This window comes from Trematomus bernacchii, unplaced genomic scaffold (assembly GCF_902827165.1).
Source record: "Trematomus bernacchii unplaced genomic scaffold, fTreBer1.1, whole genome shotgun sequence".
NCBI classification, from domain to species: Eukaryota; Metazoa; Chordata; class Actinopteri; order Perciformes; family Nototheniidae; genus Trematomus; species Trematomus bernacchii.
Window position 1 is genome coordinate 5,566,756 of NW_022988098.1, and position 144,179 is coordinate 5,710,934.

At 41.5% G+C, this 144,179-nt stretch overlaps 1 protein-coding gene across 3 annotated transcripts; it reads right to left on the minus strand.

Moving 5' to 3' along the window:
• Positions 1-1,315: 1,315 nt before the first annotated feature.
• On the minus strand, positions 1,316-103,102 carry pdzrn3b (PDZ domain containing RING finger 3b). 3 transcript variants are annotated; one of them, XM_034121763.1, is made up of 10 exons: positions 102,270-103,102; positions 95,987-96,073; positions 93,717-93,824; positions 9,118-9,371; positions 7,625-7,709; positions 5,961-6,059; positions 5,744-5,806; positions 5,155-5,256; positions 4,433-4,549; positions 1,316-3,706 (listed from the first exon to the last, which is right to left on the minus strand). In XM_034121763.1, exons 1-10 carry the CDS (start codon positions 102,981-102,983, stop codon positions 2,198-2,200), a joined length of 3,138 nt encoding a protein of 1,045 aa, XP_033977654.1. In that variant the 5' UTR covers positions 102,984-103,102; the 3' UTR covers positions 1,316-2,197. The 3 variants fall into 3 exon arrangements, with proteins under 3 accessions (XP_033977654.1, XP_033977655.1, XP_033977656.1); XM_034121764.1 differs by lacking the exon at positions 95,987-96,073; XM_034121765.1 differs by lacking the exons at positions 93,717-93,824; positions 95,987-96,073; positions 102,270-103,102 and adding an exon at positions 25,557-25,774 and having other exon boundaries at positions 1,317-3,706.
• Positions 103,103-144,179: the final 41,077 nt, after the last annotated feature.

A 144,179-nucleotide genomic window follows, 5' to 3' on the forward strand; every position in this document is an offset into this window, starting at 1 on the left:
GTAAAAGCAATAAAAGCGGATGTAGGGCTGCTATAACTGCAACTGTGAGGGAAAGACTGTCATAATGAGAACACAACCAAAAATACATTTTGTTTTTAGCCTTCAACCATCAGATCTGGACAGCAGGGATCTTTCCTGATAGGATTGTTTGATGTCCATGCCAGTCGGACATACTGTTGCCCACTGGGCTCTGACAAAAAACACAGCCAAGAGAAATGCTATCATTATTACAAGTTGGCCTGATTCTGTGTTGCCATTAAGAATGAATACCCTATCTTTACAAATGCATTAAACAAGAGAGCAAGGAAGGCTCTGATTAGCTGTAATGTTGAACAAGCACCAGATGTAAACATAATTCAAGCTGGATTCGAAGGAAATCCAACATTTACTTTCAAACCTCCTCTTGGGTATCCTGTACCATGGACCACCCTCTGACGGATTATTGGACTCTCCACGCTCAGTACTACTCTGTACGACTAAAATATGGAGAGTTGTGTGGTGTTTTACATTATTAACAACCTCCCTGTGTACATCCTCGCATTAATACAGATCATCTGTCACACTGGGAATCGTACATAGTAGATGTTGAGGGTCTAATATGGAGTGGACAGTTAGCTTTTGTAAACACACATTTGCAGTGTCAAGTTATTAAAGTCCCAATTTATTTGTAAGGTCCTACAAAGGTGTTTAATTATTTGCCTGATTGGACCTCTTCTGGGGACTGTGTGGGCTTGTATGGACTTTGTTTGATCGCCATCTCGCACTGCTTATATTTTGATTTCACCCTGTTAGAGTGATAGAAGTTACTCTCTTATCATTCTTATTGGCTCATGGAATTGGCTCGAAAGATTGAGTCTCAAAATAATCAGAAAGGTTTTGAAAATAATGTTATAGGTACTTTTATTGGGTGACTAGGTTATTATCCTCAGATACTAACTTATTATTTTCGATACTCAGTCATTATTTTGGGATAGTTATTCAAGATATGGAGATGCCAATATTTTGAGTCAAGTCATTATTTTATTTTTTGAATAATTCTTTTACTTAGATTTTTGGATTGCAAGTCATAATTTTGAGATACCAAGTCATTATTTAGCAATACTAACTCATTATAATGACTTTCAAGATATTTTTTCACCTCCTAAAATAGCTTAGCAAAAGGAGTTTCTCTTCCCTTTCAGACTTCAGAAAAACAAAGTGTAACTAGTCTCTATATAAAATACACTTTGTGACATTGTGTGCAGGGTTTACTTAGGATTCATCTTTCTATTGTCTGGTCAGTACTCTTTTTTCTTCCTACAACTCTTACAAATAACAAATTCCAACAACATTTGAAAGCTCATCATATATAAAACAATAATTTATTATTTCTCTCATTTTACAAGACATCAAATTGTGTGGCTGACTAAGGATTTGTTACACTGTTATTCTGTCCAATACATGAAACCCTAAGAAAGCAAAAGCGACTACAACGTGTGCTTTAACAAACACAGACATTAACATTTTAGCGTGAGAAACTTATTTCTCTAAAGACACGTACATACACAATGGTATCACGTTATGACGTCCTCTACGTTACGTAACAGATGGTACATCGCTGACGGTATTAACTTTGGGGAATCAGCACCATTAGAGAGAAATTAAAACTAAAAAAGTGAATTTGTTACAAAAATGTATTTTTTAATTTACAAAAGTCCTTTTGAAAAGGATTACGTTTTCTACCTTGCAGGAAAATAGAATTGTTTCCATAAAAGCATTACGTATGCATAACAGTAAAATACTGATAAGAGATATATAGTACAAACAAAATAATGTAATATAGTGTAAATGCTGGCTGTTTATTTATGTATGGCACACTGTTTTTACACACTTTCAAAACCCTCCAAAGAAAAGTCACATATTGTGTTTTTGTTACCAAAATGATTCAAAAGAGCAAGCACAAAGGTAGAAAAGGTTATTGTAAGAATTTGAAAAATGTTTCCAAAATCATCCTCATAGCCATGTCTAATTTTTGTCAAGTCCAACCATCATTATAAAGAACTTCTCTTCAAGAACTTCTGAACTTCTGGTGGGAAATGTTCATCCAGGAAAGGCGGGGCTTACTTCCTATTTACAAAACATTGCCACATTGAACGAGGCAGGAATCTCTACACCAATCGGTAGTGTCCTATGTACAGTCCACCACTCAGAGCAGCACTTAGACTGTGGTCACAGACAGAATCGAGTTGTAAACCCTTGTGCCATCTGGCGACTTGGTACCGTGGGTCAGCAGTTCTTGGATGGTCATCCAGTTGTCAAATATTTTCTTATTCCTCTTTTTGTTCATCTTTTTGTGGCTGAGTTCGATGATGTTGGGCTCCTTTTTGTCCTCGGCTCCGGACTCCCCTTTGAGACAATCGGCTCGGCTCTGCTTCATGAACTCGCGGCGCTGCCTCTGCTCTTTGGCGCGGACGGCGTGCTGCTTCCTCTCCTCCTTGCTCCAGTAGCGGCCCATCTTCAGCTCGCTTATGGCGTCGTCGTCCGTGGTCATTCCGCTTCGTTCCTCGTGGATGCGCAGCGCTCGCTCCCTCAGCAGCTTGTCGCGCACCGGCCTCTTGGTGATGTAGCGCGTGCCGTCGCTGCGGATCTTCACCTTCCACTCCATCTTTGGGTCCAGGTCGCCGGGGCTATTTGGGTCCCTGCACAAGCTGACCAAACTTATCTGGCTCTGGGCGTACTCCACGGCCGATTTCTGCTGGATCAGCTGCATGTAACTCTGGTAGTGCTGGGCGTGTGCAGGGATGTGAGCGTGCTTGTACGGCGAATGTGGCTGATGCGAGCTTCGTCCGGATTTACTGGACTCTCCCGACTTCTTCTCCTTGCTCTCGGCCTGCAGGGATCCATCTTGATCTTTTGAGGAACCTTTGCTTCTGCTGGGGCCAGGGGCTTCCTGCACTGGGGACTGGAGGGGTTTGACGACCCTACCATTGGAGCTTGTGGAGCCGGCCGCCACAGACGGACCCTGATTTTCTGCGCATCGATGAAGAGAGTTGTCCGGAGAAAGCTCCAACGTGAGTGGGGTGCTTCGGCAGCTCTCGCCAGTGTTGTAGGCGCTGGAGCTGTCTTTGTCCGATTTCTCCGGGAGCTCCGTGATGTCGGAGAGCTCGTGGCGGCGCGCGTCGATGCTGGTGTTGTAGTTGCGGAAGCCGCTGTTGTGGAGCATCCAGGACTCGCGGCACTGCTCCCTCAGCTGCTGCATCTTGTGAGCGTGGACGATGTTCAGGCACTCCAGCTCGATGGTGCGTAGCTCCTCGTTGAGCATCTCCAGCTCTTTGTCCACCCCGTCCTGGTCCTGACCTCCCTGGTAGTACAGACCCTGGGCTCCACTGTTCCTCATCTGGCACTTGAGCTCCAGGAGTTCCCTGAAGCGCTCGCACTCGTCCGCCGGGATGCCCAGGAAGTCGGCGTCGTGGTAATCCGCGGAGATGAACGACTCCCCGCTGAAGGGCAGGTCGGTGCTGCCCAGCGTGTCCTGGCTGTAGGTGAGCTTCCTGCAGCTGCCCAGCGTGTTGGAGGCCGTGGTGTGGTCGTCGCCGAGGTTCTCCTGCTCCGAACTCTCGTCGTTTCGCGTGCTCTCGTCCGTGCGCCCGACCCCGCTGTCCTTCTCGTGGTGATTGGACAGCAGCGTGGCCGTGTCTGTGGTTCCTCCGTCCTCCTCATGCTTCTTCTGAGAAAACACAAGACACAACGACTCAGAAATAGTGCTGCATACCAGGGGAAAGAAAAAGCACTGATTTTGAGCCAGAATACTGCAATTAACATAATGTCATTTATTGTGTGTACCTATACAGGACTTTTTTACGTGACAATTATCAGAGCTATTGGATTCCTGCTAATGTCGGTAAACAATTTGACATTTTTCTATTGAATATATTCAATCTAGCCTTAAATCGAAAAGGCCATTATCACAAGCATCCAGTAATACAAAACATAAATGAAATATAAAATGTTTTAATGTTTACAATACGAGTTCAGCCGTTTTATAGTATTCTTCTTCTACTACTACTACTACTACTACTACTACTACTACTACTACTACTACTACTACTACTACTACTACTACTACTACTACTACTACTACTACTACTACTACTACTACTACTACTACTACTACTACTACTACTACTACTACTACTACAACATATTAGTCTAATATGTACCTATTGGCAGGGCTTGACAGATCTTTTCCTAATTCAATGAGCATGTGTTTTCCCATATGCCAGTCTCTACATTTATTTTGTGCCAAAAACAGTCGACAACACCAGCTGGCACTCTCGGGCAGGATTGGCTCGACCAAAGAAAACCATAGACGAACATACGTGTTAGTGCAGATTGATTGTGCTAGTTTGTGTCTACACGCTGTGCGTATGTGTGTGTGCGTGCGTGCGTGTACCTGCTGCAGCATGCTGGCGGTGAACTGCATGGCCTGATGGTGCTGCTGCTCCAGCATGTCCATGTGGAGGTCATCCAGGAAGTCGTTCCTATCATCATCCATCCAGCCCTCGTCCAGCTGAGACACAGCGAGGAGAAGAGACGCCTCATTAGATGCAGATATTTCAAACTTTTTCTCGAAAAGTAAAACATCAACTTTCGTTGGGAAAATACTGAATGTACTCAGTAGCACATGATAACAAAGGCCCTACGTAGCTGTGCACGTAACAGGATGTATGATTACCTTGAAGAGCATCAGGACTGTTTTAGGCATATGATAGCTATGTGATTAACATGATGATTCAGCCTCTATGGAGATAGACATATGACAAGCATGATCATTTCTGACGTGGAGCTAATCTGAACTAAACATTGAATACTGCTTTGAACCGGTATTCCTCCATCTTGTGACTGTGTAACTCCCTCTCTTGTATAAGCATGTGAAGGACACTGTTCAGGAACTAGTTGTACCAAATGCTCTGTATGTGATGACTACTTCCATTCTTGCAAGGATAATAAGTACATGGATCCTGATTATTGAAGCTCAAGCTGGTGAAGAGTGATATTTTTCTAACAACTATTGAAAATCCTACTCTTGTTTGTAGACATAGAATTGGAAGGCAACTATTTTTGGTTCCTGAAGTGACCCTTTGAGGTTTTAACATGAAACACAGTGTAGTTTACCTGGATCTCCGGTCTGGCCACCAGCAGAGTGATGTTCTGGTTCCCCTCGCTGGTCAGCAGCATTACAGCATCCTCCCGGTTCTGGATCTCAATACCATTGATCTGGGGGGACAGCAGGAAATATTTAAATATCTTATATATTCAACATATAATGACAGTCTGTACCCTCTGTAAATGTAAGGTACATTTCACCATCTCTTTAAAGGTCTTAAGACAGGTGAAATGTTGTTTTTCTACATTAGTATTTCATTTAAAAGCAAGCAATGGGGTCCTAGAAATATACATCAAATACATATTCAAGAGAAAAGGGAAACAGAGTAGGGCCATGTAACAACAACATTTTTTGAATATTCAAAGAAATTAGATTGAGAAAAAAGCTAAATATCAAACAATTTGAAATAAAAACAAACATAATTCAAAGAGTATTTTAAACAAACATTCCTGTTTTTTTCCCTACTAAATAAACTACTTATGATTTCAGATTTTTTTTATGCTATATTTAAGACTTTATTAACATTCTTTTTTATTCTGCAATATGACCTCTCTCCCCTCTCTTATTTTCATTTTTATGAGACTTCAGTGATCTTACCTGAATGATTTTGTCGCCTTCTCTGATTCTGCCGTCCTTCGCAGCAATGCTGTGTGGATCAATCTAAAAAAAAGAAAATATACAAATGATTACTGCTGACTTTCACTCTGAGATAAACATTTCTGCACTTCATATCTCATGATCCCCGCTGACAGTCCTAACCGTCCCTATCTACTTCCTGTTGAAGTAGATTTGAGCGTTCCCCCGTAACACATACCTCACTAATGTAAATCCCAGCTTCATCCTCATCATCAGTCCTGTAACAGATCGTCAGGCCCAGCTTCTCTTGGATATTGGCTCGGTACAAATCCACTTCCTGGAAAAACATATGAACAAATAAATATCCCACACATCTGAAATGATAGGATTTTTCTTTTTTTTACAAGATTGAGTAGACAATGGTCGGTTATTCGCCGTCGTTTTTTCTGAAATGGAGGGAATATATGGACTAGGAAATGGGTTCATGGAGCAACAGAGATCCATCAATCACTATAATGGATCTTTCAGCTGGACGCGGGGAGCCGTTGGCTTTCACTGACAGAATGAGAGATGACGCAGCGGACTGCAGACGGGCAGAGCACAGTTTTTCACTTGTCAACACCTGTAATCTCACAGATACAGATAAAGATACGAGAGGGGCTGTTCTGGGAGGGCAGAGGACGGGCACCGTGAGGGTGAACCGCCCCGAAAATAGAGAATGCTGATCATTATCTTGGAGAAATAGGTACATTTTGGGAACAAATGTACACCCTTTTTATGCCACAAGTTAAGAGTTTTGGGGCATTTTTGTTTTTACTATGATATAAATGTAATGCAGTAGTGTAACATTTTTACAGGGAGTTTTATCAGATCATGCAGTGTAGTGAGTTTCAAGGTTATAGTGACCATATTATTCCTAGATAGTAGAATTTGTTCTCCATGTTATGAATTGATTTAGGAAACAGAAAACTTTTTTAAAGTCTGTGTAAACAGTGGAACATTTTAAATGTAATTTTTATACACGCGTTTAATATATGTCACTTATCTTTTTGGTATGTAATTCAAATGTTTTATTTCAATGCATGCTTTTGTATTTTTTAAACGTTAAATTGTGTCTTATAAGCTGCTTAGAGCTAGTAGTAACTTAAAACACAGACAGTTCGCTCACTGATATCTTTTGTATATTGCTCTTAAAATATCTCCTGCAAACAGCTGTATTTATTCAAGTGTACAAGAAAACATTTGAACACAGCATGATAACGGTCTGTGGATTCCTGTCCGTTTTATACCAAGTGACAAAGAAATAAATAAAACGTATCAAACATGAGCAGAGCCTTTTTTTCACTCATGTCATTCTAGGAAGACACACAGTCTTACCCATCTGCCGTTAGCCGCACAAAGCTTCACCTTTCTGATCTCAGCCTCAACGCTCCTTCATAAAAAATATTAACATCAAGCAGTAGGTGGCCGGGGTTTGAGGGGAGGGGGTGTCCGGGTCGGCGGAGGTCATTAAAAGGAGCCCAACGGAGGCTTGATCATGGCCTCATCATGGCCTCATCCGGGCATTGTTAGTGTGCATCATGCGATTCATCACCGCAGAGCCATTATCTGTGCCATCTAATTATCCACCGGCCGGGGAAGACTTATTACGCCTTGTCACTAATAAGTAATGATGTCACCGTTGTGCATCTGCTGGAACAAACCAGCAACTCGATTCCTGTCTGGCCTACATGCGGAGAGAGAGTGCCCCATCAATAACTCTGATGCATGGGGACTTGTGGTTAGCAGGGCCATTGGGCTGGAGACACTGAGGCGACCTTGGCTCTGCTCATGAAGCAATGATGCTCTGCTGTCTGGATGTAGATCTTCATTGAGAAGAGAAATGAGGAAGATGATGTTTACCTCGTATTCCAGCTCCTCGCGCTCTATGTCGTGCTGAATGACCTCCAGGAAGTCATTGGGGTCGAAGTATGCGTGTTGAGGATGCCTGATAAAAAAAGAAAAGAGTGTAAGATTGTAAAACAGACCGGTTTTAAAAAGTCCTTGACTAACACATTTATCAAACCGGATTTAATTTTGCCCCAGAGTTTAAAAAATAAATGAGAAGAAGTAATAAGAACTAAATGTAGAAATCACTCTTCAATCAGATATATTGAAGCTACATCCAAAGGGTAATAGCAAATTAACATGCCGAGTTATTCATTTGACTCGGAAATCAATTATAGGCATCATAATCATTTGTTAAAGGGCAACTGCTGCTGCCACAGGGTGGAAATGCAGCCAGACTCTCCTCGCTGCAGGGCCTAACACACACTCACAAGCGAACACACACACTAAGAAACAAAAGATGTAATTTAGGAATATGCAAATATGCAAAAACCATCAATTTCAATGCCTCTGTGTGCCCCGGAGGAGCGCTCGTCTCCAGTAAGTGACAGGGACATTTTCCCTTCAAACTTCAGACACATCCTGCCTGATCACAGCTGTGTCGTCTGCAGACCAAGATTAGCTGTCACTCTCTTCATTAAGGGGAAATGTCTGACTTTGAGTGAAGTGAACTTTTAAAAATAGCCAAGTGTTTATGACACTTAAGAATTCCCGACTCCTGTGCCACAAATAATGCCACGATCAGGATATGTTTCGCATGTGTAGATTTGGGTTTACATTCTGAATTTATTTCAAACCAGAGAGAACCGGGAAGGTAGGCCAAGGTGGTGACCATTGGTGGTGACGTACCGCTTGAGGCATTAATATAATATTTTAATACAATCTAGAAATGCAATGATTAGTCACTTCATGTATTATTTATTTAACAAAGAAACATTGGCCAACTATTAAATATCGATTAATCGTTGATTTTTTGCAAGATTTCAGGATTTTTTACGTGTTTTTTTTAATCATAATAAGGTTTCCACTATTTTCTATTAGTTAAACATTTAGAACATCATTTGCAGATTCATCGATATTGATCAAAAATGTTGGTTCCAGCTCTATTTATAAGTTCAGTTTAAAAGCTTACGAGACACCACAACACTTCACCCTTTTAAGCTCTTATTGCAACACCTGCTGAATAAGGGGGATTCTTTTGCATGCATCCCTTTTGTCTATCTAATGCTTCATTTATCACTAGTCTGGCAAGAAGTCAAAGTGTGTCAGATTTAGGTCACTGCGGGGCCAACACACTTTGGCTACCTGTGCAATCATGAATCACTATGTTAATAGAAGAGAATATGTCTGTTTTCTTAACCTAATTTCAAATACTTTGAATACTTTTTCAGGTTAAGCAGGACGTTTGTCCTTTCTGCCATGGCAGCCCTACTTACACTTTCCTTATGCCTGGTGCAATGAGTGTGTGTAGATGTACTAACAAGGCTTTCTCTATCGTGGTTACTCACTCCTCTGGTAGCAGATACTCCCCCAGCTCCGTCATGGGGGGTGAAGAAGGAGACAGCTTTGTGAGGGCCATGATGTGCTGCAGGGTGATGTCCGTCTGGGTGCTGATGTCAGAAACCTGGGAGTCACCCGCCTGGCCGGACACTTTGGGATGTGGAGATCGGCGCAGGACCTGCACCATGATGGGATCCTTGGCGGCACGAAAGGCCTCCACCGTCTGATCGTGGGTGGCCTTGGAGAGGTCTTTGCCATTGACCTGGAAGAAAGAGCAAAAAGAGAAATTATTTAGCAACTTTGTTTAGGATATTGGATGGTTTGTTGATGGAGAAGAAACAGGGAGGTGTTGTAATCTGTAAAACTGAAGAGAACGGTTAGGGTTCATTGTTCCACACTGATGAAATCATTATCTCTGATCATTACTGCCTCACATGAAGCTCAGTGAGATATTCTGTCTGAGAGATGACTCATTACTGCCTCGGCTCATTTTACAGGGTCACAACCGGACCGAGTAGAATAAGACCCTAATTAGGATGAGTCTCTTTAATTAATCAAGGTTATTAGCAGAGGCTGCATGGAGGAGCCCTCATTTAGCCAAGTAATTTCTCAGCGGAGGATAAATCTGACCTCCCGTCAGAGACATTAGAGTGGGTGCCGTGCGTTAACCTGAGATTCATTTGAGCAAAAGGCCGCGGCGTGTCGCGCAGAAGGGGCTAATTAAGTTTGGTTGAGCCACTTAAATCCTCTGTGTGCCGATGGAAGATGAGCGCAGTCCCCGCTCTCAATGGATTGGACAACGTTAAATAAAGGAGACTTGAAGTGAGCACACAGATCTATGCTGTCTAAAACGTAATAAGGGGCCAGGCCAAATAAGGGGATTCAAATTTGATTTAGCTATCGCTCAAATGTCACTGTTAGTTTACCGGCTACTGCGTAAAACCCAAAACAAGCATTAACCTAGAGTCCCCTGCAAGCATATTGCATCCTGGGTAATCAAACTATCCCAAAATGAATCAGGGTACACCGATCCACTATTCCACTTTCAATCACTGCGTCATATGGACTTTGTTGGTTTGTGATTCCTTGATGTGTGGAAAGCTCTGATAGGATCTTAGCCTGGGGCTCTTCTCATTTCACACACTCCTTTTCCTCCTCATGGAAGAAACACACACTCTCAAAGCTTACTTTTAGTGTTACAGATCATTAGGCATGACATCAATCGTTATCGTGCCTCCTCCTGACATCTAGCATACATGCACGTCCATGTTTGAGGTTTAATTTTCTGATAACCACGTGGCTGGTTAGTATGTGCGCCTGCCTTATAGCTACCGTCGTCTCATTTGAATTCATGGCACACTTTGCAGACTTAACTGTGGTGCTGCACATAAGAGGCAGCAGCATTATTAAGTTTCCTCCGGGGAATGAATGCTGTATATACGCACAACCTGACTTTGACCCAGACAATGTAAAAGCTGAGTACATATTTCTATAAAGAAGAGTATATAGGAATCAAAGGCTCTTGGCCCGTGTGTGTGTGCTAAGAGGAAGGACATGAAAAAGGAGGAAACTTACTTAAGGCACGAGTCAGAAGAGGCTATGTGCCCACTAATAACCAGAGCAGATTAATGCTTATCCTGGGCCTGCAGGATAATTGGATCATCTCAGCGGAATTCAACTTCTTCTACATCAAAATTAAATGGCTCAAATATTTGCATTTTGCTCCGAATAATACGACATTGAGAAAAAGTACGATATCATATCGCGGAATACTAATGTAAGAAATCTCACAAGTGAAAAAACCCTGAGATTTACAACGAAGAAAAATACTGCTCTTGATTATGAGCTCAAAACAACTTCACAAAACATCTACATTCCTGTCTGCTGGTAACAAGCCTTCTTAAATCACACCGGACCTCACATCACCACCATCTTTGTTTCCCACAGCGAGCCACCGTGTTGTACATCAGCTGAGGAATACAAGCGCCATTGTGCTTTATTCTCCCTGCATGCCGGCTCCAGCAGTCAAACCTGGTTGCCAGGAATCCTGAGGCTACTTTAAGGCAGTGAACCAGAGACAAAGCCTTTAGCCCCCGTCTTGTTGTGCCCGGAGCATTCTGCCTCAGTGCTCTCTATGGGGAGGGAGGGTAGGATGGCGGGGGGGGGGGGGGGGGGACGGGACGTCTCCTCCCAGCTGTGGAGGGGGTCCCACGACCTCCATTCAACATGCTCACCTCTGACACAGAGCGGCCCTTCGCAGCACACTGGGAAAAAACACACAACACTTCCCTGACACAATACACAATGCTCCACCACCACTGAGCTCTCCAACTATGCCGTGTTAACCCCGGGCCGCAGCACAACCGGCACCAAAACTCATGCTGATGTGCCAAAGAAACCAGATTTTAACAGGTTTGGTACTTGGTAAGTTCAGAAATGTTAAACCTAGCCCTATGTCAACCATGTTTTTGTTTCTTATTAACTGATGGGGACTACCATTTAAAAAAACGGTCCAGTATTTGATGAGAGTTCTGAATCTGACAGCTGTGAAGCCAGCTATAATGTACACACTGTCAATGTCCGTCAACTACAAGTGTTTTTTTTAAGCTACTGACAGAAAAAATAATAATGACATAATAATGGAAAAAGGCCTCTATGTGGAAATAAAATCTTTATCTTTCACTGACATTTTTTTATATAAGGTGACTTGTCGCAGTAAGTCAACATTGGACTAGTGATTGAAGAAGAGTGAGTTGTGTTTGAGTGCAGAAAGCTCAGTTTAGTCTCACCTAAATGCTTTTCAATGTCTGGGTTGAAGTGGATGCAACATGGTATTTCTGAACAATACTTTTTCTTGAGCAAGACTTGGTTAGACGGAGTAACTTAATCAAGCTAAAGGGAAAAAAAACGTATCCATGTTGTCTCTATAATGTTGTCTGACACACCCAAAAGAAAGGAGCCAATCACTACGGAAACAAGCAATTTCATTGGATGTACATTGATTGTGCTAGATAAGATTACATTTTAGCCTGTTACTGTCAATAATCACTTTAAAAAAATGTATGTCCCCATTAACTTAGACAACAAAGCACTGCAAAAAAAAGTTACCATTTAACTGTAATGTAAGAATCGATTTCCCTTCGCAAAAACTTGAGCTGCTGTTCATGTTGACACAAAGCAATGATGACTGACATCCAGAAATGTCTCCGTCAACCTCTGGTGCATCCTCCGAAAGGTCTCTGATAATCCATTTTAATGACAAGAGGGCAACAGGGCCCTTCTTAAAGGAATACTAATTAGGTTTGAAATCACACGTCTGCTTTGTCGGTGTTTGGTGTGGAATTTACACAGCTGTGCCTTTTGTTATCCACAGCCTTTTTTCTTTAATTAAAATATCACATTTGACCTCTAAAGCAACAGTGGAATCGGGAACATGTATCCCTGCTATATGGGGTTTGGTTTAGGCCCCGGCTCCACGAGGACGAAAACGGGTTGAATCCGCATATTTCTCATGCGTATAGCCCTCTAAGCTCGACGACGCCGTAAGGGAAACGTAGAAACAGACCCCGCAAACGACAACGGGTCCAAAGGTGGATAGATCTGGGAACGGAGCGCTCTGGGGGGTCCAACGGGGCCGTGGAGTCGCCTATACGGTCATTCGTTTTCATAGCCCCGCCTCTCCCCCGCAGGGTTGCTATCGTGCTCCAGTCGCTACTGACCATGCTACAGTTCTTTGTGCAACATCTACAGGAGCTCCTCCTTGAATTCAGATTATTTATCTTTATCTCGATATGGACATAAACGCGAGTGAAGTCTAATCTGACAGGACGGAGACACGCAGCTCCTGCCGCTGTGATGCAGCGGGAGCAAAACACACACTTCAAGTCAGATCATCACCCTTAGCTATTTTAATTACCTCTCAAACTACCTAAACTAGTTATAAATATGTTCATTTTTACTGTCGGGTCACTCATTACAGGATCAGCTGCTGCATGAGACAGACACTGACGCTGTCAGAAGAGAGGAAAAAAGAGACAGGCTCCGTGTATTTGATGATTATATATCATTATATCGTCGTTATTCATTTGTTTTAAAGCTCAATAAATAACAATGAAGACCTTTGACCGGCACTTTTATAATTTTGTCCGGAAGATTTAAACTTTAACACACGCTGACCGGCGAAAAACTCTGCGCGGTTCTGTCGGCCCCCACCGCGGAGAATACACAGAAGTGCAGCTATGACAACCATTCTTCTTCGCTGCTTTTGTGGAGGAAGTTGCTGCTTTTGTGGAGGAAGTTACAGCGCCACGTACAGGTTCGGCATATGTACTGTAGCTTTTCCAGCGTTTGGATGTAAACGGAGCCGTCTCGTGGAGCTTGACACAATCCGGTGTATATTGCGTGGGGACGGAAGGTTTTTTGCGGTTGCATTTGCGTTACTCCGATGCGTTTTGTCGTATTTGTCCTCGTGGAGCCGGGGCCTAAGTGTGTTTCAGGAGTTCAGTTTTTATGAGATTTCTATGCCAGTCTTCAGCCTTCTGAGTGATAATTAGGGGCAGCAGGGTCGAGTAGTGCAGCGAGCCCCGGCACGGTAACTTCCACAGAACGCAAATCAAGCTGGATTTATGTGCTGTGTGTGTGTGTGTGTGTCTGTGTCTGTGTCTGTGTCTGTGTGTGTGTGTGTGTGTGTGTGTGTGTGTGTGTGTGTGTGTGTGTCTGTGTCTGTGTCTGTGTGTGTGTGTGTATCTGCCAAAGATGCTTATCTGCCTGGCAGTGAGGCCCCTCTCTTTCATTATCGTCTTTGTATCATGGTAAATTGGGTGAGGCTGCCTCCGCTCTTCATTTATTCTTTATTTAATCAGGTAGTCTCGTTGACATTCCACTTCTTATGCATGAGATGGCTGATTACGAAACCAAAAAACAAATACAAACATCAGTCTTAGTTAAAATAAAGTAGAATTGACTGTATCGCGAGGCCTTGCACCCCTTAGCTGCCGTTGCTATTTCTATCAAGTTGTTGTTCATTGAGCAAAAAATGCTGTTTACGATGACATCATACAGATCATTTATTGTGCACTTTTTGAGACAAAGGGTCCTCACTTTCATACAGAGGTAGTTAACAGAAGGTTACCAGCCAGTGCTGCTAGCTTACTAGCTATGTTTAGCTCCGAAGACAGGTGAACAATCTGTCTACATTTGCATTACTTCCAACTAACTTGGTTTTAGAACTGCATCTATACAATATAATGCTACACTAAAAGTCTAAACACTTAAAGCTAATGTACCTACTGTAGTTGGACAAGCAAGTTTCACCTTTGATATTAAAGTAGAAAAGTATTTTATGAATGGACCGTGTGTGTTCAGCAGGACCATGTGTGTTCAGCAGGGCTGTTATGCAACCTGTAAACCTGCAGAATAATCTCATGAAAGGCTTCATAGCCATAGAAGGAATGCTAGGTTACCACTCTAGGCATAGCGGTAGTTAGCCAGACATGCTAATATGTTTATTATTGCAGTACCGCGGTTAGCCATTGGGATAAATTGGCAGCATATCCAGCTATATTTATCGATTCAAGGGAGAAATAAAAAGCTTGATAGGCTTGTTGTGCCTAGATACGGTGGGCTAGGACATGATTGGTCAATTATTGTTTGGTGGAGGGGTTAAGAAATAAAAGTCAATGTGTGTAATTATAACAATCTATGAAGCTCAGGGACGTAAATTAATAAAACATATATTTGTAATACATGAAAACAGAAAGGTTAGACTGCTAAAAAAAACTGACAAAACCACCATGTACTGTAACACCCCCTAGTTTAATCATTGTGATATAGAAAAGCCTTTGCAGGATATTTAGTCAGTTCCCCGCCTGTGTTGTGTAACATTAGTCTTTGATACGGCCATTCAATCAGCACCTAATCCTTTAATAAAGAGGAAGAGAACATCATTAAAGTGCCAGTGTTTCAGTTCCTCTGGGAGACGCAGCGATGTGAACAGACTGGAAAATCTGCCAGTGAGAGGCGGGCAGAGGAAACCCTGGGAACTTCACTCTATAGACGAGTATTTTAAAGAGCCGGGCTCTCGCCTCCTCTTTCTGCTCCGATACACTTCTTAGACAAATTCTTCAAAGTCTGTATTTCGGAACAGAGAGAAGCGCTGACGTGATAGCCAGCATGAAGACTTGAAGGCTTATTTTCAGGGGGGCCTTTGTAGCCTATGAGTGGCAGTCTGAATGTGGGTCATTCTGCTTGAAAAACACAGCTAATCCCTCTTTTATTTCACTTTAAACCATTTTCATAAGAAAGAAATAACATTCAAGGACCAGCCAATGATTTCTCAGAGTGTGTGTGTGGCTGCGCATGCTTCCAAATGTGTTGCAATCTGCACACGTTCCTTTGAATTGACTGGACAGGAAACTCTCCAAGGTTTGAGGCTTGAAAACACAGCAGTCTTTATTTGCCACAGTGTGCAAGCTTACAGAGGATTACAGAACAAACAGCTCAAATCTTAATGCGGACTGAAAAAGACACCACTGTTCACTGCTAATCAGATTTAAGCATGGGGCATTGTGTTATCCACAGTTGATGAATTAAAAACCAGAATCACTTCCTGTATGCTTCTTCTCTTTCATCTAATGAAGCTAATTTAAGGTGTGGTGTTTGTCTCAGGGAGCGGCTGAACTTTATTTGACTTGGAACACCTTTTCTTTTTCAGTTAAGCCCCTTTACCATCTCCAGTTTCATGCATTGTGGTTTTGAATAAGCTTCAGAAAAAAATGAAAAATGTTCTCTCTCAGGAACTTATCAGTAAAACACAAAAGTTAGTGAACTGAAAGCAGACAAAACTCTAAAGTCTTAATTGGGTATGGCAATTAACCCCCCCCCCCTCCTAACCCTTGAATAAGAATTCAACAAATACAAATGTACTGTACACCCTTTATGATTGTTATCAGTCCATTATATATATTGCAATTGTAATGAACAGTTCAAAGCTTCTTAGCTTAATTTCTACTGTTTACATTCAAATGCTAAATCATCATTACAATGCTAAGCAGCTTATATAAATCCTTTGTTAAAACTGTATTTTTGCACAGTTGTAGACATAGATTGGGCAAGAATAATATTATTAGAATGAAAAACGTTTGAACCATTTGATTCCAGCGATAGGATTGATTCCTCTAAGTAACTTATATAAGTCAAGTACATTATGTACAATATGTACCACCAACAGCAGTTTTTGGTTAATCTTACCATCCACCCCCACTTCCTCCCTACATGGACTGTTCAATCAATCAATCAATCAATCAATCAATCAATCAATCAATGTTTATTTATATAGCTCAATATCACAAATGTTACCTTTTTCTCAGTGGACTGTTTCACTCATTATACTATGTTCATTATATTATGTCACCTCAGTTTCTTCGTTGCTCTCCTCACAATTAATACTGCAACTAAAGTACACAGCTAACAGTTTTAAACCTCCCTGCCGTATCCAGCTTTCCAATAGATGATAACAGCTGAGCCAAGTAGAAGATAGAGTACGGCAATTCCACCTTAAATCTATGCTCCGGATGGAAACTGATAATGGCTATTGAATCAGTTGGTAACATGTTGTCATTGCTATAATTATCAACAGCTGAACATATTTGCAGCCTCCTCCAAAAGGCTACCTGAAGGAGGCTGGAGGAGATGTCGCACCAGTTGGAAAACATAATCTTCTGCCTTTATGGGGTATAACGTTTAATTTAAGGGAAGAGTTCATGGGAATTCAGCTAACAGGCCAACACCTGCCTCTGACACACACACACACACACACACACACACACACACACACACACACACACACACACACACACACACACACACACACACACACACACACACACACACACACACACACACACACACACACACACACACACACACACACACACACACACACACACACACACACACACACACACACACACACACACACACACACACACACACACACACACTCCCTTTACAGCCTAATGGGACATCCAGGCTAATCATCCTTAAATCAGTCAAATGTGACTGCTCGTACACCACATGTTGTATTCACAGCGGGGTGTATACAACACAGAAATAAACAGTAACAATGTGCTTGTTAAAGCTAATTTTATAATCAGCAAACATTAATGATGTACCCACTGTGACAATCAAGTGAACGCACTGCTGCTCTTTTATAACAGCTAATGCATGCATATTAAGAGCATTGTACAACAGGAAACAAACCTCTTATTTGGGGTAGAAATCGGACAATGATTATTGAAATCATCCCAACTCAAGCCTCTTTCTAATCATGAGCAGAATGACTCGTGTGCAACAAACAGCCTGGCCTCCTAAAAATCATGTTAACTTAACTTTCGAGGAAAGCGTATTTTGTCCCAGATTACGTTTGTTTTTGACATCACAAATACCTTTCTAATCGGTCTGCAGAAGAACATTTAGTGAGGAGGTTTGGTGAGTCCAACAGCTGACTTCTTACCCAGAAGACCACTGTTTGTGTCCCATGTGACAATGAAAAGGCAATGTGGACTTTCTTAAATGTATGTCTTTCATTTGAATTAGGTTACATTGCATTACATTACATTACATTTAGCTGACGCTTTTATCCAAAGCGACTTACAATGACCAATTACAGGGACATTCTCCCTGGAGTAACTAAGGACTAAGTGCCTTACTCAAGGGCACACTAGTGGTGGTGTTCCTGAACTCACAACCTTCCGATCTTCAGCCCACCTCACTACCCATTAGACCACCACTATCCCAAACATACTTAGGTCAACCCAAACCATGATCTTTTTCTTTTTCTAAAAAAAGCTTTGACTGTTATCCAGGAGAAAATACTTTTCCCCTCATAACGATAAGTTAAAATGTATGGAAACTTTATTTTCAGAAGACAGGGTGGGAGCACAAACTTGTATAACTTACACTCCAATATGTTTTGAAAGATGCACTTATTTAGCCAGTGAGTTTGCCATGTGCATAGCAAATGTGTTAATCTGTCACTCACTTAATGTTTTTCTGCTTGTTTGTGGAGTCTTGTCAATTAGACGGACATAAAGAGGTTATCTTTCTAATATAGGGCCCATGGGACTTGATCATTATGATCAAGATCCAATAAAGGGACACTAAGCCATGTGTTATCGTTTCTCCATACATCTTCATGAATGGAGTGCAGTGGGGGGTGGTTGATGTTGTTAAAATCTTTACAATCTAATGAGCAGCATCAATGTTATGTTTCTATTTGCTCACTTATTGTTTGCAGTGCACACCCCTGCTGGTTTCTCTCAGTCCTGTCCTGCTGTATTGTCGGGACGTTGTTATATCTCTGTAGTGCCTGTGATCTCTCTTTGTCTGAGATCTGACGGTAAGGGGCTCCTGTGACGGCTCCCCTGTGGCAGCCGGCCACCTGCTCCAGAGTCTAACAGATGTGACTGCACACCAGGGCCGATCTTAGCCGTTATTAAAAACACACAGTGTCTCGGAGCCTGTGATCCCGGCTTTGTCTCTGTACGCCGTCTGTGTCAGGCCTCATTACAGGGGCTCGGGACGAAAGTGCATCTTTTGCAAGTTCCTTTTTTCTGGCAACCGCTTTGATGACAGGGGTCTCTGACAGCGGGGGCAGAGGATTTGAAAGGATGACGGGCCGTCTTGTATAAATATTTTCATCTAATTTATCTGTCCTCCTGACCCAGAAGGCGTCACGCTGAGACCATCTGGCGCGGTGTCAACTTGGCTTCTTGAGTCGAGCAAGACATCTTTGCAGCCTTCAAATTCAGAAATAAGGCTAATTAGGGAGTGGCACTTGAGAAATTCAGAAAGGAGATGTTCCAGAGGGCTAATCTCTAAACTACATTGCTCAGCAGATAAATCAGTTTCAGTTAAAAGGACCTGACACACCCAGTCAAAGGTTGGCTGTAGGCCAATATCGGATCATTGGTGGGCGCCTATTGCCCTAGTTATTGCTGTGTGTCCTGGACCGTCTGCCCTTTTGAACCCTTGTCTGCAACCTTTCAGCATTTTTGATCAACGAAAAAACGATGTCAGTAACAGAAATAACTATGATTGTCTGTTCAGCTTAAGTTTATCAGTGCATTAGAATAGAAACTGAAGTGAGAAAAACGACTAAATTCAAGAGCGACCACAGAGGATCTTTTCAAGTCATTTCCTTATCTCATATTTATTTGGATATTTCCAAATGACATCTGGAATGAAGCTGTAAGAATAAGTTGTGAGCTAGAGTTGTGTGAAAGTGTATGAACTATAACAACAGCTTGTAATCCTGGAGTCTTACGTCTTCCTGTTCTAATGACAAATACAGACTTCTGCCACCTGCTGAGTTATTTCCTCTCACGCAGAACGTAGATCCTAATGTAGTCTTTGTGGTGTGTTCAAGTGCTACTTTCTAAGACCCCATTTACACGGGAACGCAAACGCATACGAAACGCAAACGAACCGAATACGATATCAAAAAAAGTCTGCAGCAGTGAGCAGCAGAGGTGGGGAGAGGTGGGGCTATTGCTTCATCGTTATCAGGAAAATGATCGTATAGGACGTACACACGGAGCCGTTTGGCCCCCCGGAGCGTTCCGTCCGCAGATCTATCCACCTTGGGACCCGTTATCGTTTTAGGGGTCCGTTTCCGCGTTTCCGTTATGGCCTATACGCGAGAGAAAAGTAGCGGATACACTCGTTTTCGTTCCCGTGTAAACAGCACATAAGATGCAGGCAATGTGAGCAGCGCAACAATTAGCTTCCTTTACCACCATTTCTTTAATTTCAGGTTTGGTGTGTCTGGGAACAGAGAAAGATATCAAGAGAGACTGATACACAGACCTTGGAAAGCAAAGGACTTAGAAGACGAACAATAGCCCAGATCAGTTTGGCATGGCTCAGCCAGCTTGTGCCGAGGCTCTAATTAAGCTCTGGGTCGAGTACGAGCTGCTGCGCGGCGCCACAGCCATTACAGAGCGCTTCTCGAGAGATTAAGAGCCCTAGGACTGTCAAACAGAGTTTCCAAGGCCTCTACCTTAAAGTCCCTGACAAAAGCAGCTGAGCTTACATCTCCACATGGTGCTTACCTTTGGCTTTGAAGAAAGCACCGAGGGGTTCGCTGCTGTCAGAAGGGTCAAGTTTAAAAGGGAGCGCTGAGGAGCTTGCTGCTGCTCAGGCCTTTAATGATCATAACAAAAAGGGAAAACGCTTATCTAAAACGCCACGTTGGCTGCGTTTCTTAGACCTCAACCCTGTTTGATCTCCAGTAAATATCTATTGAAACCCAGTGCTTTGAATTGCTTTTGAGAAAGTCTTAATTAATTCTCTCCAATAACACTAAAGTTATCAAGTCACAGGAGTATTCATAATCCTGCCATGACTGTTAAAAAGCCTTCAGGTAAAAAATAAATAATGTGCAGTCTGTTGACTTCCACAAAATGGCATAAAAGCATATTTTTCATGCTTCCCACATAGGATTTTGGAGCTTAGGTGTTTAATGAACTGGAAAGATTTCAAGTGTTCGTGGATTATTAAGTCCTCAGAGAGATGAAGGCGAGCGCAGAGTGGGCGCTGTGCCAGGCTCGCTGAACAAGAGGTTCTGCCTGTATGATCGCTAAGAAGAGATGAGACCTCAGAGTATCCCCCCCCAGAGGTACAAGCAAAGGATGTGCTCACATACATTTCATTCAACACCATCTGTACCATGAAAAGGCACAAAATACATGCTTGATAAAGTAAAGAAAAGGATTATGTTCAAGTTCTTTGGCCACAACCGAAAAACCCTGTCACCTAAAATGCTTTAGACACTCAACAAGACACAGTGGCAATGTTTGATAGTAATAGAGCACTCAGTTACCATCATTACTTGATGATTGAGCTGTGTCACATCCGTCGGAGCAAGACTCAAGATACAAGTCCTTGAGGGTAAGTCTGAGTTGAAGCAAATGTAACATGCAAGCCTTTCACTGCAGCTGACCATGACCGTTAATACAAAATCGCAGCACTTTGACTTTGAAAATGTCTCCTTTCAGAGTGTTTCACACCCATAACTGAGACCCATCGTTCCTTAGAAATCCATAAAACTGTTAAAAAAATATCAAAGGTTGCGCACCACACCACAAATGCTTGACCAATGACGAGTTTGTCATCATTAACCCGTGCTAGTAGTTGTACATTATGAATGCAGTCAGACATATGTAATGATTAAACAAAGAGTGTCAAAGAGTTGGACTATTTGCTTCTGCTCTATAATGTTTCCGGTCCTACATAGATCATTGAAGAACTCGCCAGTTCTCATCATTCTGGATAAGTAGACAAACTATTAAGATTTCTTATATTTTACTGTAATTCAGTCACTCTTTGTGGTAAAGGCAAATAATTACATTTGCAAGATGATCCCTAAGAACTCATCCAGGTCATAAATGATCAAGGTTTTGCTTTCAAGTCTAATGTGAGTCAAATTTTCAAGCTTCAGGGCTACAGGGCTGCCTGATGAGTTTTAAAGACTTCCCAACCAGAGCAGCTGTCAAGAGGGGAACCTTTGCTCTACATGTATATACCTTTCAGTTGTAGTTTGCCACAGTAGAAGAAACATTGGCTATCAAATTACAAAAGGATAGACAGATGATTGGTCGATAAATTGACAAGTTGAATAAAAAACAATTCATACATTATTCATTATTCGATTAATTATTATATCATTTAAAGGAAGGGTAGGTAAGAACGGAGAAACCAGCTGGAGTGCGCTAGAATTTGAAAGTACACAACCGGAACAAATCTGCCCCTTCCTTCAGACTTCCTCCAACACACACGAACGCGCACATGACCAATGAGGGCACGAGATAAGTTTGTGCGCGAGATGGAAGGCTGACAGGCAGGTAGGCCATCCAGTTATTTTAGCCGGGCCGGCTAAAATGATTGGTCGTGCTTTGTACAGCACCACGGCTTCCACATTTTTTTATGTATTTATTGTCAAAGCATTTAATATATTCATTGCTATCGGGATGTTAAGAGCATTCCATGGAATATAACAAAAAGTGTTTCTGAAGTGAATTACCTACCCCACCTTTAATAATATGTTTTCAGTTGGGTTGTTGGGTCATTGGTTCTTTGCTTTATGAGTCGGTTTGTCAGAAGGATTACAGTAACATTTCAGGAAATTTGGTGGAAGGGTGGAGCATGGGCCAAGAAAGAACCCATTCATTTTTTGAGGGGATCTGAAACACAGGGGGCATACACACACTATGTTTCCTATTTGAAAACCGTGTTGGTGGAGGTCTCCACTCTGTGCCCTTTTACTTTTGGTACCTTATCAAGCGAACTTCTTTTTTTTCCAAGGTTTTCATTTGCTAGTATTTTCTGTTAGTAAGACAAAATAAGACATCTGAAGCCATCACGTCAGTTCTGTTGGAAATTTAGTTTTTCACTATTTTGTGATTTTATAGATGATTCATTCATTACTCAAGAAAATATTTGCCAGATTGTTGGATGGTGAATTTATCTTTTAGCTGCAGCCAAAATGAAAAGGCTGCCATGGTAGAAACCAAACCAGGCAACAAGGAAAAGAAAAAGCTTCCCATCCAAGATTTGGGTAAAATGTTGGGTTTAATTCCTCCATTGACTTCCAAAAGCATCACTATGCTTAACTTTTTACGAAAACAATATACATTCACCGTGCATCAGAAATGATCTGCTATATCTCAGCTGTCGTTTCGGGCCGGGTGATGCTTGACTCGTCTCAGGGCAGCAACGTGACAAATGACTTGTCATGTTAGACTCTCTCTACAGAGCCTCGGTGGCAGATGTAGTAACTGACAAAATGAAAGACTGCTGTGATACGGAGAGAAGAGGAGGAACAGCCTGCCAATCCAAGAGAACTGACAGCAGCAATGACACCGTGACAGCAGAACAAAACAAGTGACAGCTCTCTTCCATACACCATGTTTTTGCTTTTATTATTGGTCTGTTGGGGGTTTGAGGAGTGGAGGGCTTTCTGACCCCAATATCAGCACCCATAATTCACTTCGTATGTCACTTCACTACTAACTACTAACACCCCTCTTTTTGGAGACAAGCAAAAACCTTTTAGTGTTTGGACCTGATAAAAGCCCAACTATTCTCAGGCACAATGTCAGTATTCTCCCATTATCTTCCCCTGACGGTAGGGAGAATAATGAGCGAGATCCACAGAGACAGAGAGCTTTATCATTACGTTCATTTAATGCAGCCACCCGGCACCCTGTGCAGTAAATGGAGATGTAATTTGGCGTGATTGAAAGATAACACTTGGCCGGCGTCCATTATGGATGAAAAGAGCGAGGAACAAAAAAACAGATTAGAGCATGGTATAGAAACCCGGTCCTCAAAAGATGTGCAACAGACTGTCAGAGTCTTACATTGTCTGCCGTTAGGATGTTTTTCAGTCATTAGATTGGACTGCCACTTGAATCCAAACGCTCTCAGATAAATAAACCAGTGCTCGGAGTGAGCCGTCTCAATTAAAGTTGACGGCGCAACAAAGACGCCAAGGAACAGAGAATGGAAACATACTGTAGGTTTTTTTTCTGGGGCATCACAGCAAGTGATATACCCACGTTTCTTTCTACTGACAGAATATATGATAATTCGAGTTTCATTAAGAATTCAATATCAAACATGTTCTTTTTTTTGCAAACTACAATCCATTTTGAGAATATAGCGGGAGAAGGTGGGTTCATGCCGAGTTCACCTGACGGCAGAGAAGAAACAGACGAAGATGGTTCCTTGCTTTGACATTTTTAACAATGTCTAGGGAAATAGGCTTAAGGAAGAGTTGCATTTGATTTTTTTCAACACAAGTCCATCAAAATCAAACCTTAGAAAACAACTAGGGTTTATTTATCTTTTCCAAATGCAAATTCAAACATCCTTAGCCAAGAATGTATTTGGAATTTCAGGAAATGGTGCAACGAATTATCATTTTCATCATCCATTCAAATATTCTATGTCAATTACTATTAAAAAGTCCCTGTTTAAGTCTTGAGATTACGGTTTTGTCTTTCAAAACCATAATTCAAGATATTCAATTTACATTAAACAAAGACAAGTCTTCACATTTGAGGAACTTGAATAAGATGTTTTTGTAATTTTTTCTTGTTAAATATCGATTAATCAACTAATCCATTAACTGTTTAAGCATTAACTAGTGATCTACCCAAGTATTGTTTCACATAACCAGTTCTGTTATTGCCTTTGTGAAAACATTCCTCCCGCGTGTTAATGATGCATCTTCAACACGCCCGCTCTATTTTCTTTGGTGTCAAAAAAAGTGCTAAACAAGCACCGGAGTGTTAAATATAAACTTTAGTAAAAGTCAAACAGGGGTTAAAGCCGGAAAAATCTCAGAGTCAGCATTCAGTTGACAATGAGGAGGTGGGCAGTGATCGGCACACACACTAGCAGGCACATTGAGTGAGCTGTCACCTCTTCGTCACCCCCCCCCCCACCCCCCACCTCCTCCTCTAAGCAGCCACCTCCCGCTGACCCCATGGCCAGAGTTCAGGCTGCTCAGCTGCAGGAGAAGAAGCTCCACACAACTCCACTCAACTGACCACACAAACGTAGCAAAGTCACAATAAAATACTGAAACTGACTGCCAAAAAACTGCAGAAAGTGCAATAAAACAACCTCAAATATATACAAATATACATGTGCAATTCAGAATATTTTGCTTTCAATTTATTTTTCAATCTGTAAGCAGTGCCAGCTACTTCTATTTTAATATAGTCATTTTTTAAAACTATACTGCTACCTAGTTTTTTTACTTATCTGTTATTTAGTTTCACATATTGTGTTTTTATTATTAATAGCGTGTGCCAACTTAAGTTTACTCTTTTAAGAATTAATCTGCACTCTTGCAGCAACTCCACTCAACTGACCACAGAGACAAAAACGTAGCAAAGTCACAATAAAATACTAAAACTGAGAAAGTGCAATAAAACAACCAACAAGATATATACTTTTTTCAATCTGTAAGCAGTACCAGCTACTTCTATATTTTAATATAGTCATTTTTTTAAACTATACTGCTACCTAGCTTTTTTTAACCATGGTTTACTTATCTGTTTTTTTTTTTTACATATTGTGTTTTTATTATTAATAGCGTGTGCCAACTTAAGTCTACTCTTTAGAATGAATCTGCAGTCTTGCGGTCTTTTATTACTAAATGTTACTGTTTATTTGTATTTACTTGCACTATTTTAACAATTGTATCTGTTTTATTGTGTTGCACTGTTGGAGGAGCCTGTGACCTAAGATTTCCATTGACATATCTCCACTATGTACACATGACAATAAAAGCCTTGAATCTTGTTGCAGGACAAATAAAGGAATTCTGATAAAAAGAGTGTGAAAAACTCTTCCTGAAAAGGTCCGCTCACAGTACCTGAAAGACTTCATAGAGTAGTTTGTATTGCTCCTCAGGCTTCTGCAGGGCACAGAGGCTGCATCCCATGGTGGAGCAGATCACACCATCCAGACCCCCCCTCCAGCCCCTCGGGACGGGAACAGAGCAGAAATCTTCTTCTTCTTCTCCTGTCTGAACTGACTCCCTTGACTTCCCCCCAGCTTGTGGCTCTATCTCTCCCCGCTCAGCCTCGTCTCTCTCAAACACTCCCCCCCCCCACCTCCTCGCCTCACATGCTCCCTCCCTCTCCGACGCTCTCCAGCTTTCTGCTGAGCTTACGGGAGGCCACTGCCACAGCGCGCCTAATATACACCCCCTCATGTTTATTAAGTGGCTCCCTCATTGATTATTCATGAGGGGCCCACTCATGAATGGGGTTTGCCAACGGGGTTGTGATGAAGACTTATTAATTAATAAGCATCATTAGGTCTATTGTGCAAAAAACAAGTTGAGTCTCCCATGTGGCCCCAAAATCTTGTTTGGTAACAGTTCCAGACCTTTAATTTGAAATCAAGGGAGTGACAAGAAGACATGGATTTATGACAATGTATTTAAGGAATACTTCGCCCCCAAAAAGACCATTTGTATATCAATGTATCATCACCTGTTTTCTTGAAGCTTAAAAAGAACACAATACTTTTAAACTGAAATCCAAAGAGTGTCAAAAAGACATTAATCTATGAAATGTATTTAAGGAATAATATTTGTCTATCAATGAGCACCACATCACAACATTTTAAATAATTCTCACATGCATTTTCAATAAAACCTTACTATTTGCTTTAGCTGTTACTATTTTAAAACTCTTCCACATTAAGACTTTTACAGAAGGGCAAGTAGCTTGCTCCCCGAGGTTAAGATTGTTTATTAGATTAGATTCAACTTTATTGTCATTGTGCAAAGTACAGGTACAAGCCAATGAAATGCAGTTAGTATCCAACCAGAAATGCAAGATGTGCTATATATAAATAAAAACAAGGTGCATATTATAAATACTGACAATACAGGGAGCATTGAATGAAGATAAAAACTACAATATACAGATGTAAGTATTGACAGAATATTAACAGAGTATTAACAGAGTGCAAGTGCAGATTGTATGTACAAACAGTAATATTATAATGCAGAAGTGATTTGAAAAGTAAGGTTTTGGTAAGAACGCATGCGTTTGGTAAGTAGAGATCATAAGACTGTATACATGAGACTTGGATTATACGTGACGTGTTGTGAAAGATTGTTAATGGTTATTTTTATCATAAGATAATTATTGTTATAACCAAGCCCCAGTACATGGTAGCTCTACCAACTGAACGGTTTCCATTTTAAAATGTTGTATTCATCTTGGAGCGTTCCAAAACATTTGCTTCAAGAATTCGAGGTAACACAGGAAGAGTCATTGGTGTCACATATTGTGACTTTGGAGGGGAATTATTCCTTTAACCGCTAAATATCCATGATTTAGTCGTCCAAATCCATGCTCCGTCTGCAGCTTTGTTGCAACATACCCTTTCCGTGCCCCAGTTAAATTAGCACTTGGTGACCTCTGGTTTACTAATCCAGCGGCAAGAGACACTGAGCATTCTTTCCTCATGTAAGTCTTTCCAAATACACAGACCCAAAGCCAGGGAAAACAAATAAACCAGATACATATTTATGTTGGCGCTCTCCATTGCAACCATACAGACTCCTACCCAGAGGACAGTCTTATGAGCAGTGTCATACAGTACAGTTCTCTGGGTTCTTGTTGTAGAGTATGGTTTTATAAGCCTGACTTGGCATCTGTCTCTCTGTTTGCTCAAAGCCAACCAAACACAAATGTCCATTAGAGGCAAGAAGGGCAACAAATGTTGTTGCTGGCTACAATTTGTTGGTTTTAAGGGTCAGAAACGGCAAGCTTTCCCAGGCAGGAGACGCAGCCAGAGTGTATTTAAACCTCACCGCCTCCCGATTCAATCTTACTATCGTTGCGAAATACAAAAGGATTGGTTCAATTAAGTCCATTCTGGTGCTAAGCCACATACCTGGATGGATTTCATAGCAGGGGGGAGGGGGGGGGGGGGGGGGGGGGGGGGGGGGGGGGGGGGGGGGGTTGGTCATGAGGGAGAAACCCTGCCTGCTGGTGATAGTGGTGTTTCCCCCTGCCAGATGTGTCCACTGATCCCTATCTATCAGCAGCTCCACACTTCCTGCGCTTCTCCAAGACAGACGCAATAATAGCGCAGCTCGAAGGTTTCCAGTCAAATGTCAAAGCAAATTCTATGATAATTTCCTCAAATGCCACAGAATAAATAAACATCAGAAACACAAAGCAGAATGAAAGCTGATGTCAACTAATGAAATGCCAATATGTAACACTATGCAAAGATGGAAACTTTAAAATAAACTACAATAGTCCTGAGTTTGATGAGTCTACAAACACAGTTATTTTGTAAAAATCTCATACACTGGTTGCCATCATTTATGTATCGGCAAATCAAACTCCTGCCTCAAGCAAAGTTTTGGTATTTTACTTAATCAGAGTTTTCTTTTCAGCTTCCCCAATTTTCAAATTTACATAAAAACACTTTGGATAATGAGATTCCACTTTCTCATGTAATCTCTGTTTGTATTCTGTCCAACAGCAATTACCCAAAGACTGTCTTCAAATACATTCTCATCTCTTTCCCATAACCACACAGAATACTGGACCAACTAAGAAAAACGAAAAAGAGGGATCCTTCAGGCAGAAAAAGATAGTGAACAAAATATTGCCTGAGGGTAAACTGTGAAGGTATCTGTGTGAACTTAACAATCACTCATAATTACTGCAGGCTTTGCTCGTCTGGATTCTAGGCTTAAACTTTTATCCGGATGGGCATGAAAAACTAATTCTACGCTCACATTCGCTGCACTGTTGCTGCCCGGGGCTGGGATCAGTGGAGAGTTTCAGCCGGCGCTCTTGCCCGCCTAATCTTTCTTTCACACTGAGATTATCCCATTCACAAAGCCAAAACGCAGACAGTGCTCTGATATGAACAACCTGGTAGTGGTTGCAGAAAAAAACGTGTTAATGAATAATGAGCAGCTTGAAAATATGGAGCGGAGAAGTCAACTGAGGACCTGTTCAACCACAGAGTTTCGGCCGTCATTGTGTTTAGAGATTGAATTTTGTCGGTACTGATTAAATGTCTTGCCCTCACTGGTGACAAAACCTTTTTTCTCCATCCCTGTGGTTTGGTGTATGCGTTATCAGCATATACACACACACACTTCAGCTTTTATTCATTACTGGTCTAGACGATGACACAGTGTCGGAGACCAAACGATAATAGTGTCATGCTATTTGTTATTATAAACGTCGACATTTGTGTTTGTTTTTCACAGCCACAGGAGGTCTAGAGGTTACCACATCCCGTACCAATTAGCAATGTGGTGCTTGGATCCTGGGCATTTGATCTTTGCATGGTTGGATCATTCATATTCATAGAGGCCGCCTGGTGTTGTTTCAGCGTCCCACTGGGACATTGCTTTAACTAGAGCCACAGTGGGATCAGGTGGCGATGGCTGCAGCGTTCAACATCCCTATGTGGTTTAAAACTGTGTAATGCATCGTCTTCCCACCCTCTGAGCTTTTTATTCACCTCACATTAGTTAAAAATGGACCAAAAAGAATATGGCTTCTCGAAGGAAATGTCACAGTTGTCATATTGGCAGCAAGTAATTACTAGTTTCATTATCTATTTTGGTTAGTTGTCTACTCAAAAAATATTTGAAATGGTTTATTTTCTACAACCAATAATCCATATTTAATCAATTATGATGTAAAATTGTGAAAAGTGAAAGTTCTCACATATGAGAAGCTGCAACCAGCATTTATAAATATTATCTCATGGTTTTTTTCCGGTTTGGATACTATGTTTTTCAGCAAGATCACAGAAAAACCACAGGACCGATTTACATGAAACTTAGTGGAGGGCTGTAGCATGGGCCACAGAATAATCTATTTCATTTTGGAGTGGATTGGCCCTAGTGGAGGTCCGCGCCTTTCAAATGCCTTTCCACGACTAACGGAATAGTTTTACATCTTGGGAAATATGCTTACAAACTAAATAACTGACTTATAAAGCCTGGACACAGAAGATACAACTAGCCTGGCTTTGTTCGAAGACCGACAATACAGACCTATCGGCACCTGTTTATCTAACAAATGAATGCGTTGAATCTCATTTATCATTTTATGATGGTTGGATTTGAAGAAGAATAATAAGTGCATTCCCCAGAACTTTTTTCTTGACTTTCTGAATATTTACAGTGTGTGTCTGAGGAGTAATTGCATATACATGACCCCGATTGTCTTCAGTCCACATGATGGAGTCGCTGCAGATCGACTGAAATTAACGTAACCTGACCTCGACATTTCATCCAAATGCCAAGCCATTTATCTCTACATCGTGGGAATGGAGATCTCCGTGTTCAAAATGGAGAAAGAATTTCTTTAAAAGGTGGACTTAACAGGGTGTGGAGACAAAGTCTGCAGAAGGTGACAACGTGGCAACATGTGAAGAAACAGGACACTGATGGCTGATAGTGATAACATATGGAAAAGGGATGACGTCCAGATCCTCTCACACGATTCTAATGCACTGTCCAGACGGCAGGATGGGAGAGGAGGGGGGGGGGGGGGGGGAGACTGGGAATGATAGACAGGACGGGGGAAGACCAAATTGAATACATATTGTGAATCCATGAGGGGAATGTTTGAGTGTGGCTTGTTTCTTGTATAAACTGTCATTGTTCTGTACATCAGCAGAGGCTGGATTAACGTCACTCTTAAGTCATGTTATATTATATATTGTTAAGTCATATTAACGCCTTTGTAACCTCGAGACTGGACTATTGTAACGCTCTGTATGTGGGTATGGACCAGGCCTCAATTAAACGCTTACAGCTAGTCCAAAACGCTGCTGCACGTTTGCTGACTGGCCACAAAAAGCGTGACCACATCACCCCTATTCTGGCCTCAATACACTGGCTTCCAGTTCAGTTCAGAATTGATTTTAAAATCCTTTAATTTGTTTTTAAAGCACTAAATGGGCTGGCTCCGGCCTATATAGCTGAACTCCCCCAGCGCTACACCCCAGCCAGAGCTTTAAGGTCTGCTGACCAGCTGCTGCTGGTAGTGCCCAAGACCAGGCTCAAAACCCGAGGGCACCGAGCCTTCGCAGCAGCTGGCCCTAGGCTCTGGAACACTCTGCCCCTCCATGTGAGGTCGGCCCAGACCCTAGGGGTTTTTAAATCTAAACTAAAAACACACTTCTTCTCTCTGGCTTTCTAGTTAGAGCGGAGCACAACTCCTGACTTTTCCGTGTGTTTTATTTTTATTTTGTTTTTAAGATATATCTGTTGTAATTTATTGTCGTTTATTGTGATTTGTAGTAATGTGTTTTTATTACATGTACAGCACTTTGGCTCGACCAAAAATCGCTTTTAAATGTGCTTTATAAATAAAACCTGATTTGATTTGATTTGATTTGATGTTACTTGGGGTCTGAAATAAAAAGAAGACATTTCCACTGTCCTTAATGGATCATACTTCTGTGGGGTGAAACCACAAATGCTGGGCAGAGAGAGTTACATTTTCCTTTTTCCGAGATGACAGGAGTTCTCTAAAGCCTAGTAAGGAGGATTTATTCGGGGAATATGGGATCCAACATCTTTGGAGCTTTACAAAAACTACAGATCACAAGCAACCTTGAATGGCACTAGGAGAGAGCACACCTCCAGCAATTAAAATGCACTTCAGATGGTCCCATTTCCGGAGATGGGGGGTCGTTCTTCCATCTTGGGTGTGCTGATGAGTTTCTGAATCTTAGTATGAAAACTTTATTGATGCTATGAACAACGTACGATGTATTTAATTGCTTGTAGCTTTTAAACAACATGTCGATATCTTTTTCTGAGGTACTGTCCTGATTTCCGGGGGCCTAAACATGAATTTTCCTAGTTGGGCATTTTCACATAATCTTTATCTATCTTGAAACATAAACACATCCAACCTGTGATTTTGAATCTGCATGAAATTTGATAAGCCCATACTACAACCTGCCACCAAGCAATCCTGCTCACAGACGGACAAACCAAGCAAAGAACACAGCCTCCTTTGCAGACATGTATATTTGGACATCTGCTGCTTTGAATTTGACCGTCATCTTTAAGTGTATCCTTTTGCAAGTACCTCAACTTTATGGAAGTGCAAAACTAAAGCCATAAGGTAAAACGTATACAACATACAAAAGTTTATTTTAATTTTAAAGTAGTACCAAGTAAAGTATGCTTAAGACCAGAACTACAAGAAGATGATATTATACTGCTAAAATAGAGACCTTTTTCTCTGACAACTTTTCTCAATAGCATGAATTTTCTCAGGCAATGGTACAACAGGTGCTCCATAGACGGGGATTAGAAGGACTCCTAAAGCGATCTTGGCCACATCTTAGTCTCCCTTCATATGGTTAGCTTTGAGCCCTGCTATCATCCGTCTAATCTGTAGAGGATATGAGAGGAGAAGGGAGCTACCATGCCACCGTGCTAATGGAGATACCAGATTCACGAACCGGAGCGACAAGAGGGAACAAGAGCTTACACAAAGGATGTAAAAAAAAAAAATAGGTGTGAAAAAGACAAACACACGAGACGTGAGACACACACAGAAGCCACAGAGGAGGGAACGGGGCAGAGTCAGAAACTACATGTGTGGAGGAGTTTAATGAGTCCCCAGCCCCTCTCAACTGTACCGCTGGGGCCCGAGCATGCGAGGATCAGTGAGTTTTGTGGGTGCGAGTGTGTGTGTGTATCCACCACTGAAACACTGGGCTGTGCATAATTTATCAGACAGCTGTCAGCTTTGTACTCCTATTTACTCTGCGAGCCAGATCCAGTGCCAACAGGGAGCCCCGCCAGCAGAGCGACAGCCACCGAAACAGTTTAATTGGAGACTCAAACAACTAATAACGCCATCACTATCGCTTCAGTGTAATTACTTCGTATGAGGAGATGTTAACAAGACTGATATGATGATTAAAAATGCTGTGATAATGCTCATTTCACACTCTAACCCTAATGTATGACAATGGGCATTTTTGGAATTTGGATTTGGTTAACAGAAGATGTAAACCGGTTTCCTTGTATTCAAGCTTTCCCATTATCAAAAGCCTGACAGCAAAATACACACATACAAAATAAAATGATCTTGATTTTTTTGGGACTTGGGGAAAAAACCGATTCAAGCATTTGTTGTGGCAAAAACATGACGCAAAAGTAATTATCAGTTTTCTTGTGTGTTCATGAGACTGGGACCTCTCTCCCACTGCCAAGTTGTGGGAACATAACCACTTTCCAAAACCGAAAATTCTGTCAGGTTTTTCTGGTAAAAACAAACATCATCCTCAAAGGAGTATGGACGACAGCTTTCTGGCTTTCTAAATGAGCCGGTAATGGTGCCAAGAAGATGAAGGCATGGGCAGGATGAGTTGAAGTGTAAATTAATTGGTCCTGGTGTAGACAGACAAGCTCTTGCAATAATTATTTTGGCCTGGTTCCTTTCAGCCCACCGTCACTTGTAAGAGACCTGTAGTTAGCTCCATAATAACGAGTAAAATTACCACCTAACCTTTGCTACTATAAAAACCTCCCCACCACTGTTTGATGGCAAGGTATAATAAAAGAGTATTTACAGCTCATTATCCAAATGCCACGACATTCCTGCAGAAGGTAACTCATGGAGCTTGTCAACACAGTTATTAAACGGGGTATTAAAAGGAGTTCATATTTCACCCCCTCTCCTGTACAGAGGATTTGAGTCCACTCTTCCACTCCTCTGCCAACGCTGGAGTCCACACAAGGTTCCTGTCACCAGCTAATTCCCTGAGCCTTCATCGCTCACGGCTGCTCCAGCACTTCGGCAGCCAGAGTCACCAGAGAAAGCCTCCAGATACACTGGTTTCAGAGTGAGGAAGCGTGGGTGCACACACTGATAATACAGTAAGCAGAGGTGAGCACACAAAGTGAAATGGCTCTGGACTGAGACTGTATGAAGGTAATCAGAAAACTTTCACAAAAGAGTGCCAAAAGCTTGAGAATGGAGTTGACATATTCACATTTTTGACAGCATTAAAGTTGTATTTGTCAGTCGAGAGTTGAACCAACAACTAATTTATAGCTGTGGTTGAGTGGCAGCAGGGAAAGTTTGTCCAATGGGCGAAGGGTTGGCGTTTTGATCAGTTATTCCTCCCCGCTGTCTGTCTCTGAGCAAGACACCCACTTTTCTAGATGTTAGGCAAATGTGTGTGAATAGGTGAATACAACGGAAATAAAAGTTATAGAAATGAAGTCATTTTACATTCCCAGTAACTTAACTGGACATTTCCAAGAGTACCAGTTTGATACCTGTGTATAATCAATGTGTGGAAGTGACTGGGATCATTCTTTTATGTATATGGCAGAATGAAGCTAGACAAAAAAAAAAAAATTTCCTTGCTTTGTAAAACACATTAACAACAACTTCGATTTAGATTGAAATGCCTTGAATTGGTATTTACTAATATAGTGGGATCCAATTCCCAAATTGGCCCATTGTCGGCAATACCCCATTCAATTAGGGTATTTCATCGATATCCAATATAAGTGTCGGTGCATCTGAAGCAGGAATTGATTGGGGGATCAGAACTAGAGACACGAATAGGGGGAAGGCTAATCCAGTGATTAACAAGTTATTCAAACACCTGGTTATGTCTGTTTTTTTTTGGACTACTTTCAACATTTTCAACCATTCAATACAACCAGAACTGACAAGAGAAGAGCGAACTGCACAGATATGGAGGACGCATCTAAAGACCAGTTCTGTGGGAACAGATGAGTCAAGATGGGACACACAGATCACATTCATGAGGGACTATTACATGAAGGTAGACAATGTGTTCCCATTCCCCACAGCCATTGACACTCCTGGTTATACTGAAGAAGGAGCTAAGTATAACCCTCTGTGCAGGGCTGACATTTGGAAGGTCTCCCAAAAGCAAGGACATAACTGGAAATGGCAGTCCCCTCGACAACGTCTACACCTTACAGTATATTTAGTTTAGTCCCTGTAGTGGAGATCTGTCAACCTGTGTGAGTGAAAGGTTCTGAAAAGTGAGTTATAGCCCAGAGGTCTATGTTCAGCCTTCAGTCTCATTACATTACAGCGCTCTTCTAAATGAAAACCTGAGTGAGAGCTGGGTTCATCGAGAGGTAACTGACTGACATGTTGGTTGACATCACTCAAATGTCTCAATACACAGACGGAAAGCCCTGTTTAACTGCACAAAAGTCAGCTGTGATGAATGGGCCCACCACCCTGGAGGCTATTTTTACACGAGTTCAAGTCTTTAGCACTTCATGGCAATTGATGAAATTGCTAGCAATGCTAACTGGATGTCTTGACCAGTCGGTAAATCTCTTTTCTACGCGACCCCCGTGGCCCATAAGTCAGGTCGAGTCAATGACCTCAAAGGCCTTATGGGCAGTAAGGGACGATTCACAGCCTCCCTGTTGTTTTTTACCGAGCCAGTCAGTAATTTGAAAGCGAGACGTCCACTCCTCTTCAGACAGGTCATGCTCCAGTGGCTCAGACTTATTCTAAACATTACTATGACTGACAACTTCATACATGGCTGAAAAACCTCTACACAAAGAGATTAAGATGTAAGAGCTTTTAGCCATTTTTTTTGTTTTACGTGTTCCCTTGGCAGAGAAATTGTTCACACCATTTAATTTCCATGCTTTTTAATATCCAAATATTGGAAGCCACATTGTGTTGTAGATGAACACTGTCTTTTTAATCATTCCTGATTTTTAAGAGGTGTGAAATGACAAGTTGTACATGGGCCATCATCATTAACCGAGAAATCCCACAGGATACCAAAGACAATCTGGTTTGACGATGAAGGCTGACCTTCCCGATTAGACAAACCACAGAATTCGTTTTCTCTGCTACTGGCAGTTTCAAAGTTAAATTGTCTTTGAGCAGCACATTCAGCACTGATATGGTGGCTTCAGCTTATCTGTCCTTGCTCTTATACTTCCCATATAGCCCTGGGGTTGGGTTTAAACGATTGTGGTAAGATTGCATTGTTCTGATAAGAAAATAACCAATTTCAGATTGTGAGATACATTCTTTTTCAGGATGGGCACATTGTCAAAATGACTGTTTTCCCTGTGAACTTGTAAGCTGTAAATATGCATAATTGCCGTAGAAGCAGGCCAGTTTTGTATGTTTGAATGACTGATTATGTAAACAGTCATTAGCAGTCTGTACTGAATTAGATTTGGCCAATAAACTCCACTCTAATGCTTCCCATGACACATCTGCTCATGACAATACAAACAAGATTTGCCCCAAGTAAATTTAATTATCAACTCCCAGGAAATCCAAGTGTGTACAATGTTCCCGTTCTCACTACTGATCCGATGATTATCCCAAACAGTGGGGCTTTTAACCAAGGAATTACTAATGCTATTAGCCAAAATGGAAAATGAATTAGTGATTGCATATGTCAATAGATGCACTGACATGATTGTGTAAAGTGGCTCTTAGAATGCAAATGGCAGCATTTAGTGTGCCATCATGTTATTCAGAAAGGGTACTAATGCCATGCAAAGAGTTTTGAATAGCAAGGGAAATATGAACGGCAAAGTAAATAAGTAGGGGTATGTCTCAGTAGTTCATAATGAAGCATTTTGTTTAGCATGTACGTTTTGGTAAAATGAAAAACATTATGTGCTCCAATTATGATGGAACATGTGGCTGCCAGGACAATAACAAAATACGAATGTCAATACGAGGCGCAGGCTGAAACCATTTCTGATTCAGTCAGTGGGTTCAATTTATTTCACATCAAACTGGGAATTGGAAAATGGCGCAAAGTGCAGGTTTCGCCTTTGATGCCTTGAGCATAATTTACCCAAATATAATTTGTCGAGTACCGTATCCACCAACACATCTTCAGAAGGAGTGTGTTTGGTTGAAAATAACAATAATTGAAAACTCAGCATCCGATCTCCCCCCACTTCACACCCCATTTCTTTCCAAATGGAACAAGAGCAGAATAGAAGCATACTTTTAAGGAACCCAAGCCTGTAATTTGCATCTCGCTCCAACTTCATTTGCGCTAAAGTACCCCTGCGAATGCTGCCTTTACAGAGCACAATGCTCCGGTGAAGCTAAGAGTACCCAGTCCATTAAGGAAACGATAGAGAACTATCTCCTCTCGAGGAAAGCAAGAGGAAAAAGACAAAAAGAGCAACAGACAGGGAAATGGTGGATGGAGGGAGCAGCGACTGGGGGTGCTAATGCAGAGAAAAGGGAGTGAGAAAGGGAGGATAGAGAGAAGGCTTTGGTTTAATGAGGAAACAGTGATTTTAGGAGCGAGCAGAGGGGGATGGTTTGATCTTTGACCTCTCAGATCCCTTGGTGCATGTGACAAGCCTGAGTTCAGACGGAGGATTAAGGTAATCAAGGGTAGTAATGAGAACAGAGCACACATTCATGAGCCCAACACCCCCCGAAAGCAACAATTATGCACCTTGCCTGCCTTTCTCCTGAGTGTGTGTCTGTACCTCGACAAAGTTGCCTGTGGGGTTTTACTTCATGACGGAAGGGGGCCACTGCAGACAGATATAGATATGTGAAATAATAGCAATGAAACTTCTTCTTCCCCCCCGCGCGCCATTAATCGGATACCTAGCCTTTGTCCCACTTTCCAAGGACGTGTCTTTGAAGTGGTACTGACGTCACAGGCTTTAAATGCTGAATGTGCAATGGTATAAAGAAGGTGTAAGAAAAGCTCAGTTACTGTGGAACATTTTTGCGAAAATCTTGTGAAGACAGGAATGAACCAACTGAGTGTTAAGAAATCCTAAAAATATTGTTTTGGCACTTAAAACTAAACCAGCATCTGTAGTTTAGTTTAGTTTGGGACTTGCAGGTAAGGATACTTTATAAAGAATAAAGGTATTCCAGAAAATCCAACATAAATACCAATATTACAAAAGAGAGTTACTGGACTTTGTAGACCTTTTTCAAATCCGTACACTCAGCAAAGCATGTAAGAAGAGGTATAACAGCCTTTCTGTATCCGAGCAGACTCCCTGACAAGGCCAAGAGTGAGGAGGCTCCTTAAAAGGCTACGCTCTGTCTGCAGCCGCCTGGTGGAACATGACTTCATCTTGTGGTTGGCACAATCCCTTCAATAACTTCAAAAGTCCTGGCTCCGGTCTTAACACCTACAAAGGGGACGTTTAAGTCCTCATAATGAGGATGCCACATGCCGATATCATCTTTCACAGGCTCCATTTGACCGGTGCTCCTGTTGGATGGAGTCACGTTCAGTGGTGCACATCCCTGACTTTTTTTAATCACATGTTTTCAATTACTCAGAGAGTGCACAGGACCAACTTGTTCTGTAATTCAATAAGGAGACAAAGCAGCAGGTCGAGAGGGAGGGACAGTCGGGCTTTGTCCGGGGACAGCTGAGTGACAGGGGTGAGGTGAGGACCTCAGAGCACACAGTGGTTACTTTGTACCTGTCAGTCAGGCAGTGACACGGACAGCCTGCCGGGGGACATGGGGGACGCCCCGAGGTGAGAGGTCCTCCACCAACAGGGCAGCCCCTCACCAGCAGGTGACTCCTACTCTCTGGGTTTCAAAAACTTCACATAACAATAAGAGAAGCAGAGCAGCTGGCTACTGCACGACAGTCCACGGTGTCAGGATGAATATGCAGTACGGGTCATAAAAAGACCTTCCGCTACAAGAGCAGCCAGGACAACACTAATCAAACACGGCAATTCAAAACATTGTCTAACTTTATTTCATTACCCGGTATTGAATAAAATAAGTTTTGTTTTGACAAAAAATATGTTCAAGCACACTTGGATTTCAAGAACTTTCCAAGGTGTCATTGGGATTTTAGTTCACAGTTTTCCAATAAAATGGTACATAGCAGACACATTTCTAACAGAAGGTCTATAAATCTGATATTTTGAATATCGTTGAATACAACATTTTAAGGTAATCCATCAAGAATGTGTGAATAAGTAAAACAAGTTTGACATGCAGGTGATGCTAGATGAAGAGTCATGGCACAGCCCTCCACTTTAAAATATAATACACTGTAGTTTGCCATATATTACGTATTTATACTTTTCTTTATTTTGAATTTTTGTAGAAATGGGGTTTTAGGGATGTTATGGTCAAATGTCCCCATATGTATGGTCACGTAAAAAAAAGTTAATTGGTAACTAGAGCGTAGCACAGTCCAACTTAAATATACCAAACAGAACTCTTAAGCAAATATTAATCAAACGAATATTTCACCCATGCAGTCGAACATGATGCTGTTTGCACTATCCAATCCTGCCAGAAGGAAGTCAGATTTCCTTTCCACTGAGGCTCTCACTCAGAGCTCCTTTAGTCCCATCTATCTCTGTCAAAGCTTTTCACTACAAAGCACTCCTTCCTCAGTCCACCATCACTGACTACTTTCTTATCTACCTCTCTCAGCTAATACACTATTATTCAGACTGCTTCCGGGCTAGTGGATGTCCCTCAGCCAAGGGAAAAAAAGATTGATTTCTGCTGCTGAGAGGTAGAGGTACGGAGGTGACAGTCACGGCTGGCTGTGCTGCCAGCTGGAGGGAACAGCTGCAGACAGCAGATCGCTCAGAGAGGGGCTTCTGAGTAACACCAACAAACCTGGAGATCAAAACTGAATACAAAACCCAAAAGTTAAGAAGACAATTGTCAACAGGAGGCACTGGCTGATTAACTGTTGGGGATTCAAGCCAGCGAGACGTATTCTATCATAGAGTATTGGCATGAGAAAAAACCTAATTGTTGATCGTGTACTTGACAATAAAGTTATCAATGGAAACATCCAGATAAACGACCAACAGCTGACCGCCTTTGAATATTCAGAACATTACAGATGAAATTCCTTTAAAGTGCAAAACTTAGAAATAAGGGCTTGTAAATACCAACATTTACCCTCTCTTTCTGGGTTTAATAGATGGGATCTTTTGCTAATATTTGTTTACATCAAAACAGACGATCAGACCAAATTAAGCAGATCAGATAATCGGCTGTTACAGTACATAGTAAATACAGTTACACTGTTAAGGCCAATATTACAATCATGTTTCAGATATTTATTCAGGCAGTGGAGTCACATTAGTCTCTGGCTTAATATTGCCCACATACAAATGATCTCACTGAGTTCAATGCAGTGTTGCACACAGATTTTGATCTTGGGGAATCAGCGCTTGTATTGGACTACTCTTTATTCTGATGTTCTAAGTACAGGTATTGCAACTCAGAAAAAAGTATGAAGTTGTCGCCTTTCTTGAGTGTTTTCTCTACAACTGTCAGGGAGAACAATCCTTTCACACAGCTTTAAAGACAACGAAAGCACTGAAACGTACTTAAATTCTTCGAGTGTAAGCACTTACTCATTGTCACAGGAAACTGGCATTTATTCACAAATAAATACATGCAATTTAACTAAGAATGTATTAAATATTTGCCAGGAAGCTAGTATAGAAGCCTCAACAAAAACCCTAACCCTAATCAAAACCAAGCAATGCATAAAAGCAGGAAAGTGGATTGGATTTATGACCCCACATGTCTCTTCCCACTTCCCCCGCCCAGGTCCCAGTGGACTGTCATTATCCGTCCCTGGGTAATATGTCCCCCGGCCCCTAATTGAGAGCCACAGGTTGACATGGTGTCCCACTAACCCCTCTGCTTTGATGCTGTCATTTCACCTTCGCCTCAACACACGGAGGCTCCTAATGGAAGAAACAGGGCAGCAGGAGAAACCATCAACTAACCACAGGATCGCTCAAAGAGACAGACAGACAGTCTCGGAAAAAAACGATCAAGGTAAAGAAACTGAGAAATGAGCAGAAAAGGTTAGGAGGGTTCGGACTAATGCAGACTTGAAACGGACAATGATCTTGACCTTGGTGAAAGAAAACCTTGTGTGTGTGTGATTGGTATGAAGAGACAGGCAGTATCAGCTAACAATGAAGCACATGCTGGGCAAGACCTGGGTCGCCAAGGAAACACAACCTGCTTCTGGCCGTCGCCATGGCAACCCGCATCCAAAAAGTGTCAAGGGCTCTCTTGAAGGGAGCAACGTTTCATTGTTAAAGATTTCTCTCTCGAGGACATGTGTCTTCATCAGAGTGTAGAATCAAATTAGGCTGAAATGGTTGGTTAAATATTAAAAGATTAATTATTGTGCCAACTCGAATAACCCTCTAAGGCAGGGGTGTCTCTCAAATACACAGTGGGCCAAAATAAAATAATCGGTACTAGTCGAGGGCCAGACTGGTTCAATGTTTATTGCAAAACGTATTGAAATTAATTTATTGCACATATTAAACCTGGAACTAACAAAGCTTAAATTGTTGCCTATAAAAACAACATTAAACATTAAATAATCAGTTGCATTAATTTCTTATGGCTCTATCTGCAGCTTTTCCGGAGTCATTTTCTTATGATTACATTTTCCCACAGGCCAACAACAGCTTCAAAAAAACTATTTCCCTCAAAGAAAAAACCAAACATGCCCTGTTGTCGCAAGAAAGAAAGTGCAGAAGGAAACATCCATGTAAACTCAGTTTGCTGCTCTGTGATGCTAGTTCAAGCCAGATACTTGGCATCTCATCTTGGGTGCAAGTTCATCAATGTTTGGGGTCAGGCTCTGAGCTGAGGAGACCCTCAGGATGGAGTGAAGGTGTGCGTGCAATATACCGGCGGGCCAGATCGAATAGTAATTAGAGATTATCCTGCGGGCCGAAATTAAATCCACCAAGGGCCTGATTTGTCCCCCGGGCCTTGAGTTTGACACATGTGCTCTAAGGTCACAACACCCTCTCCACTCCATTCATAATCATTTTCTAATCAACAGGGAAAGAAATCAGATACTGAAATACCACACAATTAGCCCAAAAAATTATAATTTCTGTGTTTTCTTATATATTTTTTCCTATTTCGGGAATGAAGTGAAATGGTCAGTCCATCCGATATTGGTCCTTAGTGTCGGCTCTGTTCTAAGCTGCTCAGCTACACACTAAGTCATGTAAGGCAACCTGAGCCGGGCAGAGAAAGTGATTTTCTCCGTCCAGCGGGCTCTAATGCTGCTCTTGATGTGTAATGAGTACGAGGGGTTCAGGTGAACCGAAGCTTTTGTTCTCCTTTGTGCGCTCGCTTTGGTAATACGATTATTGGTTTAGATTGGGATTGGAGGTTGAAGGACTGCAGATATAAGGAGAGTGTGTGTGTGTGTGTGTGTGTGTGTGTGTGTGTGTTTGTTGGGTGAGGTTTACACATTTGGGTTGACTACCCTGAGGGGCTGATCAGCAAGCAACAGGGCGGAGATTAACTCGCGATTACATCACAAATCCGCCCCGAGCCGCCGTCCTCTGCCAGAGCTGAGATTTGGATTGTAGAATCCATCACCACTGGTGACACACACAAACAAACACACACACGCTTCGGCTCTCTGGCATGCACTTTCACTCACATTCCAGCACCGATGGGGACACAACAAACAGCCTGCCCATGCAAAACATACATAACAAGTGAACAACACTCACAGAGAGACACGTGAGGCCACTGAGAGTTCAGCACAGCGCCGACGCAACAACCCTCAGAGCGGCGATCACTTCATCCTCTCTCATGTGACAGAGAGGTCATGTCATTTGAGAGGGAGTGGAGGAGATGTCCACCTCGGGGTTACATCAACAAGGTCAGACCCTTCACAGGCAGCGAGAAAGGAAAAGGTTGCCATTTAGTGAACTGGCTGGATTTCTTGTATAATCGTCAGAACTGCAGAACATGCATGGGGACGGATTATGAGACGATTGGCTCCTGGGCACAGACATAGGAGCAAGACACTCAGACTTTAGTTGTCTAGAAATGTTTAGTTGTATTGTGGCTCTTTGTTTGTTACGCATCTGTTGGCAGTTTTTTTCATTTTGCGTCTCTTTGTGGTTGTTTTGCCCACTTGAATCTCATGGGTCTTTCTGAAGCTGCTTTGTATCCATTGTTGTTGTGTTATGTTTCTCTGTTGTCATTTTACAGTCCTTCTGGTTGGTACTTGTCTCATTGAGTAACATTTGTAGTTGAAGGCCAAGCACCTGATATTCTGAGCCCCTGGGCCAGCCTGGTGGGCCTGTTAAGTAATCCATCCATGAGACTATGTTACACTAAATGACACGTTATGTATTCATTCATTTATGTTACTTGAGAGTTGGGGTTAGGAGATGGGATTGAACCACTGACCGTCTGATTGGTCAGCAGGGCATTAACCCCTGAGCCAAAACAGTCCTCCCTTCCTATAAAGTGTGAACATTTCCCAATACAGAGTGAGAATATCCTTTAAATCATTAAAGCATATTCATATTTCATTAAAAGCAGCCCAAAACAAATAGTTCAGAGACATCTAGGAGTTGTCTTTAAAACAAATCAGACAAAGCAGTAACAAGGCTGTTTTGCTGAAGAGAAGTGGGATCAAACGAGGACAAGGTAGAGAGGTAATTTATCAAAGAGAGTTCTGAGGGAGCTTCTGAAGAGCCATATCGCCACCTACTGGTGAAGTCTGGGAGTGAACCCACTGAGGCAGAGCAGCAAAGGAGCCTCGAGGCTTTTCTGCTCTGCTTTCATGTCGCGTACATGTTAAACAGAGAAGCTGTAATGACTTCCACAGATGTTCAGCACGGAAAAGAAAAATGAAACGAGCAGAGGGATAAGGGAAAGGAAGTGGAAGAGAAAAATATAAACAAGGAGACAAAGTGTCTGGTAAAGTGAGAGTGGGGAGGGGGCGGGTGACTTTTCTGGAGAATTTGTGGAAATGGCTTCAACAAGTGTGCCGTATCCAAGTGTGTGTGGGGGAGGAGGGGGGGGGGGGTCACACTGGTGTTTACCTGCTAGATCCTACAGAATGCCATCAATCTCAATGTGGGCCCTCTAACCGCCCGCCCTTACTGCTCCTGGTGTTTCATCACTCCTTCTGTCCTCCTACCAGTGTGTGTGTGTGTGTGTGTGTGTGTGTGTGTGTGTGTGTGTGTGTGTGTGTGTGTGTGTGTGTGTGTGTGTGTGTGTGTGTGTGTGTGTGTGTGTGTGTGTGTGTGTGTGTGTGTGTGTGTGTGTGTGTGTGTGTGTGTGTGTGTGTGTGTGTGTGTGTGTGTGTGTGTGTGTGTGTGTGTTGGGATGTTTCGGGAGCCCAGCTGGTTGTGTCAGCAGTGGGAGGAGAGGTAGGGCGGAAAAGGGGGAAAGGCGCTCAGGGAGCCGGAGCCATGGAGCCAGTCTAGCATGACTCAGTCTGGGTGCATCCATGGCCCCGGGGAAAACACACAATACATGTACCAAAGCACACGGCTCCCCCCCCCCTCACCCCTCACCCTCTGTAATCAGCGTGTTCAGAAGCTCTCCCCCTCTAACAAGCAATTCCATGTCTCTTAGCCCAGCTGCTCGGAGCAGTAACAGCAGCAAATGACAGGAGGGAGACTGAAAAAGCATTAGTGCAGAGTCTGTTTGGGAGTACGGCTGAAACTAATGATTATTTTTTTTTGGATTAACGTCCAAATTACTTTACAGATTTCAATTTCATTGTTTGGACTGTAAAATGTCTAACATTTCCATCATGGTTTGTAATATCCAAGATGATGTCTTTAAATGTCTTGCTTGTCACTGTAAAACCCAAAGAAATTAACTTTTATATGATATTTAACAGAGAAAAGCATGATATCTCCATATTTGAGAGCTTGAAAACAGCATCTTTTTCCATATTGGCATGAATAACTTCCATTTATTTTATGGTATGGACTATAAAATGTCAGGAAATTGTGAAAAATATCTATTCCAGCTTCTCAAATGTGAAGGTGATGTCCTTAAATGTCTTGTTTAGTCAGTCCAAAACCAAAATAAATTAACTTTGATATGCTATAAAACAGAGAAAGGAAGTACAACTCAATAATCTAAAAGGCTCAAATCTGCATTTTCCGCCATTTTGGCATCAAAAATGACTAAAAATGAATCAATTGACAACAAATTGCTGTTGGTTTTTCCGTCAATCCACTACTAGATATTTCGAGTAATCCTTGGAGCTCTCCAGGGAAGAAAGCTCTGTGCTCCAGAGGCTGAAGAATGCGACGCCACCTGGAGAGAGCACTAACTGGACAACATGAGAAGGGGCCGAAGCGTTTTACGACCCCGGGGGGCTGGCCCACCTGTTCAAACAGCCTGAGCTATCCCGAGGAAATGAAAACTTCCATCTCTGCAGAGCTGCACACCAAATCCCTTTCACTTCCTCACTCGCTATCTTCTGTTTCCACAGCTGCTCCCGGAGCGTCTCTTCCCTCTCCCCTATCTGCACATCTAGCCCGGCTCAGAACCAAAATAAAAAATCCCTAAACTCACTCGGGTGGAAAATTAAAGCCTTTAATGTCAACATTTCCCTGCGGTACATCACATACATGTCTCTGAAAGTTGGAAGACAACCTTAAGGTGGGTCAGAGTTATTATTCTGCAGCCCTCTCACACATAATCGGAGTTTTAGTGACCTGGCATTTAGCAGAGGTCAAAGTGCTGAACAGAGGGCCATGGATGGGACGCAGCGAGGAGGACGGGGACAAACGTCCTTGGCCAGTCACTGCTCAGCTCACTGCTCACACCAAGGCGTATGATGACTCAGGGTCAAGCAGGGTATGACCTTAAAGAACCACTCTGTCTGCGCTGTTTTTAGACGGCAGAGAATAGGCGCTTTATGGAGCACTGACATTTAGTTTCCAAAGAGAAACAACACTTTTTATTTCATCATTCTTGGATGATTTATTGAGACTCTATGAATCATAATAACATACAACTTTACCTCTGACCCCAACCATGTACTGAACAGTGAATATGAATTGTTCCCATCAAATCGGAGATACAGGGTCCCGAGATTCCATAAGGTCATACTGAAGCATTCTTTTGTGCACCAGTCAATCCTCAAATTGAATACAGAGCTAAAGCTTAGGTCAAATGTACGAGAGGGTCTTGAGCATGTTTCTCTTCAGTGATGGTGATGTTTTGCTAAGGTTTGTTCCTCTTGTATTTAGTCTTTAATATTTGTCCTTGTTGATGTTCCAAACTGAGCTGCTGTGATGCGAGAAACATTTCAGACTCTGAATCTGACAATAAAGTATTATCGTATCGTAAGTGCTCCTGCCCCATAAACAAGTTCACAAGGCTTTCGGGTAAAGCAGACACTTACTTTGCTTTTCCACCGGACAAACAGGAATAAAGTTTCTCTTGCACAACTTCACCCTGAAGCAAAAGTCTCCCAGACTGTTGGTATTAACCTTGAGTCCCTGTCTCGGCCTTATCAGCAGACGCAGACTCCTGGCGTCGGACGGGGGCAGACGGAGGTACCTGGGAATAAACACCACCTTAACCGCACCTGATTGGAGACACCCTGGGGAGGCCAATGAAATACCTGACAATGGCCTGCCTGCTAGTGCCATCAGATCTTTTTTTACGAGCAACTAATGTACTCCCTTGCTTCTACTGCCGTTCACTTAGTCCTGTCAGACAGACTCTATATATACTGTATCCTTTATTTAACCAGGTAAAAAGTCTCATTGAGATTACAATCTCTTCTTCAAGAGCGACCTGGCCAAGAAGGGCAGCATGAACAAAGTTACAACAGATAAAACACAGACAATACAGGCAGACAAATACAGCGGTCGTAAAACACAAATGAAATGGCACATCAACCAGTCAATATGCAAATACAAGAAACTATTATAAATCGTTAAAAACTGGCACAAATTAAAACAACTTCAATGATGGGTTATACGAGGAATCACATCGACCAATAGATTCTTGTTCTCTGTCCTTTAAGATGGACTTGAGTTCCCCCATAGTGATCAAATCTGAGAGTTTCAGCTCCTTCTGTATATTATTCCAAGCAGAAGGGGCAGCATATTTAAAAGCTGTTTTACCTTCTCTCTTTAGGAACCAGCATCTGAATAAAATCTTGGGAGCGCAGGCCATGTTTTTTTACACATATATGTGCTCTGATGACTCATGGTGCGGGGTGAGGGAGAGGGGGAGGTGTCTATGTGTTCTGCCACCTCCTCTCTTCACCACAGGTATAACAGTCTGAACCTGCGGGTGTCAGAGCGGGGGATGCAAATGATCACAGCTCCTCCTGGGCCCAGCATGATTTGACAGCAAAGAGACACCCACATTTTTTTTCTCCTCCAAACTTCCACCGGGAACCGCAAATTACACCTTTCAGACTCGTCGTAAATCAGAACTTGTTGGTTAAATGCTTTTGTGTCAGACATAAAACACAAGCATGACAGGTGGGGGGAAAAGTGAGTCAGCTAGTAAAACGAGGGGAATGAATGTAACTGCGGTGAGGATCCATCAAACAAACAAAATCAGCCACAGGTTCCTTTCACTTGGACTTATCTTTTTTGAAAAGCTGCTTTGAGAGAATGGTTTTGCAGGTTGTATACCCACGCTGTATCCACCAGGGGTCGCTCTGTCCCTCCTGAGTGTGTTTTACACATTAGGGCAAAGCCAGATGGACAGCAGTCAAGAAAGAACTGAGCCTCTATCCAGATACAAACCCCAGCCTGCTCGACCTGCTCTCTTTTAACAGACAACAGCTCCAGTTACATATAAAATGCATATTTTAGGGAGCACATAAATACTTTATGGTACTGCCACAGCTGGCACTTCAACTTGTAAATCCCTTCTCGTTTGTGAAAACATCTGCCAGAATATTCCTTTGTTATGGGATTATTTTGTCATGTACAACTCCGGGGCTCCTTTGGAGAACAATGCAGAAAATAAATAAAGCAAACACAACAATGCACTGTCAGGCTATATTAGCATTCGTTTTGTAACGGACCACACCAGAGAAGAGTAATAAGCTTAGCCTTTTACTCTCTCTGCAGATGGTTGGGACAAATGTATCTCTTTTTCATTACAAGAGAAAATCAAGAAGCGTGGGAGGTGGGAAAGTAGAAAAAAATAACTTGTTGGATGTTTGAAGCCCTTTTGCTGGTCCCACAGGGCATTGCAGGAGAAGCAGCGGCACACAGCTCATGGTTGACTTGGTCCACCATTAGTGCATTATCCAGCAGGCAGACAGGAAGCACCTGGGTCCGAGGGACGGAGGACGGCCACCCGCCCCTTTCCCATTGGCCACGCCCCAAACGCAACACATCATCAGCTCGACTTGAAGGATCCTGTGCCGGCTCTAAACAGCACTCCCGGCTGCATTTACGTAAACAAACATACCTCCTCTGCAACACAGGGGAGATCCTTCTTTCATGCTGCCTCTACCCTCCGGCACAGAGAACGCAGAGGAACAAATGTGCATTGGAACCATTGGCTCTGAGACCTGCCTTTCTACACTCAAACAAATTAAATACTTTTCCCGAAGCAGCCCTAGCAGGCTTGGGGAGTAACGGATTACATGTAACAGGATTACATAATCAGGATACAAAAGAAGGTTACTGTATTCCCTTACATTAAAACAAGAAGTAATCAGATGACTGTTTTTAAAAGATGGGGATAGCTAGCAGGATAACAATGCTACGTACTGCCTGGATTTGCTTTTTTGTTTTCATTTAGGCTACTTTCATTTAAATATCATTTATTTTAAAAGCAGTTTGTGATAAAAATGTGTTCTGCTGTGTTACATACACTATACATGTTATTGTATTTATTTTCTCTTATATGTATTTGCATTGCATTTCACATCTTTGTAATCCAAAAGTAACGGAAAGTAATGAAGTTACAATACTTTTATATTGTGATACTCAGATGACTGATTACATATTTTTTTACAGTTAACTAGAAAATGTAATTGTTAAGGTAACCCTCCTAACCCTGAGTGCTAGAGATCCACACTGCCACTAGAAAGAGTAGGAAAGAGGGGGGCTGGGTGGGGTGGTTTTGGTGAGCCGGGGCTGATGGGTACTGGGTCGCTTCTGGTTGTGTTTTGGTGACAGTGGCTACTTCTACTGGGCTCAATTGAGGAATAAGAGGCTGGCCACAGCAGCCAGAGGCAAGTGGCCCAGTGTAAACAGCTCATTCTGCCGGTGAAGGCTGAGGAGCTGTAATCACCGCTGGTCATGAGAAGATGAATAGAGATTTAGAGAAAAGGGTGGAGAAGAAGGATAAAAAATGAGGGAATGAGTGCCGGAGCAAGAGGTTAGGGCGGGTGCTGAGAGGGGGGAGTGTGGTTCCAGCCCTCGCATCGATCTTTATCTATCACAGATTCCCAGGGAGAGAATTACACAGTAGAGAACAGCCTCATGCAGTGCAGTTCACACCGGCACTGTTAGGCCAAACACTTCTTGTTATATTCTCTGTTCCAAAAGCCCTCTGCAATTTAATTCTAAGGCTGCTGAGAGCCAGATCGCCCAAAATGAAGTTAGTGGAAAATTCATTTTGCTGTTACAATGGACCTAGGTTAAAAAAAAAGTACAAATCTGTTCCAAGTTTTGTCTCGTGCTGTGGTTGTAGGCATGTGACCTGATGTGCATTAAAGACAGCTCCATGTGGGCTTGTAGCTGAAACATGCTCCAGTAATCCCAATCTAAAACGCAGAAAATCAATATATTAATTGAGAGAAATGTAACAGCGAGGCCTAAAAAAGTACACTGACTTTTGCTCTTACGTTGCTGTTGTATTTCTCCACTCGTCCTTGTCTTGGTACAACAAAGGCCCTTTCTCAAACCTCTCAATGCGAGCCAATTAGTGGCTTTTTTTGCAGCATGCAAACCTTGATCTGAAGTGAAAAACAAGTGAAAAACTGCACAGCGGGCTATTATTATTTGAAGGAGCGTCTACAGCCGACAATCGTGTGTTACTCTGAGTAACACGTTACAACTTCTGTGTGAATGATAAAAGAGCCCTTTTGACAAACATTTCTCTGAAACCCTGAGTGTTTTAAAAGCCGTTAAACTGTGCGCCACATGTAGATTCAGAGTTTGTATAATTAGGATTCTGCATTCTAATTGGGAACACAACTGAATATTACCTTCCTAATTGAATACATTGTTAAGTCTAAGAAAATGTGAGACATGAGTGGAAAATGCCCTTCAATATTTTTCAGAATCTAAAGTGACGTTTTGCTTGTTCTGTCATAACCAGTCAGAAACTCATCAAGGTACATAACTAAACTGATCTTGAAAAGTAGCATAGAGGCAGGATTGAGGTTATTTTTATCCTATGTCCTCTCTGTTTTAGAAACAACCACTCTTTATGTCTCTATATGTCATAAATGCCCTAATGCATAGGTCAACGTTTGTAACTTTGTCTCTGACTAACAACTTCTCTGACTCATCCTCTTATCCCTGCTAGGCCTCTCCTCAAACGCATCTCTGATTAACAAATGAACAAGCTCAGGAATGTATCCAGGCCTCAGGTAGCCGTGCAGGAGTATACGAGACCCGACTGCTAAAGGAATTAGGGTCTTCTTATACCAAGATTACCCAGCACTTAGCTCCACTGGCGCAAAGAAAAGATGGGAAAGGTTTGTTGGAGTTGGAGAGGGGAGGGGCATCAGGTGTGCTCATCGCAGATTAGCGTAAAGCTCCTGGTAATAAAAGAAACGTTGACCACCATTCCCTGCGTCGCCTTTGAAGTCTGATCTGACGGGGGAATAAAAGGCATTCCCCCCCAAAAGGAGGCCCCCGGAGGATAAGGATCCACATACAGGCTCCCAGAGGTCGGCACTGATAAGGAGCGCCGGGATTAGCCCCATCCGGCCTTGAGTTCTCTCCGTCTTTCCCTCTCTACACCCCTCCTGCCCTTGCACCCGCTAATTGAATTTGATTTTTTTTCATCTCAGAGCAAGAGAGCAAAAGGTGACGAGGGGAAAGTCTTGTTCTTAACTTTTTCTAGCTGTTGATTGAGTTTGCCAGTTCCAGAAGGTCAGCTTCCACTGCTGAGATTTAGTTGGGCTAATGAAACAAAAACAGTGCTAGGATGTGTGAAAGGATGTGATAGAAAGTTTGGTTTCATATGTGTTTTTCAGCAAAGCAGCCATACAAGGTCAAGAAAATATCTCCCAGTGCGCTTATACACATTAAATACGGATTTAAAATACAACAGCTATAAACAGGAACAGCAAGAGATGTCACTGATGGACCCGTCTGACATTGTACTAACAAGCAGCCTGTGGATAGTGCAGCACATATACACACACTGAACCACATAGGCACGTGAAAGCATATTGTTCACGGCCCAGACACATACACATGATTGTATTTCTAAGAAATGTTATCTAAATGCATTATGGGAGATGTGGGATGCAGTGTTTTTGGCACTTTACCAAAAGCAATGAATGATCAGGACATTCTCACCTCTGCCTTCATCATTTCTGGCCATTATCTGTTCAATAAGCCTCTTGTAACCCCCCAAATCTCATATAAGTACAATACTGAAATGCTTGAATGACTCTTTAACATAAAAAGTAAGATATATTGATAAATATGAATTATAAAATGTTTAAACCAAGTACAACTGTAAAGATATCCTAACAAGGCCTTAACCCAAAAACTAGGGTTAGGGTTAAGTTCTTCAGACTGGTCAAACTTGTTGAACGAGCCATGGACCTCATAAAGACTCACACAAACACATTTTTCTGCCTGGGCAACTTCCACCTGATCCAAAGCTTGGTTCAGTTGCTCCATGAAGGGTTTTAAATAGGGTTAAGGATCCTCGGACCAATCCCTGCCCTGGGTTAGAGGAATGCACCCTTGTGTGTTAGCTGCTCTGCGGGGGGGGGGGGGGGGGGGGGGGGCTTACACAATGTACGGGAAGAGGATTTGTATCCTGCGAACAGGGATCCCTCCAGCTGTGCTGCAGTCCAACCGGGCGAAATTAAAGGCAGGCAGCTCACTGTGTTGGCACTCTTGTTAAACCCAGACTCTCTTAGTTACAACAGTCTGGCTCATTTTCAAGTGATCTTCTTACAGATACATGTCAGTGACCCCACATTCATTTCAGAAAGGCTTAAACTAGCAACGCGTCGCTGACTTTTGAAGCTTGATTTGGCAGATTTGAAGGCTAAAGTGGCATTTGAGCCAGAACTGTCAGTATGCTGCCAGCTAGTTATGACTTGCTGCCATTTCATGTTGATGCCTATAGCCCCCCACCTCTACAGATGCCAATGCGCCGCCATCATTCACCCCTGATGAGCTGAAGCTGCTAGCTCATCACGAGCCAAGCTGAAATCCCCGTTCCTCTGACCCTTTTTGAAAGTCATCAGCTGATCAGCCAATGCTCCCCTCTTGGCATCTTTACTTGACTCCGGCTGATTGAGGGGATTTGGTGAAAGAGAAAGAATAATGGAAGGAAAACTGGGAAAGAATACAATGGAGTAGTAAGAGAGAGAGGTTGATGAAGAACACATGTTTATTCGACGAGACAACCCAGAGTAGAGAGGAAAGGCAGCCAGCCAGATTGTCATTGGTACTGTAGACGAAGCACAATCAGAGCAGCAGATGGCACTGGTAGTGTGAAAGAGTTGGCGAGGGGGGAATGTGGAAGGCTAAAACGAGGCTCATTATCACCTCTCTCTGTATCACATGGCAAATCAGCCCCCAACTCCATCACCACCCTCACCTCTCGCTTCTTGTCTCACAACGGGGCATTGCTCTCCCAGCACGGCCTCTCGGCTTCCACGGTGAGCGTCACAGAGTCTCGACCCACTCCGTATCACTTATAAGTTTGCCCAAACCAATTATAAAAGGAGATAAACAAAGTAAACAGAACAAGAAAAAAGCTATTTCAATCTGATTGGCTACCTTGAGAATTCATAGCCGATTTCTTCTGGACTTTTCTGATTTGCCTCTGAATTTGTTTCTCTTCTCCAATCTAATAATACATTTGTCCATCTGTTTTTCTTCACATAGACGTAGAAATTGCACTGCATGCGTCCTCATGAGGTACAATTATATTTTAAAAGACCAAAAACTTGCACGACAGGATCTCCGATTCCACCATGACCTTTTCTACACAACCACTGCCACCGCCGCCATTATTGGTTGGCCTAACACCTCAAAAGAGATTTATCAGTCCTAAAAGGGCCAGGCTTTGCACTTTACCAGCTGCCCGCATGAAGTTTTATCAGGGCCTGCTGCAGCCCTTTGTAACCTTCTGCTCAACCCATTCACTGAGCATATTTTCTGGCAGCCCGGCCTAAACCAAACCGCAGAAACAGCATGACTTTAAAAAGTGCAGTGCAAATTCGATCTACTCGAAAGCCATGTTTCTGTTGACCTTCCAGAAAAATTATTTCAGATTATTTCATTGAGCAAATGTGATCATAACTGTTTAGAAATACTGAGGGGTACCTCAATTCTGCTCGGTTGTAAACCCTAAATGCAATTGAGGGTGTTTAGCAGCCAAGCGAGGCTGAATGTGATCCCTATCTGAGGTCGTGACTGCGTGGTTGTGTGTGGAGGATAACATAAGCAAGCCAGCAGAACTATCAACGGCTAAGGATGTGTGGTCTGGCCAAAGTGGATGAAGGTTTGGAAGGGAAATGAGGTTGAATGTGAGACTGCACAACATGCTCTGTTCCCCGATCCCAACGGTCGGGCTGGCTCGCCCTCTGGAGAACCGAGTTCAAATGTTCTATTTAACCGAGGAACCGAAATACACCCTCAACGCGGTCTCTGGGTGACGCAGCTGTTTCTTCTCAAGAAAGGCAAACCTAATGGGCAAAACAGTGATGATGTCAGCCATAACAGGCAACGCAGGGATAGAATATAGTCACAGAGGAATGTCCTCGGGTTCGAATTGCGGCAAGATGAAAGGTCAAAATGTAGAATATTAACAAGGGGGCTTTACAAGTCGCGTGCTCTTATTCCTGCGCTTGGCACCTTATTGAACGGAAAGACGTGTTCTGGTAGAGCAGTCATTTCCTCTTCAGCTTTTGAGGTTATGCATAGACGGCACCACCGGGATTTACAGCTTTGCCTGCGATCTACCACTACGTCATGGTTGAATCTTGACCAGCCACGCTACTGTGCTGTGCAACAACTGTATCTGCCAGTTTCTGGGAAGTATTCAGTTTGACTGCTGTCCTGTGGTGATAACAACTTCTTTATTTTTTTCCCTATTTATTTTCTAAACATTGATTCCTCCTTGTGTATTCCTTGTTGTCAGACTACCACAACTCTTTCCATTGTTGACTTTGTTCATTGTTAATGATAAGGATGTCTACAACTTCCCCCACAATGTTAGAGTAAACAGGCTTATCTTTTACAGCCCCTTGTCATCCACCCCTCCTCCGCTCCCTGTTGCTGCCAGGATGAGGCTGAGGTCGGCGAAAGGCAGGTGGGTTATGTAAGCAAGAGTTATGGGTTTACTGGGAAGTGTGTGTGTGTGTGTATGTGTGTGTGTGTGTGTGTGTGTGTGTGTGTGTGTGTGTGCGCTGATGGAGGTGTGTTTCGGTCTTAGTGGTCTTCGTACAACAAAAACCCCCCAGCACCCACCTCTCTTTAACCATTTAAAGCTTTCCGTGTCCTTTTGTAGGGATACAATCTGTGTTCCCTTTACATTTAGGACATTTATAGCTGACGAATCTCTCCAGACTGACATACAAATAGTTATAATTTCAGATAATACAAACTTGCTTTGGTAAAATAAGAGCTGCAAGACAAAAGGAAGTCAAACACACTCATATTTTTGACTGAATGTAAAGACTATTTCATTCATTTCTTAACCTTGTTATCTATCTTAGAACCTGAGCTCGCTGCCCCTCAGTAAGGATTACAGCCAAGTGTCACTCATCTGTTTACCTCTGTGCTGATAACTTGTAATAATCACACGCTCCCAACTGGAAGTGACCACTAGTTTAAGGATTATGCAAAGCAGTAAATCAATACAGGTTAAGTCTCCATTATCGCACAGCCTCCTGGCGCTAGATTGCCACTGGTAAACGTCTCCTTTTGTATCGTCAGCACAATAGGAGAGATAGCATCGGCTTATGCCTGCAATCAGCAGCCAGGTTTGACTGACGCGCTGCATTATTAGCATGACACAGGGTAAGGAATGGGAGATTACAATTTAAGCGCTATCTTCTAACGCCGCTCAAGTCAAGAGCCTGTCACAACAACAGGTACCCTGGGGATCTCACACACTCCTACCAGCAAATACACACAGCGAAGAGATGTCAGGAAGTAGGAGGACAGGATAGAGAGCCTCACATTGTGGCACTTTACTTACATGGCAGATCATAGAGGCTTTTTAACACACAGCAAATCTTTCTTACCTGCAGAGAGGGAGAGAGAAAAGAGAGATGGAGAATGTTAAGTGTGTTTCTTTAGCGCAGAATGTTCATGTCACTTGTTGGCCAGTTGCTTTGGGTTCATTCATCGTCTCCCTCAGGGCGACGGAGCGGGCGACTGGATGTCCTTATTTGGCCACGTGGGCGCTCCTCCAGACGCTCTCTGTTTAATAACAGTGCCTGGTCTCAGCTGGTTGGGCATAATTCCTTTCCCACAGTTGACTCTTTTCACACACACACACACACACACACACACACACACACACACACACACACACACACACACACACACACACACACACACACACACACACACACACACACACATACACACACACACACACACACACACACACACACACACACACACACACACACACACACACACACACACACACACACACACACACACACACACACACACACACACACACACACACACACACACCACACACACAACACACACAACACACACACACACACACACACACACACACACACACACACACACACACACACACACACACACACACACACACACACACACACACACACACACACACACACACACACACACACACACACACACACTTTCAAAAAAGTCTTCCGTTCACATGCATTCGTTTCATTTAACGTGTCTGTTCAAACGAGACCGCTGGAAACGCTGTAGTACATATGCCGGGACTGTAAGTGGCGCTGTAACTTCCGCCACAAAATACACCAAAAGCAGCGAAGAAGCCCCCGGAGCAGCCCCGCAGCAATGTTGCCATGGCTACCCTTCTGTTAATGCCCCGCGGTGGATTAACAACGTTAATGTAATTCTCCATGTCCACTTGTTGTTGATGGTTGTGGTAGAGGAGCTGTAGATTTTGCACTAACATCTGTAGCATGGTCAGTAGCAGTAGCACTAGCAGTAGCTACTGGCCATGCTACAGCAGTGAGCAGCAGAGGTGGGGAGAGGTGGGGCTATCGTTATTTTTTCAGGAAATATTCGTTTTGAGGCGATTACACGACTCGTTTGACCCCCCAGAGCGTTTCGTTTGCAAATCTATCCACCTTGGGACCCGTTATCGTTTGTGGGGTCCGTTTGTTACGGCCTCGTGTAAATAATAGGGCTATACGCAAGAGAAACTATGCAGATACAAGCCGTTTCGTTCTCGTGTAAATGTGGCCTTAGCCTCCACTACTATTGATGTTGCTGTAAATATAATATATCATGAGAGACACAGAGAGAGAGGGGCTGGGCTTCCTCTTAATTCCCTGTCTAATTACTCGTCCCCGGCTCACCCTGGGTCAAAGACCCTGCAGGTCCCACTCTAATCCGTCTCCTCGGCCCACTTCAAAGGGCCCTGATTACAGGGAGGAGAGGAATGAAGCAAGAGGAGGATGGGACCGAAAGACAAGAGGCTTGAAAGGAAGGAAGGACAGAAGCGAGTTGGACGGAGTCAGAATGGAAACATATCTTGTCTGTCTTGTGAGGTCCGTTGAGCTCCCAGATGAAGCTTTCTCCACGGCTTAGCTAAGCCCTGCAAGGCACAAGCCATGTGGGACTCATGCATTTGAGAGCACTAGGAAGCACTCTAAGCTTTTTTTCCAGTGTGATACAAACGGCATCGATTCTCAGAGCGCCAATAAAACCAAGTAGACAAATGTAGCATATAATAGCAGCACTGTTCTGTGAACATCTGTGTATGCTTTTCAATCTTCCATCCAGACTCTCCCAACTATTACATGATTTGTGGAGCCAAAGCATTTAGAGGAGAGATAAGGAAAGGCTGTGCGAGTACATCAGGGGGAGGGAGCCAACCTTTTCAAGAAGTACGTCCAGCAAAATGGGTCTGTGTCATCAATTTACTCATACTTCAAAAAGTAGAAACAAGTCATTTTTTAAGGGCATCATTTACTGCAAATCTTCTTTCTTGATGCTATTTTGGTATCAAATCTAGTCTTTGCTTTTGCTCAGGCATGGCGACGATTACCGCTGTTGCTAAAGTACATATTTTATTTACTGCTGTTCCAAACAAACCATTGTGCTGCAGCTGAAACTATTAAACGCATCACTTGCAGTGCGCCTGAGGTTTTCTGTGTACTTTTCTTCTGGGAGACATCCTCCCAGGTGTTCATAAAAGCAAATGAAAACAGCTTTGGTACAAATTGAATCACTGTTATAAAGAACGAAGCCAAGTGTATTTGTTGCGGATAATAAGTAAAAAAAAATGACAACGCCAAAATACAATCAGTCCTGAGAACATTGAATCACACCGAAGCACTATCTTTCCCCTCTAAGTGTTCTAATATATACAGCTTTTTTCGCCCACTCCTGGAGAGTCTGCAGGCTGGAGAACATAAGTTATAAAGTATCATTTCAAAGCAGGGAGAAAACAGAGGAGGGAGTGAGAGGAGTAGGAGGACAGACTATAAAGGCCCGAGGCCTCTGTCTCTCTCTCTCTCTCTCTCCATGCCAGGGATGATCAGCGGCTGGAATGAGGCTGGCCGCTGGCTAGACTCGTCTGTCCACAGGTTTAAATTTAGGCTGGATCAGACGGCCCTCGCCCTCGCAGCAAGTCGGCGAGTTCCTTGTGGAAGCCAATCGCTGACCACATTATCATTCCTGCTCACCTCTCAGACAAAAAGACATGGCCACCCAACTTTGACTGGATGCATTCAAAAGTCTCTGGATTTAAGGACTGGTGGTGAATTTAAAGAGGACATATTATGCTAATTTTCTGGTTCATATTCGTATGTAGTGTCTCTACTGTGACATGTCTCCATGCTTGAATGTTCAAAAAGCCCTTTATTTTTCTCATACAGCACCTCTTTTCACCCTCTGTCTGAAACCAGAGCCCAGTCTGCTCTGATTGGTTAGCTGGCCGGCTCTGTTGTGATCGGTCAACTGCTAAGAGGTGTCCCGCTCCTTAGCCTATCACGATGTGTTGGAGTGCTAGCCAATAGAAGTACAAGTGTTACATCGTGATGTAATGTTGCCTTTGCAAACCATTTAAATGCACAAAAACCTATATGACACACTACAGGAAAGGGACAACTTCAAAAAGCATAATAGGACATCTTTAAGATTATTATTATTTCATTCATACATTCACTTCAATACCATAGACGACATGCCTCGGGGAGACATTTTGGGTTTAGTATCTTGCCCAATGACTCTTGGCTGCCTGAGCTGGGGATTGAACCACTGACTCTCTGATTGGTAGACTCCCTTTCCCCCCCTGAGCCACAGCCACCCCAGTGCCTTTTCTTTTCTACAAGACTAACTGCTTAGGGCTTTTAAATAAGCATTTAAGGACGATGTTTAACTCTTATTTTGAGTAATTGTGGTTTCAAATTGCACGCTTCCCACCTACAAATCTTAACACAGTGTATACATTCTACTCTATAAATTCTAGACCACCAACTACATTTCCATCTGTATATATAAACAGACAGAGCAGAGCTTTCTTTGCCAAATTTTGTCTTTGCATTCACTCTGGAAACGACAGAAAAAGGAGACTCATTGTTTGAGTCTGCAGTGTGCAAACTACAGCTCAATCAGAGGGTAGCTCTTATCGGAGCTTCTGATGTGGAAAGTCGGACCAGCATTCAAATCAGCAAATGGCGCATAATTACGTACGGGCTCATTCAGGTCTTTTGAGGTACATCTTTTTCCATCAAAGAACACGGGCCAGAGAGTATCTGTTTACAAGCCATTACTCACTTCCCCCTCTTGCTTGGCTTGTTGTCCACATTATGCTATCATTTCTGTAATTGCGCCTTATTATGCCGGAGCGATAAGGGAGCGATGAAACGCGGACGCCGCCTCTCGTGTAAACATTTGGATGTGATTTTAGTTGGCTTAGCTGTTCTGTGTCAGTGTCTAATGTGTGTCGGGGTTGGGGGGGGGGGGGGGGGGGGGGGGGTGCAAGACCTTCCTGGCAAAAAGTGAGGAGAACAGACAGCCTGGAGTCTCTGCAGCTGCTTCTCCGCGGCCGCTGAGGGGAGCTTTTAATTGAATGTGAATGCAAGTTGCAAAGGCTTTTAATTTGGCCTTGGCTGGAGAGGAGGGGTGGGTTGTAGGTTGAGAAGACATCCCAACTATCACATCCCACCTTACCCCGCTCCCCCCTTTTCCACACACATCACACGCCTCTAATTAATAGCCATGGGAAGGCTGCAAAACCACAACATTTTACAACGAGACATTGTGATGTGCAAAGATCAAGCTGTAACATCCGCTGAGAACCGAATTAAATTAGGGAGCATGGACCAAAAAAAATGCAGTGCCAGACGAGGAGAGAAAAAAAAAAGGAGGCTCAGCTGTATCCTTGCATAATGAGCAGAGGGGGGGGGGGGGGCGGACACGTGATGGCTCCGGCGAGGCGGACGGAGGTAAAGACTGTGTGGTCAGTGTGTGTCAGCTGCATTACAAGGCATGTCTACACTGAAACAATGTAAATGTTGACTTTAATTACATGTGTGTCAACAGATTTCACATAACTGTATAAGGTTTGTTGAAAGCAATCACATTAAGCTTAAATACAAAATATATGGTCCAACGTAATATAATTGCTTTCAACTAACCAAATACAGTTATGTGAAATGTGTTGACATAATACATTTAATCAATTTGTCAGTGTAAGTGTGTGATAACTCTGTCTGCTATGTGGTGACGTGGAGCAAAAGGACTGCCCTGACTACTCTGCGGCAAAAAAAACATTGCATGACAAATAGAAATCGGAGCGTATAGGTTCAGTTTTTGATTCGGTGACTCACAACGCCTGTGCGATTGGCATATGGGTTTCATTTGGGCTCTGCTGTAGGTTTGAAGAAGAACGCCTGAGATAACTAAACTTCCATCAGGGACTGGGATTTAATGTCCTTGTTGGTTTGGCTGACTTGCGTGCACTTGTAGTAAGTGCAAATGCGGGGCAACAGCCAGTTGTGTTTGCTTTCTTCCAGAAATATGGGACTGTTTAATGTCACTGATGAGCCCAGTTTGTTGTTGTAGTCCTCCCCCCTTCACTTCTTCCCTATGTGCGTACACACACATAACCGCACAAACACAAGCAGACAGGCGGGGGGAATGTGAGCCTTGTGTACCCATCCATGAAAAGCACACATACTCAGCGCTGCTCCACGAGACAGAGCACCTTTTCAACACACGGCCCTAACTCACGGCTCTGCAGTTAAACTGCCTCGGGCCATGGCAGTGGTGTGAGGGCCGAAGGCATGTAAACACCAGACGACAATGAGCAGACTGACCAGAGTGCACGCTTCTGTCATTCAAAGCCTCTTTACAACCCTGTTCCCACAAGCCGCAGAGCCGTGTTGGAAAACAATGAGCTTACTTTGCATCACTCACATTCTGTCATGTTAGGGCCGAGCTGAAGGATAGTGAACTGGAGGAAGTGAAAGAAAAAAACCTGTGTATGAACTCAGTGGAATGCTGCCCTGCCCGACAAAGGCGAGCCTTAAGCTGAAAAAGAGCAAATTTACTGTACGACTTATCTCTGAAACAAGCTGCATCGCTCCTCTGCAAGCAAGGAAAAAATATCATCTTAAAAGCCTCATGAGGCATTTGTTTGGACCTCTTTCAAATTACATCTGGAGATGCTTAAATGTCATTAAAATATGTGCTGGCTGAACGGGTTGGGCTCAAATTACAGCCCCGAAAAATGTCTGGAGAAACATGCGAGAAGTCTAGCATCTCTCCTCATATCGCAAGTTTTTCCAGAACTTTGTGAGCCACCGAACACGGCTTTATCAGTCAGACTCTGGTGGTGTGAAAAACTGATTTGCTGGTGGTGGTGGTGGTGGTGGTGAGGGGGAAGATATACATCTATAAAGACGAGAGCAGAGGTGGAGAGAAGGAACGAGGGGGGAAAGAGAGAGGTAGTGATGGTGGAAATGGTCTCAGTTCTGTGTGAGTGTCTGTGTGCGGCCCTTGCCAAGAAAAACAAGGCCGGAGAGACGCTAGGATCTGATTTCAGCACGGAGGCATAGCAGGAAACGGGTTCCTCTGGGTGGGGGGTGGGTGTGTTGCTACACTTCATGTCCTCCCAGAGAAAAAGAGAAAGAGGTTTAAAGACAGAGAACAGCCGTCCTCTTCACTCGACAGCCATTCAGCTATGACGGCCGATGTACAGTCACCATTTGTTTCGGGCGTTCGCGTCATAGGCGTACCGCTCCTGCCAGTAACGCTTTCACACTGATCACAGAGTCGGGCACGAGTCGATGCAGATCCTTGTGCCACCGAGAGGTCAGGCCAGTTCAGAGCTTTGTATATCTGCATCTGGATCTACCGCTCGGGGGATACTTCTCGGCACATGTGCAGAGAATTAGCATTGTCTACGCAGCGTTTCGGAGGCTTAGAAACCCTTTGTTACTCAGCCTCCATGTAACACACTTCTCCGCACTACGGTTTTGATCTTATTTGTCACCGGCTTTGTTTTTACTGCTTCTAGGCAGCTACGCAACGACAGAGACTTTCAGTGCGATCTGTGGTAGCAGCTGTTGGCACTACACCGCGGGGGCCGGGTTCAACAAGTGGTACAAGAGGGAAAGAAAAGGAAATGGAGATGATGGAAAATAAAGGTTCTGTGTCGCAAAGGGTGCGAGGTATGGTGGGGTTTCTCCGGATATGAAGAAACTTTTGGAGGGAGGAGAGAAGTCCCACGTCAACAAAGCAAGTAGACTCTTGCTTTTGTTGTTGTTGCACCAGATTTCAGTTGAGAGTACCAGGGTTTCTTATAATTAATCTCACTTCAGAAAATAAATCAGAGAGCATAACCATGGGAAGGTAGCAGTACGGCTGGGTATTGTTTCATTTTGTTTTCATATTAGTGCCAATGCAATACCTGAGTTTAATTCCCAATACAAAACAATGCCTTTCTTATATCGTCAACTTAGAAATCTACGTTTATTTCTCTATAAACCCTTTTGGTCTTGGGTTACACAAGCTGCCGAATAAGAGCATTGCCTAAAGAAAATACACCAAGGCAGATGAATCACCTGGGCAATGCATTTAAATGCAAGAAAATATAAATATAAGAATTTTCAAACACTCAATAAAGCTATCCACACCATAAAAAGTTGTATTGTTCGAGACAATGAGTGGAAAATCAACAGGAAGTATTGATTGAAATATAAGTAAACATGGCTATAGAATCTGACCACATAATGGATCAGCTTTCAGAACTGTGCAAGTCTTTGATACAGTACTGAGGCCAACTGTCTACCAAAGATTTTTGAAGTGTTCATCTTGGGATTAACGTGTTCTACTATAACTCTCCTTCCATAAAAAAGTGATAAAATGTGAAAAGCTGTTGAGCACAAGCAAAGAGCATTGCTAAAGAGAATACAGTTCAATTCAATATAAATGATTGAGGCAGTAGTGCTGCTACAGATTCTCCTTTCTCTCACGTTAGAGATACATCAATATTTCAATGAGTGTTAGCATGGATCACTGCAGACAAACACAAAAGGATTTTTTGTTTTGCCGTTCTGATTGCTCAACTAGGACGAGAAACTTTTTGTTCAATACCTGTCTGGACAAGATACCAGTTTTGGAACCGATATCAAACAGAAAACAGATTTTGTCTTTGTTATATATGCCAAACTAAACATGCCCATAATTATATCAAATACTGCCTTCTTAATTCCTTAAAAAAAACTAAATTTGACACATTTTCAGAATCTGCTTCCACAAACTGATGACTTAAAGTGAGTGTTAAGCTCTCTTAAGACTTTAAAAGGTTTGGCATTTTTTTGAGGTTTGGAAAATAGCAAAGATCATTAGATAGCTATTACAAATATTTTTTAACATGGCTTAGTTGAATACTCAATTCTTATTGGTCAATTTGGACATTCCAGAGGTTGTCGACTCTCGCTAACAAACCGCCGCTAAGGAGAACAGACCGTTGCTAAGGAGAACAGACCGTTGCTAAGGAGGATCAAGGGATTATGTGCAGTGATATCAATCCGCAGAAAGGTACTTTTAACATCAGCTGTGGACACAATTGCACCAGGATCCTGATCACCATGTTCGGTTTTCTTTTTTGCATTAAGGACCACCTCCCTGTACATTCATCCTTACATAATGAACTACACCTTGGCCAATACAAAAACAATAAAAAAAAACGTGGCTCATTGAAAGCTTTTTTGAATTAGAATCTTCTTGGTTGAATGCATTTATTGTAAGGAAAATATTAGTTTGTGTATTCTTATCATGTAAAATGGGCATTTTCCCCCACCCTCTGTGTATCTGACCCTAGGAGAAGACCCCTCTGAGTAAAGAAATTGAGTTGCATTGAACACAATTTTGGGGCCCAGTGCGCTGGAGGACCTCGAGGGCACAGAGGACAAAAACAAACAGTAGGGGCCCGACCAACAAACACAAACAGAGCCATGTGGCTTTCAGCTAAAGCCTAACATCAGGTACCACCGCCCCCGGGAGCCCACTCCACCCCCGACCTCTACCCTCCACCCCCATCCATCCTCCTCCACACTGGACAAGGTGGAAGTAATGACACCACATGTGACCAATCAAGCTGATAAAGAGCAGGGTCTGCTGTGGGCCGACACACAGCTGTGGCTGCAGCTGTGCACGGCTGTCAGGGCCAGAAACAGAAAGAGAGGAGAAAGGGAGACAGGGAGACAGGGAGACAGGGAGGGAGAAGAAACAGCCGTGCTGTCCTGAAAGAATCCATGATCAAAGCATCATCTCCGACAGATTCGTCACTTTAAACCCACGAAGACTTTATCACTGTATTCCTGACTTCTGACTGCTCTATACTCTTTCATCCACTCTTTCTGTATCTCCTCCTCTTTTGTTCCAGGACAGGGCCTGCTCAACACATTAGCAAGATATCCTGTTCTGACAGCAGCTTCAGCCCAAATCCAGCCATCATGAAGAGTTATGCCGTCGTAGCGAGCTGCGGATTTGGAAGATATAATACGGATCCAACCTCCAGGGAGCGGGGGGGAAGGGAGAAGGAGAAAAACTGTTCTTGTAAAAAAAACAACAATGACGGAAAACTGGAGGAGCTGCATATTCGGAGGCACTGCTTACAACGTGCTGACTGTGTTTGCAAGTCGTTTGATCTAATCTGATTAAAGATCGAGGCTACAGTCCTCTGAATAATGCATACATTTGGGGGGAAATGATATGCACAGTGACAAGTCAAGTTTGATGTATTTGGTCCCTTCTTACAACATTTTACTTTGAGAAATTCTGTAAAAAGAGTCAAATTATTCCCGTATACCCACATAATAGTGCAGTGCCACATCAAATAGGGATTGTCTAACACCAAGGGACAGAGGAAGTCAGATGATTAAATATTAAGATAAATGTCACCAACAAAACCTACTTAAAGAGGACATAATTATCATGCTCATTTTCAGGTTAATATGTGTATTTTGTTCCTCTACTGGGACATGTCTCCATGCGTTAATGTTCAAAAAGCTCTTTATTTCTCTCATACTGCCTGTGCTGCAGCACCTCTTTTCACCCTCTGTCTGAAACCAGAGTCCAGTCTGCTCTGATTGGTTAGCTGGCCGGCTCTGTTGTGATTGGTCAACAGCTTGGAGATGTCCCTTAGCCTCTTATCACGTACAATGTGTTGGAGTGCTAGCCAAAAGAAGTGCGAGTGTGACATGGTGATTTCATTATATCACGGAAGTAAACAAAGGAGTGCAATCGAGGCGTTTCAGGCAGAAAAACGTATATATAACACTACAGGAAAGGGAAAACCAAAAACAGCATAGTACGGACCCTTTAAAATGAGTTTGCATTGGGGTTTTCTACAGGCAGATTTCTTTACTTGACAGAAATAGGATTCAACAACTGAGATGATGTAAGATTTTTGGCTTGCAGTGTGTGCTCACATCTTCCCCTGCCTTTAAAAATGGAAAGCAGCACATGCTTGCTTACTTTTTCTCCTTTTGTTTATTTTCCTCTAGCCTTCAACCATCAGTCTCTCCCCTACTGCGTTCACTTCCCTGCCTCGGAGTTCAGCCAGTTTTAAATTAAGACATAACTGCAGCGATCAGACACTGCAGACATTTTTGATAAAGTTGTGATGTTTCTTTGGGCTGAGAATAACTCAAAACAGAAATAAATCAATACTTCCTCTTGCTATTCGAGGCAGCCATGTTTCCGTCCTGACTTTGTAAATTAAATCTACTTAAAATGGATGATTGTGTTGATAGAATCTCTCCTAACCTTAAAAGAAGGAGTATTTCACAAGGTTGTTTCCACAGTGTGAGGTTTTCAGGATCACAGGTTTTTATGTAGTAATTATGTGCTACATCTTCAAGGCAATTACAGTGATTTTCATGTTGCTGCTTTAATCTAAGGTAATTATTTGGCGTGAAAACAACCTGATTAAAAAACACCCACTTTCTGTTGCATCAAGAAATATTCACAGACAGTACCCTCTGGTTTTTTCTGACAACATAGTAACTTACATCTCTTTTGCAATAACACATTTTTTGTAGCTTCTTCAAAACATGTCAGCATTTTTACGAGTCAGCGTAATCTAATCAATCATGCTAATGATCGCCCAGTGGGCATGTAGATTTAATCAGTTAAAATACTCCTTTTCCCGAGGCTTGGCATCAGGGATGAGTGGTAAGACAGGTTTAAGACAATAAAACCTTTTATAAAGAGCACAGCTATTTAGTTTGAGGGCTTTTGTTAAGTCTGTGCAAACACAAACATTCAAATGGCTCATGATTGACTCAGCATCGTCAGAATCGGAGCTTGGGGAGGACTAAATGTTGCACACAGAAATTGGATTCATGTCCGAGGCATTTCTTTAACGTCTCTCCCCGAAGGAGCTGACGCAGCTCAGACCAAAACACAACAGGCGCTCTGTTGTACACTTGGCGAGCTGCTGGCCACCACCGGGCCTCAGTGGATGAATGTGGACCTTTAAGAGCAAACCACACACACACTTAGATACACACAAGCCGGCATGAAGGTAGGAAAACAGTGTGCACATAAAAAAGGCAGCTACAACTTTTCATAATTAAAACCCCATGTCACACACAGGATGTTTGGATGTGAAGCGGCACGCCACTCATGACTGTCACATAAACAAACAACGCGAGCAAGACCTGAGCGGCTAACAGCAGCCACACACCGCGTCTTTCACCGTACGACCATTTTTGGGACGGGAAAATACTTCAGACAGGGCCCTCTCTCACTTTCAGCCTCGCTGGTAAAAGCAGGCCTCCAAGGTGTAAGGATACAAATGACCTAATCCAGGATAAACACATGGCTGGGCGGTTGAGGAGAAGGTTTATATGTCTGCGCTATGGAGCGAACAGCATGCCAGTGTTTTAGGAGGCAAACTACCCAGAATACCTCCGGGTTGCATCCCGTGCAAATGAAATACCGACATCTGAAAGTGCCGGCTATTAATATAGACCGTTTATGAGCCTTTCGCACCGCCTCTTGGATATATGTGTGTTTTTGTTATGCACTCAGCACTAGTTTATGAAGGTGGTTATCAGGGTAAATCCACAGGAAGGCATGTGCAGGCTGGAGATGAAGTTACACGGCCATGCGCTCATCAATGCGATTAGTTTCCATCATCGTTGATTGCTTTGACACCTCATGCCGTCCAAGCGTGGCGATAAAACAGATCGGTTACACTCGTGCCAAATTAAGGGCTGATATACGCCTCTTCTTACGAGATGGGGTATCAATGCCAACCGGAGAGCGTGCGAATCAGTCGCGACTTGTAATTTCAGGCTCCGCGGAAGATAACTGACGTCTGAAAATGACAAAAACACACCCAGGGACTGAACACAGTGCTCTGTTGTAACATGCAATCCTCATGGTGAAGGGGCAGTGTACACAGAGAATAGTAACGGCACCTGTTGGTGGGGGGGCACTTTGAGTTGTCCTGCGAGGGTCTTGACAAAAACAGAACAGCGGCCAGACTTCACGCTAATGTGTTGCATAAATGTCATGTTTCTGTCAGGGTTTAAAGGAAGACTACTTTATGTACAGTACGTTTTACAAGACACCTTTGAAATAGACAAGACACCTTTGAAATAGAGCATAGTACAACTTCCAGTTACAAATAAAAAGGTTGAGATCATTGGTAATAAAAACTCACCCTTGTGCAATTGAACACACTAGGAAGTTGTGTTGCTATAACCCTACTTGGTCTGGTATGACCAGTCGAATATGGTGGCAAATGTTAGTATGTATGTCACAATAACTGCTTCTGATGGATATCACATATTATCCCAGAAAAAGTTGCAATAAATAACATTATTGTAATTTAAAGACCCTTTTGCCATGGATATAATGATAATATAATTGGATAATAATGTAAGAAAACCCTTCTTTCTTAAATAGATCACAACTAAATTCAATATAACCACTCCATAAATCTTATGATTAATCAAAAGGAGGGCTTGTCCATATATCATACAATAATTAAATTCAGTGATTATCGTGTATGTAAGCCAATGAATGCACATTTTGGGTAATAATTGCCGCTTGCATTCCTGAGTTAGTTCATGGACTCTACTCATGTCAAACTATGTACTTATTTTCATGTATTTATGTGTATTGGCAGGTTTTAAGAGTTTCAGTGAATTTAGTAAATTATTTGTAGGATCGTTTACAACCAACTGGAGCAGACATCCCCAAATCAAAGCAGCAAAATTCTATATTTTTTATATTAACTATGACTATGTGAAGTGTGAAAGGTACCATTTTTGACAAACCCATCACCATGATCACCAAACTCTGCAGCTGTGTGGAGCTCTTTAACCTTTGACCTTTGACCTTTGCTTTGGTTTTCCAGCCCAGAAGCTCTGTTCCCATGCTGATTAAATGTCACTGTCATGTTTACATCTTGCTCTCCTGCCCCCGAGGGACCTAAGAGTGTTATGCTGGCTAGGTTTATCTTTATTTGATGAAATAACAATCAAACATTAAGTTGGAAAACACATAGTATGAAAAATAGAAACATTTACTGCCCTAACGCCAAGCTAGTTTGTGAGGGTAGGGTCATTCTTGTATTGTTGAAAAGTAGAATGTTTCTGATGGTGTCATTAGCTTTTCCAATAGAACCCTGCGCAATTAAATGAGAAAAGCACTTAAAATCCACTATTTAGAAATATCTAATGTGAAAATGACAAAATCAATTCTGACAGGATCTTGCTCATGTGTTGATTTCGGCTTCGACTTTTGAATTATGTTAGAGACTATCTCTTACAGTCAGTTACTGAATAAGAAAAAAAAACAACATTGATTCAAAACAGGTGATGAAAACATTTACTTGACAACAATAGAGCCAACATTTGAGCGAGCAGCTAGCAGAAACTGTGCTTAGTATGTCAACGTTTTGTTTGTAGTTAAGAGCATAATCTAAAGGGACAGTTTGAAAAAATGCTAAAAGAGATTTGGGTCACGACTCAAGCCACTAAGCATCGCTCTCCCTGATCTGACTGATGATGTGCAACTCCAACAATGTGACCGCACAGGGCACGGAGATATTAATGATGTCTGTAAATGCACCTCTCCCGATCCCTCACACAAACGCTTCATCTGCTTCTTCGCTCAGGCCTGAGTCAGAGCGGGGAGATGAGCTCAGATCCAGCTGGATGCTGAGGCAAGCTTTAAGTCAGTCTGTGCCCCCCCCCCCCCCGGCCCAGAGCAGCTCAACACTGAACGCACTGCCAAGTCTAACATGGCAGCCTGTTACCAGTAAATCAGAACCGCTCTAAATTGGCAAAACACTCCTGAGAAAATGCAATATTTCATCATGTTTCCAACCGGATTGACGGAGGGGGAAACAGAGGTTGTTTACTTATTCTGTAAATGAAATTAGCAATTTGTGTGGAAGTAAAATAAAACGCTACAGTACACGGACCTCTGCGAGCTGGCCCCGCTCTGACTGGGTCGGCTTTAAGCAGATTGATGGTCTCCGGTGGGGGAACAGGGGGATTTGGGGTCCAGAACTAAATCATGACTGGAGCTACGAGGAGCTAATTAGGAGCAGTAAGGGGACAGTGTGGTTTTCAAATCGCTCAACCACTGAGCATTGTGCCACATACAAACTGCCTCTTTTTTACCTTACATGGTAGCAGGGTAAAGCGTTTTAAAATCCACGCTGGGGTTTTGTTTGGAACTCGAGTGCTGATTCACCTCCAAGTCGGATTTTCTGGTGTTTATTAAGTAGCCATCTGGGCAGCTTTCAGTAGGCAGAGTGGTACCCAGGGGGCTCAGGGCTACTGGCTGTTCATGGTTTTGACAAATGTTTAATGTGCTCTGGGACTCATCCCTGCATAATTTCGAAATGGCAAGGGGCCTCTTCTCAGCTCTGCTATCTGACTGAGGGGAGTAGTTTTTATCTGCACTGTGACAGATCTTTCAAACCTGCTGATTTTCTAAAGGGAATACAAAATGTCAATCAATTACACTTTATTCTGCTATTTTTTTTAACAATAGCAATACAAAAATGGGTGAAATTACAACAAGCCGTGAGTGCTTACAATACAAATAAAAAGGTATTGATTGCATGTCAGGCTCTGAAGAGTCTGTCCCCACCTCTGGCACTAACCAGGCAGCATGTGTTGCTAATTTGCAAGCAGTTGATGTTGATTAGCTGGGTTATGACACCCTGCGACCTCGGCTGTAGCCAAGTACATAGACACGCATTCTCCAATTAACCCCGTGGCGGTCGGCTATCAGGCTTTACGGGGCCATAAGAGGGACTTATGTGAAAAGTCCACAGGGCTTTAGTTGCACCCTCACACACACACAGAGGGACACCCACATGTACAGAATAGTTGCACACACGAAATGCATACTGGAAGAAGTGATACTGTTATAAATTCTTTCACGTATTTACACTGATCATTTCAGCAGCTGCTCTAATTTAACTTCACAATTAACTCTTCCTCTAATGATGTGTGCAGCATAATATGTTCTTTTGCTCATTAGAAGTTTGGCTACTCCCCGATGAACTGCTGGTATCTCCTAATTTGAACTCATAACAAAAAAAATTGTTCTTGGGTACCTTTATTTTTGCATGCATACTGTTTGCCGGGAGGGTGAAGTAATTCAATCTGTCAGGTGGAGTAATGGTGTGAAAGAACAAGAACATAAGGCCAAGCACCACCTGATACCACCTGCTTCTTTACTTCCCCTGCTGTGTGTAGTAGTGGCACTTCAATATATAAATGCAACAACTTCTGTCATAAGAGTTTCTCCAGGTTATATTCAGTCTTCAGTCGCTAAAGCTTCCCTCGTTGGTGTGCTGGTGAATTTAAAGGGCCGGTTCAAACCAAAAACAACATGTGCCTCTCGTGCTTTTTATCAATCTAGATTGTTTTCGTGTGAGTTTCCAGGTGTTTGAGATATGGTCTGAAAAGATGTCTTCCTGCTAATGTATAACATAAAATGAAAAATACTTAAAGGGGCCCTATTCAGCTTTTGGGGGTTTTCCTCTCTCATCCATTGGTAGATGCAATAATCCTCCTCTGCAATGGTACAGTACATCTGGATTATTTTTGATTAACCGTGTGAGGATTTTTTAAAGTTTGAAAATGTATTTTTATCTCTAAAAGCCAAGTGCCCTCTGTATCTGTTAAATCCAGCAAAAGGCAGACATCTCTGACGCTGATATTTCCAACCCTTAGTAACTCACACCAAAATAATGTACATGTATACATAGCACAACAGGTAAGAGGAAAGTGTTGTTGTTTTTTATCTTAGGGTAAATAGTATCTTGAGAAATTGTTTTAAGATGCACATTAACCGTCTCATCAGTCCAAATGGTTTCCAGTGTTTCGCTCGGTATTGGCAGAGATATTCAAATAGCATTACATCTTGTTGTGATATCGTAGCAAAAACAGCATATGTGATAGCAGATAATGGCTAGGCAAAAAACAGACAGCAGTTTAGATTGGAGAGTAAAACCCTACAGCTAAGTCCAGCAGCAAACTCCCGGCCTTGATTCACTCCCTCAAAATGACTCCATTACCGGTACAAGGTAATTATTCTAGCAACAGAGCTCAATACTTTCTTGGACAGCGCACGTTGGGGTGACAGATTTAGTGCTGTTCTTGGATCCCATGGAGCTGAAATGGCTTAATTAAGTGAAGCTGACATTTTGAGTATAAAAGTAGAAGCCTGAAGAGGATGGAGCAGGGACGCCAGGACGGTTTCCTACCCAGTTGGACAGATCTGTGAATGAACAGATCAGCAGAAACAACCGCAAACCTGATGGACCGTGTACATGCAGTAACTGTGTCTTCTACTTGAAAGGGAGGACTTTGGCAAACGCCACCATGTTCTCAAGTCAGTTTCCTGTGTTGGAAGCTAGGAGCAAGCAGAAAGACTCAAATAAAAGTTGAGATTGTTTATCACAGTAGCCACCTCAACCATTGTGGGTACTATGATCTAATTCACTGCCACTACAGGAATATACAAACATATTAATTAGTATATATCACCATAAAGCGTCCGCGGTTGATTACTTACATTAAGGCAATTTATTTTAGATAAAACATATTTTCACTTCCAGACCAGAAATCGAATCGTTGGATAAAGCAAGGTTTAATATTGTTGACATATTGATGAGATTTCTGAAGAAAAAAGGGCTTTGAACGAATTGTAGAATTAAATGCAGTTTGCAAGAAACTACAAGTGAATAGGGTCAACTTATAAATATCATCCTTACATTTCCCCAGTTGATAAATTCCATTAAGAAAAATGTTATATTACATTTTAATGTTTATTTGATTATCTTTTCTTTTTAATGACTGATTTTAAATGCCATTTTCATCATGTCTTCCATTTTTGTAAAGCACTTTGAATTGCCTTGTGTTGAAAGGTGCTATATAAATAAACTTGCCTTGCCTTGCCTTACATTTTATTTGAAAATTCTAAGATTTACTGTGAAAATAAGGTGTTTTAAGACTTGAATCTAAGACAAAATACGGTTGCACAGAGACAGATTGAAGTTAACACCTAAATGTGATTCTTGGACGTTGTTTTATTTCCACTAATCTGAAGAGAACATGTTATTGAAGCATAATAGCCACTCAAAGCCAGTGCATGTTGTGTCTCGCCTTAATTCCCTATTCTATGGTAAACTCTTAACCCAGAGCTTAGTCTTAAAATAGAAACCTCGCAGGAGTGGGAACTTGCCCAAATGACTTCAACTTAGAAAACTTTCTGACCTTAAAGTTCTTAAGCCCAAACTGGCTCTCACTTTGATGAAATCCCAAGAACACACACGGACATAAACCACACAAAGAAAATGTAATTCCTCAGGGTTACAGACTCAAACGCAAATAAAACAGCAGAATAATAGAGAGTAAGTTCTGTGTTTTTTTTTCTTTTCGCTCGCCCAACAAGCTCGACCAGTTCTTTGAGTGTGTGCGTGAGATTTGTACCCCTCACCCCGTCCCTCTCTTATGTCCCACCACTCCTCTCCCTATACCAGACATGCTCAGATGGAGAGATAAGTTGAAGGTCATCCTGAGAGAACAGAGGCTCCACTCAGGAATGTGTGGAATAACACTCTCTTGTTCTGTGGACAGAAAGGCATATCAGAGGCTGGTATGGAGTCATATGGGCCCATGTCATCACCGCTGTCAATATGCGCCGGGGACTGATGACTTGATTTAGGAGAGAGCTGAGAGTGGGACACGCAGCAGCTGGTAACAACCCCAATTTTCTTTCATTATTCTCTTTTATTATGTGAACAATTGAACGAAAATGAGATGAAATGAGACGTAATTTAGAATTAAATGACTACACTGGCAAACCATGAATCCAAAATTCGAATAATTCCAAAGCCTCGTCTTGTGTGCAGCTGTTTATTCAACAATAGCAATTGTTTCGGTGCTAAAATGCTCCAAAAAGAAGCGAGAGGCAAACTAGTAAATAAGATTGGAGTGAGAAAATGGGACGTAGTTCTGAAAACCCTCTTGAAGGAGTCTTGTAAAAATTAAATCCCTTTTTCTTTTTGCCAAGGAGTTTTGTTTCCAAAGTGAAATACCAAATCGTGATATCACATGAACTGAATGAGAACACTGACATCAAACTGATGAAATGTGAACTCTTATCTAGTTTGAAAACTGATGTTTGGATAAGCATCAGAACAAGACTTTTCACCCCCCGCAACATCCATTAGTCTCAGGCCTCGTTACTCAAAGCCGTGAAGAGATCCAACTGACACATCAAGGATATAGACATAATGGTAACCGAGATCTCTATTGGCAGTGTTAGCCTTGCTATAAACATACACATTAATAATGTCTTCACGACATGTGAGCCTCCCAGCTGCTCCCCTCCAGAGCTGTGAGGCTGGAATAAAATTAATATGGCTGCAGATCTGTCGTTGAGCATGAGCGTAACCTTGCCAAGCCCATTGCAGAAATGTTAAGATCCAATACTCACTCACAAGTATGGACATTGTCCTTTTAGTTTATAGGCTCAGCAAGTGCACGTGTATCTCTATTGCAGGGAGGAAACACTTTTTTTTAAGCAGACCTTTGAGCAGCTTCATTTGAACACTAGGGGCATAATAAGAGCCTATTGGGTACAATGTCTTGGAGCACTAGCCAATGGAAGCCCGACTGTAACATTGTAATGTCATCATGTTACAGAAGATATCAATGGAGTCCAATTGAGGCGGTTAAGGCTGGGGGGATGAGTGTGAACCTTTTGAGCCTTTGTAGACCATGTACATATACAAAACATAAAATTAACTACAGGAAAAACTTCCAACAAGGCATTGCCCTAAGTCAGGGGTGCCCAACCAGTCGATCGCGATCGACCAGGGGAGATTCCCAGTCGATCGCGAGATGTGTCTAAAAATAGAACAACAATATTCTGTCTTATCGTTAATGTCTTATAACATAATCTTCCTGTGCCAGAATAATGCACTTGAACGCATCAAAGCTTTGTGATTGGCGTGACCCCATGTGTCGGGGCGTGGCTGGTGGGCAGTGGGCACTAGTTAGCTGACGTTGTCCGTGTCAACAGGAGTGACAGTCCGCACACATACAAGACCGCAATTATGGCAGAAGCAAAAAAGCTCAAAATATATCATTTTCACTCAGAGTGGGAGGATGATTATTTTTTTGTTTATTTCAATTCAAAGTCCATCTGTCTCATCTCCAATGCGAGCGTGGCTTTACCGAAGAAGGGTCATTTAGAGCGGCATTTCAAAACGGTGCACAGACGCTACGAGACGGAATTCCCTCCTAATTGTGCCCTACGCTCTTCTGTTCGTTGTGTGCATATGTAACAGAGTTAAACATGTGAATACATAATTATAAGTTTGTGAAGGTTTAATTCATAATAAGTTGTGAATTTTAAGAGATGAGATTGTTTAATTTAATATTTTAATATTTTAAGTTTTGTTTCCCGTGGGAACACCGTCCCGTTGTTTTTAAAAGGCATCATTGAAGTTGCACTGACAGAGGTCCGCCGCTTCCCCGCAGCGAGGCTCTCCGCCAGTTGACAGTTCGCTAGCCCCCCCCCTCTCTCTATTTGGACTGGTAGATCTCGGCAGACTGGCAACTTTAAAAGTAGCCCTTGGTTGAAAAAAGGTTGGGCACCCCTGCCCTAAGTGATATGGATTTTATAAAAAATTCAAAGGGTTCTTCCTTAGTCCATGCTACAACCTTTGAACACGTGTCATGAAAATCTAGCCAAAGGTTTTTGTTCCATTATCTAGCAGACAGACAAACCCAACAGAAAACATAGAAAATACACTAAGCTAGCTAATCTTTTTTACATATCTTATGCCCGATAATGGTTCGATCCATCAGACACGGACTCTTTGGTGCAGAACTGTTAACACATGGAAAACTAAAGGAAAAAATAATGCTGCTGGTCATGAACAGTGAAGTCAGTCCTTAGCACCTCCTGTCATCTTTATATGTCATTAAAGATTCAAGCTGTGATAAGGTGGGTCTAATGGGAAGACTGCCATGTGTCTGGTCTCTTCATGACTTCATTATCACCGAAAATGATATAGCCACTATCTTGTCAGGGAAGAATATGATGTCCTCTGATACCAGCATTACCTCAGTGGGAAACATCCCAATAGCTGCCAGCAAATCACCCATGTAATGGAAAAGAGCATTTACTTTAAAGATTGTTCTTGTTTATCGACTGAAACGACAAGACATCCATCAGTTTCTGAACCATGTGACTGATTGTCAGTTAATGGCAGCACGAGAAACATAGCAAACCATTCAACATGTTTCTTTTGACACATATATGTATATTTTCCGTTGTGAAGATTATTAATCTAATTGCATCCGTTTTGGTTTCCCACATACAAATACGGATAGGCCCATAGGATGTGGTTCGGACACAATTATTCTTGTCGCTAATGTTTTTTTGGTTGCAACTAATCTACCCAAGACACATCAAGAGTCTAAGTGTAAATAGGGTGTTTATGTTTTGATGAGAAATTCCGCCAGGCTACTTTAGATATTCAGGACGTAACTGATGCTAATGGAAATGTGCTTTTCAAAGTAGATGGATGGATAACTAGCAGGAGAATGGTTTTTAATAGCATGACATTTGGATTCTGGTGCAGGCGCCTGCTGATAGAGGCTATTGGGCATTTCCTTAACTTTGGTGGTCCCTGTGCTGCCAGCCTTTTACCACACTCTCAATGGACCACACATCCAGCTCAAAGGAGAAAACATCGGGGCTGAAAGTGAGCAGAGGGTCAAAAACTGGACCAGACTGGATGTGCTTAGATAAGCACAACCGGAGGGATCTGGCCCTTTGAGCAATACAGCAGCCAGCAGACAGCCTCCAGGCACAGCAGCTTTTGAATGGACCAGCAGGAATAGGGAGATCCTGTTTTAATTCCACTCCCTCGTTGTCTTCTTCATATTTTCCTCTTGCCAATATGTCTCTGTAGCCCTTTTTCTGTGCTTCAGATGGGAAGCTGTACAAGAATACTTTCTCAAGCCTTCTACACACTGACCAGACATTCAACATTCCTTCTTTTGTCCATCCTTATTTTACAGTATACAAAGCTCCTTTCAGTACCTCAACACAATCTTTGTACAATCTAGTGACGTCACACTCGCTAATCAGTGTACAACCTGACCATTTAGCACAATCCTTCACAGCGGAAATGTTGCACCTCAATAAACCTTTTCCTGTTATTCCTGACAAACAGCCAACATGTTTTTTTCCCCCTTTATTTCCTCTTCAGAATAACATTCTCAAAACTATGTTAACAAATAAGAACAGGCCTCTCAACCATCTGCAGAAAAATGCAGTTTCTAATAATTAAAAGCCAAAAGTATTGATATTTTCAGTGTGTTACATTGCAGAAATGTGGAGAAAAGTGCCTCTTGAAACACAACTCATCTTTATTAAAGTGTGTCCCATCTCCCATAAACTAACAAATCCTAGAAATCTAGGCCACACACAGGCTTCTTTATAGTTGCCAAAAGCCTAAAATATCTAAGTGATGCATTCCTCGAGCATACCTGCGCTACCTTTGGGTTAAGACATGGACTAATGAGTAATTATGCCAAGATTTGGGCCCCAAGACTTAAATGGTGCAGGTTTTAAAAGGTATGTACCCAAGAGGAAGAAAAAGGTTTGGCTTCTTATCCTCCTTTGACTCTTAGCTCCAAAGTTTAGTCAAAGTCAAAAGTCAAAGTCAAAGTCAGCTTTATTGTCAAAAATTCTACATGTGTTATACATCCAGAAATATCGAAATATCGTTTCCCGCAGTCCCACAGTGTGACATGTATACATTAAACAAAACAAAAAGGGCCTAGATAACCGGGGTATAAAGTTTAAAATGTTAATAATATATTTAAAGTGTTCAAAGTACAGTTTCAGTGCAGTCCTGCTGGGCTTCTGGTCGTCTTGATCACTTTTTTTTTTGACCTGTCCCCTCCCTCATTCTCTTGTCAGGGCCCATGGGCTTCTCCTTTAAGAGGTGCTTGTTTACGACTTACAGATAAAGCTCTGGAATAAACAGCACAAAGGCAAGATATTTCTGAAGAGGTATAAAAAGCTTTGTTGAACAAACAAGCTAATTGACTAAAGTGAATCATGTGTTTCCCGGTGTGTGTTCCTCCTCTGGTTCCAGCTGGATGATTCTTGTTCTTGTGATGAGGGGAGTGCAGCTTCTACTCTGTGAGTTGAATTTTCCTCTCTGCGTAGGAGCTGGATAAACAACTCAGTCAGCTGTGAAAGCCTATGTAACCGTTTCCTCAGGAGACACAACAACGAGGGGAACAGGGCGACACTACAACCAGGTGATGCAAGCGGAAGATTACCGTAATCCCCCTTTAAGTGATGTAAATGATATGCAGCAAAACGTTTCTCCCCAAACGAACATTCGCTTTGGCCCTTGAACCTCTCTCATGCAAGTTGTTTTTCCTACACCACAATATGTAAAACAGCGAGCTTCATGTGGAGTGCGGAGGTGCTAGCCCGCAGACACATGCTGAGAAAATCACACTACGCTGCACTTCATTACCATGCTGTACTTTTTAACTTTCAACTTAATGGCTTGGTTTGACTGTTTAACTCGTAATGCTTCGATGGAAGATTACAAGGATACTATTCACGATGGACACTCCACTGGGATGACACTCACTTTTCCCAAAAGTCCAGACCTAATATTTAGCTAAAAAACATTCCACACCGACAAGAAACAAAACCACAGAGTTGCATTTTTTCCTCTGAGAGTCATACTTGATTAATCAGAGGTTGGGGGAAGAGAGAACCAATGTGTGCTCAAGATGAGGAGAGAACCATCTGAGAAAACAAGGAAAGAGACACTGAGAGAAAGAGCGAAGCTATTAGAGTCAGGAAGGGCTTCTAGTCATTTAGGCTCAATGGTACAAAATCCTCTCAGAGAAGGGGAACCAGGAGAGTAATTTCACCGCCACTCACCGCTGAGTAAGTGGAGTCTCCAGTCTGGCCCCCTAGAGTTTCTGCATCATGTAATTTAATTCATGGGCCACGAAACACAGCCAAGCGAGGCTCAAACAGAAGACACATAACCACAGCAGCCATTTATGAATGGCGTTTATTTTGTGTTTTTTTTACCGCTAGACAAATGAGCGCAAAAACAGCTGAGTAAACATTTCAAGTGATCCATTTGCTTGTCTACAAGAAATATAAGATTTCTGTAAATTCTCACAGTTACATCATGCAGCACCGGTACCAGTTGTGGCCAGTTTTATAGCCCTTGAGCTCATTGTGCTGGCAGGCTCTTCTCAACACAAAAAGGTAAAGATTTATTTTTCTAATCCTCCAGAGCCATGTTTTAGCTATTCTTAGATACGTTATGGTTACATAAATGGATGTTACGTTTTAGGTAGAACAGAAAAAGAACTAAACCTAGCATCAACTGCCAAGACATACTACTTACAGCCATTGTATGTACGGCAGCACATGATCTAGCTGAATAATTGATTAAGAAGCAGTTGAATCCCACTGCAGAGGATCTGTGTAGCACCATGTGTTCTCAATGGATTTGAACGCTTCCATCCTGCCCCCATCCTCCAACCTTTCATTCCTTGTTAGGTGCTGTACTCTGAAAGGAATTTAACTTCTGTCACTGCAATGTGTCAGGGTGAGATGAGAAGACGAGGGCAGTCGGCTAGGTAGGCCACGGGGGGGGGGGAAGTGCTGAAGCCTTGGCCCCCATGTATGAAGCCTTGCTCAAGTCCCTGGCGAACACCCAGCCTGACATCTGATTACCCCCAGCCTGGTGAGAGGCTTCTGTGAGTCGAGTCAGACGAAGGTCATAGATAAAAGAAACGTTTGATCAGAGCTCCGGCGGACTGCCCCTAATGTACACCCTTACATAAATATTGACTAGATTTGGAGGGCCATGTAAATTGTCCAGTGGTACAAAAGCAGGGAGATAGCTGCAGCATGCGTGAAGGAGTCCTCCGGGCTTTGAACATGTTTGAAAGTGTTGACTTTCACCACTTGATGAATCACTCGCACTTCAAAGGAATCCCGTGATAATGAACTGTGTTTGCTCACTTGAATGGATGTGTAACATACATGCTGATGTCCACAGTTTTCATACAGCCACGGGCGACACGACTGCACACATTTAACACTTTCGCAAATGGAAAGTGATGGATGAGAAAGACATTTGTCTAGACACATTTTGAAGGAGCCTTCAAAAGGTTGGCTCAAGTAAGGATTTGTATATTTGTCTAAAAAAAACCTGCCTGATGACTCTTTGACAAATGAGGTTGTGTAAACAAACTAAGTAAGCCAGTGAGCAGCAATGTTCTCACTTCTGGAATGTTCTGCCTGAGAAGAGCTTAGTCTGACGGCGATAGTGGGGAGAAAAAAATCTATTGTCGCCCATGTTTAGCCACTAGTCTTTCAACAAAGGTCGCAAAGTGCAGCACATTTGGTTCAGATCAGGAAGGTCATGACCCACACAGGGTTTATTTGGACCTTTGCACCAAAATAATCACAGGCCTCTGACTCTGCTGTGACAGACATTAACAGTCTGGAACCACTTCTCTTTCTAAACCGCTACCTGCAACGAGAACTTAGGGGGATAGTCACTGCCACGGACGTTTCCTAATTATTGTTTGAATTATGTGACTTGTGGAAGTGGAAATGTTTCTTGCAGGAGACAAAAAAGATTTTCTGAGCACAGGAGAGTATATGTCGGTATTATGCGCTGCGGTTGTGGTTAGTGTGCAGGAGCGAGTCGGCTACTTGGAGGGAAGGGACTGGGAGGAGGTCCAGAGGAGACAGAAGAGCTTTCATTTTCCTCAACCTATACCTTTATGTACAGACGACGGCCAGACATGTGGTTCTTATTTTCACAGCGAGTTAAACACGCAGTGATAATGTTGGAAAATATTATTGCAACCACCAAATCTGGTAGCTTTTTAAGAGTGAAAACAAGTTGTGGCGTACAAAAAAAAAGTATCAATTTTAAAATGTTGATCTGGTCCTACACATGTAGGGGTGTGTGTCAAGGGTGGCGTTCCCAATGGCTTTTGGTTCCAGCAGCGGTACTGTTTAAACAGAACTAACGCAAACTCTCCAAAAATCAGATAATAAAAAAGGTGTTGTCTTGATGTGCCAAGGGACAGCTGGGAGACATTTCTTTGGCTCCAATTCAAGGAATTTGACGTTTGGCATAACGCACACCATTTACCTGAGATACCTTGTTTAAATCTCAGTAAGACTACGCAGACAACACTACATCTTATGCAGAGTCAAGTTTTCCTGAATAAATGTTTTTTCTTCTTCTACTTAAAAAAACACAGACAGAGCTGGGGTTGTGTTCTTTTTCTTATAGTCATAAGCCCAAAAATAAAGGGCCTTGTATAAGATCCGGAGTGTGTGGAAGCCAAGCCCCGGCAGTCGGCATGCCTTTGCTGAAAGACAGCAGCTGCTGGCCTGATATAGCATAGAGAGCAGAGAGGCCACAGTTTTCAACGAGCCTTGTTCGTTCGCAATCTCCCCCTCGGTAGAAATTCTGGATAGAAAATCAAAGAGGAAGGGATTTCAAAGCCAAACAGATCCTTACCGTTTCACCCTCATTGTGGCCAAATTCTGCCTTATCGACATCGGCTCTGCTTCTGGTGTCTGAATTCCTGAGTGCTCACATTTTCCATCTAGTGTTCTTGTTCTGTTATCGCCAAGAGTGCATGTCCTGGCAGAATAAGGCTACATGATGCCATAAGATATGAAAACAGGAAGAAATAGATATCTGGTGTAAATGTAGGTTGCATGTAAGAGATGGCGGGGACCTATTGTTTGCTAGACAGAGCATAAATCAAGAATTCAAGGATTATGTGGGATATTTCTAACCCTGACACTGACAATAAATTATAGCAGATAATCTGAGCAAATGGACACAATCAAAACCAGTCTTCTTTTGGACCATAACCTGGGCTTAAACCCTTTGTGCCATATACATGATTGCATATCAGTTAAAGCTGACAAAACTATTTTATAGCATCAGTGAAAGTCCCCTCTGACTTTTACTGGTGCACGCATGAACTGAAACACGTCAGCACTCTGCAGGAGAAAAGGCTCCCTGCTTTATTCTGCAATAATTTTCCATCTCCTCTCTTGGCTCTCGCAGCCTCCTTCCATTTATTTCCAGGGTGAACTGTCACTGACGAGTGGAGTGTGGAAACTGTAGTGACAAAAAGGGCTAAATATCCTTGTATTTAAAAGTAAGCCCAAGGCAGCCGGGCTTATGGTGTTAAAATAAGAGCCGACAATGGACTTACAAAAGGCCTATTGTCCAGCCAGTAGAGGCATGACGTTAGAGACATTAGACGTTAATGACACTTATTTTTCTTTTCCTGGCCTGCGCTGCCTCTCTGCTTTAAGACTTCTGTTTTCATAAGATGGCAAAGAGGGAGAATATGCTCTTTCAAGTTAGCTAGGAACTCTTACTCTGGGGGATATCCTTTACCACCTGCACATATCAATCACACATTTGGCCAAGAGCTCCGGTGGAGTACGGAGGGCAGAAGGGGGACATTTATTTGGATCTCAGTCCAAGACTCAGACAAAATGGCTGCCACTGTGCGTCCGCTGGCATACCTCTCTGATTAAATGCTGCATATTCCTGCTGAGGTTCTAATCAAAGCACCCCTCTGTTAGCGGGGAGTAAAGGTATCTGTATTGACACCTTGGCGTTGACCTTGGCACAGGCTCTGTGCTCTCAGCCGGTGGTCCTGGGCTTCTCCTGAGCCTGCCAGTTATTTTCTCTGCCTAAGCACTATCGTATGACATGATCTACACAAATTTGTGGACACAACCTATTCAACCCCAGGTACAAGGTGTACCATTTTGATGAGAGGACAAGTGAACGGGAGAGAGAAGTTATTTAACATGTGTTTTTGATTAAGCAGTTTAATAAAAATGCAGGCTCATGCCGAAATACCGAAAATCAGCTATTCACAGGTGGGCTATGAAAAGTGTTATTCAAAATTATAGTAGCTTCTTTCAAGCTATGTCCAACAAAATTCAGTGATGCGAGAGGCTATGTTCTTTTTACTGATTGCTTAGTAATACAGAACATGTGGCATATATCACTGAATATATGCAGGTTGAATTTGAAGGAAGAGAAGTAAGCACTTGTAGGAAGAGCACCTGTATATACTCAGAGAAAAGGGAGTATTGGGAGGGAGCCCACTTTACTTCCCTCTATAGAATAACTCATCCTATGAGGGGAGGGAAAAAATAAGACATGAGCGAGGATGTCTGAGGGAGGCGCCTGCAGAACATCTCTGTCTGTTTTTCTCCCTATGCTTGATGGCTGAAAAGCTTGCTCAATGAGCCGGCGACGGCCAGTCCTCCAGGCTGTTTGTCAAAAGGAAAGAGGAAGTCTTGAATGAGGCAGAGAGGTAACACTTGAAAGGGAACATCTCTCTCTGGGGAACTAGAGAAAGGCCAGAGCAAAGCGGCGTAACAGAGACGGAGAACCACGCTGAAGAACAATGTTTTCTATTTGCACACATTTGCATGAGAAAAGGCAGCGCAGCGGCCACCAGTTCCAATAGTTGGCTGGTGAATGGAGGGGAGCTCTAAGACCTCTTCCAAAGAGGCTAGGGAGAATGGGAAGATGGTAGAGTGGAAAAAAACATTTTGATAAGGGAAACTGGGTCGCTTCTTAGCTGTGGCCTATTAATGCCCATACCTCATAGGCTTGTAGTACCAAGAGCTACTAGCATCTAACAACATGTAATACAGAGAGTGGGTGTGCTTTCTCATCAATTAAATGCATTTTAAGAACTAATGTCTCTACAGAAATCATGACTCGATAACTTATAGTATAATCCGCAGATCTGGTTGTGAGCAGTTTCCAGTAGGAACTATTTTTGTTCAAGTGCATCATCTTGGGTAAAAGGGACAAATGAATTTTTCATATTTTATTTTTGTTCTGACCCTTGGGCAAACCAAGCAGAATGCCATCAAGTTTCATTATATTTGACAGAAGGCAGATATCTTTACATCCGATATCTACAAAACTCGGCAGATCACACCAAGAATAATCTATATTGATGAATAGAATTACAGGAAAACATGTATTTGAGATTTTAGGGTTAGCTGTCCCTTTAAAGTAGAAGAACCAAATGTGTACTAATTCTGCATGAGTACTGTAAATAAAGTCAAGGCACATGTGCAAAAGTTCTCTGAAGAAAATGTGTGTTGGTGTATTCCAATTAGCTCACATATTACCGAACATCTGTCCTGTACAGGAGGGACAATTATGTACAGCGATGTCAACCCCGTGTGTTTTGCATCTGTTAAGTCCTAATGGGGCCTTACAAAATGAAACCTAACATCTGTTGGCAGCAATGTTGGTCATAGCCGCAGTGCTGCAGTGTGTACGGGCTGATGAGAGCAGGCTTGTTTCAGACTTGTTCTGAAGGTCAGAGTAGAACTTCGGATGGGAAGGAGTGATTGGAAAAAGTAATGTTTACCTGAACCACAAATGATGAATATATTTCAATCAGGAGAAGTACTTTGCATGTCAAAGTCAAAAATGCAAAGCAGGAGAAAGCACGACTTTCGGTCAAAGAGGGGGTTGGAAGGACCTTCCACACTGCAAGAGTCTTTAAGTTACCCATATCATCCTTTCAAATATTCTTCTGCTATCATTTGGGGTAGTAAATAGGCCATGACTGGCTAAATCTTTATCTAATTTTGATCTGAAATGCCTACTTGAGGCCCAAACTCACTTTTCTGGTCAGATGTATTTGCATTAGTGTACTATACAGCTGAAAGGGCTGCAGAGCTCACTAGGGCACATTCATCATGGGTGTCGCCTGCTCTACGGTGAAGACAGCAACTTGAGGCGTGTGCCCTTGCCTTGCTTCGAATTTAAAGTACCTGAATGCTAGGAAGCAGAAAGCATTAATTCTAAAATCAATAGCTCTGACCCGGCATTACTTTTTATAACCCTGTTGCTTGTTGATAGTCAGTCTTTCATCTCCTTAAGCTTACGGGAACAATTAAGTTTCATGATTTTAGAAGTCCCGTTAGTGCTTCAGAACGGAATGAATTGCGACCTTAAGGGCTGACAGAGTTAGGGAAGCGTAGGAAAGAGCTACTGTATATGATTAACAGCAAGCAGAGATTAAAGTCACACAGAGCTGTGGGTAAAGAAATGAAGACCACTTCATCATTTCATTGGAGCAAAAACTGCAATGGTTCCATAGGAGATGAAGACTAGTATATTCGGGCATTTTGATTGATGAGGGAATTCTTAAGCCTATAATCTGCTGAGGGGACCAAAGTTGGATCCTACAATGCCTCACAAAACCATGTCTAAATCACTGTGAGCCTATAGCCATTTCCGCAGAAACAAATACACGTGCCACAGCGTCTGACTGCCGCCGACTATAGTGAGAGATGGAATCTGTGTAATAAAAACAGGAAAGTCCCTCTGTGCATCACCGTAATGCTGGCACCGGTCATAAAACAGACTCACGAGAATCCAGTTGTTGTGTCCAAAGAGATATGACTGTAGGTGTTCTCTAACTGACTTTCAGTTTTTTTTTTTTTTATCTTATAAAATGTCCCAACAACAACTCCATAACCAGAGCAGCATGCATGTCAACATCTTGTGATTTATTTGGCCACGTAGTTGGCAGCCTGTTCCTCCACTTAATTGATTTCCCATCATGGAGCATACTCTCAATCACCAGCCCCCATTTAGTTGTTATGTTGGCCAAATTGCCGTTATCCATAAGCTCTCTGTGGAATAAACTACCTCCATATACCCTAGTGTATTTGACTAAAGCACCATAGTGAAGTATTTTACTGTCTAGAGTAATTTCTGCAGTCTGTCCCTAATGCTCAGACAGAAATGAGGAAGTAAGGCCTTCAGGATTTGTGTCTCCTCTGCAGCAGGAACCCATGAACACAGATTTAATATGTCTTTAAATGTAGAAGCATAGGAGTTTTAACCTGTGGTCTACGCAATGGGAATACATCTGGTAAAGACTGTCAACACTTTTATTAAGCTGCTGGTTTTAGGACTTTGTCACAGTTTTCCATTTCTGCCATGTTCCCTGGTGAGGTTCCTACTGTGTTCATGTTGAATATTGAGAAAGCTATATTGAAATGCTTATCTTTGGTACAGTTGAAGAGAAAACTGCCATTGGACTCAAGAGTAGCACTGACATGTTAAACTGTCGCAGAGTATCTCTAACCTGATCTTCAGATTGTTTGTTGTTCAGAACCATCCGAGAAGCTGTCCTTGGAAACTTTCTGGAAAAAAACAAACACTTCCAGAGAATTACCGATGCTAATGCAGAATCTATCTGTCGCACATGCTGAATGGTCACAAATGCATTACTTGAAGCTGGACTAGATTGATTTTCATGTGATCTGATGATATCACTAGCATTTAGGTGTCATAATGATAGGTCATGCAAGCTCAGAGTATCCCAGTCTCATATAGGGTTCCTTGGTATGGTGAAAGAGTGGTGTCAATCCTCGAGAGAGATACCGGAATTTATTATATTCGTATTTAAAATACACATTGAAATAGTGGAGGTAACCGTATATCGAACTACGCCATGCCAACATTCACATGAGAACTTAAACTCTCTACTTGAAACCTCAAAGTACATTTAATAGCTTTTAAAGGTTGTCAGGATTGGAGCCAACATGACAAACAGTCCTTAAAGTGCTCTGAAAATGTCATGACAATTTGGCAAACTATTCACTCATGAAGATCATACAGTGTACATTTTAAAAACTACTTAATGGAAGCTTAGGTGATATTGTTGAGTCAAATAATGTTCTAAGGTTAAGATTTACTTAAAAGTAATTTGACCACTTGCTCTACTTGTTCCATGGAAAATCTGAGGTACTTCTCATGTTTCTACTTGGAATTGTTATGTAAATCTTAAATTGATCATAGGATGAAACGGCAAGAGACTCACTTTTTGTTATTAACTGAATGTCAATCTATTTATGTAAAAAAAAATGCTTCAAACTTTTTGTGTCAGTAATTTAACCAGATGGAAACCCACTGTCCTTTCCAGAGAGAGAAAGTGTGAGAGAGAGAGAGAGAGAGAGAGAGAGAGAGAGAGAGAGAGGGAGAGGGAGAAAGGGAGAGAGGGAGTGAGCGGTCATTAACATGCTGCCGTCAAGATGCATTTCAGAGGGGCACTGGGAGGAAACGACGGGCCATTACAGCCCAACTAAGGGTCTGTTAATCAGCTTATTAGGGTTTAATTGAGGGTAGTTAATTAGGAGTCGGTGGGTAGTCTGTGCTTGGGGGCCAGGCTGACATGAGAAGCAGCTGGAAGAGCAACCTGAGACGATTGTTACTGATCCATTTACGCAAGGACAGTGATTGACTGGCAGGAAAATGTGCCTTAATTACACCTGTCTATTTCTGCCCTCTCTAGACCTTTTAGGAGCCGTAAATTAACCCAATAGCTCCAGAGAACAAGGAGGCAGGGCGAGACTTTGTTGGAGCAGAGCAAACACATTTACAGTAGGCCCAGACTGTACGTCTCCACATAAATCATTAAGCGCACGGACGGCCTTTGAGGACACAAGCTGTTTAAACTGAGTGGAAAATACAATATTGTGTGTGTGTTGAGTGGGAGAGACACAAAAGCAGCTTTCTGGAGGCAGCGAGGCATAAGCTCAACTCACACCATCTCTAGACTGACACGACTCCACATCTTACAAAATGTTTCCCCCCTCCCTGTATAGAGCAGTGGAAAACAAAGGTGTGCTTGTCCTCACTTCTTCAATCCAGCTCTGAATAGGGCAGCGGCTACCACCAGAAGCTGATTATGGACTCTTTAAAGTTAGATTTGATTTAATGTCCTGCTCCTGCCTCAGCTGGACCACGGGGCACAGGAATGTGGCTCGCTGCTAGGATTGGCCCGCTTAGCCTGGGGTGGATTCATCGTGTCTATAGGCCAGACAGGAGAAACAGAGCGGTGCCACATTCAGCTTGCCCATCTGGGGAATAAACACGCTGCCTGCAGAGGGGCCACAATCCAATAAAGAGCCTGACAAAGGCCTGCTTCTTGCCTAAGAATGCCAAACAACATGTGATCCCCCTTAGGGAAATAAATTCTATGTCTGTTCCTCGTAGCCCTCCGGGTCAGAAATAACGCCTGGGGAACTTTTGGCACATATCCTGCCAACGATGCCATGTGCTGAGACAACTTATTAGTGACAGTGAAGTCCGAACAATCATACGCTTCAGTTGTAATCTGACAGTTCTTTCCCAGGAGGACTCGTGACATGCACCTAAATACACCTTCTGACATGACAACTCTCCAGATTCAATGACACTACATGCGCCAACTAGAATGGCACTCAGAGAGCCTAGATCGATGCCAATGATGCATTCACATGCTCCTCGGATTGTCTGTATCGTAATGTTGAAAGAAGATTTGTTGTATAATTCTTCTAAGGGGATTCAAACAACACCTTGATATCCATTTTCAAGTTGTTGAGACTTGAAGGGCGTTCTTCTTAGTTGGGAAATCATTTTTTGTGGGTATTTCGACACCACATAATTGCAGCACAAATGCCCCATCTTGCCATTGTAACGAACTCCGTAACTCTGTTATTTCTTGGCCCATGCTACAATCTCCTACCATGTTTAATACAAACATTGGGCCAAAGGTTTGTCCATAATCCTGCTGACAGACAAACAGAGCCGAAAACTTAACCTCCTTGGCGGAGGTAATAATAACAGTCAGTAACAGTGAACTAATCAAGTATACAATTTCATTCAGGGCTTAAACACACTGACAGTGTAAAAGTATCCTTGAGAACATTGTACAACATGCCATTTAATGCATTTAGAACATTAGGGAACACTTACTGAATCAGCTATAATGAAACTAACCTTTCTGTCATCAGGATTTTATTTGGAATTTCCAAAGGAAACATTAATGCAGCTAAATATGCAGCAAAGGGCAGAGTTTTTGCTTCCAATTCCTCCCCAAATTGTTCAGCAATCTTACTTCTCTTGCATGGCTGGCCCTGACACCGAAAAAGGAATAATGGCTCATTGACATGCATGCTTCGGACCCACCTCAAACGCAGCTCACTTCACATTTCTGTCAGTCACTGCTAAGTGCTATCTGGCTGGGGCTTGACACTTAAGTAACTGTGGGGAGGTTTGAGGTGTTTAGTGGCTCACTGTGGGTAACCTCGCAACTCGTACAGCTATTGACTGACAAGTAAGAGATTGCATATGTGCATCCTTAAGTGGTGTCACTTTTAAATATAGACGTGAAATCACTCTTGGCAGTTTAGGATCAAATGTATTCTTTGGAGTACAAAGTAATTTTTCTCATGTTTTAAACATCTACAATGGAGTTACATTAACTTTAGCCACCCGTTGATACTTTGGTAATTAGCATAAGCTGCAGCAATAAGGCCGTGGGAACAGGTTGTGTCAAACACAATAAAGCTGATATGGACGTAGTGAGTTACAAAGTCTCAGGACGAAGGATCAATTTTCATATTCTTTGCCAATAAATAATACAGTGCTGTTTTAAGAGCAGCCTATTTTGCATTTCAGAAAAGCTTGATTGTGACCCTTGGCAATTATTCACCACATTCCTACTGCTCAAGCTAATCACCCAAAAACAAATCATTATGCATCTCAAACAGATTAAGGCGCCGTTTACACGAGGAGAAAACTGCTTGTATCTGCATAGTTTCGCGTGCGTATAGCCCTATTATTTACACGGGGCCGATAGAAACTGACCCCACAAACAATAACGGGTCCCAAGGTGGATAGATTTGCAAACGAAACGCTCTGGGGGGTCAACAGAGTCCGTGTAATCACCTCGATACGAATATTTCCTGAACAAATAACGATAGCCCCGCCTCTCCTGCTCACTGCTGTAGCAACTATCAAAAATAGCTGTGTTAATTAAACGCACAAGGGGTTCTTGAATGAAATAATATTATAAAAGGCAAACCAGAATTGTTAACGCCCAATATACTCCTTAAACAAAATAAACAGAGTCAGATTTCATGCATTGATCCATTATATTGACAAAGGAGGATCTCACCCGGTGTTTGTAGAGAATATCTCTCTCTTTCTGAGCCGTCCTCTCCACGGAGTTGTTTTCTTTCGTGTTTCTTGGTCGGGATGCAATATCCACAGATTCGGTTTCTTTCAGTTTCAGTTTCAGTTTCGGGGCTTAAACAGAAGGGTAGCCATGGCAACATTGCAGCGGGGCTGCTTGGTTGCTCTTCTTCGCGGCTTTTGGTGTATTTTGGCGGAAGTTACAGCGCCACTTACAGTCCCAGCATATGTACTACAGCGTTTCCAGCGGCCTCGTTTGAACAGACACGTTAAATGAAACAAATGCATGTGAACGGAAGACTTTTTTGAATACGCATACTGTGCATAAACGCAAACGGTCCCGTGTGAGCGGGGCCTTAATGAGCAGAGGTTGCTGGCAGCTAATCCAACTTGCATTATCTGTTACAAAACTTTACCGGCACAAATATTCCTTCTATTTTTGGTCCATGCATTACAAGGGGTTAGGGTTGTATCAAGCAGTTGAATGAAAAGGTTTTTCTATAAATTCTACCTTTTATCCAGAGAATATATGTATGCAAACATTGTTTTAGCAGGGGCACATTCCTTCCCTCACCTCCATCCAAAAACAACCTCCATATTCCAACTGGCTGCTGCCGATGTCAGTTTATTTTAAAGTACTTGTTGCCGTTCACCCTCTGCGACCTAAGAATGTTTGCTGAGGATTTACAAGGCGACGTTAACAACAGCAGCCCAGGCGTCTCCATTCTCTTCCTATTTTCACACTCAGAAAGCCTGCACCGAAAACATCCCCTTCGCTTTAAAAGTTCAGGCACGCTCGTTCGGGGATTGTGACATTGGCTTTTCATTGCACAAGCAAAGAGGCCTAAGGGAAGTGGAAGGTCAGGAAAAAAAAACACAGAGTAACAAGAGTTCCAGTATTGCTCATTGTGTAGAGACATTGGTGGAAAAAAGATGGGATTACATTTATACGCTAAATATGTAAACACTTGACTTTCTAAATAACATGTCAATCAGCTGTGTGAAAACCAGAGCTGGAGAGCAGAGGCCCTTTTTCCACAGCGATCCCCTCGTAGCTCTGAATCAGAACTTATTTATGAAATCCCGGCGGCAAACACGGGCAGATCCTGACCACAGTGCTAAGATTTTTCAGCATGCAGAGGGGCGAGCGAAAGCAAACACGGCTCCAGGTTTTTATGAGAAAAATGTCCGGTTGAACAAGGAGGCATTCATGTGCTGATTCATACCAGCCTGTAGCTCAGTGAGAGGACAGCCATCTGCTATCACACTCCCCCGCTAAGAGCCGGTTATAGAAGGACGAGCCGTGGATCATCATGTACATGTGACATCCATATAGACTTACTGGACCCAACACCTCTGAAGAGAAAACAGCTCCGTTTTTTCTGCCTCCTCAGGTGAACTTGCTCTTCACCGCTCCATGTAATATGATTGTTCTGTAACAGAGCGGTTGATCCCCCACGGCGAGGTAATGCTATGGCTTGTGAGGGCTGTCGAAAAGATTGCCTCTGTAAGTCAGATTTCACCTGTGAGGGAACAAAGGAAGAACATGCCTGTCTACTGCAATGTAAATGAGGGTGGTGATGTGGTGGAGAATGCAAAAAGTAACTCTCATAGTGAAAGATTGCACAAGTTTTTGCGTTTTAGCCTACTTTATGTGTTTGTAATTAAAGCCCACTCTCCACTCTATTTAACCTTGTTGCCGCAAAATTAAACAGATTTTTAGAATCACTGTACGCTATGAACAGACAAAGTCAAAAAACTTGTGAACATGTTGGCAGAAGCTAAAACATCAAAAGGGAGCTAAAATGAGAGGGAATAATTAAACTAGCTCATCACATGGCCAGAAACACCAAATGAATGTTCATGGGATAATAAGTCTGTGTCGTGTTGTTAGTTTAATGATTGTTTATGAGGTTTTGGACTAAATTGAAAAACAAGAAAATGGTCACCTGTCATCACCTTTGGTTCATGGATCTTTTTAGCCATCCTAAAAGCTAGGGATGCTCCGATTGCCAATTTTGGGGCCGATCGCCGATCGCCGGAATCAGTATCGGCCGATACGGATCGCCGATCCGATCGAGTGGGCGGGGCCTATGGGGATCTTCCATTTAAAGTGATGTTTAAAACTCCGTTAATGAGGCTCATTTACTGGCGCTTCCACAAACAACAACCAACATAATTATTACATTCAAATGAAGTACATTATTCAAGTTTACATTAACTTTGGATACACGGGAGAAATGAGCAGAAGCGCTCTCTTTTCCTCTCTCCCCCTCCCTCTCTCTCCTGACAGCCTGTCAGTATCGTCTCATGCAACTCACTGATCCAGTCATGAGTGACCCAACAGTGAAGAATAATTATAAAGAATAATAACTAGTTTAGCTTGTTCCAGAGGTAGATAAAATAGCTAAGTGTGTTAGGTCTAACTCTTGTGTGTTTTGCTCTGCTCACCGGTCCATCAAAGCGGGCGGAGCTGCAGGATTTCTGCTTCACACACGTTGCATACCGCTATTTGATTGTCCTTTTCGGACACCTTAAAATACTGCCAGACCGGTGAAGCCATTTTGGCGAGCTTGTTTTGCCCATGGATGTATAATAAGAACGGTTTTGCCGCGCACTGAGAAAAGTGTCATGTATTTTACGTCATCATTTTACGTCATGCGATCGGCTCTCGCGATCGGCATTTTTAGCGAGCACCGATCGATCGGTAGAGAGTGAGTATCGGCCGATATCGATCAGCGGCCGATCGATCGGAGCATCCCTACTAAAAGCACCTATTTTTAAGGTGTACCTTGAAAATATAGCTTCTGCAAAGATCATTACACATGTACTAAAACTTGTCCTACTGTATAGATATGTGTGAATGCCACTGATGCCATACAGCATTTGCCTGCGTCTCACACAGGATGCTGGAGAAGTTGTTTTTACGATCTGTTGGTTTCAACCCACAAGTTAAAAACATGAAACTGCCTTTTGGCGCTCAGGATTAAATTCCTTTGATTCACCACTGAGAACCAGAGTTCACAGACCCAATGGCCCGAGGTTAAAGATGCAACCTGCACAATCGCAAACATGTGACGTTGAATTTCTTATTGTGGTCTGAAGAAACCATGACATGGAACCTTTGTTTGAGCCAGCAAACAAAGAATGAGTCTTCGTAATGTGAACCTACAATTGCTATCAGGTTTTCCATCCAAAGTGGAACAGCAACTCTGAACTGCCTATTTCTATTTCAATGGTTGGATGATTTATTATGATGCTATTTGTCAAATAATCTCTCACCTCTTGAAAAGAAAAGGTCACTTAATAGGGTGCTTTGCTAGCTCCTTAGGCTCTTTCCGTCCTTTCAGTTCATGTGTTCGGTTCATTGGTGGGATTTTGTGACTTCACCCACAATGGCTTGAAAACAACACACACACACATACAAGAGCACAATGCTCTCTGTCTTTTCTTTTAGGCGATACAGGGTGAATGGCCATCCCAACACAAAATCATACACAAGATATCTTCTCAAGTAACTAAATACAGCAACATCTGGCCCGTTAATATGATTCCCAAACCTTCACACACGCCTTGGCAAACGCATGGAAGAACACTCATAAAATCAGACACAGCAGATGCATTGCAAAGACACACACTCAAGTGCCACGTTCATGTGACATGAGCTAATGTCTTTTCGCTCATCAGCTTGTGGCCCACTCGGAGTCTCTTGTTGACCTCAAGTCACCAGAATAGCCCGTTCAACCTGCCCTTTGTTGAGGGATCTCAAGTTGCAGAAAGCTTAAAGCCACTTGATTGTGATACTGCAAGTAATTATACCTGAGGACTAACATGTCACATCTTGGTTATGGTTTTGCCGTACTTACAACCACAGTATTTAGAGCCGTGGCATGAGGCTTGTGCCAGAGTGCTTGTGGCGTTTTTGCCTAAATGACAGGATAGAGTGATCAACTTGGTCCAGATGTCGAAGTCTTCTTTTCTTGTAAACAAATATGTCCGTCTGGTTAAAAAGCTCCGGGGCAATTTCACTGAGGTTTGACAATAAAGCCTGCGACAAACCATATTTGTCATCTTGCGGCAGGCGGTGATACACATTCGTAATGCACATAAACATCTCCGCTCAATGAAGCCATTGTGTGGGATTCTGCTTGACAACTGTTCTATAAAAGCAACCTTTGTGATGCAGAGTTTTCAACGCATCCCTCAAGTTGACCTCAGGGTGAGCCGACCTTTCCACAAGAGATTCTGTTTAAAGGCGAGAGGAGGATCCTACACGGCAGCTCTGTCATAAGGGATTTGTCAGCTAGGAAGCGAACACAGGGCTCTTTTTCACTCGGCAAAAACCAAAGACAGACAGCTTCGCCTCAGGTTAAATCCACTCCATCTGCAGCGATGCCCTACTTAACAAAGCCTTTGCCTGAGTGTTGATTGGTAGAAGTATCAGTTGAAACATTTACTGTCAGCAGGATTGAGCTGAAATAAAAGGCCAACATATATATTCACCGTGTCACTTTTGCTGCTTTCAGCTGGAGTTTAATTTTCTAAAGTCACAGGAACATAAATATTGCCTCCTTGCTGTCGTCCTCTTTATAAGGTAGACAGCAGCTGTCACATAATCCAACCTCCCTATCTACAGCACATCGACTTCCTCCATATGAAACACATACCTCTATTATTCTGTCGTGGATTTGAAGGCCTTCTTCCTTGTCCGCCGGTCCTTCCTCGATGATCTTGGATACAAAGATCCCTTCATTCGAAGTGCTGTCATTGTCGTCCTGTGAGAATACATTTAAATTAATGTCTTGCCAATAAGAAAAACGCACAGTGCTACGATTGTAAGAGGATAGTGGTGTACATACACATTTCTCATAAAATCTGAAATGTAGTGTCATAAACAAATCCCAATAAATCTCTCAATAAAAAGTTGCACGCTACTTCTTAAAACCCTGGAAACATTGAGCAGTTGCCGCCACCAGAAAAGGAAGATTTTTTAGTCTTCAAGTAAAGTTGAGGAATCCCCTGAAACTTTTACCAACTCAATAAAATGTAATTTTCCAGTGCAAAACACTAGATAAATGTGTGAACTTGTGTAACATTGAATAGCAGTTTTTTCTGAAGTCATTTAGAATTTGTTCTCGGATCAATCGTCATATTTAGCTGCAAACTATTTCCAGGAAGTAGGGCTGCGTGATATAAAGGACATTTTGCAATAACGATATATGACCTGCAGCCAACACAATTGTTACGGCTAAAATTCCACAAAATGATTTCCGACATAACTTAATTGAACAAATGACACATGTATTTAAAACCATTGAACCGAACACAAAAGGCACCAAAACAATTATGGTAGTTCAATTTTTAAGTGCAGTTTTCTACTGAAAATGTATTTCAACTAATTTACGACTGAGTGCAAAATCCCACTTTTGGGGATAAACAAAATACAATGAAAGCCCTAATGGGTCACAACAATTTCATTCCAGAATCTGGGCCAATGTATTCAAATATATCTGAGGGCTAGATACCAGTCGGGGTGAAAGAGAAAAATAAGTCTATTTATAAATGTGGGTGAACTGACCCTTTAACCCTGCCCATGAGTGTTGACTCAAGGGTTAGCTTTAATTTCAGATGCTTCCCAGGCCTGAAGGGACATTTCTGGCCTGCAAAAGGGCATGTGGACATGTTGGATTGATATAAGGTAGATCTGTCGCCATGACCCCAGAGTCAGAGCTAAGACTGCTTACATCTCTATCAGCACTCTCTTTAAAACCAAATGTAAAAACACTCTACAGTCCTGCAACACAACTGCAATGTAATGAGATACTTCAAGAAACTTTAGAAGTCACAGTGCTAACTCTAATTCATTATTTCCGCTCTGCTTCCTCTCTCAAGAGGCATCATGTACAGTGTTAACGCAGCAATGCTTTGCGACTAATTCTTACTTCTTTGCTTTACAACTAACCCCCTATCTTCAGAGTTGTAGACAAACTAGCCCTTACACAGACCACAGAACCTGGCAGCTGATTGCTCGTACCAAGCCATGCCAGAGTGACAGCCACATGAAACGATTGTGTCAAAGGCTACTGGTATATTAGGTATTTCCATTTTAATGAATAGCTTCATACACAGACTGTTGATTTGAGGCTAGCAGGAAAGCCAAGTATTATATCTGCGCTCTTATGGTTTGGTTTGATACATGGTCCTGTCACAAAAGGTTGCAAATCTAGGAGGCTCCAGTAAAAAACACAGCTTTTTATGTGGAGATCTTTTTATAGTTTCCCGCTATAAAAAGTTTTACTATGATAATCTATGTCGCTGCAGAAAAGTGCATCACTGTGTCAGTGAGGAAAAAAAGCCCTGTAACCATTCAGTACAGTCCCAATGAAACAGATATGGGAATACTTTTTCAATAGGACTTCAGCTGCAGAAAGAGGCTCCATGTATGGAAGATTTGTAACCAATGTTGAGGTATTTTCAACCCTTCACTCAGCAGAGCGTGTGGCATCATTAACGACATTCACTTCAGAGCCCCCAGGGCGGAAAAGTGGCCGTGAAAGGTTCAGGCTGGGATAAAAAGACCCTTTCCTCTCCTCTGTGTTTACCTCACCACCAAAATCCCCTCAATTAGAGACAAAACAACTGCGGTCAAAGCCATAATCCCAGATTTAACTCTCATAAAAGTAATTATAGTTTTTTTAATCTGTAATGCCAAATCCGCGAAACCAGACCAATATATAAACACAATAAAATGTAATAGATGCGGTGCATCAATCCACAGACTAGAAAACACATGCATGAATGTCAAAGATGTGTACGTCAGTACAGAGAAAGTCTGTGGTGCTTCAAGTATGTGCTATTCATTCCTGCGTTGCTATATGAAACTTGGCTGATCACCGGGGGGAGATGAAACCTCCAAGACGCTCGGCTTTCAACCTACCGCGCATGGCCTTCCTCCTATGATGTTAAAACCCAGAGATCCGCCCTCACGAAGAAGGACAACCGTCGCGCTTTTTGTCTCGCCTTCCTAAAGACAGACAGAGGAGAGACACGTGAACAATGAGATGGCAGGAGGTTATGACATAATAATCCTTGATTAACTCAAGGTGAGCTAGAGAATGATTGAATTTATAGAAGAACAAAGCAGGAAAATGCAATTATCTTATGTATTAAGGATAATAGTGTAACAAATTGTATTGAGTTAATTAATGATAGCTCTGCATGAGGTGATCTGAAAGTGTAAAAGTGAGAACTCACATCTTCACTAGGGCTGAAATTAATTGATTTTATATTAAAACTGCAGTTTGAAACAGTGCCACTTTCAAATGTAATGGGCTTAATGATAATACATATTTAACAGCTGCTTCCAAGGTGTAGGCAATGTGGGTTTTACACACTGCTGGCATTTTGCTTGCATATTTTTGGTGTAAGCCATAAAAAGAGACTGAGACGTTCTCTAGTTAATAATCTGTCTGAGGTCCCGTGTCTGTACGATTAACATTTAGCTAAATAAACATTTTAGCTAACCGGCTAACAATAGCTCTGTAGTTGTTGAGTATAATGATTGGCACCTAGAGAGGCAGAGTTGCTGGAATTTCATGGTAAAACTCTAAAGAGTAGGTGTCTTATACTGTGAATATGTTAAGTTTATCACTCAAAAAGCTGAGTCTTGACTTCCAGGACTATGTGAAGCAGTTCATAATGTAGGCTAAGTCTGTGAAGCTAACGTTAGCTTAAGCGGTTACAATGGTAAACTGTCAACAGTATAATTAGGGGTCGTTAGCTGGATATCAAAACACTGTTGGGTGTGACATACCATGGGTTTGTCATTAACCAAGTAGTTGATATTAAATAGAACATCAAAATGATATCCGAATGTTATCGAGAAACCAATGATATATTAGTAAATGGGATTAATTATTCAGGGTTTCTATGGACGACTCCACAGTTTAACTTAAATGGACATTATTTTCTAAGGACCTAAAGAACAAGAATCTGATATTCAATGAATCTAGACACAAGACAAGTTTGTGATTATGCTTGGTACAAATACCCTTGTTTAAAACTGTAAGACTCAAATTGAAATGATAAGAAATATAAATGTAATTTCCCAATTCTGCTGAGCTCCAAAAGATTAAAAAATTACAAAAGGACAAAACTATTTGTTTTTTCTTCTGCATAAAAAAAATGATTTGTTGTTTTCAACTATCCATTTTAATCCATTCCGTGGCTTTGAACCATAATATTAGTATTTGGCTAATATTGTCGGAAAAATAAAACAATAACTGAATATTTTTCTCAAATCAATCAGCTTTGGCTTTGGCCACTCCCGGCTCAGCAAGCCGAAAGACCAACAGTGACCATTCAGAAAAGCCCTTCCCCCTCAAAAACTGTTGTCCTTTGTAAATTAATACACCAGAGGACCTCTTACTCAGTGACAACATGACATGAAAACCTCTGGGAAACCAGCACAGTCAGCTCTTAATAGTTGTTTTCCAAGCAGGACTTAAAGGGAGTTATGAGGAAACATAATTTCAGCTGCCACTCCAGTATGCTGCTACATTCTGTAGAGCGACTAAATATAAAGCTTGGCATGTACAGTGTCCTTACTGCCCTATATTCTAAAAAGACCATCATGTGCATGTCAGGCCATTCAGGAATGTGTGCTCCTGCAATGTGTCACGGCACAGCATTAGCGACACATGCCTCCCCATTAGAGAGACTACAGCCGTTACTGTCAACAAGAAAACAGTTGGGCGTCAAGTGAAAACTTGATTTGACAAAAAAATAAGAAACGAGTCCTTTACTGGAGTTAAACTGAATTAGCCACAAGCCCTCATAACAAATTAGAAGAATTTTAAAAGGTTATTTGCATTTTGTCCTCGAGAACCATTAAAATGAACTCAGAGTAATTAAGGAGCGTTTTTTCCACATCTGTGAACACTCTAGCAAGTCTCTAATCCCTAAAAAATGAGGTTAATCTCTTCAGGAGGTTGTGTATTTACTTAAACAAAAAGGTATGCCTAGGTGATAAAAAATAACACCACCAAAAAGGCAAAACATGATCACACTGGAACACATGGAAGAGATGCCAAGTAAACATTAACTTTAATGGGAAAAGAAGAACAAGACAGCGAGGAAAGAGAGCAAACTGGCAGAGAAATGTTGGTCTGCTGCTCCCTTGGCGCACTCCTCAGCAACAGTCACACTTTCCGAGTCTGTCCTGCATCAAACTGCTTCCCTCAGTCTGCCTCTTAAAACGTATCTTATTATAGTGAAGGTACTGTAATGGAGAACAAAATGTTTCATTGGCCTAGAATTGAAGGGGATACTTCTCACCCCCCAAAACGACCATTATCTATTGCATGCCTGTTTATTGAATGAAGAAAGTCCCATTTATCCAGTCAGATGCTCACTACTTTCCAAGCACATTAATGTTTGCTAATTATTTAGACTGCACCAGTTGTTGTGTCTGAGTGTATTAACTGATGTTTTTGATATAGTGTAGGCCTAGTTGTTTTATTTCTACTTCGATCCATTAAGATTTGTTGTATTTTTTATTTATCCGAGAATGACAACGTTAACTTAAGGAATGGAAATGGCAAAAGAGGAATCGAATCAAAACACATTTGAGGTTCTACACAGTGAAATTATGACTTTGCATTCAACCTATACTAGCATTAGAAACAATGGACGGCTACAATGATGCGGAAGTCCAGTATTCCTTGAAGAGGCAGAAACTCAGTGGCTTGATCATGGTGGTTAATTGATAGCAGTTTGTGTGTGATGATGTGATGGATTTCAAATCAATTAGATCATTAGTGAAGCCAAAGTATGTATAAAAAGGAATCAGCAACCTAATCAATTTCTTTATTTGAAGGTTTACTCTCAAATAAAATGCCCAGAACTCGTGTTTTCAGTGACTTCTCAATAGCTGTTAATGTGATTTATGACATATTAAATTGGCACCAATGAATATGTGATAACTAATGGGCTACATTATACTGTTAAATTATCATAGATTCATGCTTTAAAATTAGACCACAATTAGCCTAATCCAATTGAGCCCATGATTTCCCAAATCAAATTCAATGTGAGGCTCAATCTGTTTTATGTCTTGTGATTTTGATAGACACTCTTTATCGCATCAAGTACAAACACCGTCATCCACGGCAGCTGAAGAGGAACTCGGTACAAAAACAGAGATGAAACTAAATGGAAAGTGTGAGAGCAATTCTAGCAGCCCTGAAGTGACCCAGAGGAAGATCTGAGCTGCTTTGTTTTGGCTTTGTTTTATTGCTATGGTAGACAAGACATTTCAAAAGTGTCAGGACTATTATTGGAAACTCATGTCAGTAATTCCACATGCAGGTCAGCTTGATCTCCTTCACAGTCGCTTCCTGGTTATTAAACGAAGACATTAAAACCCTCCATCTGGCTCAGGAAGTCCAAGCCGAGAAGCGACGGAGTAGCAAAAACAAACTAAAGTAGGTTACCCGTAACGATAGGCCCCGTATTCCCTCTTCCACAGTAAATCGAGGAAGAAACATGTCACAACAAAACTGCACTTTCACCATGGAAATGTACCTTTGTGAAACATGGCTAGTAGTAACGGATGCACTCCATTTAGCTGTTCCAGGTTCATGGCATTATGAATGCTGGCTCCCTAGCATGGATTAAAAAGAACAGAGCCATTATAAATGTCATTAACCTGGGCTTTTCCTGCTTTGACAAATCCTTATGTCCCCCATGAGAGAGGCAATGAGTGTCACCAAACCTGATAACATTTGATTACTGACATCATAAAAAAAGGAAGTAATGCTTTGAGGGGGCTTCAGTAGCAGTCTGCAAGTCGCCCGCCCACCACAGCTAATCCCACTTGTTATGCTCCTTTTCATGTAGCCATGTGTGTTGAGGCTCTCCCACCAAACAAGCCTGCTCTCTGCTTGACTGGACACAATGAATGAGTCTTTCTAAAAAAAAAAAAAAAAAAAAGGTTTCCAACAAACCAGATCATCCACAAAATGTAGTTTCATCCGACCTGCTCTTTCTCTTAAGTGAATGACTTCTGGAACAATTCCTGCTTTTTTATGTACATTTCAGAACAAAGCACTTCTGTTACCTCTGAACATACACTGAACATATCTCAGGAGTGGCAGGAGTGGAACACAGTTGTCAAATGAACTATGATAACCAGCTGTGTTTCAGGCCCAGCAAGCTCCTGTATGCCAGCATGAGCGATTTCACCATTTCCCCGGATCGGTGATTTTGATGCGCAATTTGCCATTCTAGCGGAACATGTTTTTCTGGGTATTGAGTTCATAGCGAAGAAATGAAACCACCAAGTGAAAAGAGGACCAAAAAAAAAGGAGAAGAGAGAGGTTTTTGGAAGATGTCACTTAAACAAGATGTGCAGTTGAGTGAGAAATTGAAACTTCAATGACCAAAAAAAGAGAGTTAAAAGGTTGGTTCGGATGTAGGGTTGTATAAGGTCAATAGTGAGTGTTTTACCTACAGTAGATGGCGGTTAGAAAATCCCCAGTTTGAAGGAGCAGACAAAAGTACTAAGCAATGTACTGCTATGGGCAGGGGAAGAAGCAAAACATATGTAAGCCACCTTAAAGAAAGGCCCACCTAAAAAAATCTACTTGAGTTCAGAATATTTTCATAGCATTGACGAAAATTGTTATTTTACCTCGCAAAACACTGGAGTTGCTGGTCTACTGCTGCCTCAATCGGTTAGTTTGTTTGTGTTATCGTGTGACTTTGGTGTTTTAAAGAGTTAGTTCAGAATCAACAGAGTCACACAAGAACAGAAACAAACCGTGAGCTATAATAACTGATCAAGGCAGCGGAAGAACAATAACTCTGGTGTCTGGGGGAGTTTTAAGACAGCTTGAATGAATATAACAGCTTCAGTTCCCAGTCAGAGTGGGCTCTGTGTTTGCAAGGTAAAGCGGTGAAAATATAATAAATATAGTATAGAAAATTGCTTTGCATTCATGCCAGTACTAATGTCTGTTTTTCCTAAACTTTAGACGTGCTGACCACCATCTCCTGTACTTCAAAACATCCAGACTTTCCCTTTAAGAGGTGTAAGTTTAAAGAGCAGTATCCATGAAGGTTCCCATTCATCCACATTACTTTATGTAACCCTGTCAGCAGTGTGTGCCCTATCAAAAGCTCCACCTCCTGTTCTTAGACAGATTGTATAACTAAGCCTGATTATTACAGTAGGACCCCTCCCCTCTGCTGATCACAGCAGCAGTGCAACCACCATGCACTAATTCAATTCATTAAGTTACTTATGAACTACTCCATCCTTTATGATGTTGATAATTGGTTGTTACAGGAGGCATTAGTTTTTTATTTTTTATTTGAGCCATAAAACACCCTTACACCAGGGCTCCTGGACCTCAACAGGGGCCCGTGTTAGCCCACAGATTTAGATACATTATTAACCAGCAGTGACCAGCAGGAAATACTCCACCTTTTATCCATTATCACTGTGCAGTATCCACAAAACATGGGGACTTTTAGCTCTTCAAATATGGGAACTGATCTCCACTCTCTTCAACAACACATACCACTTTGGTGCCAGTAACTTTGCTACATCCATGGTTCTAATTTGTTATGATTGTCTCAGGGGGAAAGGGGCTAACACCCGATGACAGAGAGCCTCAAACAAGCATGCTGCGAGGAGGCAATATAACTGCAACCTGGCTCTTGTTGTGTACAGAACTGCAGTAAATATTTGGCCCTCCCCCATTGACTGCCAGCTGGCCACAGGCACAGCTGACATCCATGTTTCAAAAACAGACAGTGAAGAAAAGGCACTGGAGGACTCCTGAAAACTTTGAAGGAGGACAATCCCTTAGATAAATCCTCAAATAAAGTTCTATTTTCATCTGGGGAGTAGTTAAAAACTATCCAAACAACATGGAAGCCAAGTAAAGGGAAGAGTAAGTCCCAGATAGCAAGCAAACATTTTGAGGAAGATATTTTAAATAAAGTTGGCACAGAAACAAGGATTAATGAGGAGGAAAATGCAATTTATGCACCAGAATGAACAATCAGAATCAACATTTTAGAAGTATAGCAGGTTGGATTGTTTGTACTTGTATGTGTTTTAAATCAGAATGCAGGTTATCCCTCAGTGACAGGGAGAAAGTAACAGTGTACAAGAGGACAAAAGTTGCTTGTACTCCTTAAAAGTAGCCTACCTTGCATGAGAAAGCCACGGTCTTGGTGAGGGAATCGATCCTCTCGCTGTACTCGGTGAATTTCTTCTGATATTTCAGAGCTGTCATCTGCAGCTCGCTGTGCACTTCCGAAAGTTGAGCCAGCAGTGCCTTCTCCCTCTTGTTGGCTTTAATAGTCTGCTGCTTGAACTCTCTATCCAGGCTGATGATTTTGCATTGCAGTGCGCTGTTGTGCGCCTTCAGGGTTCTCAGGCAGCAGTGGCTCTTTAATCTCTGCTCTCTGAGAGTGAGCATCAAGCCGCAGCCGCTCTCGCACAACCCCACCGGTCTGCAGTCGCACGTCTCCCGCATGTGAGCATCCATGTCCCCGAGGCTGAGGACCTCCGTGCATCCTTTATTCCTGCACTTGGCCGGGGTGTAGTCGCACATCTCGGTGTGCTCAGGCAGATGCTGCAGCTTCACCACGGCATCGCAGCCCCTTGCGTGGTTGTCACATTTGATCTCCAGCTTCAGGATGAGGTTTTTCAGGGGCAGGACGTGGTTCAGCTCTTTGGCGGAGATGCGCTGACATTTGACGGGGCAGCTGCTCTGCTGGACGACCCAGGGCAGCACGCAGCCGGAGCAGAAGACGTGACCGCACGGAGTCGTCAGCGGGTCCTCCAGCACTTTGTTGCACAAGTTGCATTTAAAATCCGGGTCCACGGTGCCCTTGAAGCGGTCCAGCTCGAATCCCATGGTTTCCGAAAGTCCAAAGCCAAACTTTTTCACTCCCCACCCCCGCTGTTCTGAGTCGGAGCAGTGGGGCGTTTTTAGCTGGTCATTGGTGGAGTGCTCACAGACCGACTACAGGCTCTCCTCACTGTCTAAACTCAACTAATTGACCGAGACTTTTGGTGCGTTCAAGTGCGCCTCGTAAATCTTCTCCAAAAAGTTTGAAAAGTTTTTAAACGTAAAATATAATCACTTGAGTTAATTTTTGAAGGAGAAATATACTTATCGTATACCTTTTAAATACAAAAGACAACATCTGGATGAAGTTGATTGTTATTAAAAAACAATGCAACCTAAAAATAGACATCATAGATAATTATAAAGCTACAGTTGCAGTCTATTCTGCAAAATGTCAACATTATATTTGCTATTAATGACTCTACAGACGTGGTGATAAAAATAACACAATTCAAACTCTCTTAAACGATGTTCATGTGACACAAAGCGGAATAAACAATGATTCCAACAGTCCCTGAAGGCAGCATTTTGAGGGGCGAAAGTATGGATGACTTCTCTACCGTAACTACTCTATTAAATGCGCATTTAAGGTTGAGACTATGGTATTATAAACCTTTTTTTGCTTTCAAAATATAAAAGCTTTATAGATAATAGATGCATGTAAACTTTAAATACACTATGGTTTCAATTATGTCCAGATTTTAAGTTATGTTAGATATTTTAAACTTGACTTATACCTGCTGCAGGAAGCCCTTATTTGTTTTCATACATAGTCTGGAATTTTTATTCAGCCTACATACTGTAGGGATAACAATGTATTTCAACATGTCAGATAAAGTCTAACATGGAGCCCTATCGTTGTAATCAAATGTTTCTCAGGGATAAACTGCCAAATTCCACAATGCATAAATGTTACACAAGTCAGGCGACAAGACTGCTAGATACTTAAAAAAACTCGGGGGGTGAGCGCTCAGGCATGCACAACACTTGTGAAAACAAGCAACTTTGGAAGGACACTACTAGAACAACCACAAGTGAGACGTTCAAGTTACAACACACTTTAAACAAGGAGGAGATTGGGGAAAAGTGGGGAAAAAATCAAGCTTGATCGTGGTGTGCGGTATGAAAATTAATATCTAAGATGCCACCGTGGGATTCTTGTTCGCACACACCTCTCACCACACTATTTATGCAAAGGAAGCATGGTATTGCATAATTTGATCACTTTGACAATTGAGTGCATTCTTAATCCCAGCAGGAGGCCTCTATAGTGAATGTATTTGAAATGTAAATTAAACTCAGTGTGCACCCTGCATGTGTTCAGGGAAGGAGGAGAATGGCCTTTGCTGCTAAGGCAGAAACGCTGTTGGTTCTGACCCCGCCTTGATGAGACACCCGTTCCTGGTTGCCCCCTCTTTTCGGAAATCCAGTTTTATGCAATGCCATGCTCAATAAAACTTTTCCATATGTGCATTATCCAGAACTAAAAACAAGGGCTTATCAAAGACTTCATGGACAAAGTGTGACAGAGAGAGTTTGAGCTCTCAGTTAATCCTACACTGATGTTATGGGTTGTCTTAGATGAAGTGGAAGAAAAACTCTGTGCAGTCACGCCAAAGGTCCTTGTACTGTGTGAGTGCCGCCTGATTCATACTCACTCTGCGATGACATACTTTTCATAGCAGGTACTCTTTAGATCGCGGCTTGATTCTTTTTTTAAATAACCTTTAGAAAGAGAAGAAATGAAAGAATGAAAGAGAGGGTTTTGCATTAACACCTTTTCTTTCGCCACTTCTCACAAACTGATTGGAGTTATTTCATGCACATCAGCTCAATATATCTTTTCACAGTTCAGAGATTAAAGCAGATATGAAATCTAGCACATTTGGTTCAGGTTACCTTGGAAGTATTATTATTGAGGTTAGGGCTGCAGAATCAAACCAGCAGCTACAACCAGCCTCTCGACCTCTTTGCCGACCTGCCCTCTGTGATTTATTATTTCAACCCAGGAACAAACAACCTGCCTGTCTGTGTATGGCTGTTTACTGCGAGAGTGCCTATTCAGTCAGGGAAATGTTTGCTCTCAAAATGGAGTGAGAATAAATAAACTGTTGTTTTTTTATAGACCATGTTGGAGTCAGAGAAAGCTATGAGATTCTTTTTGGATTCTTATGGTACAGTTTGTTAAAGGAACTGATATGTTATCTACTGGACTTGTCTGTTCAGGAATGTTTTCCATGAAGCTTTGTGAAGTGGCAACAGAGGGGGCTCAGACGAGTCCATGTTGGGTCCAGCCCAAAAGACAGACAACGTACCAGTGAAGATAAGAGTTAATCCCAGTCCTCCAGCCTAAACTGTGAGTGTGGGGTCAGGATAGACCAGACTAAAACGCTCCTCCCAGACCTGCAGGTCAAAATGGCATCTGAAGATCATTTCAAGCATCCAGGTGTTTTTGGTTTATTGCATCAGCTGATTCTAATTTAAAGGAATGTGCTCATTGGCTATTTTGCACACAGTTATGTGCTTATTTATGCTAAGCTAAACTAATGGCCTGTTGGTTGTAGCTTCGAAGTCTAAAAACACAAGAGTATACTTATCATTTTTAAGTAAGCACATTTGCCTGTTTCCAAAAATGTCTTAGTATTCCTTTAACCGAGAACTATCATTTATTTCTCATTAAAACATATAATCCAATAATAGATGTGTAGAAAAAGTGTGTAATCCAATTGAGTGACATGAAGAGATTGGTCCTGGGTTTCATTGTTGAACCCTCTTGCTGGAAGCCTTTGTTGTAAGGCAACAGAGAGATCGAGTTTTCAGCATGTGTGATGGGGGTGTTTTGTATATATTGCGTTTGGAGTTGGGCCATTTAGTAATCATCACCACTCTTCTTTAGATATGTCAAAGACATGAGGGCCATGTGGGAAACTACAAAGATGAGTTATTGCTTTTCGGGATGCCTTTTCATGTTGCGCTGAAACACGATGTACTTACAAAAGAAATACACTATCATCTCGCTGTGGTTTCTCATGTGCCTGCAACTCCCTCGGGAGTCAGTAATATTGTCAAAACCGAGACTAGCTCCCCAGTGATTTATACGCCAATACTATGGTTTGTTTTTCTTGCAAACATCAGTGACTTATTGTGCCTTTCACGAGGGGGAAAAGGAGTTTTGTGGCTCCGGCGCCTTGAGTCAATAAGTAACTTTTAAAGGCTGTTTGGAAAGATCTCAGGGTGACCTTATAGACGGTTTGGTCTAGTGGCTGGGAACCAACAATGGTGTACACTGGTCTTTGCTAACAGGCCACTGACAGATGGGGTGATCCAAATAACCCTGTCGGTCTGTTTTGACAGAGAACAGCAGCTCAACCGTCACAACATCCTCACAGGCATAAACATGTGAATCAGTAATGATTGCACAACACAGGTGTGAGCAGCGGTGTTTTTGAGGTACACTCTTGATAGCATACTGGTTTTACACTCTTAATTGACTGTGAGAGTGTTGTGCCACACAACGGCGTCTCACTAGGCGTAAATTGTTAATCAAATGCAGAAAAACAAAAGTAGATCCACAGCAGAGATAGTGATGTACCAAATATTTGCCGTTGCTAAAGAGATCTGTATCACAAATTGCTCTGTGTACATGAAGGGAAGCCAATAAATGTCTTGCTTGGTTTCTCACAGCAGACGGCTATGCATTCTCACAGGGAGGTTTGAAACAGGATGTGGGTCAGTGGAACCCGGATTTACCCGACAGCGAAACTGCAGGTACAGAAAATCCCCATTTTATATGAACTGAAGTAACGTCTCAATCTGACCTAAATCTGCAGTCACAAACAGAAGCTAATTAAAACATCATGGTAGAGATGTGCAGACAGAGTAAACAGTGCCTTTGGCCCCATTTGGCTGAGCTGCCCTTCTGGACCAAAGAAAAATAATAATTATTACTACATGTAGAACAAGTTTTATTGGTGGTGTCACCAGCGCTGTTGATGCTATTATTACAATAATTACTGTGAGAAAACCTGCCCTTTACACCTTTTTTGCTTGGTTAGTGCATGAATGGACACGTAAGTCGTTTATTATGATATACAGTAGGTGCTGCTAAGATAACAGTTGTGGTTTGATTTGATTTTGTTGCATGTCTGCCTGAGATTAGTTCAAGACCGTTTAATACTTGTTTATTTGTATTAGTAATGTGATTTACCAAAGAGTTTTCCCAGAATAAGTAAAACAGAAGTAATTTATTAGGAGCTCATGCTACAAAAATATGGGTATTTTGTTTAAAGGGCCCCTATTATGCTCATTTTAAGGTTCATCTTCTTATTTTTGTGTGTCCTTTAGTGTTAATAAGGGTCTTTATGTTTGTCACACTGCCTGTGCTGCAGCAGCTCGACCTCCACCACCCATTGTATTGAAACAGCTTCATAAATTAATCTCAATATCCATAGATGGAAAGAAAGACGTTTGGATCAGATTAGATTCAAATGAATTTATTGTCACCTCCTCGGAAATGTGTCTTTGGTTTCTCCAAGTACAGCAAGTTGTCGATACATATAACACAACACTCCAATAAGACACACAAGTATACAATTTAGAATAATGCAAATGGTAATGTAGCAACGATCAGTCCTAAAAATAATACAAGAGAGGAAATCTAAACATGGATTATAATAACGACACCAATCATGCTGTGTTCAATGCTGGTTAGGCATGGGGAATATGAAAACCAAACACGCTATTTTTACAAAGATTTTCATTATGACTGAATATCCATTTTTGCCACCATTTCATACTCAATAAAAGTATCTAAATCAAAAGTTTCTATTTGCATTTTCTTTTAAAGTTGGACATACATGCAAGAATAACCTTTAGTTTGATATTTGAACAGTGATACTCAACATACAGTTCGTAGTCTGGTTGAGCTCTCTCTCGTACACAATGTCATGGAATTTGCTTTGCATAACATAAAGTCAATGAGTTTGTTTGTTTCAAAAACTGTTGAGCCTGAAATGTCCACAAACTTCCTCTCGAACAACTAACTGTCAAGAGGCTGCTGCTAATGGACATGCCTCTTGGCAAAGATGAGTAAGGACAGAAAATGTTGAAAGGTTGAAAACAGGCAATTAACTGGCCCCTGGCCTCCTGTTATTTCTTGAAAGTGGCCCCCGGGCAAGTTCAGTATCCTTGCTATGTCCTGGACTTCTGTAATATTTAGCAGCTTATGCAGTAGCGATCTGACCTGCAACACAAGTGATCTGGCCCCCTGTAGAAAGCTTATGTTCTTTTTTTCATCGTTTATTTCAGACATTTCACACGACTTTCCATAAATCTACTGTGGATAACAATGTATATACAAGGATCATGTAAATCCCAAGAAATGTTACCTTGTTATACTGCCCCCACGTGAAGACAAGATGTGTACAGAATCATAAACAATGGTGGTCACTTTTACTGTGTGGATAAGCAATATGAAATATGTCTCTCATGCACATTTCTGTATACATCATGAGTCATTCTTTTACCACATAGTGTTAACATAAGCTGCTAATGGGAAAGATGGCATCTGCTACTTGATGCAATTCCTAAACATACAGTTTGTTGAATCAATTGTACTATATAAATGAAATAAGCAAACACAAAATATAAGCATTATGCCTTAAAAATGTTTTCTCACTTCATGAATAATACTGGAAAAAATGACCTATAGTTGAACACAGCATCACATTTGACATTGTAGGCCTATATATGTAATGATGATGTGCAATCAGTGTGTTTTCTACCTGAAACTATCAGCAGAGCGTCGTAGCTTGTATAAAGCCTTCAGCATTTTTTCAGATGGACTAACATAATGCATTCGTTACAGAGGTTTCCACTCACAAGTGTGTAATATCAGGAACAGATGAGTCCCTCAGCAGGGGGGAGGAAGGCACTTGAGAATCTATCAGAAAAAAAAGAGAAAGTTCCTTCTGAAGCATGTGAAGCATTGCAGATTTTCTGGAAGCTCTGTTCCCACTGCGACCATAAATAACATCCAAAGTATACTTGGCACCTCTTATCTCAGCTTATTAAATAAAACATCGGTTAAAAAAAAAAGTTAAAAGACGAACCACACTGTTGAATGGATATGATTTCATATTCATATTAAACCCATTTAATGTTTAATATATTTTATTATTTCAAGATTTTTTTTTAAACTATTTTTTGACTCTTTGATGACTCTCCCATATTTATTTTATTTCCATAGTCAGACATATCAAATTACAATATTTAATTCTGCTGACTATGTTCATGCTTCCCAGAGGATAGTCCTTAGACACTCAATGACCTCTCAGACTTAAAAATAAGATATTTTAAAATCTAAATGGTGCAATAAAATGACTGAGCATACTTGGACTGTACTCAAGCATTTGTCTAAATCCCAAATTATACTTTTGTTATATTGTTTTTCTGCAACAATCCAGAAGGACACATGTAGCCTTTCCACTTTGCCCACTGGTCACTGGTGGTACTGCAACAACACAAATCCCCTTTGGCCCCGAAACACATTTCATCCATTGACGAAAACGAGTAAAACTATTAAAAGGAAACGTAGAACTAAAAACAAGGTCAGTTATTATAATATTATGATTACTTTTCGAATTATGAAGCTTTGAACAGAGCAGTGTTTTGGAGTATACCAGAGGATTAATTGAAATCATGCTTAAAGTGGACCTATCATGCTATATTTGAATAATATAGTGTAGGACCATACCTATATAAGGCATTTTTATATATTTTTTTTTTCAAAATACCAAACAGATCATGCATTTTAGCCATGCCTCATTTTGCTCAATTTGACATTTTTTAGCTCTGTTTTTGCAAGGGCAGATTCTGTGAGAACAGCACCGCCTACAGGCCTGGCATATGTACTACAGCATCTCCAGCGCTTTCGAACGGCAATGGCCGTGGCTGTCTCCTCCTGATTGGTGGAGTTGGCCCAATAGCCGTAGCTCCACCGTCCTGACGTCAGGACAGTGATCAAATCTGGATCAGTTTTTATCAGATCCGTTGCAGCCCCTTTTTTTAGAGATTTGGGTATGGAGGAAAATATAGAGGGTTGTGTTTTCTGACACTTGGTGAGTTCCCTGGAACACCGGGGACACATATTCATGTATAAAAGACGTACAAAAGTGCATTTTGCATGATAGGTCCCCTTTAATATAAGATTATTTGTCCTTGATCGATAGCTAATGTTTGCTAGTAGATAGATAGCTAATGTTCAGTAGTAAGTTTGCTCGCTAACTTTTTTTATACATTTCAACACTGTAATCCTTTGTTAACCCTTCTGGCAGTAACAGTCATTTTAAACTGTGGACATGAGTTTTAGTAAGGAGTCCGACTGTGTGTTAATAGTTTGTCACAACAGAGCTATCTACACAAAAGAGACGGTACAGAGTCATTCAAAATGTCCTTATATCAGATTTTGAGCCATTTTCATTTGTCATCCTGCAAGCCACTAACTATGAGGATAGATGTGTTATCGTAAAACCCTTCCATAGGCGCAGTGTAGCTGTAAACTGTCTTGAATAAAATGTATTGTTTACAATGATGCTAGCTCTAAAAAAAAACCCACTAGATTTATGAGTATCCGAATATTTTCAGCAGACCTATTTTGAACATTATTGCATCGCACATCTGTGAGATAGGACAAACTCAAACCAAAACACCTTATTACAATTGCTCTTTAACTGTGGTTTGGGGCCCCGAGGGAGTTGCAAGACACTTTCTTGCAGCCACCAAATGGTTCACATATAACATATTAAAATAAAATAACCTTTGTTATACTCGCGAACAGCAGCCTGATAACTCTGGGGAAGGTGCAACTCTGAAAAGTCTATAACAAATTCTTTTAAAGTAAAAAATAGATGTGATTTTATGCGACTGAGAGAGATTTCATATTTAAGATATGATAACAGAAGCTTGCAATGAGTGTTTGTATTCAGCATTGGTCTTTCCACAGTATATATATTACCATATTCAAATATAAGTAATCTAATGAGCTGCTCGCAGACTAGTATAATAAAAGCGGAGACATTTTGATAGTGCTCTGTATTCAGATCTTTTTAAGTTAAACAGGAAAAAGCATCTGCGTGTGTCCTATTCCATCGACCCTGATTTCTATACAGAGGGGAAATACTGTCATGTTCATCGGCACCGGCCACAAACGATGTGACACAAATGGAGGCAGAGTGGGCACTGAACAGCTAGCCCAGAGACTGTTGGCGAGTGGCATCAAAATATGACTTCCGCTCGCACGTTAAGATCCTCTTTTTCTGTTCAACTACAATATGGCTTCACTTTCTTTCTGCTGGAAATAATGAAACGGTTGCTGGGTTAGTTAAAAACAACCAATCAGGAATCCCATCTGACTTTAGCCCTTGAGCCTGATTTTAGGCTATAGGTTAACTAAAAGGATGTGCTTTACAATCAATAATTAGGCTGTATAAACTGTGCAATTATTCAACCGTGCAATAGTCATATCACTTAGAATTTTTACTGCGATATCTTTATTGATACGTACCTATACCACTGTGTATATTGATATATTAAATATATATATTTATTGTTGCTGTATATTGAAGGACAATGTGCACCTTTTTACTTTGACTTGAACCCATACTTTTATTTAATTTTCTCTTATTTTTATTTATTTCATTTTTTTATTATTTATTTAATTTTTTTTAATTGTATTTATTCATTTTATTTCTCTTTTCTTTAAATTATTTAAATTATTTAATTTTTATTTAATTTTTATTTAATTTTTATATCATTTTTATTTCATTTTTATTTCATTTGTTTTACTTTTATACACTAACAGGGAGCAAATCTTACCCCATGGGATAAATAAAGTATTCTTCTCTGATTGTAATATTAACGCTAATTAGTTTGATCCAATCTTTTCTTCAGTGTAACGGTCACATTTGCCCGTTGGTGTTAAAGTATGAACAATCAACAGTTGTTCGGATCTCTACAGTAAAAGGACTGTTCATATCATGCTCTTGCTCATCCACCATGCATGGGAAAGTGTGAAGTATGCCGGTTGGATAACCTGCCACGTCAACACTACAGTCACAGCTTTCCGCCTCATGCTCGCTGTTCTCATTATCAACGAGCTTTCAGCAGAGCAGCTTTTATCTGCAGCTCCAGTTGTGCTGTCACCCTGCTTCAGGTGTTAGCACAGCTTCTCCAAAGCCTCCGATTGCTCACTGAACTGTGAATACAACACATCCCAGAAATATTTTCATCATAGCATGTGTTCCAACTTTTTTTGGGCACTGTGACACCGGGGATTCAGATTAAAAATGTCTTTAAAAATATATTATTATTATAGATTTATAGATTGTATATTTAAGGGTTTATTATCTAATGCCTGTCGACATGCTTCAAACAATTAAGCCACGCTAATGCCCCCTATTCACCTTATAGTCTAGTTGCCAGCCAATAGAGTCCTAATGTGAACCCGAAAGTGTACATAAATAACATGACGTGTTTATATGATATTTGTGCTCTTTCACTCAATAGTACACAAAGTATCCAAACAAAAAATAGCTGTGTATTGGTAAAACTGAATATTATATACATTTTAAAAAGAGCCATTCTGCATAATAAGTTATAATAAGTAATTTGGTGATAACACTTCTGACCTTTAACTTAACATCATGAACTCAGGACATGAGTATTTTTAGACTGGCATTAGTACTTTTCTCACTACTGATAATATTTAACATTTCCAGATTGAAATTGCTCTAATGACTAGATCTATATTGTATATTTTGTTATGTAGTGTTGTTGTGTACTCTAAACATGTTGGAGGGATAACATTGTCAACAGCTTAGCATCATTACCACCGTCACTTCTTCACAAAAATAATTAAAGCCATGCATCCAAATATCAGTTCTCTCTCCTGGGAGTTTACCAGAACAATTTCAGAGGAGTGATCACTGAAATCAGAAACATACATTAGGTGACAAGAAATGGGTTGAAAGCAAGAATGATGGTCAGACATTGTGTATGTGATCAAGGAGAAAAACAAACAGCCTGATTGGAACAGTCAAACCAGTTATTCCAGCAGCAGGATTCACTGAGGGATAACTCAATATACACGGAAACAAGGCAATGGCCTGTGTAAGTAACATTAGGAGCTAATCGGAAACAAGCCCCTTCTAATTAGCCATTACCAAAATAACAGACTGAGGTCATAGTTATTGCTTTCCCTTATGCGCTGGTCTGGCTTTGACTCGATTTGAACGGTTGCAGAAATGAAGTATTTTTAGAGTTTTAAATGCAGCCTTAATCTAATCATGTGCCATTATAATCAAGAGATGGTTGTCTCTGGTGTTATTTATCGTCAAGAGAGTAAATACGGATTAACGGGTGAAATTATGTTACTTATTTTTGATCTATTGTTCTTCTCTCCCTGTTTGGCCCGTGAAGCTGTGGTGTGATTTAAGAGATCACTTGATAGGCATTTAATATGTTGAGGAAATTACATTTTCTGATGTTGTTTGAAGGCAACCCTGTTTTCTCAATCAGTTTATGAGCAATGTAGTCCTGTAGGAACATAGAATATTCTGCCAAAATAACAGAAGAATCAGAGGAGAAAATGTGGTGTTAGGGTTAACTTCCATGCTGCGATATTTAAATCAAAATATGATGACAGTCTTTGGGTTTTTTGCCTGTTTGTTTTTGTTGCCGACAAGTAAATATAAGTTTTTGAGTGTGTATCACTCTTAAGAATGTTTTCTCCCGAATGTTACCTTGTATAGTTCTTTATTTAAGAATGCATATTGACATTGTAGATACATTTCCTGTAGTGAACAATACATCCGAACCTTCACAAAGAAGGATTTCTTTAGGTAAAATCGAAGGCTTTCGGCGTTAAAGCTTGCGAATAATATGGCAACCTTGATGCGTTATAGAAAATATCGCAAACTTCCTCTTGTAATTCCACCATGAATGTTTGCCATGAACTTGCATGGCAAACATTCATGGTGGAATTACAAGAGGAAGTGTGCGTTCATTTCTAAAAAAGGTAAAGAAAGCGAAGGAATCAGCACAAGTTACATGTATTTCATTGACTGAACACCATGGATCAGTAACAACCATCACTACCTTGGTGTAATAGCAAACCTTAGCTATGAAAAATGGCAATTACACTCGCTTAAGGTGCGGTGAAAACAGAGGAAAAGCTTGTAGAGTAGAAAATAAGCTTTTGCCCTGTGTAGCCCACATTATACTGTACGGAGGGTGATCACAGTGCCTTTCTGTGACAGTGGTTTTGTCAATGCTTTAGCTAAGTGTCTGAAATTGTTGGACTTCATGCCAATCATTTAGAAATGATGTAAAGAAAACACCCTCGGATTTATCTTACTAGTTTGTTAGGCATTTCTTTTATTACAACCCCACACAGGTATTAGTTTTATCTCCTTCCAAAATACAAGTAGTTACCAGTACTTTAAACGTAATCTAGATCAATCACAGATTACTATTGTGATTCATGCATGACAACAATAGTAAAATCTTTCAATCAGCAAAATACACTTCTACAACAAAGATGAATTATGCAAAGGAGATACTTGACTTGATTGCAGGGCTGATTATATTCTCCTCACTGTCCTACGTCAGATGCCTGAGAGGCAAATACCTCGGCTGCATTCGGTCCAAAGAGTGTTCGCCTGCCAATACTACTGCTGCTCTACCTGGCCCGATCAGATGGGAATGGAGATAGCGTCTGCTTATATTCTTTGCAGCGGCGTGAAAACAAACACACCTCTACCCCACAGCCGAACACAACCTTCCTGTAAACGCTGTGCAAAAAGAAAAGCCAGATATCTTTTTATTTGAATATTTTAGATTCTGAAAAGGATCACGGTGAGAGATAAATATCACAATGTGTGGGATGGGCCTAAAATAACAAGCAGTAGCTTTGGTTTAAAAACATTGTGTGCAAAAATATGATAATTCTTTGAACAAAACACAAGTCTCCTATTTAGCATTCCAGTTTCTGACCTACTTGTTCACACAAATCAGCAAAGCTTGAATAACTTCTGTATTTTGGAGAAGAATATGAAATGATTAGCCTTGAGGCTGTCCTGGTTTGTGTCTTTCAACACATTGTGTGTCTCTTTTTGCCACCGTAATGACATAATGTAGAGTAAACGTGTGGTGTGGACTAAATATTGATAAGCAAAGTGCTTTACAAAAAGCAAAATGACAAATAGAAGCTAGACAAATACAAATTCTACGCATTAATGGCAATTGGACGGATTAAATGTAAGAACATTTGGATAAAATGGGTCAAGCAAATAACAGAGTAAAAGAAGAATAGGACTATGCCTTATTCAGAATACGCCAACCTTTTTCGGCAGCTAAACAGCTTAAGAAGACGATCAATAAACAAATGTTTGGTCACACAGCTTTGAGAATGAAGCCTGAAGCTAAACACAGCTAAAGTTTACTGGGGGTCAGTACAGTCTGAAAATCAATAGGGAACAAGTTTCTCCAGAATTAATCAAATTCATTCAAAAATACTTGTTTCTTTGTATGTTAAACACATCAAAGCTAACAGTTCTGCAACCCATACAACTGTGGGTGGGAATAGTATTTTTTCATCTGTTCTTAACATCCAATTGTCCATGTGTTTGGGCTACAAACACACAATGATTGTATTGTGGATCTATTAATAGTGCATCACATGCAACTGCTATCTGACCTGTTTCAAGGTCCAATACTCGGAATTGTGCGCAAATGAAATTACATCGCAAAAGCCCATGAAGTTTCAAAGAAGCTACTCCTTTTTGCTTCTGATTGCAATTATCTACATGGCAATTTATAAATGTCACCTTTTAGCCAAAAACACAGTAGGCAGAGAGAAAGAAACAAAAATCTGATTACGAGCTACAGGTCCTGTCGAATGAGGGGCAAAGACGGAATTTAAATATGAGAGAAACCATACATATGGGAATTCATATCGCGGTGCTTCAGTTTCCAGAGAGGACGCTACAAATGTAACTGAAACAGTGTGTAGCAACTTTACTTTGGAGCATGTAAGCAATAGCACCAAAAACCTAATTGCTTGGCGGCATTGTTAAGATTGTTAATCTACAATGTGTATTTTTTTAATTTGTGCAAATCTTTTTGTTGTGTTTTCTTTCCACCCTAAACACAACTTCACTTTGGAGTTTCTGCTAGCATGTCATTTCATGCCAATTTCATGCAATTGTATTTTCATATTTCTGCAAAAACATGCTCTTATCTCTAACAGATGTTTTTGGTTAGCGTTGCTCAGTATGAGATATCTGTCTCCCAACCAACACAATGGAGGTAAGTGGGACTCTTTTGTAATGCATTTTATAAACTCAACTTTCTCACAAATCAATGACCCGGTTGATCAACAAAATCGACAGACCTTAAAATGACAGTGACACTATTTTGGGAGAGATGTTGTTGTTTCTTCTTCAATCTTGTCAGCACCTAAAGCAACTCAATTCCATTCACCAGCAATGCACTGTAGAGGCAACAATAACAATAAAACCCAGAGCTGTTTGTCTATCTCCACTACAGGTGCGTAAGAAATGTTTATTTCTTTCCAATTTGGGTGAACTGACCCATTAAGAGCAAACCAATGGAGAGAACGCATCACCAGCCCTAACTGTTAATAAGAGTGTGGGTTTTGTGGCAAGGAATAAGTTGAGGGGTCCACCCAATCTATCAGAATCACGTTGAATGCTCAGCTCGAGCAGAACTAACGCTGCTCGCAGAATCACAAATCCTCCGGGACATCATTAGTTACTCTGAGAATGGCAGCTCGAGTACTGGGATGCTTTTTTTTCTTTTAACCGTGCAGTGTGCAGCATTGAATCAATAACACACGATTCATCACACTTTATTATATGACACCTTTAGGACACACTCCAGTGGTTTTGTTTTTCTAAATGAAGATGATGAGCATGTAATGAGCTTGATAATGATCGTTCAGGAAGCAATCTACTCTTAAGGACTACTTTTTGTTTTTGCATTTTGTGCGCTTGAAATTAAAGTTCCAAATGACTTCCCTTTGTTTTTATCTACGTTGTGTTATCAACACATTCATATTCATGATCCTGTGATGTGTCTTGAGGTGTTTTTAATCTATACTTTGAGAAGATATGCTTTGATGCTCATCGTCTCAGAGATATGGATTGTTTTGAAGTTTGCGGTCTGTGAGAGCTGTCCATCTGGCTGCTCTGATGCCCTCCAGGTCAATGTTGACTCTGCAGCAGGTCCAAATCAGTGATCTTCAAGTAAATCTAAATAAACTGTTGTGCTGTAATCCTTTCATGCCATGTATAATAAAGCTCCGAGGCTGCATACACAGTCCTCGCACCAGATGGGGCTTAAACGGCTCGCATACCCTGCCACTTTTATCTGGACGCTCTCCAGCGTAGCTTTAAGTTAGCCCATGATGTCATGCTTCTCAGGGTTGTGGCCAGACGAGAGCTTTTGTTGTACAGAGCTATGTCAATATCTTTGCATCGTGAGAACAGAGAAAAACCACAAGAAAGGGACGACTTTGACATAAAACAAGTTTTTACAAAGTACAACAGCCTCCCGTTCCAATTTACAAATCTGCTTCAATTCACCGTCGTTGTTCTTTGAGTTTTATGGAAGCGAACCACTCGCTGTGCTCAAAAATCATACCATGTGTGGTCATTTAACATTTGTGACCTGTGAAATATGTGGCAAATCCAAGCTTTTCAGTCGTCATGATTTAGAAGTGAAGAGGGTTATGGTGACATGCATTATGGGGCAACAAGGGCTGCATGAACACATGTACTGTAAGTTGGTTATACAATGTGATGAAATGGAGTAAGGTGCATTTCACAGATTTTACACATTATAATTAGATTACTCATCATGGGATGAGGGGGGACTCACCCGTTGTATAATGCCACCCTAGAGGTCTTAATAACCCTGATGATGCCATAATGACTTCACTAGGGTTATCTTAGTTTGGAGACTATAATTATAGGTTACAAAACAAAATACTTTAAAAGAGCATTTACCAGAGACAGGAGCCAAATGATTGATGCTATTTAACAACAGTTAAGGGGGATTCTGGCGATTGTCACAGTTGGAGATTATATGTCGGACTAAGGTCAAGGTTCCCCTGGTTTCATTAAAATGAGATCAATAGTTTTTCCGTAGCTCTGCAGAAAAATAGACAAACAAACCAACAAACCAAACCAAAAACATCACCTCTTTGGCGGAACTAATTATACCTGCTGATCATCTGCATTTTATTATAAGCATGTTATTGTGTAAGATACAGAAACCAAAGTACACTCTCAGAGAGCTAATGACTGGGAAGCTGGTGGAGCAATAATCTGATATTCATTGTGAATGTGCCCGAGGCAACACACCCACTGAGATAAAGCTTCATGCCTTCTTCCTTGTATCTGTATGTGAAAGTGTTGGTACAATTGTGTCACAAGGGAACTTTTGGGGAAAATAAATGTTAAATATCTGAAATATCCTTTTAGGCCCATACTGTTACTGTCAGATCTCCACATAATAAGGAGAACAATTGCACAAATAAGAAATTCCTAGCCTGAAACATCCATAATTTCAGTGCTATTTGTGAAAACTGTCAACCACCTCATGAGGGTAGAAAGTTAAAAGCCTAATGTCATAGAAAATGTATTTCAAAAAGATCAAGCAGGCACTACCAAGATGACAGACCCTCCACATAATAGGCAAATCTTATATTACTTGTCGCATATTCCACCAGAATTTATTTTTGATATGTCTCAATTAAAGAATATTGCCTCTGTAATTCTTAAAGAGCCCGATTATGTTCTTTTCACGTTCATATTTGTATTTAGTGTCTCTACTGTGACATGTCTCCATGCTTTAATGTTCAAAAAGCTCTTTATTGTTCTCATACTGCCTGCACCTCTTTTCACCCTCTGTCTGAAACCAGAGCCCAGTCTGCTCTGATTGGTTAGCTGGCCGGCTCTGTTGGGATTGGTCAACCGCTTAGAGATGTCCCGCCCCTTAGCCTATCGCTTATTGAACGCTAGCCAATAGAAGTGTGATTGTTATCTAGTGATGTCATTATGCTAGGGAAGTAAACAAAGGAGTCCAAAGGAGGCGTTTCAGGGATTTTTTTTAAATGATTAACAGCAGGGGATTCAGCTCGTCTCAGGACACTATAACATGAATATTCACATTCACAAGCTTTATCTCATTATATGATATTTGTTCACGTGAGGCTGATTTATAGACATCCATATCCCTGTAGGACGTGCAGCAGGCCTAATTTACCTGCTGGATGTAAATCAGTGTTTCCTCACAACAGAGGGGGTTTACCTTGAGGAATCCTAATGAGGTCATTAAGAATGTTAACACGTTTCCACAGACACAAGAGATTTTATTAATAGTAAATCACTGCATGTTGAACCTGCCGGGAGAAAATAGATGCAAATTAGAAAAAAATGGTAACACCTTATTAGGCAAGAACACAGTTTATTGTGGCTTTTTTCCTCAACTGGGTTCCTTTCAATAATCCCAATCAGTTCAAATATCACAGATATCAATGCAAAACATGGAAAATCAGACAATCATCTGCACAGTTCTTCAGTCAAGCATCAATTCTCGAAGCGAGTAGTTTGAGGAGAAGAGGGAAAACTGTTCTTCAACGTAGACGCTGCCCTGCAATTAGTGTTTGAGATTTGGCAGCTGCTTGGTTCAATGTCTTCCCCCCCCTCAAGTTCCTTCTTTAATCTGCTTGTGCTCTCTGAAACCACTTCAGCGTCGAACCGCAGAGGACGTGCAGGAAAGATGTGGAGTCCCCGCGGTCAAAGCCTCATCGTTAACCTTCTGGATCAGGACCAGCAACAACTGAAACGCCGCCTCTACTGTCCGCTGTTGCGATGGACGACCAGGCTGCACAAAACAGACGTAAAAAGACTTGGTCCCACTTTCAACAAGGAGCGTCTCTGCGTTCCCCAAGTGAAAACCAGTTTTGAATTACTGGAAAAAATGCTGCTCCTAAAACCAGTTAAACAATAATGAAAACAAGCTGTTTTTCCTTGAAATAAGTACAAAAATCTTATTGAAATAAGAAGGGATATTTAGATAAATCAGATCTTGTAATTAGCTGGGAGAACTCATTTTGAACTATATTTGACCAGAATCAGGACATGTTGTGTTACAATATAAGCCGTATATGCTCAACAGTGTTCTGTTTTCTGATGTTAGTTGGTGATTTTCTAAGAAATATGTAAAAAAAATATGTATTGTATCAAAATAAGATTTTTTTGCTTAACAAGATGATGCATTGTCTAAAAACAAGACCCGATATCTCACTGCAGTGTTACTTCTGAAGTTATCTTATATCAGGTGTAAACACACATTCTGACTAGATATTAGACAAATATATATGGCAAGATTTCGAGTTTTTGTAGTGTTGAGCTGGTTAAAGAGCTAATGATTGAATAAAAGTGTGACATAGAGTGCACTCGTTGAAAAGGCCAAACATTTGGAACCATTTTAGATGATCGAGCACCGTTAGGATTCCCCCCTAAAAAGTGATTTGTCATTTAGGTATTTTGAGAAATGTTTGTTTGTGTAGCGTCACCAGCAGTGTGCGGAGTGTCTCTCAGATGTCCCGGGGTTAACCAGACTGGTGAAAGCAGCAAACCATCCGGCCCGAGAGTTTGTAAACTATCCCGACCACATGTGTGGAGCCGGGCATCTGCTGCTGAAATGTAGGCCCTGTCATGTGCTGAGCTCCAGGGTGATAGCATAATTAAAAGGGCCCTAATGAACACATGACATTGGTTCAAAATATGGTCCACAAATCTGTTAGGAAAATGTACCAAAAGGATGAAGAATATTTGTTTTGCTCTGTGTGTCACAGTGAGCAGAATGGGCCTCCCAGGACCTCTGCTGCATGACATATGTCTTCCATTAAAGTTCATTTTCAAACATTTCTTTAGGACTTGTGGCTTCACAGTCTGCTTGAGAAGGAGGATTAGGCCCTCCTGAAATTGATTTATTTCTGCGCCCTAACTGTTTATTAAATATAATTGACCATCAAAGTTGTCACAGAGAGGGAAGGGGGGAAAAAAAGGAGCTGCTACAGTATGCGCCGCAAAAAAGGGGAGCTTTCTTTGAAAAGCGATTTATCTAAAGAATGTCTTAGTTAGAGGCTGCACTGGGAGGCAGAAAATAGGTCATATTTCAACCACTAATACTACCACACTTGGTGGCTGCAGGATTAATTAGAGCCAAAGTCATAATAAATGTGATAAGTTGTCTCAAGTGAAATAGAGGCCTGATACTGTACAGCGCTCGGAAAATGGACTCCCTAAAATAACTCTCACTGTGACAATTCTAAGTGTTTCTCACATTATGGTAAAACTAATTCATCTTAAAACCGATGGGACTTTTATCAAATTCCACTGTGGGGAACATTTAGAACAAAACCAGTTAGAGACCGTTCATGTTTTTCACTTATATCTATATTTATATAAATGTGTATATTTCCTATACTGTCTATATTTCTGTTGCTGTATCGGTCTTCTTTACAACATTCTAACTTCTCAAGAACATTTTATATTGTGTATATTTGTGGTACATGTCTTTTCTACCGTAGATATATATGTATTTGCTGTTTGATGTACATTTTTAAATGCCTTAACACATTGCTGCTGTAACACAATCATTTTCCCGATTTGGGATGAATAAAGTATCTATCTATCTATCTATCTATCTATCTATCTATCTATCTATCTATCTATCTATCTATATATCTATCTATCTATCTATCTATCTATCTATCTATCTATCTATCTATCTATCTATCTATCTATCTATCTATATATCTATCTATCTATCTATCTATCTATCTATCTATCTATCTATCTATCTATCTTCTATCTATCTATCTATCTATCTATCTATCTATCTATCTATATATCTATCTATCTATCTACAGTATCTATCTATCTATCTATCTATCTATCTATCTATCTATCTATCTATCTATCTATCTATCTATCTATCTATCTATCTATCTATCTATCTATCTATCTATCTATCTATCTATCTATCTATCTATCTATCTATATATCTATCTATCTATCTACAGTATCTATCTATCTATCTATCTATCTATCTATCTATCTATCTATCTATCTATCTATCTATCTATCTATCTATCTATCTATCTATCTATCTATCTATCTATCTATCTATCTATCTATCTATCTATCTATCTATCTATCTATCTATCTATCTATCTATCTATCTATCTATCTATCTATCTATCTATCTATCTATCTATCTATCTATCTATCTATCTATCTATCTATCTATCTATCTATCTATCTATCTATCTATCTATCTATCTATACAGTATATCTATACAGTATATCTATCGGAGAAGAAGAAAACACACTTTATTGTGTGTGTGTGTGTGTGTGTGTGTGTGTGTATATGTGTGTGTGTGTGTGTGTGTGTGTGTGTGTGTGTGTGTGTGTGTGTGTGTGTGTGTGTGGTGTGACAGAGGAACTTTTCCACAGATCGTGACTGACTGACATCAACCATATCAGCACTCAGAGCGTGCCACAGCCATGGTGGTCTGATCCCCATTATCTGTGTCTTAAACAGACATACGTCTGGTGTCTTTTAAATGTCACACAGATGCCAGACACACTACAAAAGGCCAAATTGCTTTTTTTCTTTTCCTGTTTTGTAAGCCGACAGTTTAAAGACAATCCCTCTTTAATGTCTCAAAGGCAAAACCATAAAAGCCTTAAAACAATTAATGCTTATTATATTTCTATCATACAGATTGCTATCCTTTTCCCCCTTCCAATGTGTGAATGGCAAATAACTAAATCACTGTTATTAACTACGTGCAGCTGTGGTTAGAGTGTCAATAGAAATGAAGGAGTTTTGCAAAAACATGTCATTTAACAGTAAAGCCATCGGAAATGTTGTTGACTGTTTTTTAACCAAAGCTGTCATGTCTTTTCAGCATTGAAACAAGGAAAGCATCGACAAATATCTGTTTGTGAGCAACAAATGAATGCACTTACACCCCCTAGCTGCATTATATTGATACAAATAAGTGTTTTGGTGTGCTAGTTTGACAGATATTTCAAGTGTAGATGGTATAATATTTGCATAATGTAAACCACGTCTGTTAACCATCACATCAGCCATCAGCTCGACACTCTTAAGATTCAATGCCAAGCCTTTCTTTTCATACCAAATCACATCATGTCTCTACAAAAACAGAAAGATAAAGTTAATAACAACACATGTATTCTGCTATACCCGCAGAGGATAGAGAGTACACTCCTATTTTATTACAGTTAAAAAGAAGCTCAATGCGTCCCTATCTATTAAGTGGAGCGTGCAGTGCAGCTGAGAAATGAAGGTACAAAGCGAGACTATCTCTACGACTGGGGTCCATTAGCAAGACCTCCCTCACTCACAGGTAAGGTCGATTAGATGTTGTTCTTTTCTTCAGTGTGTCTGATTGATGAAAGCTAATGAGCCTTTGGGTCACATGTAGAGATACAGAGAAGAGCTATAGAAAGGCAGAACTGTTTAACTAACACAGGTACCGTTAGCTAGAAATGGCCCTGGTGAAATAGATGAATTCGGCTTTTCGTTTTTGATGCCCACTTAGCTGTGGCTCCTTTTTGAAAGTATTGATTTCTACAAGGAGGGGAACAGGAGATGTATTCTGTGCTATTGTAGCTGGTCAGATGAGATTGGCCCATCCTGTATTTGATTTTGTATGTGGTTTGAATTGTTGCTGGTGTTCCTGACGAGCCATAAGCCTTTCTTTTTGTATCCTTCACTTGTGACAACTCATAAATTGAGTTAAGAAAAAGCCAGGCAGTTCTTTGAAAGTCTTTCCCTTCTTTTTTCGTTTGCATTTTTCCTTACATTTCCAACCCGTCTCACACTGGAGTTGAATCATGTTGAGCTTCTTTTGGCTTCTAAGGACACAGGAGAATAGATCTAATGTGCCTTTGAGTCACACTGTTGACACTTTGGTCTTAATTATCCTCATTAAGGACACATGACCAAGAGCACAGCGTCTCCCTTAGATCTTCTCTTGGCAGTGGTTAAAATGAGCCGTTTTCCCCTTTAAAGAATTACCCAAGAAAGTCACATTCAACTTCGCACAATGATGAATACCATTAGGAGTCTGACATTTGTTGACAGCAGGGATGAATCAGCATGATAGATCCTTATCCATCATCATTATCTAGTTTGCCGTTTTTTTTTTGCCTTATTTGAGTCGCAGCCTCCGTTCCTGCCGCCGACACAGTAGCAAAAAGAAACTGTAATGATCTGTGTCATCGATGAAAGCTCCACACATAACTGAGCTGCAAGCGATTTCTCAGAACACTGACTCTCAATCATTTCCAACATCTGGAACAACTATGGAATATATAAACAAAGGGCCTGGATGTGGGGGGGGGGGGGGGTTGAGGTTGGGTGCCATCATCACAAGGAATTCAAAGGAAACCGGGGTAGTTTGAGACAGAGTTAGTTGAGAGTTTACAAGAGGGAATGTAAACAGTACTGACGGATAGGTCAGTAAAGCGCTCTGTTGTCCTGAGGAAGTCTGGTCAAGAGCGGCAGGACCCCCGCTTTCTGGCCAAAGTACGAGGAAATGGGATCTTTGCTCGGGAGAGAGCATTCTTCTGCTCGTGCTGCGCTCTTACAGTGTATCAAAGTCACTTCTGAGGCTTCCCCTGTATGTTTTCTTCCCCGACGTTCTGACCTATAGCCTCTCATGCTGCTGGGTTTGTAGAAGATGTGCAAGGGGTTTTCAAACACAGGATCCCTCTCTACAAAGCCTATTTCAAAGCTTACCTCTCTTAGCCATGCTGAGGTTAACTGCCAAGGGACTCAAGCCAAATAACGTGGAGTGGAGAGATATTTGAGCCTGATGCCAAATCGGAAATGATGGATGGGAACATGTATTGACAAAGGGCTGATTAAAAACGTCATTGCGGTACGATAAAACAACTCTGCGGCTTCAAAGACATGAACTTAATATAGAGCATGATAGAAAATCAAACAAATGTACAGGTGTTGATCGCTTGGGGTAACTTTGAAAAGGTGTGAAAAGCAGAACAAAGTAAAAAGTGACATAAATCCATGTTCACAATCACAACCCAATCAAACTCAATTTCATTGCGGGCCACATCAGCATTTTTATAGTTGCACTCAAAGGGCCGGTTGTAACTTTAAGACTATATACAAATACATATATAAATATTTCATATATATAAAATAATGTATTATATTACATTATTGCCTCTGCATTGGATTATTATCGGAAAAAGGTAATAATAACTTCATGATTAACTACGACTGAAAGCAGAAGTCTAGGGCAAATAATTGCAAGTCAAATTTGAGATGCGTTGTGCTCCATGTATGGGCAACGTGCCTCTATAAATCGGCATGTAACCGTATAAAATGAAGTCGCGGGCCGGATTTGGCCCCCAGGCCTTGAGTTTGACACATCCTTTAGCCAACACAAGGTGTGAAATTTGAAAGTCAAACTCATGTCCGGACCAAGATTTTTTCCAATGATAGCATCACAGCCCAAGGCATGGTGATGTCAGTCGGTCTAATATTTTGGTCGAGACTGAAATATCTCCATGTTCCACTCTGCCAAGCAAATTACTTATTTTATTTATTAAAAATGTTTTATTGTACAGGCTACAGAATAATGACATCTTTGCAATATTTCACAATTTATATAATTTCCAGGGTGTTATACTCAAGTTTCCAGCAATGCTGTCGACACATATAATTCAGTTTTTCAGAGATAGCATATTCTGTAAAATATACCAAATATTTTTTACATTGCTAGAACATTTCTGCTTTAAAGTTGTGATGTCCTCTGTCGCTAAGCAGCCTCACATTAGCACCTGAATGGAAGGGGATATTTATTTATATCTTTGAGCTCAGGGTGCTATTTACATGGAGAGGCTTTCATGTCAAAAGTTAATTTCCCCTCCAGATCTAATCAGTTCACAGGGATGTGTAAATGCTAACCCTCAGGATGACATATTAAACATCAAGCTCAGGAGAAAGGACATGCTGGAGAGGAATCTATCGCAGTTTTTCTTTTTCTTTTTTATGTGGCTGCTTTTTATTATCGTCTGTCCTTATCACAGCAGGCATTTTGAGAAACATCAACACCCGCTTGTTCCCAGGCCAGAAAATCAAATGGCTTATCTGTGTGCTGACGGTACGTTATCCACACACAGAGGCTGGGATGCATGCGGGACAATTGAGGCACGTATGCTGAGCCTGAGAGCTGCTTGTCAGGTGAGAGAGATCTGTGAAACAAGAAGCCATCAGTCAGGTCCTGACCTGTCTAATGAGACATTTCTGCTCCCGAGAAGTGTCACCGATGTGAATGATGAATAATGCTCAGTGTCAGTGGCCTATTTCGTTGGCCTTGTCATAAAATATGAAATGTGTGCTTGAGGAGATTCAGATTTACAATGACAGGGTTGAGTGTCGGCTTCACCGTGTGCAACAAAGGATTGTCTTTCAGACATAACGGACATTCATGATGTAGCTATGGTTGTAAATCACTGCAGAAATGTGTTTCCCGCTGATTGCATGCCCTTTATCATGTAATGGCAATTTAACATTTGCATTTAAAATGTTGGCATTTGTTCTGTCTCCCACACTGGGCTCCGAGAAAAATCCATTCTGAAGCACAACATGTTTCCTGATTGTTAATTTCTTTTTCACCACTCAATATCTCCAAAAAATAACATAAATCATAAAACTAGAACTAGGAACTAGAACACCCAGGCTGCTATCTTCGAGACAAAACCTGGAAATGCTTCACTCACACAGAAACTGCGGGACTGACAGTGGGAGTGTTTGTTTGAATTTTCACTTTCTCTTACTTTCTCGCAGTGACAACAGTTAAGGAGCAGGATGTGTTTACTTTCTTGTGAAATTACAGTTGCTACCGCCACGACCAATTTTCATCTTTTATCAAGCACTGACTATCTTCAAGAATGTCTTGTTTCTTTCTGTAAATAGATTGCTGTGTTCATGGTCATAAATACAACATACACACATTCACCTTAGTTTGTATTTATATTTCCAATGCTGAAACTTAGAGAACATCTTTAATATTATCATTCAGTGTATATTTTTGTGTACCCCAATTCAAATCCTTGTTAGCTATAATATATAGTATTTACAAAAAAGCAACCAGTAAGTGTTTGAAAAGGATAACATACCTCACAGTACTAACTAATACATTTACTATTTCATGCATTTGCTTAATATATATATTTCTCTCTCTCGCTCTCTCTCTATAGAAATCTTCACTTGAGTCAGAAAGAAAAATGATTGTGGATTTCACAGACAATTGGCTGTTCATGGTCTACAATGTAAACTCTACATAATCACAGCATGTTAACAACAATGTTATCATTTCCATTGAAAATGTAAGTTTCACAGCGAAAACAGCTTCAGGTCATAAAGTTATGGATGAATGAAAGTGTTGATGTACATATGGCGCTAGATAATTCATCCTGACGTGGTTCAAAAACCCCGGCCCCACAATTTCATGGCAATCCATCCAATGGGTGAGGAGAAATTTCACTCAAAACCACAAATATGAACCTTGTGGTAGCTCAAGAGGAAAAGTCAGAGGGCTAACAAAGTCTGAAGATTCATCCTCTGGGAACAGTATTTCCTTAGGATTAGTGAAAACATTGACCTGTAGGAGTTGCTAAATGTTAAGCTTCAACCTCTGGGGAGCATGAATCTCTGCACAAAATCTCTTCATAATGCATGGAATATTTGTTAAGATATTTAATGCTCAACTCAACATAGGAGACAGCTTCTCTGATGTTCAATTTTAGGGAATGTTTTTATTCCAAACCTTCCCCATAGTTCCCTCCCAATTCTATAACACACACAGTATGTAGCCTACATTATAAACAGCAACAATATCCAGTGTCAGAAGGGAGGAAGCGGTTAAGATGGGAAACAGATGTCGCTTGAGAGAGATCTTTTTTGCTGAGGTGGTTGACAACTGCACTGTAGTTGGCACGAACCATAGACATTCAACGTTTTTATTAAAAGGAATACAACATTCATTTTCTTTCATATCAGAATGTGAGTGATAGTGATTATGGAATGATCTAGTCAAAGTCAAATGTTACTATCCCTCCCTATTCAATGAAAAAGCTAGTAATATATTTAATGGTGTTCAATTGATAAGGTCATAAGTGCAGCTATCTCTCTTATTGGGGCTTCAAAGGTTCACACAAAACCCACAGTGGAATATTTTGTAAAATGTAGACACATGGCTATTGTGATTGCTTTTGATAATTTCCTTGATTTGAGAACTTGTGATTGACACCCTGAAGGAGTAATCTTTAGCAGATGTTCTATACTGTGCCTTGTCCAAAAGTGTTTTATTTGGGGCTTTGGCAGAGCTAAAATAGAACATCTATTGCTACCAGTGCAAAAAGGGGGGATTTGAAGTTATCAGGTTTTTTAAGAAGTACTTCTCTTTGATCAGACACCAATAATTTTTTCGCTTTGGGACGTGAAGTCCTTTCTTACAACGTTGAATTCAATTTCTAGCAAAGTGAAAGGCTTGGAGCCACAGAGGCGTACTGAAAAGAATTAAACCTTTATACTGTAATGACGTAATTACATCTGTTGAAGTGCAAATGGCACCTGATTAATGTGAAATCGCACTTTGGTCCACTTAGGATTCGCCCTATATCCTTTAATTTAAGGCTTTTTGAAGGATGTAAACAATGAATTCAAAACACTCTAAATCACTTTGCAAAAGTGTTATCATAAGGAACATGACAGGCACTATTTTATCTGTTTAATGAGCGACAGCTGATAAGGCAATACGCTAACCTACTATTGAAATTGTGCCAGCGTTGTAATTTTCAGGGTGAAAGGTGCACACAGAAAAAGACATATACCAAAAGATCTGACAATGGATACGTTCTTTGCTGGCTTCAGAAGAGAAAAGTATTGGATTGTAAACTCTGGAACAGCTCAACACAAAGATTATTGATCAATCTGCTGTTTTAAAGGTTAAAAAATGTGTAACTCAATGGCAAGACATCAACATGCTTTGATTGTTAGCTGTGTTTCAAAGACTGAGCCATAAAATAACATAATTTGAATGCATATACAAAATTAATATTGTTGTTCCTATTCAAAGAACCAACAGAAGACACTTTCATCAGGAAACTAATAATTTATAACATATTATCCCAGTAATTTCCTCTTAAAGGTACAGTACATACGTTAGAGAGCAGATATGTGTGCTGTACACAACATATAGATATTTTAGACATAGTGTCTGAACCGTGGAATAACTACCATCCATCATCATATGCCATTGGGCCACTTTTCCCCATAGGCGTACATATTGTAGGGAAATAGTTATAATTAAGTTGCCCCTTTTTATATCATTAGGACCCAACAGTTGTAAAATACACTCAGAGCCAAAGACAGGGTTATTGTCCTTCCTCTGTTCATGTGAATGAGCAGCGTCCAAGTGGCTGGGAGGCAACTTTAAAGGCCCCCATGGATGCGGAAAATAGACATAGTACACTCGGAAGTCAAACTTTTTTGGTTTCATGCACCACTGAGAAGCTCTCATAGGAATGAACAGGGCACCGCCTCAAACACTGTATCCAGTTCTGTTTGTACATCCATGCTGTGCTGTTGCAGAATACATCATATTTTATTCAAACTTGACTTGAATGAGTCTTACATTTTGTTGAAGGCCTTCTTTTCAATGAAGACCTTGTTTTCATGTAAGAATGACCTTGATCTGTTGTGGGGGGGTTCACGTCTAAAAATGAAGCAACCTGTATTTCTAACATGAAGCCAGATGATGAGGGTTTTGACGCTGCCCAGACAGGTTTACTGATGCAAGGTGATGTGATCCCCTTGAGCATAATAACAGTATGTGTCTGCTTCCTGTTTTAGACCTCATAGAGCAGCATCTGTTCATGTTTAAGGTCAACACTTCAACACTTTTAGTACTTATTTAGTGCTATTAGCCACATCGGACTGTTGGCTATACCTTAAAGACTCACTACCTGTATCAAGAATGTAGTTCCATAAGTCATAGAAGTGAGCAGAAAGTGTCAATTGACTTCACAAATAGAGATCTTGCTGTCTTCTAAGGTCTGAAGTACTTGCATTGTTTGTAAGAGCTACTACAATTGTCTTTCCTTCTGTTGTGGCACAAAGCTCAAGTTGCTAAAGCAAACAATGGTTTGGCTTTTCAATCCTGATTCTGAACAAACACTGATACAAACTGCTTTTTGTGGTTGTGCGCGGGAATGTCTTTGACTTGTATTCTGTTGCACTGCGGGTCAGGTTCACAACGACTGAAATGACCTGAGAGAACGCAGATCGGTTCTGATCGTGGCCCAAAAATGTCTCTTTAAGTTATTCTGACCTGACACGTTCCACTGCAGGAAAAGAGCCCGGGAGATGGGTTCCAAATTTCCTCTGACCTTGACTGTGGGGACTCTGTCAGTGCTGATTCATTCTGTCATGACGTAAATCTCCAAAGGACGATGCTGCTGTCCTTCTCAGACGCCACCTGTCCCGTGTCCTTGATGACTTTGTGGCTGAAACCACCACTGGGTAAGTAGATGAAGGCCGTTGTGTTTACAGTATTTTGTAACATGAAAAGCTGTATTAAGACGCCAGCCATATGACATGTATTTTCAACATGCATGCACATTTAGGTTGAAAAACAAGCCACATTCTTCATGAGCTGAACAGCCGTACAGTATTTACCGGAAACCCTTTGTAGGGTTTATAGGCTTAATCAAAGTAGATTTGCTGCTGTTACTTCACCAAGACTTGTACATCCAGGTCAACATCAAGCCACCTCCCCTGAGCAGTGTGCATTGTAAAAAGAGATTGGACAGAGCAAAGACAGCTTAATTAGACCCTTCAGATAGCGGTGCAGGGACTTTCCTCTCAGAATCAGAAGGGAAATGAGGAGTCAGAGAATCAGATGGAGTAGATTAGCGGTCCAGAAGCCAGTGCGGCCGGGGAAAAATGTGCCTCTGATGATAATGAGTCTAACAGGGCATCCACTACTCCCTCACCGCCACTCTGATTCCTCATGATGTTGCAGCAAAGGTATTGACCAAGGAGGGTTTTAACCAAAACTATATCCTACAGGAGTCACGTTGTCGCTGCAGCTGCGTGTATTTCCATCACAGAGGTACATTACGAACAGTAGACCTCAAAGCGGTCTTGTGCATCACTCAGACTCAGAGTCCTTCCAGGCGTTGTTTACACATCCGAGAGTCTCCTATCTGATGGAGGAGAGTGAAAGGCAAAGAAATGAACAATGCAGAGTGTAGCTTATCAGCAGAAAGCCTATGATTGTGACAGAGCTTGTTCTATCCCATCCTGGAAAGCTCTCAAAATAAACAACTTCTGACCTAAAAGCATTCTCCCTGCCATCTCAGACATCACATGGCACAACCCAACAGAAGTCCACAAACCACTAAATTACATACATAATATTCCCTGTGCCGGACTGTTGAATGTGTTGTAAGTGAAAAATCAGCGAAATGTTGAAAGCCTTAGACAAGTAGGCACCAAATAATTGAACGTCACGACGCAATTAAACGTCTGAAAAGTCATGTCAGTGTAGGTTAGCAGCTGAGTTACTTTGAACGTAAAAGAGAACATCTGGATGAACCACTTTTTCTTGTTAACATGAGTTCTCCGTGCAGGTTTTTATGTTGTTATTTACAAGTCTGTGTCAAAGTAAAAACAAGTATTGCACAAGCCAGCAGGAGAGTGCAAGCCCCATAATTGCCAAACCACTGGAAGAGGAAATGTAATCATATACAAAATACAAATTATGGCCCAATAAAGATTAGGTAACAGCATGAACAAATTAAAGCGCTGTGAAAACGGAAGGATTAGCGCAATTACACTCATTACACAACATCCATCGCTCTGGTCTGAGTCTGGGATGAAAAACACTGAGAACAGGAAGGCGGAATCCATAAAAGTGGAGGAGGGAAAAGGATTGTAAGGAATGCTGGAATCTCTTAATGCACACATCCAGGTTGGAGGCAGAAAATAGAAACATGTCTGAACAGCAGTTGGAGGAATCTGGAGTGAAGACTGAAGAGCTCTGTGGCTGCAGGGCTGCTGTAAAAACTATAAGTGATACCGCCGCACACAATGGAGGAAAGATAATGTTTTTGAACATTCGCTCCATGAGTCAAATTGGAGTCAACACACGTGCTATTAATCTTATCTGGGCCAGGTTACTAGACGAGCAACCTCTCAGATGATGATGAAGTTCAGGATGTAAAAGCGTTCCTGGAAGCGAGCCAGCCCTTTTGTTGTTCCTTCAAATTAAAATTAGTTCTGCACAGTTAACAACAGGGAAACCTTCCCAATCAGCGTCAGTAATGTCAGAACACTATTGTCTATTTACTTTTGCAATTCTGAATGTTAATTGTAAGACCGGCTACATAAAACCAGCCGTGTAAGTCAAAGCTTTCTAAACACCTCGCGGTTTATTCAAACTTATGCAAAACCAAAACATTGAATTGTTCTATATTGGGGCGGATGCTGATGATGCTAATGAAGATGGCGTTGATAACAATCACGGTGACAATGGTAATCAAAGAGGAGGCAGAGGTGGCGATAATGGCATTGTTGGTGATTACAAGTGCTGATTGGGATAATGACGACGATAATGAGGATAACAATTATTACAACAATTAACTGAAAAGGGGAAAGAGAAAGAGACAGGCACAAGGATCAATGTTCCACATGACCTCATCTTGTCAACGCCTCGTTAGGGAATATTCAGGTTGCACTCACTTGTGTCAGGGCAATTATTTTTGACAGGTTATACACACATAATGAAGTAGGAAGAGATTCAGATGCTGCTCAATAAAAGCTAGGGTGACAGAACAAGAGTGGATCATGAAGTCAGCTCACAATTTGTTTGATTTCCTATCCAAGCACCATCGCTATGGCAGATTCTTAAGTCAAAGTGCCAAAACAAGAGAACTGGCTTCAACAACTTAATTTGAAATGTGTGATGATGAGTGAAAAATGTGGATATTTTGCTGCTGAATAAACTCCTCAAACTAAATATCCATTACTTCTCTTTCTGGCCTCTCTGGTGAGATGACACACCGGTCAAATCCAACGTTTTTAATGGATAAGTTAAAGTGAGACGGCAATGAACACAGAGGAATAAAAGTCCTTCCTGAATCGCTGGAACAGGAGGACGCTGTAGGTGGATTTTATGTTTGACCCTCTCACAGGCTGAGGCATTTAAGCTCACGCACATCCTTCAGAAGTTCAAGGGGACAAAAAGTGAAAGGAAATCTGAACACATGACCCTCTTAAAAGATACGCCTCAACTGGCCTTTTGTATTGGCTTCGCTTGACAGACACCAGGTGCAGAAAGACAAATTCTGTTCTGGGATTGGGTGGGGGGGGGGGGGGCGACCATTGGATTGTTAAGTCTCACAAATAGGTTTGATATTAAAAGGCTTCATATCAGACGTTTGGAGAAAAGTATTAAATTCACGAAAATTGAGACACAATATTTTTTATAAAAACAAACATTTTACAACGATATTTGTTAAATGTTCGTCAATACGAACTAGTTGTTTATTATGCAGTTATTGCACGCTTACATAATAAGTGTTCTCCAGGTGGCATTCATTTTAGATTTCAGACTCAGAATGTATACCTGTACTGTAAATGATTTGTTGCAATATGTTTGTTAACAAGGTTTTCCAGCTAACAAGTTTAGGGGTTGATGCTGTAGCACGGACAATTGTGACTCTCTAACTATTTCTGTGAACTCCTACGTTACATGTCATTCAATCAAATCTCCAGGTTACATCAGGAGTGCTAATTTTAGTGTTTCAAAGCCTGGTCATTAGCTAACGAAACAAATGAATCACAAAAGAGAGACAGCGTACAATAGTCCCCATCTTTAATGTTGAGCTGTACTACACCTATATTACACTGTTATTACAAAAAGGAAATGATACCGATTCCAAACCGTACTTTGCCGTACAAATCATTGAAATCTCTGTGAGTTTTTGCTTTACCCTGTGCGCGCTCCCGCGAGGTGCAGTGGTCATGCATAACACGGCGCTAACAGTTCACGCGCGCACGTCCCCCCCCCCGCTCACTCCGGGCAGCGAAAAAGTCTAGCGCAACCGCTGTATTACACCCACATTACACCACTATTAAACCCGTATGACAGCCATATTATACCCATGTTGCACTGTTATTAGACCGATAACTGAGGGGTGAATACCACGCATGTTGTGTCAACGAAACCTTCACAAATACAACAAGAATACACTGGGTAACTCTCTAAACCCTGTATAGGGTAAAATATACATTTGAAAATAAATGCAAAGCTTAATGTTTCCAAAATCATGTCCAAAAACTGTTGGAAATCATGAACAAAAGCTGCATTTTCATTATAAGTTATAATTCATTGGGTTACTTTTCAAGGATTTTCTTGCACACACACACACACACACACACACACACACACACACACACACACACACACACACACACACACACACACACACACACACACACACACACACACACACACACACACACACACACACACACACACTCCAAAGCCAAAAGAAAGACAGGCTCTAATAGGAGATAATGGATTCTGGGTCAACACCTGGTAATCCTTACATTAGTGAAAGGGAGCGCCTTGACATTTTCCAGAGCGTTCCATACAACATGCCTTTAATAAGAAGGTCAACTTAATTTCAAATAGGGGGCAGGCTTGAACATAGAAAGCACACAAACAGAAAATGTGAAGCCTTTAGATTTGAAATTGAAAAACGAAACACTCCATGTTTTATTGAAAGCTGTATCGAAGGAATAAATCAGGTTGCGTGCTTTCATGTGTGTCGGCTGTTGGAAATGTTGAATAGATCTTTTAATCACTGGGTTGGCGATTTGAACTTCTAACCAGATAATCTTGCTTTGGCGATGCCAGTCAAAAGTTCTGCCTCGGCTGCATTTATAGGTTGGTTTTGGTTGCTCGTGTGCGCGCATGCACGTGTATAACCTCAGTCATTAAATGAAATAGCATATGAACTCAATGGTTCATATTATTCCTCTATTTTTAGACGTGTGGAGGATATGGTTGAGTTGACCCGAAAGAACTTCTCCTTCAGGAAAGGTCTGTTCTATGTCGAGAAACAGCAAATTTGATTCCTTTGTAGGCAAAATGAAAATCCCAGTGTAAGTCAGATGCCAAATTAGAGCAAAGAAGCTTCAAAGCACAGAGAGCTAGTCATCTCAGCCAGTGGTGTTATTTTCAGTCCTCGCCCCATTCTGATTGGCTGTGATACAGGCGGTAGAGAGTGAGAGGCCAGAGATGATAGAGGACTCCTGTGTTCATCTTGCTGTGAGTCTGGCAACACAATAACGCCCCCTGCTGTCTGACCGATCTCACCCCCTACTGCCCCACACACCACACACACACACCACACACACACACACACACACACACACACACACACACACACACACACACACACACACACACACACACACACACACACACACACACACACACACACACACACACACACACACACACACACACACACACACTGCAGCTCCAACACCAGCGGCCTGGCTTCTGGCGTGGTGTGTGACCTCCCGACTCAGCCGCTCTTCATGTAAACCCATCACAATAATGAACGCCTCGACCCCTCGACCCCTTTTCTTCACCACACAGACTCTCACGAAAAAAATAAAGGAGAAAACCTTCGCCAGAGCTGTGCATTCCTCACGGTTTGGCTCGGAGAGAAAAACCCTCCGAACCACATCTGGTTTTGCTTTGCTGAGATCCCTTACCCCACATTCAATTGGGTCTTAAAAATACGGTTTCAAGTAATAAATGGAGCTGCTTATTTGTACGCTGTATGATGAAATTACAAGGGCTGTAATTGGTTACTTCCATAATTGCGTTGAAAGTAATTTATGTACTGCCGTGGGGAGGCCAAATGAGATAAAGTGAAATGATAATAGCAGTGGAGTAAGTAAACATTTATTGGATCTTCTCTGTGGATCCTGTCATTTCAGCTCCAGGAGCATTTGTGCAAGCGAGCACTGATGGAATTGGTTAGGGCAGTGTGTGTGTGTGTGTGTGTGTGTGTGTGTGTGTGTGTGTGTGTGTGTGTGTGTGTGTGTGTGTGTGTGTGTGTGTGTGTGTGTGTGTGTGTGTGTGTGTGTGTGTGTGTGTGTGTGACTCGTACTTTTATTAGAGAGCCACTGGAGGGCAGTGAAAGTACTCTGTGTGGCAGGCAGGATCATCACTGCTGTGCATGTAAACCCAGTAAACAATCAGCAGGGTGTGAAAGAGGGGTCATGCATCATTGGCTTCTAAACACAAACATGGAGCTCTGCCTTGTCTGTCCCCCGTGTTTCTCCTTGGGCTCCCCTTCGCTGCGTTTCCCCGTGACCTGCTGCCGTGCAAATACAGGACACTGTTTCCGAGCTGTTGCTGGAAATATATCAAACTGTGATAGACACATATGAAATTGGCTCTGAGCTGCAGTTGTTTGTGCTGTGATACAGCAAATGATGTGCAAAGGAAAAAGGGGTTCAGTGCTACAAAGCATATGAACAGAGTTAATGTTATGGCCGTGCCTGTGTAATAATAATAAGGGCTTGTTGCTGCTGTTTCTCCGGGGACCAGTTCTTTTGTATGTAAATTAACTGAGACAACTGTAGAAGGAAATAATCATGCGGTAATAACAACATAATGGAGCCGTGGAACAGACGTACTGTATGTAGCGAACCGCTCAGTGTGTATATATCTTTCATCGGGCTTGTATTGCCTGTTCAGACTTTCCAGTGATTGGCAGGCGCACAAAACAGTTTTTGGTAACAGCACTAGTTCCATTGTAAAAGCCCACCAACAGGCTGCAGCTCTCAAGGCAAGAATTATCCATCTTAATGGAGAAATATCACAAAGTGGGCCAAATTACCATTCACAATGGCAGCACATTTCCACTACTCAAATTGAGATTTATATATCAAAGAGAAAATCTTTTAATATCGAGAAGAAAGAAAAGTGTTTTAGGTGCCGGATCACATTCCACACAGTTGACTACACTGCTTGGTAGACTGTATTGTATTAAATATTCAAGGGCGGTGAAGTGAAATTTCATTTCGAGTCAGGGTGCACAGGGGCAGGAGAACTGTGGGCTGCTGGGTAAACTGGATCTAAGTGGAGACTCATATAAAAATCATGGTAAAACTTCCCCAGTTGGAAGACTTACATTAAGACGTTTGTTTATCATATACAAGAATATTCTTTGTTGAAATATGCAAATGAGGTATTTTCTAAATGGTTTCTGTATCCTCGGGATACAGTCATTTGACAGGCTCCATGTGTAGAATGGGTCTAATAACAGTGCAACATGGGTATAATATGTCTGTAATACAGGTTTAATAAGGGTTTAATATGGATGTAATGTGGTGTAATAACAGTGTAATATAGGTGTAGTAACAATGTAATTAGGGTGTAATAACAGTGTAATATTGGTGTTACATGGGTGTTATCTGGGGGTTATAACAGTGAAACATGGGTATAGTAAGGGGTTTAATACGGGTGTAATAATGGTGTAATGTGGGTTTAATAATGGTGTATACTAATGGTGTAATGTGGGTGTAATAATGGTGTGATAGGGTGTAATACCAGTGTAGTATGTCATGTTGAAAACAGCATTCAATTAATTTTACAAAATATGTGACTGCTCATTTGCCCATTTGCGCTTTTTGTATAGATTTCATGGACAGAAATCTGAATAATGATAGTCAGGTTTATTTGTTAGATCTTGTCGAAATATAAGATTCAAAGGTTTTTTATTGAGAGAACTTTGTAAATCTCTTTGAAACTCTCTTTTCATGAATCAGAAAATACTGCTAATAGTCATGTGTTCTATAAAATGTTCTATAAATCAGGCTATTAATAAAATATGAAGAAACCCCTCAGGTATTAACATCGGAATGTTGAAAGGAATTCAACTCCGAAGTCTGTTTTAAGAAGAGAGTTCTGTTTTTGCCTGTAGTGTCTTACCTTTAAAGCTCAAACATGCTAATCATGTCCAGCCCTTGAAGAGTGTGTTTTTTGTGCAAATCACAGCACAAAGCTCAGTTCACGTAGCGATGCTTGCAAAGGTCACACGTGGAAAGGACGTCAACTTTCACGGAAATCTCAATCTGACAGCGGCAGACAGTTGATCAAGTTGACACCATTTTTCTTCCCTTCCTGCTGTCATTCACCTGTTTATTCACATTACATCAATGGGAACCCCCTGTGGGACTGAATCATAAAGTTGACAGGTAGCATCGCTGTTCTCCTCAAGCCTGGGCTAACCTTGTACTTCCCACCCTGAAACAGTGTTTGCATTGATTGTGATATCCTGCTGAACTCAAATGTCCTTCAAAGTTGTCTAGTTTTAGTTTTTGCTCGTTTGCTATTGCGATCCAGATTTTTCTGAGCAATGACCTATTAAGATGTAATAGAAGATCCATCTGGTAAGTCGGGTATAGTATCTTTTTTTTTTAAACTCTCAATCTGTTTACATAAGGAGGAAGCAGTAATGCTTTCGGGTCATCACAGTTAGTTTGGCGGCAAAGCAATCTAATGCAGCTCCTAATAACACCCCTATGCCCTTGAGGCAGAAGGAAATGACAAGCACGCTTCAATTGAGAGGATTATTACCACTCATATTAACAGAAAGCTGTTTTTTGGTCACCAAATTGTATCCCAGACAGATTTAGACACACGTGCAACAAGGATTCGTCATATATGAGCTAATGGCGTGAGTTTCGTTTTTTTTCAAACACAGGAATTATTGTGGTAGCAGAACATGGGGAGATCAACAGCGGATTGACAACGGTGCCAAGAGGATATCTGCAGGCCAATTTGCTGAAGAAAAACCTGGCATCTCTGCAGCTGATCCCTTCAGATAAGAGCACAAAGCTCATGTTCCTTACAGAAATATTCCACCAGCCCAGCCTTTGTGTTTTTCGCATTACCTTCTCAAGGTTATTGGGGGAACCATCGGCATTCAGTTTACAACTAACAGGTTTAATGGCTTGGGTGATTTAAAATCCATACTTAGTTATGCAGGAAGACAAGACAGATGTGTACAGAGAGGTTTTATGCCCCAATCGCTTTTCAGGGAAGAAATAAAAGTTGTTTTGCAAATAGTAAATACCAGATATTCTTGTTATTCATTAACACAAAATGTATCATGCAATATAACATCTCTGCAAGTAGGATAAACCTACATGTCTCATATTGTTATACAATCTTCATTTCTCAACACTAAGGGTAAACAAATTAATTATAGTAAGGGTTGAAGTTAAGTCACATTAACATATTTCCTAAAGCAGCTGTGTCTTGTGATTTGACATGTCATGGAAAGTAAGAACTTTAATAAGCCACAACAACTTAAGCCAAACATTTTAAGTGGTTATTATATAATTTGCAAATCCAACAGAAATGAGAAGCTAGTGGACAAAAGTGTCACATTGAGGATAGACTCACAAGTTTTGCTTTTCCCGTCAGCTACAATGAATTTAATTGGTGGCAAGTTTCCTCAAACTGCTCCTGCCCCACAATCCAATCTCCACTGTGCATCTACGTATATGATCAGGTTGTTCCAAAAAGTCATGTTTTTTTAAATGTTCGAACTTATTAAAGGTCCCATGTCATGGCCATTTCTACTGATCATAATTCCATTGTTGAGGTAAACTAAAATAGATTTATATTGTGCAATTTTCCAAACTCACATTGGTTTCTCATACAGCATCTCTGTAAAGTATGTGTATTCACCGGTATTCACTCTCTGTCCTAAACGGCTTGTAGGAGCTCCTGCCGCCCCCCCCCTCCCTGTGAGCCCAGTGTGCTCTGATTGGTCGGGACGTTGCGAGGCTCGCTGCTCAGTGAGCTGGCTTACTGGTGTGGTTTCCGGGTCGGCGATACCGCGGGAAATCCAACAGAAATGAGAAGCTAGTGGACAATTACCAACCAGGGAGCTCTATGCAAGTCAATGGGACTCCCTGTTAGTTGAAAATGTACGCTAAAGGTCCTGGTGTGTGAGGAGCTCCGCGGATTGGTCCATTTTGGTTCCGGGAACCGCATGACATCATGCGGTTCCCGGAAGAAACAAATGGAAAAAAGAGAAATCTCCAACGAGGCGTTCTGGGGCAGCATAGACAGGTCTTTTCTGTGTTAGACTTTTACTCGCTACAGGGTGTACTTTGAGGGTTTTTGACTCTGCAGACCGTTTACATGCATAAAAACCTTCATAACACACAAGGGGACGGGTAATAACCGGAAAAGCATGACATGGGACCTTTAAGACTACAGACAGTAAAGGGGATAGTGCTGTGAAACTCGGTAACTCTGTTAAGACTAATGAGTCCAGCCCTAGTGTTGCCAAGCAATGACAGCAATGTTAAAATTACTCTACTTCCTGTCAATATCAAATGGACATTTATAAGAGATTTCTACATAAGATTACTTGATGACTAGGTTGTATGTTATTTGCATGTAAAACACACCCTTTCCAATAAGCACAAAGTCAAAATACTTTACAAGATATGATAGGTAGATATCATTTTCTGTTGACAGAATTACCCATGCTGCCATGTAGGGACATTTCCATGGTTAGTGTAGATGTTGTGCCCATGCCGGAGAGGGTCCTAGGGGCAGCAGCCAAAGCAAAGTATTTCAGAAGTGTCTCCTCCCAGCAACGTTTTCCAGCTCTTCTTTGGGAACCCCATACGCCGTTTCCAGATGACAACAGATAATATAATTTGTCCAGTGGGCCAACCTAGGACATTTTACCAGTTGGACGTGGCAGGTATATCTCTAGCAGGAGGATCCCAGGAGGCCGTCTGAACCACCAAAATGGCCCCTTGATGTGAAGGAGTAGTGGCTCTACTCCCTCTGGATGTCTGAGCTCTTCACCCAGCCAACTTGTGAGGGAAACTCATTTTGAGCGACTTGTAGCAATCTCATTGTTTCAGTCAGTTCCCAAAGCGCCTGACCATACCTTAGGGTCGGAAACTAGATAGACTGGGAAAGTGCAAGCTTCTCCTTCCTGCTCAGCTCCATTTTCACCACAACATTTGTTTGTCTTTCCTAATGTTTGTCAATTGGAAAAAGTGTTTTTGTTCCCAAATAACATCACATACTGTCCAGAATTGCAGTACCACCCTTTGGCCACTGGGTACATTTGCTTTAACCCTCGTCTTGCTTCATTTCAGCTTGCATTTACCCACTCTTGAACAAATCCCCAATATAACTGAATTCTGTAGTTTGGAAGACCCGGGATAAGGATGAGCTTTTGCTCCCATAGGTTTTTTGTAAACCCTCTAAATATATAATTGTTTAACCTAATATCAGAAATGTTTCAACTTCTAGTAGTGCTTCAGGGGTCTATTGTCTTTAAAAGATGGAATAAATTATTACTGAGGGATAGCATCGAGCTACAGAAGACTTTAACTCTCTGATCAGTACAACTGCTCTCTTCGCAAGGGGGATGCTAACTGCTAACTTTGATCAGCCAGGACTCTCTTGCACCTACAGAACTGTTTTAAGCTTCAATGAATTCACAAGATTCAATCTGTCTCTGTACTTTTGACCTCAAACATATTCTCCAACATTAGCTTGTGTACTGGGCCCATAAATATGTGATGTAGTTTCCACCTTTGATGTGCCATGCTTCATCCGCAGTGCCCTCTTGAGAATACGGGGATTGAGAATTCCCTTATGAAAAAGGGAGAAAACAAACTGAGTTGAGCCAAACGTTTGTACGATGACCATCTGCCATGCATACTCATGAGAAGGCACATACTGGATATCCATGAGATGCTGTGATGCATTGACCACACTAGCAGTGAGGCCAGATGATAGTGGTAACCAACGCCCTTTGATCACACACACAAACACCAAGATATGGCCGAGCTTCCTGTTTTACATTTTATCTCAGATTGCTTTCAACAGAGCCTCTCCTGGGCCGGGTCATGCATCTGCCATACTATAAATCTCCCCTTCTTCATAACCAGTGGCAATGTTTGGGGCTGTCTGCGAGATGAGAACAGGGGCTCAATGGAATAAAGCTATGAATTTGTATGTGGCTGAGTGGGTGTATTTGGCTACATCCAGCTCAGTTCTGAATCGCTTCTTGTATCTGATGTTCTTGGATCGCACTTCCAGGCTATTCTAGGATGCATCTGATACCAAAGTGAACTGACAGCAATGTGGAGGAGATGGCATAAAAAAGCTGCCATGTTTCTCTTTGTACTTATACATTTCTTGCTTGTATGAACACATTTTGGTTGTCTTCAAGGTATGACCTAAAGGTATGAGCAGGGCCGTCCCTCCCTACAGGCCGATCATGCAGACTGCGTGGGGCCTCACCTGAGCCGAAACAGAGTGCCTCATCATATAACTTTGTGTGGGGCCTCATGTTGGTCAGGGACGGCCCTGGGTATGATTTCTGATATTTTTTTATGTGAGGTATTTTTCAGTTATATTTGTTTGTATTACTACAACTACTACTTCCTTTTTTCGAAAATTGTTCGTATGTATCTTATTATGAGAATATTCATAGACTTTGAATTCTGTCTTTTGCAAAAACGTATGCATTCCGGACAAACTCAACCTTCAGTGTAATCTTATTATATTATGGAAATGTGATATTTAATTGGAGCGTGTCGGATCCTCTTCTAATGAGCACCTGTTCATTTAAAGGAACAGCTGATGGCAACCTGATGAAGCAACAAGCAAAAATACTCTTTCTAGTCTTTAATGTAATATATTATTTTAAGAAAGTGATATCCTTGGAACTTTTGATTTCATATTAAAAGCCTTTTCAATATAACACAACTCCCAAGTAGGTTGCACTTATTCACACAGAGTAGAAATTAAGTGTCAAATAAAAAACTGAGACTTTTCACTACACTATGAATACATTATTGGAAAGCAAGTGTTAAAGGGTAAATACATTTTCAATAACACATCATAACTGCCCTTGCCTTCAAGTTTGATGAAGTCAAAGCACAGAAATGTAGGGCATAGAACTTAACCCTTTGAAAAGCTGAGTTATCAAACTGGCTGTGCTTTGGCTCCTCCCCAATCTTTTGAAGTTTTCAGAATTATGATGGAGGAAAAGAGCCCTCCCAGGCCCGGTCTGATAAAGACAGATTGAAACCTTATCGATTTTGAAAGCGAATAAAAAATATCCAGAGCAGAGAAAACTCAGAGGGAATGCTGAGCACAGTGGTTGAGACTCTGGATTGCTTCCTACTCTTGTCACAGCATCCCTCTGTGCCCCGGGCCTCCCATCGTCTCGCACTGTGGTGCTGGCAGTGAGCGCGACAGCTGGTCTCCATGCTTTGCCTCCAATCTCTGTCTCAGAACACCCAGCGACTTCGTTCTATCATCGAGTCCCGTGAGCCGATCCAGGCTTTCATTTCCTGACGGCTGACATCTGATGTTCCTCTACAGATGCTGGTTTAAATCATTCATACAGATCTTTCTTGTTTCAATTTGGGGATCACTGCCGCGCTACTACAGTGATGCTGTTGCTGCGATTGATTATTGCAATGCAAGAACCTTTGTCCCTGTATACCCTTGTTGTCTCCATGGAAAGTCAAGCAGCAGCAGAAGCATCATCTCAAAGACTTACAGTAACCCTGCTTGAAACTGCAGAATATGATATACCATTGGTATGTTTGTAGTGAATGAAATTTGCAGGATTTTTAATTGTTCACGCTGGTATTCATCCTTGGGCATTTGTCAGTTTGTTACTGACATTTATACAGCTGTTTCTCCACTGTTGAACCAGCCGAACAGTAAGAGCAGACAATCTGCATCAGTGTGCACCTGTGTGTATTAATGTTTACTGTGTACCGTCACAGATGCCTGCATCAGCCCTGACTTCCTCCAAATCAGCAGCTATGTAAATACATATTCCACCAGAGAGAATAATCCTTCCAATTTAGAGAACC

Excerpts from the sequence above, each read along its gene's own strand:
- pdzrn3b (XM_034121763.1), bottom strand. The coding sequence starts at position 102,983 with ATGGGATTCGAGCTGGACCGCTTCAAGGGCACCGTGGACCCGGATTTT. Across the intron at positions 96,074-102,269 it reads CCGTGGCTTTCTCATGCAAG|GAAGGCGAGACAAAAAGCGC; the intron begins GTAGGCTACTTT and ends GTCTGTCTTTAG. Across the intron at positions 5,257-5,743 it reads AAGGCGACAAAATCATTCAG|ATCAATGGTATTGAGATCCA; the intron begins GTAAGATCACTG and ends CTGTCCCCCCAG.